The 144,179-nt window shown below is 39.5% G+C and overlaps 1 protein-coding gene across 1 annotated transcript; it reads left to right on the forward strand.

The window, feature by feature from the left end:
* The first annotated feature begins 46,679 nt into the window (after window positions 1-46,679).
* LOC111918683 (extensin-like) lies at window positions 46,680-47,045 on the forward strand. The gene has a single exon (XM_023914317.1). The coding sequence runs from the start codon at window positions 46,680-46,682 to the stop codon at window positions 47,043-47,045; it is 366 nt and encodes a 121-aa protein (XP_023770085.1).
* The last annotated feature ends 97,134 nt before the right edge of the window (window positions 47,046-144,179 follow it).

The following is a 144,179-nucleotide window of genomic DNA, read 5'->3' on the forward strand; positions in this document are numbered from 1 at the left end:
GCTCAAACGGCTGCGCACGGATATTGGAGTGATAGTTGTTGTTGTAATAAAACTCGGCATGACGAAGGCATGAATCCTAACTCCCACTGAAATCTATAACATAAGCTCTCAACATATCCTCAAGTTTTTGAATGGTCCTCTCACTCTGGCTATCATTTTATGGATGATAAGCAGTGCAAAAATACAAACAAGTACCTAGCTCCTCGTGGAACTTCTGCCAAAAACAAGATGTGAATCGAACATCTCGATCAAATACAGTAGAGACTGGAACATCATGATGGGTGAAGAACTCATGCACATAAACATCAGCCAATTTCACATCGAACAAGCTCTCCTGGATGGCTAAGAAGTAGGCACTCTTGATCAACCTATCCAATATCACCCAAATCGCCTCAGACACCTTAGCTAACCGAGGAAACTTGGAGATGAAATCCAAGGTGATCTGTTCCCATTTCCATATGGGAACTTCCAGAGACTGAAGGTTGCCATGCGACCTCTGGTGCTCGGCTTTGACCGTCCAACAGGTCAAACACCGCTTGACATACCAGGCTATCTCCATCTTCATGCACGACCACCACTAACTAAGTTGCAAGTCTCGATGCATCTTTGTAGTTCCCTGGTGTGTCAAAACTTTGGACTTGTGTGCCTCCTTTAGCACAGCCTGTCTGACCCTACCAAAATCTGGTACCTATACATGACCATACTGGGTCAATAATACATGGTAGTCAATAGAAAACTTGTCGATATCAGTTCTGAGTCACTCCTATCTCCAGTTTTCTTTCTTGACTCCTCAACCTGAGCCTCTCTAATCATACCGAAAAATAGCGAATCAATCGAAATCCTCATATAAAGGCACCCAATAGTAGAACTAGCTGTCTTGCTGTAACAACCCGAAATTCCATATCACTTCTTGTAACTCAAATTGTAATCCAATTCGAACAACCAAACGCCGTTTCCAAATCTGTTTCCGATTTCGCCGTTTAATTAAGTCATTAACTTGTATTGATCTAAAAAGACTTAATGGGTGTCTTAATGCCATTTGAAATCATTTTAACACCCCATAATAGTTATCGGATTAATACTAGAATCGACCATATCGGGTTAGGGTAATTTGGTCGGGTGCGACCAAAAGCCCCGCCTAACGCCGGTATCGGGTAGAATTCCGTCGTGTCCAATTCCCGAACACTATATAAATGATTCAAAGCTTCCATTTGAAGCTTTTGGCCATCTTTCCTTAATCACTCTCCAACCTCTCTCCTCATCCATAATCAAAGGTCCAAAAACAAAGATTTAAGGCTCCAAATCAAAGAGGTAACATCCCTAACTTGTTATCTAACCTCTTTAGCCTTCAAATTGATGTTTAAACAAGGATTTAGGACCTGGAACAAGTGTTTACGGCCAAGCCACATGCTTGGGCCGTAAACACCTAAAAATGGGGTTTTAGAGCCATTTAACCCTTCCAAATCATTATTGGGACTTAGATACGACCTTGAGACTTACAAATCGGGACTTGAAACACCTTAAACATGAATTTTGAGGGACAAAAGAGATTTTACGGCCAAGGCATGTGCTTGGGCCGTAAACTCCTCAAACTTGGGGAGTAAACACCTTTTAACATGTTAGAATGCCTTGAAACTCAACCAATAGCCTTGGAATAATTCATAGAACCATCTAAAATTAGTTTGGGGGCCTTAAACATAACAAAACACTAGAAGTGTGCCAAATGATGCCCTTAAAGCATCCCAAGGCTCGGTAGAATTACTAAAATCACATGTGATTGCTCTAAGTGCCTCAACTCAATTTCTTTTGACCATAGGAGAGTTTACGGCCGTATACTCCAAGTTTACAGCCGATAACTCCCTTTTAAATGGTATAAATTCATTTAAATCATTCCAAGACATTTTAGGAATTCATTCCAACAATCCCCAAGTCCAAACAAGTCATTAAATCCTCAAAATCACACCCACATGAGTTCACGGCCGTGAACTCATGTATGTGCGTGTTATATGGCCGTAAACTCCATAAAATGTTTACTCTTGGGGAGTAAACTCAAATCCCAAGTCCCTAGTACCATATCACGTCCGTAGATGTAACCCGGGTCACTCCAAACGCTCGTTTTGAGGTGTTTAACCTCGTTGGAGTGTAATGTTCCATATAATTAGTGATTGTAAATCTAATTGGATTGTAACAGCCCGGAATTCCAGGTATCGTTATATTTATGATTTTGGGTGTTTTAAGAGGGGACTCGGCGAGTTGGAGCTCAGACTCGCCGAGTAGGATCGCGGATCTGGTCGCGGGTTCGCGACTGGACTCGACGAGTCCGGATATGGACTCGGCGAGTCCGCGCTGTTTAGCGAAACCCTAACCGTCCAGGTTTGGGACATATATAAGGGGCCTTATGGCCGTCATTGTTCACCCTAGTCCTTTAAGAGAAACCCTAATTCGATTGTGAGCATCTGGAGCAAGGTAGAAGACCATTATTGATCTTGGAAGTGTTATTTTGCAAGGAGGAGGAGGCTTGGTTAAGGGAACAACAGGAGAAGCCATATTCTGAGGGTTGGGGACACAGAGCAACGTGATTCAGGTAATATTTTCGAGTTGTTCCCTTCTATGTTGATGTGTATATGGATTTAGGGTTTATTGAACCCTTTTGTGGCTAGATTGAGTGTTTCCTTAGTCCCCCAAGCGATTGGAACCCTATATTGGGACCCTTGGAAGTCCAGAATGTCCCATGCCTGAGCTTTTCGGGAATCAATGGAGGTTTTGGATTGGAATCCTTATGCTTTAGGTCAAAACGTAAATTATGAGTCATGGGGTGTATTATGAGCACCGAAATGAGGACTTTACGTGATGAACCAGTCTAGGAAGGCCAGACCTATGAATTGTCGGAGCAGATCTGACCTTAGAAAGCAGTTTGAGCGGTTGCATGGCATGGACTCGCCGAGTCCGATGAACAGACTCGGCGAGTAGCTTGAAGATTGCCTTAGAGTGGTCCTGTCCGGGTTATGGGTTGGATCGGTGAGTCAGGGCGAGTTGAGTTGGGGTGGCCCCGCGATTCTTTCAGGAGGAACTCGTCGAGTCAGGGGGGATACTCGACGTGTAGAAAGGGGATCTTAGAGAATTGGTGAGAACGTCTAGACTTGCCGAGTCGCCCTAGCACTCGCCGAGTCCGGTCAAAGTTGACCGTTGACCGTTGACCGTTGCCAAGATTGGACCTGTGTTGACTTCTTAGGGATAGTCAACATTAGAGATATAAAGTGTTAACTAGGGACGTATGATGTTATAGGAGGATTAGAGCTCGGAGAATCGGGCACGAGGGATTCCCAGGTTGTGAGATATCGAGACACGCGAGGTGAGTCTTCTCACTATACTTTACCTTGAGTAGGTAACCAGAGTTATATGATAGAGTATTTGTATGCTATGTATGTTATGTGTTGCACTGTATTATTCTATGTGATTTATGCTATGCTTGTTTATAGAGTTAGAACCTGAGGGTTCACAGAGTATGGGTGCATGGACCCATAGAGTTATAGCCTCGAGTGGCTAATATGTGTTATGCGGTATTTTGGGGAACTCACTAAGCTTTATGCTTACAGTGTTGGTGTTATTTGTTTCAGGTACTAGTGAGGATCGCGGGAAGGCGCCGGCCTGATCAGTGCACACACGCGGGATTTTTATATTATGTGATCTTGGGGTTTTTATATGTTATGAAATGAATTACAAACAATGATGTTTTTATGAATACTAAATGAATTTTGCCTTTATAAAATGCGAAAAATTGTTTTTAAATTCTTGGTGTTACAATTTGGTATCAGAGCCTTGGTTTGAGGGATTCGAGTACACCTTCGGGCGTATTTGAACTCAAACTGAGGATTTGAGAGGTAATTTTCAAAAGATTAAAGATTTTTGAAAAGACGCAGAGCAAGAGATGTGTGTACGATCAGCCCGCGCCCGAACGGTGATTTCCCAAAATACCCTTACATTATGCGATGTTAATATTGATATGATGTATCTGCATGCTAGAGTAGGCTAGGCATTGCTAGTAGAACTAGATTGGCCTGATTTGTGATGCCCTAGCCTTGGGAGAGGTGAGCTGCTATGAGATGCTTGAGAGTGAGTAGGTAGCAGCGAGGGACTTATGAGAGATCTATTAGAGAGTGGTTTACGCATGATAGAGTACTTGAGACCTGGAATCCGAATAGGAGGACTTGGAGTGCATTCTGGTGCGGTGCGGACAGTAGTATTGGGCCCGTACTACTGGAAGCACCGGAGCGGGGTGCAGCCCAAGTAAGAATCTTTGGAATGCCAAGAATCAAGGAGGAAAGAGTTGATGAGTGTGAGTGTGTTCGTGGGGATTCTAAATTTATTGTATGTCGTATTTCAGCGGTAGATCATGGTGAGGACACGTTTCACGTCCGACAGCAGTGGTACCAGTGAGGAGGATATCCGCCGGATCATCCAGGAGGAGGTAGCTGCGGCCATCAGGGCAGAGATTCCGGAGATGTTTGGGTCCATAAAGACCACACTGATTGAGACGTTCGACGAGCGTTATGCCGCTCTTACCAAGGCTACTGCTGATGCGGCTACCGCAGCGGTGACTGCTGCAAGGCCGCAGGGTGGGGATGCGTTACTATTCCGGGAATTCAGCAACACAAAACCACCAGAGTTCGATGGGACCCAGGATCCGGTGGCAGCGATGAGGTGGATATCTGATATTGAGGGGTGCTTCTTCACTTGCTCGTCTCCTGAGCATTTGAAGGTCCGATTCGCGCTGAACCAGCTTCGCTTGGGAGCGAAGGACTGGTGGAAGTTTGCAACGGCGCATTATACGCCTGCGGAGCTTTCTGCGGTGACCTGGGAGAGGTTCACCACCATGTTTTGAGATGAGTACGTTCCTCAGGTGGAGAGGGAGCGTTTAGCACAGGAGTTTCTGACCCTCAAGCAGGGTACTGAGTCTGTTACAACAATCACGAGGATGTTCCACGAGAGGGCGACGTTCTGCCCTGAGCACGTGCCCACTGAGCAGGCACATATGAGCCGCTACTTGAGCATCTTGAGGCGGGATATTCGGGAGTTCGCTGCGAACTCCTCGTACAGGACATTTGCCGAGCTTCAGGCAAATGCCCAGAAGAGGGAGATCGAACTTGAGACTCAGGCCAGGGAGGAGGTGGAGTCTCAGGGGAGGGATCGGCGACCGGCACAGTCGCAGCCGGCTGCCAAGCGGGCCAAGCCTGCTGATCCCAGACCAGGGAGCCAGAAGGGCCGCACTTGCGGAAAGTGCGGAAAGGGTCATGACGGAGTTTGCCGAGCGGGGTCTTGCTACAAATGTGGCAAGGAGGGGCACATGGCCAAGGACTGCCCCAAGGGATTTGCAGTGTGCTTTCACTGCAACCAGACTGGACACCAGAAGGCTGAGTGTCCGCAGCTGCGCGGAGCACCTCAGGGATCTGCTCCTGCCGCCGTCAGAGCTACAGAGAGTCGGCCTATGAAGACAGAGGCACCGAGAGCTCGAGGGAGAGCCTTCCAGCTGACTGCGGAGGAAGTCCACGCTGCGCCCGATGTGGTGGCTGGTACGTTTCCTTTCATGTATTTATATTGATGTTGAAATATTATGCTTATATTAGGTTATGCGTAGGTACCTTCCTTATGAATTCTGTGCCTGCTTTAGTGTTATTTGACTCGGGTGCGAGTCGGTCTTTTGTATCTCTGGCCTTTAGTCAGCATATCAGTGTTAGTCGTGAGGCATTGAGTCGGCCTGTGAGAGTTTCCATAGCTGATGATAGAGTGATTTGTGCCACGGGGGTTTTCCGAGGATGTGTGTTAGAGATTTTCGGGGTTGAGTTTCCGATTGTCCTGATTCCTATCGCGATGGGTGATGTCTGTGTCATTGTGGGCATGGACTGGTTGAGCCGATTCAGCGCAGTCATCGACTGCGAGCATCAGCTGGTGACTATACGAGACCCTAGTGGGGGAGTTCTTTTGGTGTACGACGAGGGTACGCGTTCGCGATCAGCCTTTTGTTCGGCCGCCAGAGCGAGGCAGTGTCTACAGCAGGGCTGTAAGGGTTTTGTGGCGTATGTGATGGATACGCGAGCGACTTCCGAGAGACCGAGTTCAGTTGAGGAGGTACCGGTGGTGCGTGAGTTTCCAGATGTCTTTCCCGAGGAGCTGCCGGGAGTACCTCCTATGAGGCAAGTGGAGTTTGGTATTGATTTGATTCCGGGAGCCGCGCCTATCGCTAAGGTGCCTTATCGTCTTGCACCTCCAGAGATGCAAGAGTTATCCTCGCAGCTTCAGGAGTTGCTGGGGAAGGGATTCATTCGGCCGAGCAGCTCGCCGTGGGGAGCACCTATTCTGTTCATCAAGAAGAAAGATGGTTCACACCGGATGTGCATTGATTACCGGGAGTTGAACAAGTTGACGGTCAAGAACCGTTACCCATTACCGAGGATCGACGATTTATTTGATCAGTTGCAGGGAGCATCTTGGTTTTCCAAGATCGACTTGAGGTCGGGATATCATCAAGTGAAAGTGCGGGATGAGGACGTACAGAAGACAGCATTCAGGACGCGATATGGGCATTATGCGTTTGTGGTGATGCCCTTTGGGCTCACCAACGCCCCGGCTGTATTCATGGATCTCATGAACAGGGTATGTAGGCCGATGTTGGATTGGTCAGTGATTGTATTTATCGATGATATTTTGGTGTATTCGAGATCTAGAGAGCAGCATGAGGAACATTTGAGGGAGGTCCTTGGGGTTTTGAGATCGGAGAAGCTTTATGCAAAGTTCTCCAAGTGTGACTTCTAGTTGCGGGAGGTCCAATTCCTAGGACATGTTGTTAATCAGGAAGGGATATTGGTCGATCCGACCAAGGTTGAGGCGGTGATGAGTTGGGAGGTGCCGAAGTCACCCTCTGAGATCAGGAGTTTCCTTGGATTGGCAGGGTATTATCGGAGATTTATTAAGGACTTCTCCAGAATTGCAGTGCCACTCACTAGATTGACCCGAAAGGGGGTTGAATTCTCATGGGGACCCGAGCAGCATACCTCTTTTGAGACACTTCGCCAGAGATTGTGCGAAGCCCCGGTGTTAGCTCTCCCGGAAGGGATGGAGGATTTTGTAGTTTATTGTGATGCATCTATTTCGGGGTTGGGTGCAGTTCTGATGCAAAGAGGGCATGTAATAGCATATACATCGAGGCAGCTGAAGCCTCACGAGACGAGATATCCCACGCATGATCTAGAGCTGGGGGCGGTAGTGTTCGCCCTCAAGATTTGGCGTCATTACTTGTATGGGGTTCGTTGCACGATATACACGGACCATAAGAGTTTGAAGTACTTGATGGACCAACCCAACCTAAACATGCGTCAGAGGAGATAGTTGGATGTGGTCAAGGATTATGATTGTGAGATCCTGTACCACCCGGGCAAAGCTAATGTGGTAGCAGATGCGTTGAGCCGTAAGGGGGAGAGCACTCCACTACGAAATGTATGTTTGAGGTTGACCGTGATAGCTCCAGTACTGGATGCCATTCGTGGGGAACAGTCTGAGGCTATGCAAACGGAGATGCAGAAGAGGGAACGGGTCGTTGGTTTGGTTTCAGAGTTCGTTACTGATGTTTGAGGGTTGATGACCTTTCAGGGTCGGATTTGGGTACCGTTTGTGGGCGGTACGCGTACTACTTTGATGGAGGAGGCACATCGATCGAAATTCTCGATCCATCCCGGGGCTACAAAGATGTATTTGGATTTGAGGAGAGAATATTGGTGGCCCTGCATGAAGAGGGACGTCGCGTGGTTTGTCGAGAGGTGCTTGACCTGCCGTAAGGTTAAGGCCGAGCACCAGAGACCACATGGCAAGTTGCAGCCATTGGAGGTTCCCGAGTGGAAGTGGGAACAGATCACTATCGATTTCATCACCAAATTGCCGAGGACTGCCAGAGGAGTTGATGCAATTTGGGTGATTGTAGACAGATTGACGAAGAGCGCTCACATCCTTGCCATTAGTGAGAGTTCTTCAGCAGAGAAATTGGCGGAGGTGTATGTGAGAGAAGTAGTATCTCGGCATGGGGTGCCGATCTCGATTGTTTCAGATCGTGATGTGCATTTCACATCTAGGTTCTGGAAGAAATTTCATGAGGAGTTGGGTACTAGATTGCATGTTAGTACCGCATATCATCCCCAGACATACGGTCAAAGTGAGCGGACGATTCAGACGCTCGAGGACATGCTTCGGGCGTGTGTGTTGGATTTTGGGGGTAGCTGGGATGCGTATTTGCCCTTGGCGGAGTTTTCCTACAACAACAGCCATCATTCGAGCATCGGTATGCCGCCCTTTAAGCTGTTGTATGGTAGGAGGTGTCGGACCCCCATTTGTTGGGGAGAGGTGGGACAGAGAGTGATGGGCAGTACAAAGATCGTGCTGCAGACGACAGAGCAGATTCAGCAGGTTAGACAGAGGTTATTGACCGCCCAGAGCCGATAGAAAAGTTATGCAGACAGACGCCGGTCCGAGCTTGAGTTTCAGGTCGGCGACTTCGTACTCCTGAAGGTCTCTCCTTGGAAAGGAGTGATTCACTTTAGGAAGAGGGGCAAGTTGGGGCCCCGATATATTGGGCCTTTTCGTGTGATTGCGAGGGTAGGCCGGGTGGCCTACCGTTTGGAGTTGCCAACGGAATTGAGACAGATCCATGACACTTTTCATGTGTCGCAATTGAGAAAGTGTATAGCCGATGAGTCGGCAGTGGTTCCATTAGAGGACATTCAGGTGGATGCGAGCCTGAATTATGCCGAGAGACCAGTGGCCATCAGAGATCGGAAGATCAAGGTTCTGAGGAATAAGGAGATACCTCTGGTGTTAGTTCAGTGGCAGCACCGGAAGGGATCGGAAATGACCTAGGAGCCGGAGCGTGAGATGCGGGAGCAGCATCCGGAGCTATTTTCGGAGTGAGACTTCGAGGGCGAAGTCTAGTCCTAGTGGGGGAGAGTTGTAACAGCCCGGAATTCCAGGTATCGTTATATTTATGATTTTGGGTGTTTTAAGAGGGGACTCGGCGAGTTGGAGCTCAGACTCGCCGAGTAGGATCGCGGATCTGGTCACGGGTTCGCGACTGGACTCGACGAGTCCGGATATGGACTCGGCGAGTCCGCGCTGTTTAGCGAAACCCTAACCGTCCAGGTTTGGGACATATATAAGGGGCCTTATGGCTGTCATTGTTCACCCTAGTCCTTTGAGAGAAACCCTTATTCGATTGTGAGCATCTGGAGCAAGGTAGAAGACCATTATTGATCTTGGAAGTGTTATTTTGCAAGGAGGAGGCTTGGTTAAGGGAACAACAAGAGAAGCCATATTCTGAGGGTTGGGGAAACAGAGCAAAGTGATTCAGGTAATATTTTCGAGTTGTTCCCTTCTATGTTGATGTGTATATGGATTTAGGGTTTATTGAACCCTTTTGTGGCTAGATTGAGTGTTTCCTTAGTCCCCCAAGCGATTGGAACCCTATATTGGGACCCTTGGAAGTCCAGAATGTCCCATGCCTGAGCATTTCGGGAATCAATGGAGGTTTTGGATTGGAATCCTTATGCCTTAGGTCAAAACGTAAATTATGAGTCATGGGGTGTATTATGAGCACCGAAATGAGGACTTTACGTGATGAACCAGTCTAGGAAGGCCAGACCTATGAATTGTCGGAGTAGATCTGACCTTAGAAAGCAGTTTGAGCGGTTGCATGGCATGGACTCGCCGAGTCCGATGAACAGACTCGGCGAGTAGCTTGAAGATTGCCTTAGAGTGGTCCTGTCCGGGTTATGGGTTAGATCGGTGAGTCAGGGCGAGTTGAGTCGGGGTGGCCCCGCGATTCTTTCAGGAGGAACTCGTCGAGTCAGGGGGGATACCCGACGTGTAGAAAGGGGATCTTAGAGAATTGGTGAGAACGTCTAGACTCGCCGAGTCGCCCTAGCACTCGCCGAGTCCGGTCAAAGTTGACCGTTGACCGTTGACCGTTGATCGTTGCCAAGATTGGACCTGTGTTGACTTCTTAGGGATAGTCAACATTAGAGATATAAAGTGTTAACTAGGGACATATGATGTTATAGGAGGATTAGAGCTCGGAGAATCGGGCACGAGGGATTCCCAGGTTGTGAGATATCGAGACACGCGAGGTGAGTCTTCTCACTATACTTTACCTTGAGTAGGTAACCAGAGTTATATGATAGAGTATTTGTATGCTATGTATGTTATGTGTTGCACTGCATTCTTCTATGTGATTTATGATATGCTTGTTTACAGAGTTAGAACCTGAGGGTTCACAGAGTATGGGTGCACGGACCCACAGAGTTATAGCCTCGAGTGGCTAATATGTGTTATGCGGTATTTTGGGGAACTCACTAAGCTTTATGCTTACAGTGTTGGTGTTATTTGTTTTAGGTACTAGTGAGGATCGCGGGAAGGCGCCGGCCTGATCAGTGCTCACACGCGGGATTTTTATATTATGTGATCTTGGGGTTTTTATATGTTATGAAATGAATTACAAACAATGATGTTTTTATGAATACTAAATGAATTTTGCCTTTATAAAATGCGAAAAATTGTTTTTAAATTCTTGGTGTTACATGGATATATATGGACATTATTACATTTTACATAAGGACATCGCGAGTAATCAAGACCCGAACCAACGTCTAGTGTCCGAAACTATTGCATTCCCGAGTCTGGTGAGTTCATACCCCTACCCTTTTTCATTGTTTTTCACAGTTTTCAGGGGGGGGGGGGACACAAGCAAAATACATGGGTTTCTTGTACTCAAAAACTTGTTTTTGTGTGTGTGTTTCACATTTCGTATGCTTTTAACACTGATATACACAACTGATAACCGTATGAACATGCAGATCACGTAGCATATTATTTGTGAAATGGGTTTTATAAACTGTTATGTTTTATATATTTCACAAATGGTTTTCCACATTTTATTAGTTAAAAGCATGACATTAGAACATTTGAATATATAAATTGTACACTGTTAGTCCTCGGTAACACTCCACAGGGATACGCGAGGGGAGGATTATCATATTATTACTAGTAAATTTGTTATTCCTATATGATTGGAGACACGTCCTCGGTGAACACTCCACAGAGATACGCGAGTGGAGGACTACACCCATAACCATAATCTCTGGGATTTAGAGAGCGTGACTTGAGTGTATAGATCTATACGGGGCTGACTACCCCACACCTGGCTGCTAGCTACAGCCGAACCGAAATGGTTCAAGGGTGACGAAAGTCATAAGGATGTGGACTACTTATTGCCACAGGTTTAGTCTATCGTATGGTTATGGAACTCGCAATTAGGATAATAGAGATTTGCTTATATTAATAATGAACAACTTTATACACTTCACAAGATAACCAGGTTTCGGAATACATCTTTCACATTGATAACCAACAATTCAGGAAAGTATGGGACTTTCCTGGGGAAACATTGAACATAACCACGTTAACAGGAATACATCTTTTACGTCTTTTACATACGGTAACCAACAATTCAGGAGAGTATGGGACTTTCCTGGGGAAACATTTACATAACTAGAAAAGTGTAACAAACTGGATAACCTTACATCTTTTACAATTGGTAATATACAATCAGGAAAGTATGGGACTTTCCTGGAAATCCATCGGTACATAACCAGAACAGTATAACAAAATAGATAACCTAAATGTACATTTTCACAAGGGTAAACGTTTTTTCAGTGTACAACTTTACTTTACATAATGTGAAACAATAACTAACATTTTTAAGAAAATGTGGGATTTTTCTTGGCGTGTGTTACATTTTTAGAAACAGAAAGGAAACATGAACATTTCATAAACGAAAACCGCTTATGAACTCACCAACATTATGCTGATTTTCAAACCATTTGTGTTCTCAGGTCATTGATAGAACAGGTACCCGAAGATCCACTTGATCCAGGATGGAGTGCGTACAAGACCCGTTCGTTTTTTCTATGTTTATACTATGTATCACAACTGTATAATTATATCTTTTGAAACAAATGTAAAATTTTTCTACATGTAATGTAATGGTTGTTCTACTTTACTTACTATGTGCATTGGATTTGATACTTAACGTGGAGTCAACCCCAGAAATGTTTCCGCCTTCGGTTTTCGGAGTGTGACAGATTGGTATCAAAGCCCTTGTTTATAGTGAATAAAGTATACCAAACCTTACATGGTATAAAACTATAAACACTAAAGGGCTTAAGTGCTCTGAAATAAAAGTATCTTCAAACTATAAGTATTTTCAAAAAGTATATAAGTATACCGAGCCGTCGAGATCCGTAACTACAAGTAGAACAAAACATAAGTAAATGGCTGTTGTGTACTGCGGTTAAACCTGGGCAGTTATGTAGTCGTGTCTAGGATCAATATAGTCTGTCCAACTACATTCATTCAAGACACGGCCAACATGTGCTTGGGAGTGACTGTGGTATGCGGCATGCCTAAAACTTACCCTAATACCACAAACATCGTGCCAGTGTAGTAACGATTCATGAAATACTATGGGAGTATTTCTCGAGCCAATTCTTTGTAGAAATCCTTGTTCACGTATAGATCCATGATCAATCCATTAGCGATCGTTTACCTGCTTTGATAACTCTTTCCTGCTTTATCGCTTATTTGGAATAAATATCTGTCATATCTCTCGATCCAATTTAGAGGACTTATCATCCTCTCTTTCTTGATCTTATTAGATGAAGATGCCTCCCAGAAAGAGACCCAGCTCAAACACCAACAACCCTCCGCCACCACCTCCTCCTGAAATTGATCCCGTGTTATTCCAAACAGTTGTTACCGCCGCGGTGGCAGCTACCATGTCCCAATTGAACACCGATGGTTCCGGTGGTTCGGGAGGTGGTACTCAAGATCAAGAAAGCAATCAGGGACACCGAAATGAGGGTTCCTATAAGGATTTCATGAATGCAAAACCAACATCTTTCGATGGCACAGGAGGTGTCATGTCATTATCCCGATGGTTCGAGAAAATCGAATCCATTTTCGAAATCTGTGCCTGTGCTGAGTCCGATAAGGTCAAGTTCGCAGCTTGTACCTTCCTCGATGAAGCCTTGACTTGGTGGAATGGCCGAGTCAAATCCTTGACCCTACCCGTAGCCAATGCCATGGGCTGGGACGCCATGAATGAACTCCTCCTTGCCGAATACTGTCCCCATGGTGAAATGCAGAAGCTAGAGCACGAGCTCTGGAACCTGAAGATGAAAGGTTCCGACATTGCTACATACACTTCCCGATTCGATGATCTTGCCCTTCTCTGTCCTGGTCTGGTCACTCCTGAAAACAAAAAGATCGAGAGGTTTATTTGGGGGTTAACCAATCCAACAAAGGGTCATGTCTTAGCTGCTCGCCCAGATACATATGATAGTGCTAAGGCTTTAGCCCAAGCTATAATTGACCACAGTAATGATGTTGAGGAAACCACTATCGCTCCTGAATCGACTAAAAGCAGTGGTGAGAAGAGAAAGTTCTGGAAGAAGAAGAAGGGCCAATCTTCCCAAGGATCCTCCAAAAGACAGCAAACGGTAGCAGTCCATGCTGCTACTACCCCCGTTGCTGCTGCCTCTGTTGTGGGATCCATAGCTCCAACTCCTATCAGCCGGTATGCTGGTAATCTCCCTCTCTGTGACAAGTGCAAGTATCACCACAACCCCGGCCCAGTCGGCCAATAAATCTTCGGGAGCAGGCATTGGTCAAGCCTGCTACAATTGTGGTGAGGTCGGGCACTTTAAAAGAAACTGCCCTAAGAAGTCTATAGCTGACAACACCGGAAGGGTCCTCGCCATGGGACGGGAGGAAGCGGTCGCCGATCCCACTGTTGTCTCGGGTACGTTCCTTCTCGACAACTCATATGCTAATATTCTTTTCGATTCGGGTGCTGAGAGGAGCTTTATTAGTCATGCATTCAAACATAACCTAAAACATAATTCCCAACCTTTAACCGAAACGTTTACCGTCGAGATGGCGAACGGTGAGAAAGAAAACGCGAGTGAAGTGTTCGTAGGTTGTACCCTTACCCTAAACGACCATTCATTTCCTATCGATCTCATGCCAGTATCCATAAAGAGCTTTGATGTCATCATTGGCATGGATTGGTTGAGTCCCAATGATGCGGATATTATTTGTTTCGAAAAAGCCATCCGTCTCAACCTTCCTTCGGGCCAAACTCTAGTAATTTATGGCGATAAACTCAGTTCCAACCTTCGTATCATTTCCTGCATCAAAGCTCAAAAGCTCTTGCGAAACGAGTGCATTGCATTCTTGGCCCATGTAATCAACGAGAAGCAGGAAGTTAAAGACCTCGCGAGCATCCCCAAACTCTGTAACTTTCCTGATTTGTTTCCCGAAGAGCTTCCAGGAATTCCTCCTGAGCGTCAGGTCGAGTTCCGTATTGACCTAATTCCTGGAGCTACTCCCATAGCGAAGTCTCCGTATCACTTAGCTCCGGCAGAAATGCAGGAGTTATCCAGTCAACTCAATGAGTTGCTCAGTAAAGGATTCATTAGACCGAGTTCCTCACCCTGGGGAGCTCCGGTACTGTTTGTCAAGAAGAAAGATGGATCCTTTCGAATGTGTATCAATTATCGTGAGCTGAACAAGTTGACCGTCAAAAACCGATATCCTCTTCCGCGAAAAGATGACCTCATCAATCAACTCCAGGGAGCCAGTTACTTCTCCAAGATAGACCTTCGATCAGGGTGCCATCAGCTACGAGTTCATGAGAGTGATGTTTCCAAAACAGCTTTCAGGACTCGGTATGGACACTACGAGTTCGTAGTGATGCCCTTTCGTCTAACCAACGCACCGGCGGTGTTCATGGACCTGATGAACCGGGTGTGTCGTCCTTATCTGGACAAGTTTGTCATTGTGTTCATTGATGACATAATCGTCTATTCCCGAAACGAAGAAGACCACAAACAACACTTGAGGCTAGTGTTGGAAACCCTCCGATCCGAGAAGTTGTACGCGGAATTTTCCAAATGCGAGTTCTGGATTCGGAAGGTAACTTTCCTCGGTCATGTAGTAAGCGAGGAGGGTATTCATGTCGATCCTTCCAAGATAAAGGCGATAGAGAATTGGTCAGCACCGAAGACACCCACAGAAATCCGGCAATTATTGGGTCTCGCTGGCTATTATCGGAGATTCTTCCAGAACTTTTCCAGAATCGCCAAATTCTTAACCACTCTAACACTGTAACAATGGAAAATTTAAAACAAAATTTTCATTTCTTAAAATATATTTCCATCAAATAAGTCATCAAGATCCAATGTATCATGTCATAATACAATCATATAAATCCCAAGATCATAAATCTTCCATCAGTGTGTATAGATCATGCCGGTGCCTTCCCACGGTCCTCGCTAGTACCTGAAACACATATCACAAAATCTGTCAGCATAAATGCTTAGTGAGTTCCCCAAAATACAACCTACGCACATACGCCTTTCCATGCCCTGACCTTCCGGTCCATGTGTCTCAGGGGACTTCCGTCCCGACAAGGTAAGCCTTCCAGTCCTACCCACGCCAACCTTACGGTCCACATTACAATGCCTTCCGGCCCATAACATATTCTCCTTCCGGCACATAACATAATGCCTTCCGGCCCATATCAAGCATATCATACACGGCACATATAACAATTAACTTATCACATATAACATATATATCTCATATCATATCCGACCTTCCGGTCACACAGTCAACCCTTCCGGGTATCGTATAGTGAGAAGACTCACCTCGAGTATCTTGATAACTCGCGAATCCTGGAAATCACTCATGCTCGATCCTCCGATCTATAATCCTCCTATAACATCATATGTCTCCGATTAACACTTTTACCACTAAGGTTGACTACCCCTACAAGTCAACACTTGGTCAACTCTGGTCAATGGTCAACGGTCAACTTTGACCGGACTCGGCGAGTGCACTAGAGCGACTCGGCGAGCCTAAGCGTTTTCACCAACTCTCTAGGATTCCCTTTTTGACACGTCGAGTACTCCCTTGACTCGACGAGTTCCACCTGGTATGAATCGCGGGGCCACCCCGACTCAATTCGCCGAGTCTCAAGAACAACTCAGCGAGTTCCAGTTCGACTCAGACAACCTGGTAACCCTGTCTGACTCCCCCAGACTCACTGAGTCAACCTATAAGTCGGCAGGACCACTCACTGAGTGGTTAATGACAATCTTCATGCTACTCGCCGAGTCTGTTCTTCAGACTCGGCGAGTCCATGCCATGCGTCAACTCAAACTTGCTTCTGAGGTCAGATCCGCTCCAACAATTCATAGATCTGGCCCTCCTAAGCTTATTCATCACGTAAAGTTCATGACTTGGTGCTCATAACACACCCCATGACTGATAAATGGTGTTTTGACCTGAAGCATAAAGACCCCAATCCAAAACCCCCATGGATTTATAAAAAGTTGGGACAAAGGGACACTCTGGACCTCCAAGGGTTCAGATCCAGAACCTAACTCACTTAAGGGACCAAGGAAGTACTAGATCTAGCCACAAAAAGGCTCAATAAGCCATAAATCAATATAAACATCAACATAACAGAGAATAGCTCGAAGGTAGTACCTCAAATGTGATGTTCTGGACCTCAAATCTTCAGAAAGTGGCTCCTCTTGATTCCCCTTAGCTATTGCTCCCTTTCCCTTGCAATGTAACACCTCCAAGGTCAATAATGGCTCCTTGCTTTGCTCCAAACGTTCACTCTCGTTAGGGTTTCACTCAGGGGTCTGGTGAGCACAAATGACGGCCTTAAGGCCCTTTAAATAGGTCCCAAACCCGAGAAATTAGGGTTTCATTAAACAGCACGAACTCGCCGAGTCCATACCCTGGACTCGCCGAGTCCAGGCGCGAACCCGCGTCCAGAACCGCGATCCTACTCGGCGAGTCTGAGCTCCAACTCGCCGAGTCCCCTCACAAAACACCAAAAACATAAGCATAAAAGATACCTGGAAATCTGGGCTGTTACAACTCGCCGAGTCCCCCACTAGAACTAGACTTCGTCCTCGAAGTCTCGCTCTGAAAATAGCTCCGAATGCTGCTCACGCATCTCACGCTCCGGCTCGCAAGTCATCTCTGATCCCTTCCGGTGTTGCCACTGAACCAACACCAGGGGTACCTCCTTGTTCCTCAGAACCTTGATTTTCCGATCTCTGATGGCCACTGGTCTCTCGACATAATTCAGGCTCGCATCCACCTGAATATCCTCTAATGGAACCACTGCCGACTCATCGGCTAAACACTTCCTCAGCTGCGACACAAGAAAAGTGTCGTGAATCTGCTCCAACTCTGCTGGCAAATCCAAAGGATAGGCTACCCAGCCTAACCTCGCGATCACACGGAATGGACCAATATACCGGGGCCCCAACTTGCCCCTCTTCCTGTATCGAATCACTCCTTTCCAAGGAGAGACCTTCAGGAGAACAAAGTCGCCGACCTGAAACTCAAGCTCGGACCGGCGTCTGTCTGCATAACTCTTCTGTCGGCTCTGAGCGGTCAACAACCTTTGTCTAACCTGCTGAATCTGCTCTGCCGTCTGAAGCACGATCTCTGTACTGCCCATCACTCTCTGCCCAACCTCTCCCCAACAAATGGGGGTCCGACATCTCCTCCCATACAACAGCTCAAAGGGTGGCATACCAATGCTCGAATGATGGCTGTTGTTGTAGGAAAACTCTGCCAAGGGTAAATATGCATCCCACCTACCCCCGAAATCCAGCACATATGCTCGAAGCATGTCCTCAAGCGTCTGAATCGTCCGCTCACTCTGACCGTCTGTCTGGGGATTATATGTGGTACTAAAATGCAGTCTAGTAGCCAAATCCTCATGAAATTTCTTCCAGAATCGGGAAGTGAAATGCACATCATGGTCTGAAACAATCGAGATCGGCACCCCATGCCGAGATACCACTTCCCTCACATACACCTCCGCCAATTTCTCTGCTGAAGAACTCTCACTGATGGCAAGGAAGTGAGCGCTCTTCGTCAACCTGTCCACAATCACCCAAATTGCATCAACTCCTCTGGCAGTCCTTGGCAATTTGGTGATGAAATCCATGGTGATCTGTTCCCACTTCCACTCGGGAACTTCCAATGGCTGCAACTTGCCATGCAGCCTCTGGTGCTCGGCCTTAACCCTACGGCAGGTCAAGCACCTCTCAACAAACCACGTGACGTCCCTCTTCATACAGGGCCACCAATACTCCTTTCTCAAATCCAAATACATCTTAGTGGCCCCCGGATGGATCGAAAATTTTGACCGATGAGCCAGTTCCATCAAAGTGGTACGTGTTCCTCCCACAAACGGCACCCAAATACGCCCCTGAAATGTCATAAGCCCTTGACCATCCGTAACGAATCCTGATACCAAACCAACAACCCGTTCCCTCTTCTGCCTCTTAGGTTGCATAGCCTCGGCCTGTGCCCCACGAATGGCATCTAAAATCGGGGTCATCACCGTCAACCTCATATAAATATCTCGGATCGGGGTGCTTTCCACCCTACGGCTCAACGCGTCAGCTACCACATTAGCCTTACCCGGGTGGTAAAGGATCTCACAATCGTAATCCTTCACCACATCCAACCATCTCCTCTGTCGCATATTCAGGTTTGGCTGATCCATCAAGTACTTCAGACTCTTGTGGTCCGTGTAGATGGTACACAGAACCCCATAAAGATAATGCCGCCAGATCTTGAGGGCAAACACCATAGCCCCCAATTCCAGGTCGTGGGTGGGATATCTCGACTCATGAGGCTTCAACTGCCTCGAAGCATACGCTATCACATGCCCCCTCTGCATAAGCACCGCCCCTAAACCCAATATAGAGGCATCACAGTACACCACAAAATCCTCCATCCCTTCCGGGAGCGCAAGCACCGGAGCCTCGCACAATTTCTGACGAAGGGTCTCGAATGAGGACTGCTGCTCCGGTCCCCACGAATATGCAACACCCTTCCGGGTCATCCTAGTAATTGGCATGGCGATCTTGGAGAAATCCTTGATAAACCTGCGATAATATCCATCCAAACCCAGATAGCTCCTGATCTCGGTGGGCGATCTCAGCACTTCCCATCTCATCACCGCCTCTATCTTGGCCGGATCGACCAAAATCCCTTTCTGGTTAACGAGGTGCCCTAGGAACTGGACCTCTCATAACCAGAAATCACACTTGGAGAATTTGGCATACAGCCTCTCCGATCTCAGAACTCCAAGAATCTCCCACAAATGTTCCTTGTGCTGCTCCCTAGACCTCGAATATACCAGAATATCATCAATGAATACGATCACCGACCGATCCAACATCAGCCTGCACACCCTGTTCATGAGATTCATGAACGCAGCTGGGGCATTGGTGAGCCCAAAAGGCATCACCACAAACTCATAATGTCCATAACGAGTTTTGAAAGCAGTCTTCTGAATATCTTCATCCCGAACCCTCATCTGATGATAACCCGACCTCAAGTCTATCTTGGAGAACCAAGATGCCCCCTGCAACTGATCGAACAGATCGTCGATCCTAGGTAACGGATACCGGTTCTTAACCGTAAACTTGTTCAACAACCGGTAATCGATACACATCCGGTGTGAACCATCCTTTTTCTTGACAAACAAAATCGGCGCTCCCCAAGGTGAGTTACTCGGTCGGATAAACCCCTTCCCCAACAACTCTTGAAGCTGTGAGGATAACTCCTGCATTTCCGGTGGAGCGAGACGATAAGGCGCCTTGGCGATGGGCGCCGCTCCCGGAACTAAATGGATACGGAACTCCACTTGCCTTTCCGGAGGCACACCTGGTAACTCTTCGGGGAACACATCCGAAAACTCGCATACAACAGGAACGTCATCAACCGAATTGGGCCTCCCCGCGGCCACTCGAGTATCCGTCACGTAGGCTATGAATCCTTTGCAGCCCTGGCAGCCGAACAAAATGCCGACCCACACCGGGTCCTCTCGCCATGCACCGTAAGCACTCCCCCACTAGGGTCTCGAATCGTCACCCGCTGTCCCTTGCAGTCAATAACTGCCCCAAACTTACTCAACCAGTCCATGCCCATGATAACGCAGACATCCCCCATCGCTATAGGAACCAAGTCTATAGGGAATTTAACACCGAAAATCTCGAGCACACATCCTCGAATCACGTATGCGGCATATATCACTTTCTCATCAGCTGTGGAAACCCTCAAAGGTCGACTTATCACTTCCCGATCAATACCGAGGTGCTGACTAAAAGCCAAAGATACGAAAGACCGACTCGCACCCGAGTCAAATAATACTAAAGCAGGTACAGAATTCACAAGAAAAGTACCTACGCATAGCATGACATAAGCACAACATCTCATAAAAGAATAATAAATACATGAAAGAATACATACCAGCCACAACATCAGGCGCCGCGCGGACCTCCTCCGCAGTCAACTGGAAAGCTCTCCCGCGAGCCCTCGGGGCCTCGACCTTCACTGGTCGAGTCTCAGCAGCCCTAGCAGCAGGTGCAGATCCCTGGAGATGCTGAGGGCACTCAGCCTTCCGATGGCCGGTCTGGATGCAATGAAAGCAAACCATAAACCCCTTGGGGCAATCCGTAGCAATGTGCCCCTCCTTGCCACACTTGTAGCAAGTACCTGATCGACATATCCCCTCGTGTCCCTTGCCGCACTTTCCGCAACTACGACCCTTCTGACCTCCCGTCCTCGAATCGGCGGACTTAGTCCGCTTGGCTGCCGGCTGAGACTGAGCCGGCCGCCGATCCACCCGTTGAGACTCGGCCTCCTCCCTGGCCTGGGTCTCCAACTCGATCTCGCGCTTCCTGGCATTCGCCTAAAGCTCAGTAAAAGTCTGATATATCGAGTTCGATACGAACTCCCGAATATCCCTCCTCAACACACCCAAATACCAGCTCATCCGAGCCTGCTCCGTGGACACCTGCTCGGGGCAAAACATCGCCCTCTCATGAAACTTCCGGGTGATCACCATGACATAATCATTACCCTGCTTGAGGGTCAAGAACTCCTGAACCAACCGTTCCCTCTCCACCGGGGGAACGTACTCGTCTCTAAACATAGTGGTAAACCTCTCCCATGTCATAGCTGAAACCTCTGCCAGAGTGAAGTTCGCCGTCACGAACATCCACCAATCCTTTGCTCCTAGGCGGAGCTGGTTCAAGGCGAACCGTACCCTCAGATGCTCCGGACATGAACAAGTGTAGAAGCATCCCTCGATATCAGCAATCCATCTCATCGCAGCGATCGGATCCTGCGTCCCGTCAAACTCTGGTGGCTTTGTGTTGCTAAACTCCCGAAATAGCAACGAGTCACCTCCCTGTGGTCTGGCAGCGGCCACAACTGCGGTAGCTGCAGCGGCTGCAGCCTCAGTCAACGCGGCGTACCGCTCATCAAATGTCTCCATCAGAGTGGTCTTAATAGACCCAAACATCTCCGGAATCTCAGCCCGGATCGCTGCAGCCACCTCCTCATGAATCATCTGACGAATCTCCTCGTCACTCACACTGCTCGTACTAGGTCTGTGGCGTGGTCCAACCATGATGCCTTTGAAATACAACATAGAAATATCAGAGACTCTATCGAGCATAATCGCACTCGATAACTCAACCCTACTCAGTCTCCGATACCCAGGGATTCTTACTTGGGTTGCCCACTGACCCGGTGTCTTCGGTAGTACGGGCCCAATACTACCGACTTCACCGCATCAGCATTCACCCCAAGTCCTCCTCCCCAAACCCCGGATCATGAGTACTCTATTCTTGCCATGCACTAGCTACCCGCTCGCTCTTGAAGCATCTCATAGTAACAGATTTCCCTAGACTAAGGCATCACAAATCAGGCCACTCTAGTCCTAATATGAATACCTAGTCTTCTAGCATGCATATCATATCATATTTCATAACACATATTGTAAGGGTATTTTGGGGATCTTTACCGTTCGGGCGCTGGCTGATCGTACACACTGCTTCATCCTTGTTTACCACAAAATCCTTTATAAAAATTTTATGCTTTTGTTTTTTTTAAGATTCCTCAAATCCTCGGTTTGAGTTCAGTTACGCCCGAAGGTGTACCCGAATCCCTCAAACCTAGCCTCTGATACCAACTTGTAAAAACGGAAAATTTAAAACAAAATTTTCATTTCTAAAAATATATTTCCATCAAATAAGTCATCAAGATCCAATGTGTCATGTCATAATACAATCATATAAATCCCAAGATCATAAATCTTCCATCAATGTGTACAGATCACGCCGGCGCCTTCCCACGGTCCTCGCTAGTACCTGAAACACATATCACAAAATCTGTAAGCATAAATGCCTAGTGAGTTCCCCAAAATACAACCTACGCACATACGCCTTTCTAGGCCCTGACCTTCCGGTCCATGTGTCTCAGGGGACTTCCATCCCGACTAGGTAAACCTTCCGGTCCTACCCACGCCAACCTTACGGTCCACATTACAACGCCTTCCGGCCCATAACATATTCGCCTTCCGACCCATAACATAATGCCTTCCGGCCAATATCAAGCATATCATACATGGCACATATAACAATTAACTTATCACACATAACACATATATCTCATATCATATCCGACCTTCCGGTCACATAGTCAACCCTTCCTGGTATAGTATAGTGAGAAGACTCACCTCGAGTATCTCGATAACTCGCAAATCCTGGAAATCACTCGTGCTCGATCTTCCGAGCTATAATCCTCCTATAACATCATATGTCTCCGATTAACACTTTTACCACTAAGGTTGACTACCCCTACAAGTCAACACTTGGTCAACTCTGGTCAATGGTCAACGGTCAACTTTGACCGGACTCGGCGAGTGCACTAGAGCGACTCAGCGAGTCTAAGCGTTTTCACCAACTCTCTAGGATTCCCTTTTTGACACGTCGAGTACTCCCTTGACTCGACGAGTTCCACCTGGTATGAATCGCGGGGCCACCCCGACTCAATTCGCCGAGTCTCAAGAACAACTCGGCGAGTTCTAGTTCGACTCAGACCACCTGGTAACCCTCTCTGACTCCCCCAGACTCACTGAGTCAACCCATAACTCGGCAGGACCACTCACTGAGTGGTTAATGACAATCTTCATGCTACTCGTCGAGTCTGTTCTTCAGACTCGGCGAGTCCATGTCATGCATCAACTCAAACTTGCTTCTGAGGTCAGATCCGCTCCAACAATTCATAGATCTAGCCCTCCTAAGCTTATTCATCACGTAAAGTTCATTACTTGGTGCTCATAACACACCCCATTACTCATAAATGGTGTTTTGACCTTAAGCATAAAGACCGCAATCCAAAACCCCCATGGATTTATAAAAAGATGGGACAAAGGGACACTCTGGACCTCCAAGGGTTCAGATCCAGAATCTAACTCACTTAAGGGACCAAGGAAGTACTAGATCTAGCCACAAAAGGGCTCAATAAGCTATAAATCAATATAAACATCAACATAACAGAGAATAGCTCGAAGGTAGTACCTCAAATGTGATGTTCTGGACCTCAAATCTTCAGAAAGTGGCTCCTCTTGATTCCCCTTAGCTATTGCTCCCTTTCCCTTGCAATGTAACACCTCCAAGGTCAATAATGGCTCCTTGCTTTGCTCCAAATGCTCACTCTCACTAGGGTTTCACTCAGGGGTATGGTGATCACAAATGACGGCCTTAAGGCCCTTTAAATAGGTCCCAAACCCGAGAAATTAGGGTTTCATTAAACAACGCGGACTCGCCGATTCCATACCCTGGACTCGCCGAGTCCAGGCGCGAAACCGCGTCCAGAACCGCGATCCTACTCGGCGAGTCTGAGCTCCAACTCGCCAGGTCCCCTCACAAAACACCAAAAACATAAGCATAAAAGATACCTGGAAATCCGGACTGTTACAAACACAGAAAGGTGTACCCTTTTGTTGGAGTGATAAGCAAGAAACCGCATTCCAGACGCTGAAGAAAGCCTTGTGTAGCGCGCCTGTTCTGTCCCTACCCGAAGGGACAGACGACTTCGTTGTCTACTGCGATGCGTCTACTCAAGGCTTAGGTTGTGTCCTTATGCAAAGAGGAAAGGTGATTGCTTATGCCTCTAGACAGCTGAAAGCACACGAGGTCAACTATACCACACACGACTTGGAGCTAGGAGTCGTAGTCTTTGCGTTGAAGATTTGGAGACATTACCTCTACGGAACCAAGTGCACAATCTTCACCGATCACAAGAGCCTGCAACACATCTTTGACCAGAAAGACTTGAACATGAGACAACGGCGATGGGTAGAACTACTCTGTGATTATGAGTGTGAAATCCGTTACCATCCCGGCAAGGCCAATGTGGTAGCAGATGCCCTTAGCCGAAAGGAGAATGCAAGCCACAAAGTGAAGAACCAGACGATGACCATTCATTCCAACCTACCTATGCAAATCCGAGAAGCCCAATTAGAAGCCCTCAAACCCGAGAACATGTCAACCGAAGCCTTGAGAGGAATGGAAAAGAAACTTGAGATCAGAGGTGACGAAGTCTATTGTTTCATGGATCGGATCTGGATTCGCAAGTTCGGAGGATTCAGAGAGATAGTTATGGAGGAAGCGCATAGAACCAGATACTCTGTTCACCTGGGCTCTGACAAGATGTATTTAGCTCTCAAGAAACAATATTGGTGGCCAAACATGAAGGCTGAGATAGCCACATTTGTGGGCAAGTGTCTGACTGGCGCCAAGGTCAAAGTTGAGCACCAGAAACCCTCGGGTCTGCTCCAGCAGCCCGACATACCCGAATGGAAATGGGAGATGATTACCATGGATTTCGTCACCAAACTACCCAAGTCGTCGAGTGGGTATGATACCATTTGGGTAATTGTCGATCGTTTGACAAAGTCCGCTCACTTCGTTCCGATCAAAGAATCATTCAGGATGGAAAGACTCGCATGGAATTACATCCAAGAGATAGTCCGACTGCACGGTGTACCTGTGTCCATTATTTCTGATCGAGATAGCAGGTTTACCTCCCGATTTTGGCAGTCTCTCCAGAAAGATCTTGGAACCAAACTAGACATGAGCACGGCATATCATCCTCATACGGATGGACAAAGTGAGAGAACAATCCAAACCCTAGAGGACATGTTTAGGGAATGTGTTATTGACTTTGGAAAGTCGTGGGACACACATCTACCTTTGATCGAATTCTCGTACAACAACAGTTACCACACCAGCATTAGGGCTGCCCCGTTTGAAGCCCAATACGGTCGCAAGTGCAGATCCCCTCTGTGCTGGGCCGAGGTGAGGGATACACAGTTAGCCAAGAGTCAAGTCCCGGACAGTGCTCTCACTGGTCCTGAAATCATCCGTGAAACCACCGAGAAGATCATCCAAATCCGAGAACGACTGAAAGTTTCACGTGATCGCCAGAAGAGTTACGATGATAACCGTAGGAAGCCACTGGAATTCCAGGTTGGAGACCATGTCCTGTTGAAAGTCTCGCCCTGGAAAGGCACTGTACGCTTTGGTAAGCATGGGAAACTTAATCCGAGGTACATTGGACCTTTCGAGATCCTCTCCAGGGTCGGTCCGGTAGCCTATAAGCTTCGTTTACCTCACGAGCATAGTAACATCCACCCCGTCTTCCATGTTTCAAATCTCAAGAAGTGCCTATCCGATGAAATCCTAGTGATTCCTTTAGACGAGATCGAGATCGATGAAAACCTCAACTTCGTGGAGGAACCGATCGAAATCATGGATCGAGAAGTCAAACGTACGAAACAAAGTCGCATCCCATTAGTGAAGGTTCGCTGGAATGCCAAGCGGGGACCGGAGTTCACTTGGGAGCGGGAAGACTCGATGAAACAGAAGTATCCGCAACTCTTTCCAGATCCATGATTTGTATTTTATCTTGTATCTTGTCTTGAATTTTGGGATGAAATTCCCTCTAACGGGGGGATAATGTAACAACCCGAAATTCCATATCACTTCTTGTAACTCAAATTGTAATCCAATTCGAACAACCAAACGCCGTTTCCAAATCTGTTTCCGATTTCGCCGTTTAATTAAGTCATTAAATTGTATTGATCTAAAAAGACTTAATGGGTGTCTTAATGCCATTTGAAATCATTCTAACACCCCATAATAGTTATCGGATTAATACTAGAATCGACCATATCGGGTTATGGAAATTTAGTCGGGTGCGACCAAAAGCCCCGCCTAACGCCGGTATCGGGTAGAATTCCGTCATGTCCAATTCCCGAACACTATATAAATGATTCAAAGCTTCCATTTGAAGCTTTTGGCCATCTTTCCTTAATCACTCTCCAACCTCTCTCCTCATCCATAATCAAAGGTCCAAAAACAAAGATTTAGGGCTCCAAATCAAAGAGGTAACATCCCTAACTTCTTATCTAACCTCTTTAGCCTTCAAATTGATGTTTAAACAAGCATTTAGGACCTAGAACAAGTGTTTACGGCCAAGGCACATGCTTGGGCCATAAACACCTAAAAATGGGGTTTTAGAGCCATTTAACCCTTCCAAATCATTGTTGGGACTTAGATACGACCTTGAGACTTACAAATCGGGACTTGAAACACCTTAAACATGAATTTTGAGCGACAAAAGAGAGTTTACAGCCAAAGCATGTGCTTGGGCCGTAAACTCCTCAAACTTGGGCAGTAAACACCTTTTAACATGTTAGAATGCCTTGAAACTCAACCAATAGCCTTGGAATAAATCATAGAACCATCTAAAATTAGTTTGGGGGCCTTAAACATAACAACACACTAAATTTAGGAGTTTACGGCCATAGCACATACTCTTAGGCTGTAAACTCATAGAAGTGTGCCAAATGATGCCCTTAAAGCATCCCAAGGTTCGGAAGAATTACTAGAATCACATGTGATTGCTCTAAGTGCCTCAAATCAATTTCTCCTGACCACAGGAGAGTTTACGGCCGTAAACTCCAAGTTTACAACCGTGAACTCCCTTTTAAATAGTATAAATTCATTTAAATCATTCCAAGACATTTTAGTAATTCATTCCAACAATCCCCAAGTCCAAACAAGTCATTAAATCCTCAAAATCACACCCACATGAGTTCACGGCCGTGAACTCATGTATGTGTGTGTTATATGGCCGTAAACTCCATAAAATGTTTACTCTTGGGGAGTAAAATCAAATCCCAAGTCCCTAGTACCATATCACGTCCGTAGATGTCACTCGGGTCACTCCAAACGCTCGTTTTGAGGTGTTTAACCTCGTTGGAGTGTAACGTTGCATATAATTAGTGATTGAAAATCTAATTGGATATATATGGACATTATTACATTTTACATAGGGACATCGCGAGTAATAAAGCCCCGAACCAACGTCTAGTGTCCGAAACTGTCACATTCCTGAGTCTGGTGAGTTCATACCCCTACCCTTTTTCATTGTTTTTCACTGTTTTCAGGGGGAACACAAGCAAAGTACAAGGGTTTCTTGTACTCAAAAACTAGTTTTTGTGTGTGTGTTTCACATTTCATATGCTTTTAACACTGATATACACAACTGAGAACCGTATGAACATGCAGATCACGTAGCATATTATTTGTGAAATGGGTTTTATAAACTGTTATGTTTTATATATTTCACAAATGGTTTTCCACATTTTATCAGTTAAAAGCATGACATTAGAACATTTGAATATATAAATTGTACACTGTTAGTCCTCGGTAACACTCCACAGGGATACGCGAGTGGAGGATTATCATATTATTACTAGTAAATTTGTTATTCCTGTATGATTAGAGACACGTCCTCGGCGAACACTCCACAGAGATACGCGAGTAGAGGAATACACCCATAACCAGAATCTCTGGGATTTAGAGAGCGTGACTTGAGTGTATAGATCTATACGGGGCTGACTACCCCACACCTGGCTGCTAGCTACAGCCGAACCGAAATGGTTCAAGGGTGACGAAAGTCATAAGGATGTGGACTACTTATTGCCACAGGTTTAGTCTATCGTATAGTTATGGAACTCGCAATTAGGATAACAGAGATTTGCTTATAGTAATAATGAACAACTTTATACACTTCACAAGATAACCAGGTTTCAGAATACATCTTTCACATTGATAACCAACAATTCAGGAAAGTATGGGACTTTCCTGGGGAAACATTGAACATAACCACGTTAACATGAATACATCTTTTACATCTTTTACATACGGTAACCAACAATTCAGGAGAGTATGGGACTTTCCTGGGGAAACATTTACATAACTAGAAAAGTGTAACAAACTGGATAACCTTACATCTTTTACAATTGGTAATATACAATCAGGAAAGTATGGGACTTTCCTGGAAATCCATCGGTACATAACCAGAACAGTATAACAAAATAGATAACCTAAATGTACATTTTCACAAGGGTAAACGTTTTTTCAGTGTACAACTTTACTTTACATAATGTGAAACATTAACTAACATTTTTAAGAAAATGTGGGATTTTTCTTGGCGTGTGTTACATTTTCAGAAACGGAAAGGAAACATGAACATTTCATAAACAAAAACCGCTTATGGACTCACCAGCGTTATGCTGATTTTCAAACCGCTTGTGTTCTCAGGTCATTGATAGAACAAGTACCCGAAGATCCACTTGATCCAGGATGGAGTGCGTACAAGACCCGTTCGTTTTGTCTATGTTTATACTATGTATCACAACTGTATAACTATGTATCACAACTGTAAAATTTTTCTACATGTAATGTAATGGTTGTTCTACTTTACTTACTATGTGCATTGGATTTGTTACTTAACGTGGAGTCAACCCAGGAAATGTTTCCGCCTTCGGTTTTCGGGGTGTGACCGTTTGGTATCAAAGCCCTTGTTTATAGTGAATAAAGTATACCAAACCTTACATGGTATAAAACTATAAACACTAAAGGGCCTAAGTGCTCTGAAATAAAAGTATCTTCAAACTATTAGTATTTTCAAAAAGTATATAAGTATACCGAGCCGTCGAGATCTGTAACTACAAGTAGAACAAAACATAAGTAAATGGCTGTTGTGTACTGTGGTTAAACCTGGGCAGTTATGTAGTCGTGTCTAGGATCAATATAGCCTGGCCAAACATATTCATTCAAGACACGGCCAACATGTGCTTGGGAGTGACTGTGGTATGCGGCATGCCTAAAACTTACCCTAATACCACAAACATCGTGCCAGTGTAGTAACGATTCATGAAATACTATGGGAGTATTTCTCGAGCCAATTCTTTGTAGAAATCCTCGTTCACGTATACATCCATGATCAATCCATTAGCGATATTTTACCTACTTTGATAACTCTTTCCTGCTTTATCGCTTATTTGGAATAAATATCTGTCATATCTCTCGATCCAATTTAGAGGACTTATCATCCTCTCTTTCTTGATCTTATTAGATCAAGATGCCTCCCAGAAAGAGACCCAGCTCAAACACCAACAACCCTCCGCCACCACCTCCTCCTGAAATTGATCCCGTGTTATTCCAAATAACTGTTACCGCCGCGGTGGCAGCTGCCATGTCCCAATTGAACACCGGTGGTTCCGGTGGTTCGGGAGGTGGTACTCAAGATCAAGAAAGCAATCAGGGACACCGAAATGAGGGTTCCTATAAGGATTTCATGAATGCAAAACCAACATCTTTCGATGGCACAGGAGGTGTCATGTCATTATCCCGATGGTTCGAGAAAATCGAATCCATCTTCGAAATCTGTGCCTGTGCTGAGTCCGATAAGGTCAAGTTCACAGCTTGTACCTTCCTCGATGAAGCCTTGACTTGGTGGAATGGCCGAGTCAAATCCTTGACCTACCCGTAGCCAATGCCATGGGCTAGGACGCCATGAAAGAACTCCTCCTTGCCAAATACTGTCCCCATGGTGAAATGCAGAAGCTAGAGCACGAGCTCTGGAACCTGAAGATGAAAGGTTCCGACATTACTGCATACACTTCCCGATTCGATGATCTTGCCCTTCTCTGTCCTGGTCTGGTTACATCCCTAACTTGTTATCTATCCTCTTTAGCCTTCAAATTGATGTTTAAACAAGCATTTAGGACCTGGAACAAGTGTTTATGGCCAATGCACATGCATGGGCCATAAACACCTAAAAATGGGGTTTTAGAGCCATTTAACCCTTCCAAATCATTGTTGGGACTTAGATATGACCTTGAGACTTACAAATCGGGACTTGAAACACCTTAAACATGAATTTTGAGCGACAAAAGAGATTTTACGGCCAAGGCATGTGCTTGGGCCAATAACTCCTCAAACTTGGGGAGTAAACACCTTTTAACATGTTAGAATGCCTTGAAACTCAACCAATAGCCTTGGAATAAATCATAGAAACATCTAAAATTAGTTTGGGGGCCTTATACATAACAACACACTACATTTAGGAGTTTATGACCATAGCACATACTCTTAGGCCGTAAACTCATAGAAGTGTGCCAAATGATGCCCTTAAAGCATCCCAAGGCTCGGAAGAATTACTAGAGTCCCATGTGATTGCTCTAAGTGCCTCAAATCAATTTCTCTTGACCATAGGAGAGTTTACGGCCGTAAACTCCAAGTTTACAACCGTGAACTCCCTTTTAAATGGTATAAATTCATTTAAATCATTCCAAGACATTTTAGTAATTCATTCCAACAATCCCCAAGTCCACACAAGTCATTAAATCCTCAAAATCACACCCACATGAGTTCACGGCCGTGAACTCATGTATGTGTGTGTTATATGGCCGTAAACTCCATAAAATGTTTACTCTTGGGGAGCAAACTCAAATCCCAAGTCCCTAGTACCATATCACGTCCGTAGATGTCACCCGGGTCACTCCAAACGCTCGTTTTGAGGTGTTTAACCTCGTTGGAGTGTAATGTTCCATATAATTAGTGATTGTAAATCTAATTGGATATATATGGACATTATTACATTTTACATAGGGACATCGCGAGTAATCAAGCCCCGAACCAACGTCTAGTGTCCGAAACTGTCGCATTCCCGATTCTAGTGAGTTCATACCCCTACCCTTTTTCATTGTTTTTCACTATTTTCAGGGGGGAACACAAGCAAAGTACAAGGGTTTCTTGTACTCAAAAACTTGTTTTTGTGTGTGTATTTCACATTTCATATGCTTTTAGCACTGATATACACAACTGATAACCGTATGAACATGCAGATCACGTAGCATATTATTTGTGAAATGGGTTTTATAAACTGTTATGTTTTATATATTTCACAAATGGTTTTCCACATTTTATCAGTTAAAAGCATGACATTAGAACATTTGAATATATAAATTGTACACTGTTAGTCCTCGGTAACACTCCACAGGGATACGCGAGTGGAGGATTATCATATTATTACTAGTAAATTTGTTATTCCTGTATGATTAGAGACACATCCTCCGCGAACACTCCACAGAGATACGCGAGTGAAGGACTACACCCATAACCAGAATCTCTGGGATTTAGAGAGCGTGACTTGAGTGTATAGATCTATACGGGGCTAACTACCCCACACCTGGCTGCTAGCTACAACTGAACCGAAATGGTTCAAGGGTGACGAAAGTCATAAGGATGTGGACTACTTATTGCCACAGGTTTAGTCTATCGTATGGTTATGGAACTCGCAATTAGGATAACAGAGATTTGCTTATAGTAATAATGAGCAACTTTATACACTTCACAAGATAACCAGGTTTCGGAATACATCTTTCACATTGATAACCAACAATTCAGGAAAGTATGGGACTTAACTGGGGAAACATTGAACATAATCACATTAACAGGAATACATCTTTTACATACGGTAACCAACAATTCAGGAAAGTATGGGACTTTCCTGGGGAAACATTTACATAACTAGAAAAGTGTAACAAACTGGATAACCTTACATCTTTTACAATTGGTAATATACAATCAGGAAAGTATGGGACTTTCCTGGAAATCCATCGGTACATAACCAAAACAGTATAACAAAACAGATAACGTAAATGTACATTTTCACAAGGATAAACGTGTTTTCAGTGTACAACTTTACTTTACATAATGTGAAACAATAACTAACATTTTTAAGAAAATGTGGGATTTTTCTTGGCGTGTGTTACATTTTCAGAAACAGAAAGGAAACATGAACATTTCATAAACAAAAGCCGCTTATGAACTCACCAGCGTTATGCTGATTTTCAAACCGCTTGTGTTCTCAGGTCATTGATAGAACAGGTACCCGAAGATCCACTTGATCCAGGATGGAGTGCGTACAAGACCCGTTCGTTTTGTCTATGTTTATACTATGTGTCACAACTTTATAACTATATCTTTTGAAACAAATGTAAAATTTTTCTATATGTAATCTAATGGTTGTTCTACTTTACTTACTATCTGCATTGGATTTGATACTTAACGTGGAGTCAACCCCGGAAATGTTTCCGCCTTCGGTTTTCGGGGTGTGACACTTACAGCTTAAAGCATCAACGACCGCATTTGCTTTCCCCGTGTGGTACAAAATCTCGTAGTCACAATCCTTAACCATGTCAAGCCATCCACGGTGCCTCATGTTCAGATTCAACTGATGTATGAGATATCTCAAACTCTTATGATCTATGTAGATGGTACACCGAGCCACATACAAATAATACCGCCAAATATTAGGGGCAAACACCACTACTTCCAACTCCAAATCGTGAGTCGGATAATGAACCTCATGCAACTTCAGTTGTCGAGAAGCATAAGCACTAACCTTCCCTCACTGTATAAGAACTGCCCCCCAGTCCGACGATGGATTCATTACAAAATACTATGAAATCCCAAACAACCTCAAGGAGGGTCAACATCAGGGCCTCACATAACTTCCTCCTCGAAGTCTTAAATGCAATATGCTACTTAGGCACCCAGTGAAAATCCTTACCTTTCCTCATCAGACGAGTGAGAGGTAAGGCAATATTGTTGAACTCCTGAATAAATCTCCGATAATACCCTGCTAATCCCAAGAAACTCCTGATCTCGGAGGGAGACTACGGAACCTATAACTGCATCACGACCTCAATCTTGGCTGGATCAACAAGAATCCCATTCTAGTTAGCGAGGTGCCCTATGAACTAGACCACTCGTAACCAAAACTCACACTTCAAGAACATGGCATAAAGTCGTACCCGCCTTAGTACTCCCAGAAGATCTTGAAGGTTCTCCTTATGTTGCTCTCGGGTCTTGGAATACACCAATATATCATCAATAAAACAACGACTGTTCGATCGAGTATTGAACTATACAACGAATTCATCAAATCCATGAATGTTGTCGGCGCGTTGGTGAGCCCAAACGGCATCACCACAAACTCGTAATGACTATAACGAGTCCGGAACATGGTCTTCTCCATGTCCTATTCTCTAACCCTCATTTGATGATACCCCAACCCCAAATCGATCTTGGAGAACTAGGATGCACCCTGTAACTAATTGAAGAGGTCATCAATCTGTGGAAGTGGGTAACGGTTCTTCACCGCCAAATTGTTCAACCCCTGGTAATCAATGCACATCTGGTATGAACCATCCTTCTTCTTGACAAACAAAATCGATGCTCCCCATGGCGAACTGATTGGATTAATGAACTGCGTGCCCAACAGATCCTAAAGCTGAGAGGACAATTCTTGCATATCAGTTGCTACCAATCGGTACAACGCTTTAGCAATTGGGCCGCTCCTAAAATCAAGTCGATCCTAAACTCAACCTGTCTCTCAGGAGGCACACCGAGTAGCTCCTCTAGAAGACATCAACAAAATCTCTAACAACAGGTACATCCGAAACCAAAAAGTTTTTCCCAACCCAGGTGTCAACCACATACACAAGTTAATTCATGCACCCATGTTGTACATACTGCCAAGCTCTAGCAGCAGAACAAAACGCTGATCCAGTCCTAGTACCCTCTCCAAAAATAATCAGATCTACTCCACTTGGGGTTCGAACTATAACCCATTGACCCTCGCATTCAATCATAAACCCAAACCTGCTTAACCAAGCCATCCCTACTATCACACATACACCCCCGTAATGGGAATAGGAATTAAATCAATCAGATAAGGCATCCCAAATATCTCCAAGATACAACCCTGATAAACACTCGATGCAGAAACCCCGTGTTCATTGGCAATAAAAACCTACAACGTACACTCTAACTCTCCAAGAGTCATATCAAAACTCCTACTGAAGGAATGAGATATAAAGGACCGAATCGTACCGAACTTAAAAAGTACAAGAGAAGGAAAGGAGTTCACTATGAAGGTACCTAACATAATCATAAACATAAGCATACCATCAAAATAACTGATAGAATAATAAATCGAAACATACCAATAACAACGTCCGACGTTCCTCTGCAGTGAGCTAGAAAGAACGAACTCAATCCCTCAGGGGATCTGCCCTACCCTGGCTTCTATCTGTAATCCTAAGGGTAGCAGTACCTTACACATGCACAGGTCTGGCGGCAAGTATTGGACACTAGGCCTTTACATGTCCCACCAACTCGCAATGATAGAAAATCCTACTGCTCAGCGGAGGAGCTTGCTAACGACAGTACCTCGAAAAGTGTCCCTCGCTGCCATAATTGTGGTATACAGAAGAAGAAGACCGACAGACACCATCATGAATCTTACCATACTTCACACAATTATGACCATTCTAACCTCCAGATCTCGAATCAGCAAGTTTGAACTGCTTCGCTGCCGGCTGTGACTGAACGGAAGCCTGCCTTAACTCCCTCGTCTGAATCTCTATCTCAATCTCCTGCCTCCTCGTGGCATCCTGAAGCTCAGCGAGGGAACCATAACATTGTGTGGACACAAACTGCTAAATATCCATCTTAAGCATGCTTAAGTACCAGGTCAATTGAGCCTACTCCGAAGCAGCAAACTCAAGGCAGAAAAGAGCCCTTTTAGTAAACATCTTGGTGATCTCTATCACAGTCTCAATACTTTACCTCAAATCCAAATACTCCTGGGCAAACCTCTCCCTCTCCTCCAAAGGGATCTATATCATACAAAACATCTTTGAGAACTGCTCCAAAGTAACATTCAGCAATCTCCACCAATCCTTCGCCCCCAACTTGAGAAGGTTTAAGGTGCACTTGACCTTAAGGTCAGCATGGAAAGAACATGTGAAGAAATAACCTTACACATCAGATATCCACCTCATCACTATAATTGGACCCGTGAACCCATCAAACTCTAAGGGCTTTGTATTCTCGAAGTCCCTGTATTGGAAAGCTCTCTCCCTTCATACCCCCACAACGGCAATAGTTGCGGTAGCTATAGCAACAGCAGCCTCAGTAAGAGAAGCATAACAATTATCAAAGATCTCAATCATGGCGTTCTTATCAACTCAAACAACTCCAGAATCGATCCTCGGATAGCAGTGGCAATACCAACGACAATTATCTCTTGAATTTGATCATCGGTCCGACTTGGCCTTTCCTGGGCACTCACTCCAGATCAAGAACCTGTTTCCCTCATGAATACTATACTGAAAATAAACCAAAATATATTATAAATTCTGCAATTCATAACATCACAACTATCCCAGATTGACGAAGCCCTCGGGTTTGTGACTTCCTTGTGACGCGTACGGGTCCTATGCTTCTAATAGTATGGGCCTATACTACCTTCCACACCTACCAATATTTGTCTCATATGATCATCACAAACTACCCAAACAATTATAAAAACTAGAATATACATACATCATATCCTCACCCTTCGAGAGTTACTAATCATTCCTCATCCATGAAACTACCATAAACCCTGCATCCACTCGTGTATGCTAATCATACATAATGCTGGATCATATAGACAGTCAGATACTTGATTCTACCCTAAGCCCAACACCAAACAAGGAACATGAAGTAAGGCTAAACCAAACCTTCTCAGGCGATAAAGTCTTTGTTATGTACAACTATGATGTACAAGCTAAGATACCATCAAAGTAAGGATAAACCAAAACATACCATCGAAGGATGTGTACGATCATGCCTTCGCCTTGCCACAGTCATCTGAAGTACCTAAAACAATAAACTAAAATTGTAAGCCAAAGCTTAGTGATTTCCCCCAAAGTATCAGGTAGCACAATCATATAGATATACATAATGCTTGTTGGGCCCACAAACTTAAGTTTGGCTTACCCTGGCCCACAATCTCCCAATTAGATTGCCCTGCATATAGCATACTAGGTCCACAACCTCTCGATTAGATTACCCAAGCCCACAACCTACCGGTTGGATTACCCTGGCCCATAACCACCCGGTTGGATTACCCTGGGTTTGTTTGATGATCGCACAAAGCAGTACAGTCTTAACCCAACCATACTATGTTGACATATAACATATAACATATATTCAACAAACAGACAATAGTATAGCAAGTCAGCAGACTCCCAGGCAGATCTATAGATCACCACTGCATAACAACATCCTATATATCAGGAATCGGTTCTAAAAGATCAATACAACATAGCAACATCCTCCAAATCAGGATACATAACTCAGTGGGCCTGAATTAGCGCCTTCGACCCACAAGTATACTGAGGAAAACTCACCTCTCAATTTGAAAAATATATCTGATAGGATGCAGCTCCGAATAACATCTCAATTGGTCGCTTATTCATCAAGAAATGACCAGTCTCAAATACCACTGAAAATACCCAAAATACTCTTAGGTCAAATGATGTGTGTGGAATGTACTACTTGTAATCCTAATAACTTAGACACAAAAACAGACACACGAAATGCAATGTATCTATCGATTAGCAGCTTAATTCAGGTAAGTAGGGTATCGAACACAGGGAACGGTAAACAATTAAGATTATTACTACTATTATCTAAATAAAACAAGTAAAAAGAAGAGTTTTTCTCTAGTTTTACAAGACTAGAAACTTAAGCAACCACATAAACTCTCTAACAAAGGACAATTAACAACTAAGTAGAAACAAAATACAACTAGATTCAATAATGGAGGAGATTCTGTTCAGGTTTCAATCATTTATTCCTATGGTTGATTTTATGGCAAGTGCAATGGATTAATTGGCTTTGGCTACCGATTATTGTGATTATGTTGGGGCTTATTATGTTGCGTCTTAGGGCTTTTTGTATATATCCAGATTGGGTCTGTCCATTCGTGATTATCTAGTAGGGTTAGACTATATATATGCATACATGTATGCATTATTGTCAGACGTCCTTTTAATTACGCTTGAGTTTTGTAACCCTAAAACACCTTTACAGTCGAAGTTCTTAATCGAGCTCTTCTGAGGTGTTAAAGCATTAATCATTCAATGTATTCAAGCAATATTAATGTTTACTTTTACATACTTATTTGTTTGCATGCTTAGAATCAATCGATCCTGATAGAACTACGTTATAACAATTGGTATTAGAGCAGGAGACTGTGTGATCAATACACATTCCTTATGTATTCAGAATTTATTAGGGTTTCCGCTTTTATCGTATAAATAACAAGTCATCTTCTTTGTTTCGATGACGCCTTTGTTTTAGATAAAACCCTAATCTCAAGTTTACAGTTTTGATTCTAAAAGCTCACTATGTATCACGAAGATTCGCAAACAAATCCCATCAACATCTCAAACAGCATTGGATCTACAACCAGGATACCTATTCTCTACACTCAAGACTATAAAGTATGGGCACATCACTTCGAACACTATGTGGTTGGATCTGAAGAAAACGGCTATCTCATCTGGGACACTATCACACTTGGACCGTTTATTCATTCAGGAACAAACACAACCGTCAAGAAGAAAAAATAATATAACAAGTTGGTTGCTGATGAATAGAAGATGCCACGAGATGAAAAAGTCAAGCTGCTGTGTAACGTGAAGGCCATGAGAATGATAAGATTCTCTTTGCAATCTGACACTTTTCGATTGGTCGGTTCATGCATGACAACTAAAGAAATCTGGGATAGGTTGAAGGAGCTTTATTCGACTGATGAAGATCTAGAACACTCCATTCAAACCTTGTTGCTGTCAGAATTTGGAGTTATCGAACAGAAACCTGAAGAGAAGCTAATACAGACCTTTGATCAGTTCAATCACCGATTAAGTAAGATGATAAAGCATGGAATAGAGAGGAAGTTGATTGTGCAGAAAGTAGCGTTCATGAACAGACTCAGACCTGAATGGATGGTTGTGGTCTCTACTGTAAAAGCGCATGAACAATTTAAGTCTTACTCGCTAGCGAAACTGGTAGGAGTACTTAAGTCCCATGAAAGTGTCGTAACCAAAGAAGCAAAAGTGGTTTCTGGTGTAGGATCGTTGGCTCTTGTCTCAAAAGCAAAAGATATTGCAGAAGAAGAAGAAGAGTCGGATTTGTCTGAGTGTGACCTTACAAGTGAGGAGTATGCTATGATGGTCACCAATCCAAAGAAGTTTGCAAGAAGAAAATTTCTACTCAACAAGAACCGAAACTGGCGGGGAAGTTACAGCTCTGAAAGGCTGAAGGATGAAGCGAACATCTCCTCTCAAAAGGATGAAGACAAGAGGGAGAGCAAACTTGCAGGAGACTCTGGATACGACTGCAATTACTGTCATGGCAAGAACCACTTTGCCAAGGATTGCATGCTGAAAAAAATGGCTGAGAAAAGAGATGGTGAAGATGATGAGGCGTACTAGATGCGTAAGCTGGAAGAAATCAAGAACAAGAAGACAACTAACGGTGCAAAAAGGTACTATGAATGCTTTCATTGTGCAGGAAGATGCTGATGAAGATGAGTTCGGTGGCGTGGAAGTTTGGTCAACCGAATCTGAAGATGAAGAGGTGAGAAAGCCCTCTCATGGAAAGGCTTATGTAGCAAAGGAAGGAGGATCAGCTGGGAAGTGCTTAATGGTGACAGCTGGATCATCAACCGAAAGCGCAGATGAGGAACCGAACCTGACTGAAAACAAATGTTTTGCAGTAAAGCCAGTTAGTGAGTAGATCAACGAATGTGATCGTTTGATCAAAAAGGTACAATCCATCCTTGAATCACTTAAAGTTCCATTAACCAATTATGAAGAAGAATTAAATGAATTAAAATTGAAATTCACTAACTTAAGTGGTAGTCTCATGCAAACTCGCTTAGCGAATTCTAACCTAACTGACCAACTTAGCAAGGTGTCTTCAAAGAGTGAGGAGAAAAGGATGTGGATTGAGCTGAAGGAGGCGGAGTTAATTAGAGCTAGGGATCAAAGTTTTTATTTGCAAAAAGACAATTCAAAGTTTTTAAAACAGAGAAATGTTTTTTGTTTAATTGCTAAGCGTTTATATACTAATATAGCTCAATTGCATTTAAGTTGTGAGATAGGAAAGAAAATTCATAAGATGATTTTGCCATTCCTTGAATTAAGAAAATTCATAGCAGAACTAAGAGTCTTGGTGGAAAAAGACAATGTAGAAGGGTGCAAAGATTTCTTCTGGTCTGCTCCTATTAATAATGCAGACGAAACTATAGGCTTATCTGAGCAGACTTCTTGGAGAGTTAAAGGAAGATACGTAGCTGAACCAATAAACAAACCCTCAAGTTTTGACAAACCAAGCACAAGTGGAACCAAAGAAATCCGTGTGGAACCAAAAGAAGAACCGAAAGTTCGAGTCAAAACAACAGAAACTCCAAGAGAGAAATCAAAGTCCAGTTTCAATATCCACAAATTGCAGGAGGACCTAGCTGAACAGAAATGCTTAAGAAATCAAAGATATGCAAAGAATCTAAATAAGCGAAAGAGTTAATGACATTCCCAAAATCCCAACTATGTTCCTCCTAAGAAGATCTCAACGGACAAGGGAAAGGAAAAGGTAAAGGAAAATTTCAGCCCAAGTTCGTATTATTCAAAGTCTAAGAACCGAAAGTCATGTTTCGGACCGAACGTCACTCAAAACCGAAAGTCCACTTTTGGTCCACAGACCAGTTTCGGTCCTAAGTCCACTTTCGGTCCCCCAACAACTTCAAAACCCATTTTCAGTCTTCAGTCAAGTTTTGGTTACACCAAGTCCCAAGGCAAAGCATATTCTAGGGAACACATCAAAGGAAAAGGAAAGCTAATGTCTTATTCTAAGATCAATAATAAGAAGTCATCAGTTGATCCTAGGTGTCAAATGCCATCAAACAAACCAACCAACGAATTCAAATTTAAACATGATAAAGCCAAAATCAAAGTTTATACTATTAAAAAAAAGATCAAACCACCTTAGTAAAAAGAACATACTTGGTTGATATTTCTACTGCAATTCCTTTTTCTGTGAAAAACTCACAAGGACCCAAGCGACTTTGGGTTCCTAAATCTTCTTGAATTTGCAGGTAATCAGTGATGTTTGACGAAGAATAGTATATAGACAGTGGTTGCTAGCGTCAGATGACAGGTAGGAAGGAAGAGATGAGGGAGTTTCGATCTCTGAAAGATGGTGGCTGTGTGAAATATGGAAATAACTCATATGGCACAATCAAGGGATATGGCATGATAACAAATGGTGACGTCACGATTCGGAAAGTGTCTTATCTAGAAGATTTGTAGCACAACCTCATTAGTGTGTCACAATTCGTTTTAGGCACAGGTCTAAAAGTATCATTTGATGATGAGGGCTCTGAGATAATTGCGAAACAATCCAAGAAGGTTTTGTTCAAATCTGAACGTAAAGGAGAGATGTATCCTTTAAATCTCAATCCCATACGAGGAAAACCAGCAATATGTTCGCTGACAAAGGCAAATACAGATGATAGTTGGTTGTGGCATAGACGACTATCGCACATGAACGTTAAAGACATTAATAAGTTGGTGCTTGGTGATCATGTTCGTGGACTTCCTCTTCTCAAGTTCGACAAGGCCATTTGTGGGCAATATGTGAAATGGGAAAACAAAGCAGAAAGAGCCACCCAACTCGAATCAACATGAAGATAATTGAAGCTCTTGAACTCTTGCACATCGACTTATGTGGACCTTCGGCTATTGAAAGCTTTGGTGGATGTAAGTATATTCTTGTAATTGTAGATGACTTTTCACGCTTCACCTGGGTTTTCCTTCTTAAACAGAAATCATATGCAACTCCTAAGCTGAAAACATTCATCAAGCAAGTGGAAGTACAGCTGAGGAAAACGGTGCGGAATATCAGAAGTGACAATGGTCTGGAATTCAAGAATAATGATTTTGAGAGCTTTCTGGCTGACAAGGGAATAACTCATAATTTTTCGGCCCCTTATACACCACAATAGAATGGGATTGTTGAAATAAGAAATCGGTCTTTGTGTGAAGCAACCAGAACCATGCTCAGTTTTGCTTCACTTCCATTATACTTCTGGGCTGATGCTGTTGCAACTGCATGCTATACTCAAAATCGGTCCTTGCTAAACAAGAGATTCTCAATTACTCCATATGAGATCTTGAACAACCGAAAGCCAAATTTAAAGTTTTTCCACATATTTGGTTCAAGGTGTTTTATCTTCAATTCCAAAGAGAAGCGAAATAAGTTCGACGTCAAAGCCGATGAAGGAATTTTTCTAGGTTACTCACTAACGTCGAAGACATATAGAGTGTTGAATAAACGCTCAAAACGAATTGAAGAAACCTATTATGTCACCTTCAACGATAGTTATATGAAGAGAGTTCAAAGAAGTGAAAGTGACCTGGGAGACATTTTTCCAGAATCAGGACAAGTGTCGGTTCCAATAGCCAACCTGTTTGAAGAATACTTGCACCTGTTTGATGAACTAGAGAAAGCAGCAACCTCAGAAGCGAAAGCCACAGATAACAAAATTGAAAGTCTCAAGAAAATTGTCGATGAAGCTGCTAAAGAGATGGAAAATGAACCTTCAACTGCTAAGAGCAATCCACCATTTCAAGGGGAAATTTCAACAACATCAGCAACAAACAAAGCATCTTTCGAGGGGGAGGATCCAATTTCGACTCCATCTCATAAAGTCTCAGAAAAAGAGGATGGTTTTGCTCAAAATCCACCTATTGGTAGTACAACCGAGGGGGAGAATTCCACTCCCACCCAAAATGTAACCATTAGTGAAGACACAGATTATACTTCGCCAGTCGAGGTGGAGAAAGAGACCGAAAGTACAGTTGACGAAGGCGAGGGTGATCTATTTGAAGGCGAAGTCAAAGTGAATGCTGAATTGGATCCAGCATATGACCCAAATTATCCTCCATTAGTGAAATGGACCAAACACCATCCCAAAGCACAAATTACTGGTGACACTTCAGAAAAAGTCCTTACTCGTTCTCAATTAAAAGCGAAACAAACTACATTGTTCTCTAAAGTTGAATTTTGTATGTTTAATTCGTTTGTTTCCAAGATTGAACCAAAAACTATAAATGTTGCACTTGATCATTCAGAGTGGGTCCAAGCAATGCAAGACGAGCACCATGAGTTTGAACGGAATCGAGTTTGGAGGTTGATACCTACACCAAAGGATACGTCTGTGGTTGGCTTGAAGTGGGTCTTCAGAAATAAGTTAGATAAAGAAGGGAATGTCATTCGCAACAAGGATCGATTAGTGGTGAAAGGATATTGTCAAGAAAAAGGGATATATTATGAGGAAACCTTCGCTCCAGTAGCTAGGTTGGAATCAGTAAGGATCTTCTTGGCATATGCTGCTCATAAAAACTCTGAAGTTTTCCAAATGGATGTCAAATGTGCCTTCTTGAATAGAGAATTAGAAGAAACAGTTTATGTTGAGCAACCGCCTGGGTTTGTGAACAAGAAATTCCCTAATCATTGCAATGTGCTGGATAAAGCAGTCTATGGATTAAAGCAAGCACCGAGAGCCTGGTATGAAACCTTAACTCGTTTTCTAAAAATGTCAAAATTTAAGCAAGGTTCGGTTGACCCGACCTTCTTCCGAAAGAAAGAAGGCGAAAATCTAATGATTGTTCAAATTTATGTTGATGATATCGTCTTCGTCTCTATGAATCCTAGCTTAACAGCTGAATTCAGAAAGTTGATGGAGACTAAATTTGAAATGAGCGCAATGGGTCCAATTAACTTTTTTCTTGGTTTAAACATTAGACAGGGAGCAGAAGGTATATTCATTAACCAGGAGGCTTATACAAAGACCCTACTGACGAAATTCGGTATGACGGGTGACTCAAAAGTGAAGGTTCCAATGGCATTTGGAACTAAATTAACACCATCTCTAGAAAAACCTGTTGTTGACATAACATAATATCGTCAAATTATAGGGTCACTTATGTATTTAACAGCTAGTAGACCGGACATTATGTTTTCTGTATGTTATTGTGCTAGGTTTCAATATAATCCAAGAGAACCTCACATGGTTGCTGTGAACAACACATTCCGTTACCTAAAGCGAACCTCATCTCTCGGTCTCTGGTATCCTGCAAGAACTGTATTCTTCATTCAATCTTATTCTGATGCTGATCTAGGAGGATGTGGACTGGACAGAAAGAGCACTATAGGTGGATGCCAATTTCTTGATGGAAAACTTGTTAGCTGGCAGTCCAAGAAGCAAACATGCGTGTCATTGTCTACAGCCGAAGCAGAGTATATTGATGCAGCCTCTTGCACTTCTCAAGTAATCTGGATTCAAAGTCAACTTAGAGATTATGGGCTAAGCATGAAGAAGATACCTCTCTATTGTGACTCAGAAAGTGCAATAAGGATTTGTCACAATCCGATACAACACTCAAAGACTAAGCACATTGCACTTAGATATCACTTCATTAAGGATCATGTAGAAGATGGGAACGTAGAAGTACATTTTGTTCGATCTAGTGATCAATTGGCCGACATATTCACTAAGGCATTACCTGAAGCACTATTTAACAGAATCTTACAAGGCTTGGGTATGATGGAAGTAGAGTCGGTACCGAATCCTCAATCCTCTCACTATAAATTAGACAAGTGAAATGGAGCGAACGCTCGGTCTATTTCGGCTCCTTAGTTTTTGGGAACCGAAATGAACCAACCGCTCGGTCTATTTGGCTTCACTCAACTGAGATAAGGTTTCAGTTGTAAATTGTTTATGTTTCTTTTCTCATCTTTAATTTGCTTTATGCTTATTCAAATATTTTTTTTTCTGTTTTTATTGTTTTTCAGAAAATTCAAAAATCCAAAAATATTTTCTTTTTCTATTTTTATTCTTTTTCAGAAAATTTCAAAAATCTAAAGATATTTTCTTTTTCTGTTTTTATTATTTTTTTTCAGAATATTCAATCACTCGAAAATATTTTTCGTTTTGTTTGTGTAGTATATTTGTTTGTTCTTGCCTCTATTTAGTAACAAAGGTACAAGTATCACAGAATTTGGAGTCGGGACAGGTATGATGCTTATTTAATGAACTAGTTAAGGGTCCGTAGAAGCATGCTGCTGCATGTTGACCCAAGCCTCTACGCCCTAGAGCAAGGCCTTAATGATTCGATCAATACCTATCGTTTCTTCCTAATCAAGCTATTCTTATTTACTCGGTCTAGAGCTACCTTACTCTTCTCACATGAGTTAAGAGTTTCTCTACTTTGTCCTGTTTTGTAGCAGAAGGTACTTTCGTTTCTTTCACCATCCTTAAACCATACTCCATCTAATCTCGGTTAATAATTATAACCCTTGAGACTCTCGGTTCTTACCACTGAGGTTTATGGTTGCACAAAATCTGTGTTTATGATCGTAGATATGTATACCACGTGCTGAGTGAAGGCCAAAATTCAACACCCATAATGAATTAACGGTGAATTTCTATATTCAAGATCTTACTTGTTACCTAATGAAATCTCTTTTCTTTGCGAGGTCTTTTATGAATTTTTCTAAAACCAAGACTATTTTTCCCATAAAGATCAAATTTAATTTTTTTTGAGATTTCTATACACTCTTTTGTCATCAGAAAATATAACCTGCCTACTTGTTCAACAGACCACATCGGTCTCACAAGTACTTCTTCCAACACTCGGTCTTATTTTAAGAATCAATGTTCGGTTGAAGGTAAGCCACCTTGAGCCTATGTCATGAAAAGAAGCCTTTCAATGTTTATTTACAAACACTTGATCGTATTCTTGGAAATCCACACAAGCACTTCAAGTCATTCTTGACTTCGAAAAAAGCAATTCTTGCTCGGAATCCCCTGTTTTTTGTCTGATAATCAGACATCACTCACATCCCATACACATTTGATTTATTACTTTATCTTTTGTCACTCTAATGCACGAAATTTTTTAATTTTCTCACATTTTGTTGATGATATGTTTGATTATATTTGTCCTCTAGTGCATCAAGGGAAATTCAGGTTCCGATGTCGTGTTCTATTTCAAATGCAGATTGTTGAAATCATTTTGGGCGGGTGAATTTGAACGGTAACTATACACACGTGCTGCCGCATACCTAGGAACACCCAACCAGTCAAATCCCACTTTTCCAGGCTATAGTTTAGTGATAACGTCGCAATCGTCATGATTTTCTCTCTCCTAGCAACGGTATATAAAGGGTTTGCACGATTCCTTGTCTTCTACCAGTATCAAGATTTCTAAACTGTAACGGCAATTTCAACTGTTCATATTCTTCTCTTGTTCAACAATGGCGACCTCTTCTTCTGCACAAGATCAAATTACTTCATCATCCTTTCTAACCATCAAGCCCAATCAGAATATGATTATAGAACTCAATTTGTTTCTATATGATTCTTACATGTTACAAGTTGTTGAATGCTTGAAGTACTCTCCTTTGGTCATCGCCCTAACCCAATTCGAGGCTGTTCCGATGTCTTTATTGTCTCAAGTTTATTCTTCTGCATCATATGACAAGAACAAGGAACGAATATATTTTCAAATCCACTCCAAGAAGGCCTCTATTTCCAAAGGGAGGTTTTGTTCCCTACTTCATCTCGCAGTGGATTCTTCTGTGATTTCTCCTGACTTTATCACGACGGCACAAATCTTCTCAATGATGTATGAAATGGGCTATACAGATGTGCTGATAACCATTGCCAAAGTCAAGAAGTCGTGGCTGCCATCTTAGTGGAATGGTCTTCTCACTCTACTTATCAAAGGCTTGGCGGAGAGAAGTGGTGGATCAGATATCACTAGTAAAGGCTTCCTGACCATTCTTTATGGTTTGTATACTGGTATAAGCCTAGACTATGGGTCTATTATATCGTCTCAGGTTGTGCAGAGCCTAAATACTTCCACTCGTCAGTCCAAAATTTCATGTGGAAGGTTTTGGACTCTCATTACCAGACGGGCAATTGACACTCTGGAAGTTCCAGTGATGAAGGATGCTCTCATCGCTTCCATTGCAACTTTTCATATCAAGAAGATCATCATCTCGGACCCAACAAAGTTCCTTCATTATAGTTCCATTCCGGAGACCATGTACAGGGGTGTTACAGCTGAGAGTAAGGTGATGGCCGATTATCGACAACTTCCACCCAAGGAGCCAAGAGTTCTTACTCCTAAATAGCAGGCTGCCTTAAAAGCTATTAACAAGCCCAGCAACAGAGGAAAACGGTTGACAACAAAGAAGGAAACAACGGAGGAGGAACAACCTAAGCCCTCCAAATCGGCAAAGCGAAAGTCAGAATCAGAGTCCTCCTCAAAGCCAAAGAAAATTAAGAAAATGGCGAAGATATCAAAACAGCAGATTCCTCCAAGTCCAGATCATCCTGAAAATGATGAAGAAGATGATGTCCCTCTGGAATCTCCACGAGGTAATACCCCTCCTAGATCACCTCCACAAATCGAATCTCTACCTCATAAAATTCCAACCCCACCTCCATCACCGAAACCGACACCACCAAAACCGACACCGAAAGTCCCAGTTTCGGTTGTTCCCACTTCCACAACCAAAACCTCTCTACCACCACCACCAATTTCTTTTGTTTCCATTCCTCCAACAACCTTATCAACTCCAATCATTACCCAAACCACCACCACTACACTTCCTGATATATCCGCCGGGTTCATCAATACAACATTCCTTTAGTTTTATGGTATTAAATATTCAAGTAGATTAGAATATCAATACCGATTTACATTATAATATAAGAAACTGACTCAGTTTTTATATTATAAAAAAATCCCAAAGCATAGTAAGACTAAGCAAGAGAATTATGTTTCTAGGACTGTTTTCTCAATTCCGTTCCATTTGCATCTCTTAAAAATGACAATTTAAATGAAATTGAAATTAAGTATAAATTTGAATTCCACCTATCTCATAGATTCCAGTCAAAGATTCATGGAATCGAAATTCCATCATTGCTATAGGATTTGATGGATAATGAGCCAGCCAAAATGGTATTTTTTTTTTCTGGAGAATTCGAGATGGATGAATATAAATAACTGACAATTTCAAAATAATCCGGGATAGACGCAATGTCCACACCCAACAATTTATTGGGTACTGTACGAAGTATTTGAAATACGGGAAAGAAATACCATTCGGGTAATATTTCCAAAGGAGTTGCAAATGGATCTACCAGTTCACCAATCATTGATGGTTCTAGAACTGCTAACCCTACGTTACATGCAATAGTACCTAGAATTACTACCTGAAAAATATATAAAAGATCATTGGGCCATGCAGGCTCCCCGTAATAATTATGAACCATACCTTTAGCCAATTTCGTTCTTAATACAGGATCATTCAAGTCAGGTTTTTTTGTTATTGGGATAGGCGAATTCTTATAGATCCATCCCCCGGAGGAACCGGACATGATAATTTTTCATCATCCGGCAAACAGCAAGGGTCAACGTATCTGATACGGGGGCTCTTACTGAAACCGAACCCCCAGTCACCTCTAAACCTATCTCTCCAACTTACTCAATAGAGTCAGGTGCTACTCTAGGAGGCAACAATGATGAGTATGACTCTACATACTTTAGTCCCTATCGGCTTCAGTCTGATGAAGATACTGATGCTCCTGTCAATCGCCAACATTTACAGAGCATTCATGAAAAGTTAGATAAGCTGCTTACAGATAATAAAGCTTATGGAGGGGTTGTTCTCAAAGATTTTGTGGAGACTGCTATCGAGCAATCTACACAGGCTATGGATAAATCCACTGAAGCCATTAAGGAATCCACCTCTACTTGCAAGAAAGCATCTGCTGATCTTGCTGAAGTTATTCGCACCATGCAGATATTTTTAGATTCTTTAAAAGGGCATGTTGATACGAATGCTGCCAAAATTAGTGAATCAATTGAATCTCTCTCACATTCTCTGAAGGAAGAACAATAGAAGTTTGATGATGTTCGTTCCTACATCAAAGCTGACAACGCTTCTCTGATAGGTTCAGTATCTTCTCGACTGGACTCACTGCATGCCGACATTGCCAAAGAGAGTGCTTTAAAAAAAGAGATAGCCCGTCAAGCCTCTACAATTGCAGTTCAACAAGTCCAACTTGCTCAAGCAGAAAAGGAAATTTCCTTTTTAAAACCAAAGAGAGCTGTCTTCCGCAGCTGTTCAAACGATGTCAAGGACATGTTGACCAATCTCCTTGGTGCTCATGATCTGATTCTCACTCTCACCATTCGTAATCATCTAACTAGCAAATTTATCCCTGCTCTTGCCATGCTTCATGAAATGAAAGGTGTTTTGGAGCCTTTTGTTACTCCAAAACAAGGGGGAGAGGGACTGCAAAAAGTGATTGTAACAAAAGAACTGAAGGTTAATGTAGCTTCAGGTTCTGGTCCAACTAAAAAGATGAAACAGATTGTCAATGATAGTGATAGTGATGTTGAAGAAACTATTGTTGATGCCCTTAAAAGAAAGAAGAGAGATAAAGAAGTAGATGAAAATCTAAAAATCACAAAGGAGGCTGAGGAGATAGAGAGGCGCAATAAAGAAGAAGAAGATATCTTGCATTGTAAGAAGGCTCTGTTTCCTGAATGGACGAGAGATGTGTTGATCAGTCAAGCAATTGAATCACCGAGTGTCTATTGGTTGGAACCGATTGCCTCTTTTGACTGCGATAATTCGAAGGACTCATAGTTTGATATGCCAATTACAAGGAAGGCATTTACGTTTCATTGTTTTGACTCAACTGTTGAGCTTCCTTTTCCAAATCCAAAGGTTGACCGAGAGCTCATCGACTTTTACTTAAAGTATGGCCAACCTCAATACCTGACATGGAGTGCGCAGAAAATTACAACTGTCAAGGTATTGAAACCGACTCCCACTGGTAAATTTGTGAACGTACATTTCATAATCACATGAGGGTCTGCAAACTCTGTTTCGATGATATCTTTAGCAGATCTTCCCAATCTTAATCCACATGATTGGATATTGTTATACAACATTCTGCTCACTAATTCAAAGGAGTATGAGCTGATTTTGGAGCACTTAGAGAGATTGTTGGCCTCCTACATCTATGAAGTTGCAACAATGTATGAGGAAATAGCAAAAGTAATGAATAAGAAGCCGACCATCAAGACTACTCAAAAGCCAGGGGATGTGAACAAGATGAAGATAGGGCAAATTGATTCAGCACATCTGACTGTGATGTTTACGAAAGCTGAAGCTCATAGGTTCTTGTTTGCTTTGGTAGATAAAAATCTTTTTCTACTGACTTCTTGGAGCACATTATCAACCTGATACATCGGTGCAAGCAGAACTCGGATGCTGATAAGAAAAATTTTACTAATATGCTTTGGTGGTACATTAGCTTTCAGTACCATATGTTAGCTATCATTCCGAGAGTGTTCAAGACGGTAAAGAAGCCCTTGGTTGCTAAACAGAGTTCAAGTCTCGGTCCCAAACACGCAAAGGGGAGATTGTTGGGGCTTATTGTGTTGGGTCTTAGGGCTTTTTATATATATCCGGATTGGGCTTGTCCATCCGTTATTATCTAGTAGGGTTAGACTATATATATGCATGCATGCATGCATTATTGTCAGACGTCTTTTTAATTACGCTTAAGTTTTGGAACCCTAAAACACCTCTACAGTCGAAGTTCTTAATCGATCTCTTATGAGGTGTTGAAGCATTAATCCTTCAACATATTCAAGCCATATTCATGTTTACTTTTACGTACTTATTTGTTTGCATGCTTAGAATCAATCGATCCTGATAGAACTACGTTCTAACAGATTAGATTCACATTCGCTATTACTAATCCTTAGAAAACAAATTAATTTAAGCAGTTATCAATGATTAAAGTAATAGATTTCCTAGTTTATTGATACGGGTTAAGTAAGACTTGTAATCAGCTAATCAAATATGCTAATTCAATTAACTCCTTGTTGACGGTTCATCATACAAGCTCACATATTAACGTACCTATTTTCTTGTTAACCCTAGTTTCACGTTCGTTATTCCTAGGCATATAACAATGTTTTCACGTAAATCATATGAGATTAGCAACTAAGAGATGTTCATGCAACTTAATTACTGGTTAATTAACAGAAAATAGTTGTAATTAAGACATAAGGTTCTTTAACAAGCTTAACAAAACAAAATAACCAAATTAAATTAATCCAATAATAAAATCAAACCATACTCATAAAATCATTTCTCCTAAACAGAAGTTATGAGTTTTTAGCTCATATCTACAACGAATAACAAACTAAAAGCATGATTTAATGATTGAAACATGGTTCACACAAAAGATTAAGATAAAATAAATGTGTTATGGCCTTTGATCTTCTTCCAAATTGATTTCTAAGTTGAAATCTCAAAAGCCACAGCTTCTAAGAACCCTTCGTGCCTCCAAAAATCGTCCTAAACTTCCCCCATTCGTTAGGGTTTGAATGAGAAGCGTTTCTATATACAAATTCTAAAAACAGGGGTGACTCAGCGAGTCCAGTGACCGACTCGGCGAGTCCGTCACTTAAAATCCCGTGTACGTCAAGTCAGCATCGACAATCGCAAACTTTCTAATCAACTCGTCGATTTGAGGCCAAACATTTTGATTCCATTTAGAATCAACATTTTCTCCAGACATGAAATTCGTGCGAAATTGTATCTAGATTTCAGAACATTTTAAATCTCGTCAATCGGAGTTACGGTTCATGAGATATGGCCAAAACACGGTTGAGGGGTCAAGCTGTCCAACAACATCCTCCTTTCTTCAAAATCCAAGATCCAAGCTTCTAATCGCCAATTTCGCTTCTTTTTCCTTCCGAGAATGTCATTATTGCTGAAACTGAAATATTTAAGCTAATTAAGCACCTTTGGTTCATTATTTGAGATAAAATTAATATAAAGTATTAAGATCATGCATAATTTTTATGACTAAATAAGCCCATATAAAAAAACCCCACACTTCACTTTTGCTTGCCCCAAGAAAACTGAATTTTAACATACTAATACCACATAAGACAATCCCAATCGAACCCAACCATTATGCAAACACCGCAACGCATGTATTTGTGTCTAAATTTTTTCCTTAGGACCCCCTCAATCCTAAATACTTACAATCTTCGTAAACACTCGCAAACTTCTTTTGAACAACGCTCATTTTATGCATTCCTCCGAATCCATCCCCAAAAAACTTTCTTAACCTCATGCTACTTTTGGTCAAGCAACCCAAGCATATATAATCTAGAAAATAACAACTTTTCGATACCACTATGGAGCTATTGGAATTCTTCACTTCTTTGATAATTTGATTATGATTTCTATGAATTCGCCACCTTTTTTAAAATTCTTACAACATTTCTTGTAATTCTCTCTTTTTTTCACATGTAACTCACTTTTTTTCACTCAAAACCTACATGCTTAAGCAATGGCACTTGGCTTTAACCTTTATTGGATAAAGTATTAGTCTTCATGGAGACATTTCAAGTACACGATGCTAAACATATTGCATCCCTCAAACTAAGCAATTTTGTGTTTTTGTCGCACGAGTTCACTAGAACAAACGGGGCCACAAATGCATTATAACGTGGAGAGGCTCAACTAAACATTTGGGTCTTCATAGAATCATCAAACACAATACTAGCATGATTTCCTAATTGCTTTTACCAAAACTTCTAAATTAGCCCTAGCAATTTTAATGCAATTTTTTTTAAAATTTAACTAAAATTTCAACTAATGTAACCAACCCCCTACCCCACAATTAATTTATGCAATGTCCCCATTGCATGTTATGCATCATAAAGAACATAAAAGTAAAGAGAAAATTGGAACAAACTCCCCTGGGATAGTAGTGACGAGGGTGATCTTCTTCAATTTAGCTCCATCTTCAGCTGACTTTAGGCATTGGAACAACTCATCCACGCCTTGGGTGTCAAATGTCTCTTGTGGTACAGCTCCTAATGTTGTGGAAAAAGCTTCTTGGAATCACCTAGCATTGTATTGACAATGACCGCCTCGGATGGAATCAAATTGAAGACTCAAAAATCAAATAACTGAGCAACACGGTGAGTTGATAGTGGAGAACTCGTGGTGTTGGATCATAAATTGGGCAGAAATCGCGTTTTTCCTCTAGAACCCGTCCATTTGTATGTATGCACTCGACGAGTTTTCGGATTTGATCGTGCAAATTCTTCTTTCTGCTTCATTTCTGATTTGTTGTTCAAGGAGGGTATTAGTGTAATACAGCTCCTTATAATCTTCAGTGACGAGACTCCATTTAGCAAATATAAACATCAGACTAGACATATCACTCAAAGTCTTATAATCTTCTCGTAAACGACACGACCCCTCACTTTATTTCCGTCACGCTTTACGAAATTGCTCTAATCTCACCCTAACTTCTGTAAATATCAAAGACAAAAAACTACATAATAACAGGAAAAAAAACATCAAATTAGCATTCCTACATTACCCTAATAAACTAGAAGTTCAGAAACAAACCAATCTACACACTCAAAATAAAAAGAAAAAGAAAAAGAAAACCAAACTCTAATGACAGGTTGCTCCCGCAAGCACTTCTTTTTGTGCGAGCCTAGAGCTGGACTCCTAACTTGATCAACTTCCAATAAACTCAATGCCAATCCATCCATTCCATTAAATATTTTATTTGGACCAATTTGTAAAATTTTGATCTTTTCTTCTAAAATTGGGCAAACAAGCTTGAATACATAAAACCCAAGAATTCTGACAAGGGTTGGGACCGGTTGGGTACTAATCAGAAACGAATCGTGATTCAAAACTTTCTTCAAAGTTGTAAACGTCACCCCATGCATCGAAACACTAATCGGAAATACAGGGGTCCATGTCGTGGTAATGGTCAAACCACATGTTGGTTCCTACAATTCAGCTTGTTCTTGTTCATCGTCTGACCCCTCTACCGGCAACCTTTCCAGCTCCTCTAGGCCTCTATCTGGATTAAATTCTTCATCTTGTAACTTTAGCTCTTGTAACTCAGATGTACCTTGTGTTTTGCTCTAGATGTTATCTAACCATCTTCCAAATTTCTTTAAATCTTCACCTGAGTCACACTCCTCATCTTCTTGCTCAATTTCATGTAGTACTTCCTCAAGAAAAGCATCGAAAGCATCGAGATTTGAAAAATACATAATAAATAAAAATTAAAATTAAAATTAAACTATATGAAAAATTAATCAATAAAATAAAAACGATAACAATTAGCAAATAAAATTAACTATTTGAACCGTTCCCCAACAACGACGCCAAAAACTTGATGTGTGTGAAATATACTAGTGTTAATCCTACTAACCTAGACACAAAAACAAACACACGAAAGGCAGTGTACCTATCGATTAGCAGCATAAATCAGGTAAGTAGGGTATCGAACAATGAGGAACGGTAAACAATTAAGATTATTACTAATACTATCTAAATAAAACAAGTAAAAATAAGGGTTTTTCTCCAACTTTACAAGAATAGAAACTTAAGAAACTACTTAAAGTCTCTAACAAAGGACAATTAAAAACTAACGAGAAACAAAATACAACTAGATTCAATAATGGAGGAGACTTTGTTTAGGTTTGAATCACTTATTCCTATGGTTGATTTTATGGCAAGTGCAATGGATTAATTGGCTTTGGCTACCGATTAGTGTGATTAGGTTCACGTTCACTATTACTAATTCTTAGAAAACAAATTAATTCAAGTAGTTATCAAGTGATTAAACTAATAGATTTCCTAGTTTATTGATACGAGTTAAGTAGGACTTATAATAAGTTAATCAAATATCCTAATTCAATTAACTCCTTGTTGATGGTTCGTCACACAAACTCACATACTAACGTACCTATTTTCTAGTTAACCCTAGTTTCACATTCGCTATTCCTAGGCATATAACAATAATTTCATGAAAATCATATGAGATTAGCAACTAAGATATGTTCATGCAACTTAATTACTAGTTAATTAACAGAAAATAGTTGTAATTAAGTCTTAAGGTTCTTTAACAAGCTTAACAAAAGAAAATCACCAAATTAAATTAATCCAATCATAAAATCAAACCATATTAATAAAATAATTTATCCTAAACAGAAGTTATGAGTATTTAGCTCATATCTACAGCGAATAACAAACTAAAAGCATAATCAAATGATTGAAACATGGTTCATGCAAAAGATTAAGATAAAAGTATTGTGTTATTGCCTTTGATCTTCTTCCAAATTGACATCTAAGTTGAAATCTCAAAATCCACTGCTTCTGAGAACCCTTCTGGCCTCCAAAAATCGTCCAAAACTTCACCGATTTGTTAGGGTTTGAATGAGAAGCTTTTCTAGATATAAATTCTGAAAACAGGGAGACTCGGCGAGTCTAGTGACCGACTCAGCGAGTCCATCACTTAAAATCCCATGTACGACAAGTCAACATTGAGAATCGCAAACTTTCTGATCAACTCGTCGAGTTGAGGCCCAACCTATTTATTAAGTTTGGAATCAACATTCTCTCCAGACATGAAAGTAATGTGAAAATTTTTCTAGATTTCAGAACATTTTGAATCTCGTCGATCAGAGTTACAGTTTATGAGATATGATCAAAACGTGGTCGAGGGGTCAAGCTGTCCAACAACATCCTCCTTTCTTCAAAATCCAAGATCCAAGCTTCTAATCGCCAATTTAGCTTCTTTTTCCTTCCGAGAATGTCATTATTGCTGAAAATGAAATATTTAAGCTAATTAAGCACCTTTGGTTCATTATTTGAGATAAAATTAATATAAAGTATTAAGATCATGCATGATTTTTATGACTAAATAAGCCCATATCAAAAAATCCCACACTTGACTTTTGCTTGCTAATACCACATAAGACAATCCCAATCAAACCCAACCATTATGCCAAGACTGCAACGCATGTATTTGTGTCTAAATTTTTTCCTTTGGACCCCCTCAATCTTAAATACTTACAATCTTCGTAAACGCTCGCCCACTTCTTTTAAACAACGCTCATTTTATGCATTCCTCCGAATCCATCCCCAAAAAACTTTTTTAACCTCATGGTACTTTTGGTCAAGCAACCCAAGCATATATAATCTAGAAAATTACAACTTTTCGATACAACTATGGAGCTATTGGAATTCTTCACTTCTTTGATAATTTGATTATGATTTCTATGAATTCGCCACCTTTTTTAATTTTTAGTATCTTCAACTTTCTTAATCTTCAAAATTTTCATATTTTGATCTTCACTCTGATTGCTCTGAAATTCTTACAACATTTCTTGTAATTCTCTCTTTTTATCACATGTAACTCACCTTTTTCACTCAAAACCTACATGCTTAAGCAATGGCACTTGACTTCAACCTTTATTGGTTAAAGTATTAGTCTTCATGGAGACATTTCAAGTACACGATGCTAAACATATTGTATCCCTCAAACTAAGCGATTTTGTGTTTTTGTCCCACGAGTTCAATAGAATAAACAGGGCCACAAATGCATTATAACGTGTATAGGCTCAACTAAACATTTGGGTCTTCATAGAATCATCAAACACAATACTAGCATGATTTCCTAATTGCTTTTACCAAAATTTCTAAATTAGCCCTAGCAATTTTAATGCAAATTTTTTTCAAAATTTAACTAAAATTTCAACTAATATACAAACCCCCTACCGCACACTTAATGTTGGGTTTTGAGCATTCTAACACTCCTAAGTGTACATGCAACCCTAAATACCTTGGATCTATGTTTTCTCTATTATACATGCAAATAAGAACTTCCAAGGTATTATCCTAATCTAGCATACAAAACAATGACTATAGAAAGATAGAATACATACCTCTTTGGAGAAGAAAGTCTTCATGAAGCTAGAGTGCCTAGTGCCCCAAGTGTGACACCTCAAATGGAATCACAATCATCAAAACACTTGGAATGACTTGAGAGAAAAACCCACACTTCATGAAATCGGCTAGCCCTTCTAGTACACCCACTAGTGCCGATTTTGTCAAGAATAATATCTTTATATAGTGTTACAATTAGGGCAAACCCTAATTGTCATGACTTTCCATTTCCTTGGATCCATGGGTTCAAATACACCATGGAGCATCCATGAACCATCCTATGGGTTTTAGCCCAACTTGATTATCCATGGAGCATTAGCCCACTATACAAGTATGGATGATTTACATAATCAACCCATATATTTAATTAGTCTTCTTTTGATCACTTAATTAATCCTAGATTAATTCTTGATCAATACTAATTAAATAATCTTATTATTCTTATTATTAATATACTAGAACTTATAATATATTAATAACCATAAGTGTCTTATTTCTCTCATCCAAGTGCATGATGGTATGCAACCCAAATGGACCATGCCGGGTCGGGTCAAGTCTTACCAAATATAGTTATGGACTTAGACATTAATCCAACAGTCTCCCACTTGGATAAGTCTAAAACTATTATTGCGTATGACTTCAGGAACCAACTGGCAATCGTAGCTCTCAAAAGCTTCTGTCGAACTCTGACCTTGTCGATGAACTCTGACCTTTGTCAATGACTTGTCCATTAGATAAGGGATCATATATTCCTCCATTCTAGATATCATATGGACTGAGACATGGATTATAATCATTCTCTCTGTCCATTTGTTGTTTCCCGATTTCCGATTTATGACGACTGACTAATTGAACAAATCAAATCAGTCCTGGCCCGGCCGAGCACTTCCATTTGTCATCATCAAATCATCGAGGGGCCCACAGATATCGCTTTTATCCCGAAGGTAAAAGGAATGGATAAACTTCGACTCATATGGCTTGTTCTACTACTTGTTGAATCATACACAAAGGCACGTTTTATAGCACAGAGTTACCAAATGCGGTTTCGTGCAATCAATGTACTATCAACTCATAGTAACAACTCATATCTCTAGGTTTGAAGAATATAAGATATTATCATCTCATGATCACTCGTGATAAAATCCATGAAGTGATTCCAATGAGCGCGGGTTGAATCCAATACTCAGAACTTATGAGCACTCATGAGTGTTGTAGCCTTGTCCAACACCTTAGACCTCTACAAGCCAACCCATGACAGTCTTAATTCATATCTACTTCCAACATATGACCGACTGTGGATGGTTTGAATAACTTAGTCATTCCGGAAGAATAACCCAGTTTATTCGGGAAGTCAAAACATGCAAAGTGAAACACAATAATAATTGAATCCAATATGGTCTCAGAACTTATGAATATAAATAAAACACCTTTTATTTATCACCATATGATTACACATTATCCATTGTATACTGTTTCAGCTATCAACTTTATTCTTGAATTTAAAACAATAGTTGTCCCATGCTCCAAGCATGTACACTATGTTTTCTAAACACTAGTCATGCCACACACCAAGTATGCATACTATGTTTGTCTATGATCTTTACTTTGTGAACTAGATCAATTGAACATAACTTCAATGATTCTCTTTTCACACTCCCAAATCCTTACTGCAAATGCGAGAATTCCAAATTCATGCCATTTACTGGAATCTGTCAGATTCTAAACTTATATGCATTGATCCTCTTGTAATGATTATGCACAAAGTCATAAAGACTTGACAACAAACATTACAGATCATTCCAAAGGAGATCAACTCCTTGGAACCATCCTTCTTGCATTAAGTTCCCTTAATCTTACACAGACTGAAAATTCTAACTTTGAAACATTTCCAGATTCCATTTTGACTATCACTTCTGAACAAGAGTTGCCTCCTTACAGATTATGTCAATATGGTCCTTCCACAATTATCACCATACTTCCAATTGTCCTTGAGCAACCAATCTTTGGTAAACCTTAGATTGTCCTCGACAATTGTTTAATCCTTTTAGTCATATCCAGTTCTAAACCTTTTCCCTTCTTAATGCCCCAGGCATTTGGAAAATTTTAGAACGGATGATAATAGCACATGTAATCGATCCTATATCCGAAGCATATGGGACACGATTCATGATGTCTCACATAAAGACTAAACCAGTCTTTTGCTATAACATTTCCATTTCAATTTGCCAAGTTCTCATAATTCAGATTATGAAAAGGGATGCCGTAATCATAATCGAATTTTAGAACGCAAATACTGGAACCATATACAGAATTTCCTTATGTTGAGCCATTCCAACATGAAATTCATATATATATCCTTGACTAAATGATTAAAACCTCACGATCTAAGCTTATAGATTTGAGATGAAGCATAATTTCCTCTCCCTTAATTATAGCAAAACAACTCTTTCCCAATTGAAACTTTTGTTTTCTATAATTAACATTGCTAACTTGCAATACTTATCATAATTATCATGCTCCCACTAACATGATGGTTATTAGCATATCACTTATGCTCCCACTAGCTTTGACATGTACCCAGAAATCAGCTGGACTTCTAGAAATCAATACTTTATTGACTTTCTTACCAAAGTTCAGATTTCTGATACTAGATTGTTTTGATAAGACTTTATCAAAATCATACACCTTCCCTTAGATAGCACACTTGTGTATCTAAACAATTATGAAGAGGGATGCCGTAATCATAATGTTTAGACCTTTTTGCCACTTCTCACAAGTCCATATTAGTGTGCCGGTTAACCACACGCGCTCCACTAACGACTTTGAGAATGCAAACATCACAATTGCTATCTAGCTAAAATCTACTTAGTGAAAGTGTTTCCTCACCATCATTTTCATGAATCGGAGAGAAACCTTATGACACTTAGATTTATATGGTGTATGAGTTCCTACCCATATGAATTTGTCAAACCATAATCACAAGACAAAGATAATGACAAATCCAAAACCATATGGACTGAACTCAATCTTAACTTCTTGCCACCTGGCAGCTCAAGGGCCTGCCATTGCTTCCAAGTTGTTATGCAACAAACTGAGAACTCTAAGAACTCATATGCAAAGCCAACTTTAATTGGAATGGGCACAGATATGTCAACACGATAGGTTATAAACCTCAAGTCGTGTGCTAGTGAAGAACTTCAGGTTTTATTCTTGATTATTTCTTGAGACTTTCAAGATCTTTAAGACTCCCACTGTCCTCTTGACATATAAGACTCCCTTGTCAAACATCCAAGAGATAGTGCGGATTCTAATCAAGAAAAACACTTTACCCAATTGGCCTAAGTTGGTCTTTGTTTTATCCAAAACATCACAACTTACCAATTTCAAATGTACAAGAGTAGAAAACTTTTACTCTTACATTTGACAAGTGTTTTAAACCTTCTTTAAGACATGTCACTCAAATGAAAATCTTGGAGTATGACTCTAAGACTTGTATTGGAACGAAGTATGACTCATCTTCTTGATTTAACCATTTCAACAATTCAAGTTCCTCTTCTTAGTCATAAGAATGCACTAAGATTTCCTTAGAGAACTAATTGTGATATGGTTTCTTAATCATTAAGATGATCACAAAACTGATACTAAAGTACTCTCCCATCTTTTCAGATTTGAGAAACTTTTATCCTTCTGCCTAATTTGATTCTTCTTATTCGCTCTGCCATACATTGAAACCTTTTCCAATGTCTCAGAGTTACACTTAAGCTTGTAAGTATAATCATATTTACTGAACTTAAGTAAATCATGACGAATAATCTTATCAAACTTTTGTGGTGGACTAAATCAGTGCACAAGAATGTGTACTCGATCCCTTAGTCCATTACTTGACTCACACATCCATGTGAACGAGTAATTAGTCTTAATTTTTCCAATACTTGAAAGTTCTCATTCATCATGCTATACAACTTGCATGATTCCAAGTTCCGGTCCAATTGAAACTTGGGTGATGAGAATCTTTCCTTATTTGGTAAATCTAGACATTACCACAAATGAAAGAATCAATTTCATATTTCCACTCTTGCTCTTAACGGAATTATATAAGCAACAATTTTTCCTCAAATGCCATTGTAAGGATATTTTAAAATAAATAAAATCAAAAATTTCCTTTTATTTTAAAACTTTGCGGAAAAACTTATCCTTACAATCCATATGAAAACTTGTTGTTATCTATTCCTTAAGCAATATCTCATAACTCCTAAGAAGTAGCTCAAGAATCTGTCAAACTACGCGATAGAAATCCATCTATGCGATCAGATTCAGCATATTCTTTCTTTAAGTTTCTTCACTTTTTTTTCTTTGATTCTTAAAACATCACCATGTGACCCAGTCACATCATGTATCAAGAATCTCAGAATAGAAACTTAACAGAGTTAGATAGTGGACTTTACCTGAAGTAGAGTCAAACTTATTGACTTTAACATCCTTAGGTAAATTTGGCAGCTTCGCAACCAATGCCCCTTTCTTTGGCAATACAAACATATGGGCCCTTTGATAATGGTACACAGGACTATCACAGACTTAGCTTTTCTCTTTACCATTTGGTCAACCGAGTTGACTATGGCCGATCCCTTTCCATCGGGAAGAGAATGCTTTACTAGATATCCAATGTCATCATTGTCAATGTCGATAAGGTTTTAGGAAGTTGATCTTAGCAAAGATCATTAAGGGTCTTGTCATAGTCTGTTTCATAGGTGTTTCAAAAGAACTCACTATGTGACTTAGAAAGTAGTTGAACCACCAACTTTCTCAAGACTTTGACACCCAACTCTCCCGGCTTGTCAATATGTGACTACATCTCCAAGATGTGACCACACCTAGACCTTGCCTTGCCAATAGGGCCTGAGTGACCTTAAACTTTTCAAGAACTTGTGGGTTGGGGAGAATAATTGGAGGAGGAGAAAGAAGTATGATATCCATGGGACATCATCTTCATTTAGGAAAGCTTGTTTCAAGAGATTTGGGAAGACCATAGGTGTCTATTACAGACATCTTTTGGGAGATATTCAAGATAGTTGATCTTAAGTCCTTAATATGACACCCAATATGAAATATTAAGGCTAGGACCCAACAAACTATTTTATAACTTAGAAGAGGTATGCCGTAATCCAAGCGATAAAATATTTGAAGGTAGGTGAATGACGATTCACCAATTTCCACCAAGATAAACGAAATGTATTATTAGGTTTTAATTGGTTTTGAAACTCCTAGATCTTTGAGATTCATTGAACTGTTCAATGGCATGTTTCAATCTCGAGTGTGCCCTTCAGGTTTTGTGACTGGGATGCCGAGGATCACAAAACAAGGTGTGAAGTAACCATGCAAATCACTTGGTACCCTTAATAAATTACCCCTCAATCGATGTGCCGGTTAACCACACACGCTCCATCGATACTATGATAAATATTAAGTCACCCTTTACCTACCTTGTTAAGTCCAAGTTAGTGTGCCGGTTAACCACACACGCTCCACTAACGACTTAGACAAAGTGTAAAGTGTAATTTCATGGATTAGCACCTTATTCACATTTTTTCCTAAGTAACTAAGATTGGGTATTATTAAAAGTTTAGTTACTTAGTATTTTCATTAATACTTTTAATGAAGGGAGAATTATAGTCCTGTCAAACCCGTTCGGCTAACGACCCTCCACCGGTCAAGCAAGCGGTGGGTGAGAGTGGACACCCATTAAGTTGCCATTTTATAGGCAACAACCTTATACCCACCTTATAGACCGGCTTCGTGAATGAGGCGTACTAGCGGTAAGACTGACTTTACTCTTATACATATATATATTATTAACTTATAATATTATAAAGTATAAGGGTTGAATTTTAACTTTTAAAATTCTAAGGGCTAACTTGGAATTAAAGTATTCATACTTGAAAACTTTTCAAATTCCAAAACTTGAGGGCAAGTTTTGAAACTATTCAAAACTAATTAATTCCATAACTTATGTGTTTAAAGTAGTTTTAATCCAAAAACTCTTCAAGTTCCATAACTTGAGGACAAGTTATGGAAGACTTTAAACTAATAAAAGAACTAACTTTTTCTTTATTTTATAACTTATGGATTTAATTATGGTTACATATTTTTCTTTAATGAAGTGACTCTTGAACTTCCATAACTTGAGGACAAGTTATGGAGTCATAAAAAAAACATTCAATGACACAAGACTCTTCATTTTGTAACCATTGCCAACTATTATGAGTTTTATGAGTCTTTAATGTGACTCTTCATGTAACTTGAGGACAAGTTACACAAACACATTTTATACTCAACTCTTAGATTAAAATGGATTGAAAACAACTATTTCACTCAACATTTCTATTAATCTAAGCAACTCATAAGAACAAGATAATTCAAATCAAACTTTTTCATGTAATTAGTCTAAACCTTAAACTAATACAAAACATGAATCTATTGACAATTATCTTTGAAAATGGATTAGCATGAACATTACCACATCAAGAACAAATTTATAAGTTCAAAAACAACTTAGGGTAATGTTCCTAGTCCATTTCTAGCCAAAAAACTCGAAAATATGCTGTCTGGGGGTCCAACTCGTCGAGTGCATGAACAAACTCGGCGAGTTGGATCGAATTCATCATTTTTAAGGCATGGACTCGTCGAGTCTCCTGATGGACTCGCCGAGTCTGATGGCCAGACAGCACCAGATTCGTTTTTTCAGCTTCTATTGCAGGTATAACAAGAAAACAAGCCTAGGCTCTGATACCACTGTTGGGTTTTGAGCATTCTAACACTCCTAAGTGTACATGCAACCCTAAATACCTTGGATCTATGTTTTCTCTATTATACATGCAAATAAGAACTTCCAAGGTATTATCCTAATCTAGCATACAAAACAATGACTATAGAAAGATAGAATACATACCTCTTTGGAGAAGAAAGTCTTCATGAAGCTAGAGTGCCTAGTGCCCCAAGTGTGACACCTCAAATGGAATCACAATCATCAAAACACTTGGAATGACTTGAGAGAAAAACCCACACTTCATGAAATCGGCTAGCCCTTCTAGTACACCCACTAGTGCCGATTTTGTCAAGAATAATATCTTTATATAGTGTTACAATTAGGGCAAACCCTAATTGTCATGACTTTCCATTTCCTTGGATCCATGGGTTCAAATACACCATGGAGCATCCATGAACCATCCTATGGGTTTTAGCCCAACTTGATTATCCATGGAGCATTAGCCCACTATACAAGTATGGATGATTTACATAATCAACCCATATATTTAATTAGTCTTCTTTTGATCACTTAATTAATCCTAGATTAATTCTTGATCAATACTAATTAAATAATCTTATTATTCTTATTATTAATATACTAGAACTTATAATATATTAATAACCATAAGTGTCTTATTTCTCTCATCCAAGTGCATGATGGTATGCAACCCAAATGGACCATGCCGGGTCGGGTCAAGTCTTACCAAATATAGTTATGGACTTAGACATTAATCCAACACTTAATTCATGCAATGTCCCCATTGCATGTTATGCATCATAAAGAACATAAAAGTAAAGAGAAAATTGGAACAAACTCCCCTGGGATAGTAGTGACGCGGGTGATCTTCTTCAATTTAGCTCCTTCTTTAGCTGAATTTAGGCATTGGAACAGCTCATCCACTCCTTGGGTGTCAAATGTCTCTTGTGGTACAGCTCCTAATGTTGTGGAAAAAGCTTCTTGGAATCGCCTAACATTGGATTGACAATGACCGCCTCGGATGGATTCGAATCAAAGACTCAAAAATCAAATACCTGAGCAACACGCCAATTTGATAGTGGAGAACTCGTCGTGTTGGATCATAAATTGGGTTGAAATCGCGTTTTTCCTCTGGGACCCATCTAGTTGTATGTATGCACTCGACGAGTTTTCGGATATGATCGTGCAAATTCTTCTTTCTGCTACAGTTCTGATTTGGTGTTCAAGGAGGTTATTAGTGTAATACAGCTCCTTATAATCTTCAGTGACTAGACTCCATTTAGCAAATATAAATATCAGACTGGACATATTACTCAAAGTCTTATAATCTTCTCGTAAACGACTCGACCCCTCACTTTATTTCCGTCACGCTTTAAGAAATTGCTCTAATCTCACCCTAACTTCTGTAATACCAAAGACAAAAAACTACATAATAACAGGAAAAAAAACATCAAATTAGCATTCCTACATTACCCTAATAAAATAGAAGTTCAAAAACAAACTAATCTACACACACAAAATAAAAAGAAAAAGAAAAAGAAAACCAAACTCTAATGACAGGTTGCCTCCCGCAAGCGCTTCTTTTTGTGCGAGTCTAGAGCTGGACTCCCAACTTGATAAACTTCCAATAAACTCAATGCCAATCCATCCATTCCGTTAAATATTTTATTTGGACCAATTTGTAAAATTTTGCTCTTTTCTTCTAAAATTGGCCAAACAAGCTTGAATACATAAAACCCAAGAATTTTAACAAGGATTGGGACCGGTTGGGTACTAATCAGAAACGAATCATGCTTCAAAACTTTCTTCAAAGTTGTAAACGTCACCCCATGCATCGAAACACTAATCGGAAATGCAGGGGCCCATGTCGTGGTAATGGTCAAACCACAGGTTGGTTCCTGCAATTCAGCTTGTTCTTGTTCATCGTCTGACCCCTCTGCCAGCAACCTTTCCAGCTCCTGCAGGCCTCTATCTGGATTAAATTCTTCATCTTGTAACTTTAGCTCTTGTAACTCAGATGTACCTTGTGTTTTGATCTAGATGTTATCTAACCATCTTCCAAATTTCTTTAAATCTTCATCTGAGTCACACTCCTCATCTTCTTGCTCAATTTCATGTAGTACTTCCTCAAGAAAAGCATCAAAAGCATCGAGATTTGAAAAATACATAATAAATAAAAATTAAAATTAAAATTAAACTATATGAAAAATTAATCAATAAAATAAAAACGATAACAATTAGCAAATAAAATTAACTATTTGAACCGTTCCCCAGCAACGGTGCCAAAAACTTGATGTGTGTGAAATATACTAGTGTTAATCCTACTAACCTAGACACAGAAACAAACACACGAAAGGCGGTGTACCTGTCGATTAGCAACATAAATCAGGTAAGTAGGGTATTGAACACAAGGAACGGTAAACAATTAAGATTATTACTAATATTATCCAAATAAACCAAGTAAAAAGAAGGGTTTTTCTCCAGTTTTACAAGAATAGAAACTTAAGCAACTTCTTAAAGTCTCTAACAAAGGACAATTAAAAACTATGGAGAAACAAAATACAACTAGATTCAATAATGGAGGAGATTTTGTTTAGGTTTGAATCACTTATTCCTATGGTTGATTTTATGGCAAGTGCGATGGATTAATTGGCTTTGGCTACCGATTAGTGTGATTAGGTTCACGTTCGCTATTACTAATCCTTAAAAAACAAATTAATTCAAGCAGTTATCAAGTGATTAAACTAATAGATTTCCTAGTTTATTGATACGGGTTAAGTAGAACTTGTAATGAGCTAATCAAATATGCTAATTCAATTAACTCCTTGTTGATGGTTCGTCACACAAACTCACATATTAACGTACCTATTTTCTAGTTAACCCTAGTTTCACGTTCGCTATTCCTAGGCATATAACAATGTTTTCACGTAAATCGTATGAGATTAGCAACTAAGATATGTTCGTGCAACTTAATTACTAGTTAATTAACAGAAAATAGTTGTAATTAAGACTTAAGGTTCTTTAACAACCTTAACAAACCAAAATCACCAAATTAAATTAATCCAATCATAAAATCAAACCATATTAATAAAATCATTTATCCTAAACAGAAGTTATGAGTTTTTAGCTAATATCTACAGCGAATAACAAACTAAAAGCATAATCAATTGACTGAAACATGGTTCATGCAAAATATTAAGATATAAGTATTGTGTTATTGCCTTTGATCTTCTTCCAAATTGATATCTAAATTGAAATCTCAAAATCCACCGCTTCTAAGAACCCTTCTGGCCTCCAAAAATCGTCCTAAACTTCCCCCATTTTTTAGGGTTTGAATGAGAAGCTTTTCTATATATAAATTCTGAAAACATGGGAGACTCGGTGAGTCCAGTGACCGACTCGGAGAGTCCATCACTTAAGATCCCATGTACGGCAAGTCAGCATTGAGAATCGCAAACTTTCTGATCAACTCGTCGAGTTGAGGCCCAACTTGTTGATTCTGTTTAGAATCAACATTTTCTCCAAACATGAAAGTCGTCCGAAATTGTATCTAGATTTCAGAACATTTTGAATCTCGTCAATGAGAGTTACAGTTTATGAGATATGGTCAAAACACGGTCGAGGGGTCAAGCTGTCCAACAACATCCTCCTTTCTTCAAAATCCAAGATCCAAGCTTCTAATCGCCAATTTCGCTTCTTTTTCCTTCCGAGCATGTCATTATTGCTGAAAATGAAATATTAAAGCTCATTAAGAACCTTTGGTTCATTATTTGAGATAAAATTAATATAAAGTATTAAGATCATGCATGATTTTTATGACTAAATAAGCCCATATCAAAAAACCCCACACTTGACTTTTGCTTGCCCCCAAGAAAACTGAATTTTAACATACTAATATCACATAATACAATCCCAATCAAACCCAACCATTATGCAAAGACCGCAACGCATGTATTTGTGTCTAAATTTTTTCCTGGGGACCCCCTCAATCCAAAATACTTACAATCTTCGTAAACACTCGCCCACTTCTTTTGAAAAACGTTCATTTTATGCATTCCTCCGAATCCATCCCCAAAAAACTTTCTTAACCTCATGCTACTTTTGGTCAAGCAACCCAAGCATATATAATCTAGAAATTTACAACTTTTCGATACCACAATGGAGCTATTGGAATTCTTCACTTCTTTGATAATTTGATTATGATTTCTATGAATTCTCCACCTTTTTTAATTTTTAGTATCCTCAAGTTTTTTAATCTTCAGCATTTTCATCTTTTGATCTCCACTCTGATTGCTCTAAAATTCTTACAACATTTCTTGTAATTCTCTCTTTTTTTCACATGTAACTCACCTTTTTCACTCAAAACCTACATGCTTAAGCAATGGCACTTGACTTCAACCTTTCTTGGTTAAAGTATTAGTCTTCATGGAGACATTTCAAGTACACGATGCTAAACATATTGCATCCCTCAAACTAAGCGATTTTGTGTTTTTGTCCCACGAGTTCACAAGAATAAACGGGGCCACAAATGCATTATAACGTGTGTAGGCTTAACTAAACATTTGGGTCTTCATAGAATCATCAAACACAATACTACCATGATTTCCTAATTGCTTTTACCAAAATTTCTAAATTAGCCCTAGCAATTTTAATGCAAATTGTTTTCAAAATTTAACTAAACTTTCAACTAATGTAACCAACCCCCTACCCCACACTTAATTCATGCAATGTCCCCATTGCATGTTATGCATCATAAAGAACATAAAAGTAAAGAGAAAATTGGAACAAACTCCCCTGGGATAGTAGTGACAGGGGTGATCTTCTTCAATTTAGCTCCATCTTCAGCTGAATTTAGGCATTGGAACAGCTCATCCACGCCCTGGGTGTCAAATGTCTCCTGTGGTACAGCTCCTAATGTTGTGGAAAAAGCTTCTTGGAATCGCCTAGCATTGGATTGACAATGACCGCCTCGGATGGAATCGAATAGACGAATCAAAAATCAAATAACTGAGCAACACGCCGAGTTGATAGTGGAGAACTCGTCGTGTTGGATCATAAATTGGGCAGAAATCGCGTTTTTCCTCTGGAACCCGTCCAGTTGTATGTATGCACTCGACGAGTTTTCAGATCTGATCGTGCAAATTCTTCTTTCTGCTTCAATTCTGATTTGGTGTTCACGGAGGGTATTAGTGTAATACAGCTCCTTATAACCTTCAGTGACGAGACTCCATTTAGTAAATATAAACATCAGACTAGATTTATCACTCAAAGTCTTATAATCTTCTCGTAAACGACTCAACCCTCACTTTATTTCCATCACGCTTTAAGAAATTGCGCTAATCTCACCCTAACTTCTGCAAATATCAAAGACAAAAAACTACATAATAACAGGAAAAAAACATCAAATTAGCATTCCTACATTACCCTAATAAACTTGAAGTTCAGAAACAAACCAAACTACACACACAAAATAAAAAGAAAAAGAAAAAGAAAACCAAACTCTAATGACAGGTTGCCTCCCGCAAGCGCTTCTTTTTGTGCGAGTCTAGAGCTGGACTCCCAACTTGATAAACTTCCAATAAACTTAATGCCAATCCATCCATTCCGTTAAATATTTTATTTGGACCAATTTGTAAAATTTTGCTCTTTTCTTCTAAAATTGGCCAAACAAGCTTGAATACATAAAACCCAAGAATTTTGACAAGGGTTGGGACCGGTTGGGTACTAATCAGAAACGATTCGTGCTTCAACACTTTCTTCAAATTTGTAAACGTCACCCCATGCATCGAAACACTAACCGGAAATACAGGGGTCCATGTCGTGGTAATGGTCAAACCACAGGTTGGTTCCTGCAATTCAGCTTGTTCTTGTTCATCGTCTGACCCTCTGCCAGTAACCTTTCCAGCTCCTCCAGGCCTCTATCTGGATTAAATTCTTCATCTTGTAACTTTAGCTCTTGTAACTCATATGTACCTTGTCTTTTGCTTTAGATGTTATCTAACCATCTTCCAAATTTCTTTAAATCTTCATCTGAGTCACACTCCTCATCTTCTTGCTCAATTTCATGTAGTACTTCCTCAAGAAAAGCATCAAAAGCATCGAGATTTGAAAAATACAAAATAAATAAAAATTAAAATTAAAATTAAACTATATGAAAAATTAATCAATAAAATAAAAACGATAACAATTAGCAAATAAAATTAACTATTTGAACCGTTCCCCAGCAACGGCGCCAAAAAACTTGATGTGTGTGAAATATACTAGTGTTAATCCTACTAACCTAGACACAGAAACAAACACACGAAAGGCGGTGTACCTATCGATTAGCAACATAAATCAGGTAAGTAGGGTGTCGAACACAAGGAACGGTAAACAATTAAGATTATTACTAATATTATCTAAATAAACAAGTAAAAAGAAGGGTTTTTCTCCAGTTCTACAAGAATAGAAACTTAAGCAACTTCTTAAAGTCTCTAACAAAGGACAATTAAAAACTATGGAGAAACAAAATACAACTAGATTCAATAATGGAGGAGATTTTGTTTAGGTTTGAATCACTTATTCCTATGGTTGATTTTATGGCAAGTGCGATGGATTAATTGGCTTTGGCTACCGATTAGTGTGATTAGGTTCACGTTCGCTATTACTAATCCTTAGAAAACAAATTAATTCAAGCAGTTATCAAGTGATTAAACTAATAGATTTCCTAGTTTATTGATACGGGTTAAGTAGAACTTGTAATGAGCTAATCAAATATGCTAATTCAATTAACTCCTTGTTGATGGTTCGTCACACAAACTCACATATTAACGTACCTATTTTCTAGTTAACCCTAGTTTCACGTTCGCTATTCCTAGGCATATAACAATGTTTTCACGTAAATCGTATGAGATTAGCAACTAAGATATGTTCGTGCAACTTAATTACTAGTTAATTAACAGAAAATAGTTGTAATTAAGACTTAAGGTTCTTTAACAACCTTAACAAACCAAAATCACCAAATTAAATTAATCCAATCATAAAATCAAACCATATTAATAAAATCATTTATCCTAAACAGAAGTTATGAGTTTTTAGCTAATATCTACAGCGAATAACAAACTAAAAGCATAATCAATTGACTGAAACATGGTTCATGCAAAATATTAAGATATAAGTATTGTGTTATTGCCTTTGATCTTCTTCCAAATTGATATCTAAATTGAAATCTCAAAATCCACCGCTTCTAAGAACCCTTCTGGCCTCCAAAAATCGTCCTAAACTTCCCCCATTTTTTAGGGTTTGAATGAGAAGCTTTTCTATATATAAATTCTGAAAACATGGGAGACTCGGTGAGTCCAGTGACCGACTCGGAGAGTCCATCACTTAAGATCCCATGTACGGCAAGTCAGCATTGAGAATCGCAAACTTTCTGATCAACTCGTCGAGTTGAGGCCCAACTTGTTGATTCTGTTTAGAATCAACATTTTCTCCAAACATGAAAGTCGTCCGAAATTGTATCTAGATTTCAGAACATTTTGAATCTCGTCAATGAGAGTTACAGTTTATGAGATATGGTCAAAACACGGTCGAGGGGTCAAGCTGTCCAACAACATCCTCCTTTCTTCAAAATCCAAGATCCAAGCTTCTAATCGCCAATTTCGCTTCTTTTTCCTTCCGAGCATGTCATTATTGCTGAAAATGAAATATTAAAGCTCATTAAGAACCTTTGGTTCATTATTTGAGATAAAATTAATATAAAGTATTAAGATCATGCATGATTTTTATGACTAAATAAGCCCATATCAAAAAACCCCACACTTGACTTTTGCTTGCCCCCAAGAAAACTGAATTTTAACATACTAATATCACATAATACAATCCCAATCAAACCCAACCATTATGCAAAGACCGCAACGCATGTATTTGTGTCTAAATTTTTTCCTGGGGACCCCCTCAATCCAAAATACTTACAATCTTCGTTAACACTCGCCCACTTCTTTTGAAAAACGTTCATTTTATGCATTCCTCCGAATCCATCCCCAAAAAACTTTCTTAACCTCATGCTACTTTTGGTCAAGCAACCCAAGCATATATAATCTAGAAATTTACAACTTTTCGATACCACTATGGAGCTATTGGAATTCTTCACTTCTTTGATAATTTGATTATGATTTCTATGAATTCTCCACCTTTTTTAATTTTTAGTATCCTCAAGTTTTTTAATCTTCAGCATTTTCATCTTTTGATCTCCACTCTGATTGCTCTAAAATTCTTACAACATTTCTTGTAATTCTCTCTTTTTTTCACATGTAACTCACCTTTTTCACTCAAAACCTACATGCTTAAGCAATGGCACTTGACTTCAACCTTTCTTGGTTAAAGTATTAGTCTTCATGGAGACATTTCAAGTACACGATGCTAAACATATTGCATCCCTCAAACTAAGCGATTTTGTGTTTTTGTCCCACGAGTTCACAAGAATAAACGGGGCCACAAATGCATTATAACGTGTGTAGGCTTAACTAAACATTTGGGTCTTCATAGAATCATCAAACACAATACTACCATGATTTCCTAATTGCTTTTACCAAAATTTCTAAATTAGCCCTAGCAATTTTAATGCAAATTGTTTTCAAAATTTAACTAAACTTTCAACTAATGTAACCAACCCCCTACCCCACACTTAATTCATGCAATGTCCCCATTGCATGTTATGCATCATAAAGAACATAAAAGTAAAGAGAAAATTGGAACAAACTCCCCTGGGATAGTAGTGACAGGGGTGATCTTCTTCAATTTAGCTCCATCTTCAGCTGAATTTAGGCATTGGAACAGCTCATCCACGCCCTGGGTGTCAAATGTCTCTTGTGGTACAGCTCCTAATGTTGTGGAAAAAGCTTCTTGGAATCGCCTAGCATTGGATTGACAATGACCGCCTCGGATGGAATCGAATAGACGAATCAAAAATCAAATAACTGAGCAACACGCCGAGTTGATAGTGGAGAACTCGTCGTGTTGGATCATAAATTGGGCAGAAATCGCGTTTTTCCTCTGGAACCCGTCCAGTTGTATGTATGCACTCGACGAGTTTTCAGATCTGATCGTGCAAATTCTTCTTTCTGCTTCAATTCTGATTTGGTGTTCACGGAGGGTATTAGTGTAATACAGCTCCTTATAACCTTCAGTGACGAGACTCCATTTAGTAAATATAAACATCAGACTAGATTTATCACTCAAAGTCTTATAATCTTCTCGTAAACGACTCAACCCTCACTTTATTTCCATCACGCTTTAAGAAATTGCGCTAATCTCACCCTAACTTCTGCAAATATCAAAGACAAAAAACTACATAATAACAGGAAAAAAACATCAAATTAGCATTCCTACATTACCCTAATAAACTTGAAGTTCAGAAACAAACCAAACTACACACACAAAATAAAAAGAAAAAGAAAAAGAAAACCAAACTCTAATGACAGGTTGCCTCCCGCAAGCGCTTCTTTTTGTGCGAGTCTAGAGCTGGACTCCCAACTTGATAAACTTCCAATAAACTTAATGCCAATCCATCCATTCCGTTAAATATTTTATTTGGACCAATTTGTAAAATTTTGCTCTTTTCTTCTAAAATTGGCCAAACAAGCTTGAATACATAAAACCCAAGAATTTTGACAAGGGTTGGGACCGGTTGGGTACTAATCAGAAACGATTCGTGCTTCAACACTTTCTTCAAATTTGTAAACGTCACCCCATGCATCGAAACACTAACCGGAAATACAGGGGTCCATGTCGTGGTAATGGTCAAACCACAGGTTGGTTCCTGCAATTCAGCTTGTTCTTGTTCATCGTCTGACCCTCTGCCAGTAACCTTTCCAGCTCCTCCAGGCCTCTATCTGGATTAAATTCTTCATCTTGTAACTTTAGCTCTTGTAACTCATATGTACCTTGTCTTTTGCTTTAGATGTTATCTAACCATCTTCCAAATTTCTTTAAATCTTCATCTGAGTCACACTCCTCATCTTCTTGCTCAATTTCATGTAGTACTTCCTCAAGAAAAGCATCAAAAGCATCGAGATTTGAAAAATACAAAATAAATAAAAATTAAAATTAAAATTAAACTATATGAAAAATTAATCAATAAAATAAAAACGATAACAATTAGCAAATAAAATTAACTATTTGAACCGTTCCCCAGCAACGGCGCCAAAAAACTTGATGTGTGTGAAATATACTAGTGTTAATCCTACTAACCTAGACACAGAAACAAACACACGAAAGGCGGTGTACCTATCGATTAGCAACATAAATCAGGTAAGTAGGGTGTCGAACACAAGGAACGGTAAACAATTAAGATTATTACTAATATTATCTAAATAAACAAGTAAAAAGAAGGGTTTTTCTCCAGTTCTACAAGAATAGAAACTTAAGCAACTTCTTAAAGTCTCTAACAAAGGACAATTAAAAACTATGGAGAAACAAAATACAACTAGATTCAATAATGGAGGAGATTTTGTTTAGGTTTGAATCACTTATTCCTATGGTTGATTTTATGGCAAGTGCGATGGATTAATTGGCTTTGGCTACCGATTAGTGTGATTAGGTTCACGTTCGCTATTACTAATCCTTAGAAAACAAATTAATTCAAGCAGTTATCAAGTGATTAAACTAATAGATTTCCTAGTTTATTGATACGGGTTAAGTAGAACTTGTAATGAGCTAATCAAATATGCTAATTCAATTAACTCCTTGTTGATGGTTCGTCACACAAACTCACATATTAACGTACCTATTTTCTAGTTAACCCTAGTTTCACGTTCGCTATTCCTAGGCATATAACAATGTTTTCACGTAAATCGTATGAGATTAGCAACTAAGATATGTTCGTGCAACTTAATTACTAGTTAATTAACAGAAAATAGTTGTAATTAAGACTTAAGGTTCTTTAACAACCTTAACAAACCAAAATCACCAAATTAAATTAATCCAATCATAAAATCAAACCATATTAATAAAATCATTTATCCTAAACAGAAGTTATGAGTTTTTAGCTAATATCTACAGCGAATAACAAACTAAAAGCATAATCAATTGACTGAAACATGGTTCATGCAAAATATTAAGATATAAGTATTGTGTTATTGCCTTTGATCCTCTTCCAAATTGATATCTAAATTGAAATCTCAAAATCCACCGCTTCTAAGAACCCTTCTGGCCTCCAAAAATCGTCCTAAACTTCCCCCATTTTTTAGGGTTTGAATGAGAAGCTTTTCTATATATAAATTCTGAAAACATGGGAGACTCGGTGAGTCCAGTGACCGACTCGGCGAGTCCATCACTTAAGATCCCATGTACGGCAAGTCAGCATTGAGAATCGCAAACTTTCTGATCAACTCGTCGAGTTGAGGCCCAACTTGTTGATTCTGTTTAGAATCAACATTTTCTCCAAACATGAAAGTCGTCCGAAATTGTATCTAGATTTCAGAACATTTTGAATCTCGTCAATGAGAGTTACAGTTTATGAGATATGGTCAAAACACGGTCGAGGGGTCAAGCTGTCCAACAACATCCTCCTTTCTTCAAAATCCAAGATCCAAGCTTCTAATCGCCAATTTCGCTTCTTTTTCCTTCCGAGCATGTCATTATTGCTGAAAATGAAATATTAAAGCTCATTAAGAACCTTTGGTTCATTATTTGAGATAAAATTAATATAAAGTATTAAGATCATGCATGATTTTTATGACTAAATAAGCCCATATCAAAAAACCCCACACTTGACTTTTGCTTGCACCCAAGAAAACTGAATTTTAACATACTAATATCACATAATACAATCCCAATCAAACCCAACCATTATGCAAAGACCGCAACGCATGTATTTGTGTCTAAATTTTTTCCTGGGGACCCCCTCAATCCAAAATACTTACAATCTTCGTAAACACTCGCCCACTTCTTTTGAAAAACGTTCATTTTATGCATTCCTCCGAATCCATCCCCAAAAAACTTTCTTAACCTCATGCTACTTTTGGTCAAGCAACCCAAGCATATATAATCTAGAAATTTACAACTTTTTGATACCACTATGGAGCTATTGGAATTCTTCACTTCTTTGATAATTTGATTATGATTTCTATGAATTCTCCACCTTTTTTAATTTTTAGTATCCTCAAGTTTTTTAATCTTCAGCATTTTCATCTTTTGATCTCCACTCTGATTGCTCTAAAATTCTTACAACATTTCTTGTAATTCTCTCTTTTTTTCACATGTAACTCACTTTTTTCACTCAAAACCTACATGCTTAAGCAATGGCACTTGACTTCAACCTTTCTTGGTTAAAGTATTAGTCTTCATGGAGACATTTCAAGTACACGATGCTAAACATATTGTATCCCTCAAACTAAGCGATTTTGTGTTTTTGTCCCACGAGTTCAATAGAATAAACAGGGCCACAAATGCATTATAACGTGTATAGGCTCAACTAAACATTTGGGTCTTCATAGAATCATCAAACACAATACTAGCATGATTTCCTAATTGCTTTTACCAAAATTTCTAAATTAGCCCTAGCAATTTTAATGCAAATTGTTTTCAAAATTTATCTAAATTTTCAACTAATGTAACCAACCCCCTACCCCACACTTAATTAATGCAATGTCCCCATTGCAGGTTATGCATCATAAAGAACATAAAAGTACAGAGAAATTGGAACAAACTCCCCTGGGATAGTAGTGACGGGGGTGATCTTCTTCAATTTAGCACCATCTTCAGCTGACTTTAGGCATTGGAACAGCTCATCCACGCCTTGGGTGTCAAATGTGTCTTGTGGTACAGCTCCTAATGTTGTGGAAAAAGCTTCTTGGAATCGCCTAGCATTGGATTGACAATGACCGCCTCGGATGGAATCGAATCGACGACTCAAAAATCAAATAACTGAGCAACATGCCGAGTTGATAGCGGAGAACTCGTCGTGTTCGATCATAAATTGGGTAGAAATCGCGTTTTTCCTCTGGAACCCGTCCTGTTGTGTGTATGCACTCGACGAGTTTTCAGATCTGATCGTGCAAATTCTTCTTTCTGCTTCATTTCTGATTTGGTGTTCAAGGAGTGTATTAGTGTAATACAACTCCTTATAATCTTCAGTGACAAGACTCCATTTAGCAAATATAAACATCAGACTAAACATATCACTCAAAGTCTTACAATCTTCTCGTAAACGACTCGACCCCTCACTTTATTTCTGTCACGCTTTAAGAAATTGCTCTAATCTCACCCTAACTTCTGCAAATATCAAAGACAAAAAACTACACAATAACAGGAAAAAAAATTGGTATTCCTACATTACCCTAATAAACTAGAAGTTTAGAAACAAACCAAACTACACACACAAAATAAGAAGAAAAAGAACAAGAAAAGCAAACTCAAATGACAGGTTGCCTCCCGCAAACGCTTCTTTTTGTGCGACTCTTAAGCTGGACTCCCAACTTAATAAACTTCCAATAAACTCAATGTCAATCCATTCATTCCGCTAAATATTTTATTTGGACCAATTTGTAGAATTTGGCTCTTTTCTTCTAAAATTGGCCAAACAAGCTTGAATACATAAAACCCAAGAATTCTGACAAGGGTTGCGACCGGTTGGGTACTAATCAGAAACGGACCATGCTTCAAAACTTTCTTCAAAGTTGTAAACGTCACCCCATGCATCAAAACACTAATCGGAAATACAGGGGCCATGTCGTGGTAATGGTCATACCACAGGTTGGTTCCTGCAATTCAGCTTGTTCTTGTTCTTCGTCTTACCCCTCTGCAAGCAACCTTTCCATCTCGTCCAGGCCTCTATCTGGATTAAATTCTTTATCTTGTAACTTTAGCTCTAATAATTTAGATGTACCTTGTGTTTTGCTAAAGATGTTATCTAACCATCTTCCAAATTTCTTCAAATCTTCATATGAGTCACACTCCTCATCTTTTTCCTCAATTTCATGTACTACCTCCTCAAGAAAAGCGTCAAAAGCATCAAGATTTGGAAAATACATAATAGATAAAAATTAAAATTAAAATTAAACTATATGAAAATTTAATCAGTAAAATAAAAACGATAACAATTAGTAAATAAAATTAACTATTTGAACGGTACCCCAGCAACGGCGCCAAAAACTTGATGTGTGTGGAATATACTAGTGTTAATCCTACTAACTTAGACACATAAACAAACACACGAAAGGCAGTGTACCTATCGATTAGCAGCATAAATCAGGTAAGTAGGGTATCGAACACAAGGAACGGTAAACAATTAAGATTATTACTAATATTATCTAAATAAAACAAGTAAAAAGAAGGGTTTTTCTCTAGTTTTACTAAACTAGAAACTTATGCAAGTACTTAAACTCTCTAACAAAGGACAATTAACAGCTAAGCAGAAACAAAATACAACTAGATTCAATAATGGAGGAGATTCTGTTTAGGTTTCAATCATTTATTCCTATGGTTGACTTTTTGACAAGTGCAATGGATTAATTGGCTTTGGCTACCGATTAGTGTGATTAGGTTCACGTTCACTATTACTAATCCTTAGAAAACCAATTAATTCAAGGAGTTATCAAGTGATTAAACTAATAGATTTCCTAGTTTATTGATACAGGTTAAGTAGGACTTGTAATGAGGTAATCAAATATGCTAATTTAATTAACTCCTTGTTGATGGTTCGTCACACAAACTCACATATTAACGTACCTATTTTCTATTTAACCCTAGTTTCACGTTCGCTATTCCTAGGAATATAACAATGTTTTCACGTAAATCGTATGAGATTAGCAAATAAGATATGTTCGTGCAACTTAATTACTAGTTAATTAACAGAAAATAGTTGTAATTAAGACTTAAGGTTCTTTAACTAGCTTAACAAACCAAAATCACCAAATTTAATTAATCCAATCATAAAATCAAACCATATTAAAAAAATCATTTATCCTAAACAGAAGTTTTGAGTTTTTAGCTAATATCTACAGCGAATAACAAACTAAAAGCATAATCAATTGATTGAAACATGGTTCATGCAAAAGATTAAAACATAAGTATTGTGTTATTGCCTTTGATCTTCTTAGAAATATATATCTAAGTTGAAATCTCAAAAACCACAGCTTCTGAGAACCCTTCTGGCCCACAAAAATCGTCCTAAACCTCCCCCATTCGTTAGGGTTTGAATGAGAACCATTTCTATATATAAATTTTGAAAACAGGGGCGACTCGGCGACTCCAGTGACCGACTCGGCGAGTCCGTCATTTAAAATCACGTGAACGGCAAGTCAGCTTCGAGAATCGCAAACTTTTTGATCAACTCGTCGAGTTGAGGCCCAACCTGTTGATTCCATTTGGAATCAACATTTCCTCCAGACATGAAAGTCGTGCGAAATTGTATCTATATTTCACAACATTTTGAATCTCGTCAATCGGAGTTACGGTTCATGAGATATGGCCAAAACACGGTCAAGGGGTCAAGCTGTCCAACAACATCCTCCTTTCTTCAAAATCCAAGATCCAAGCTTCTAATCGCCAATTTCGCTTCTTTTTCCTTCCGAGCATGTCATTATTGCTGAAACAGAAATATTTAAGCTAATTAAGCACCTTTGGTTCATTATTTGCGATAAAATTAATATAAAGTATTAAGATCATGCATAATTTTTATAACTAAATAAGCCCATATCAAAAAACCCGACACTTGACTTTTGCTTGCCCCAAGAAAACTGAATTTTAACATACTAATACCACATAAGACAATCCCAATCGAACCTAACCATTATGCCAAGACCACAACGCATGTATTTGTGTCTAAATTTTTTTCCTTAGGACCCCCTTAACCCTAAATACTTACAATCTTCGTAAACACCCACCCACTTCTTTTGAACAACGTTCATTTTATGCATTCCTCCGAATCCATCCCCAAAAAACTTCCTTAACCTCATAGTACTTTTGGTCAAGCAACCCAAGCATATATAATCTAGAAAATTACAACTGTTCGATACCACTATGGAGCTATTGTAATTCTTCACTTCTTTGATAATTTGATTATGATTTCTAAGAATTCGCCACCTTTTTTAATTTTTAGTATTTTCAACTTTTTTAATCTTCAGGATTTTCATCTTTTGATCTTCACTCTGATTGCTCTAAAATTCTTACAACATTTCTTGTAATTCTCTCCTTTTTTCACATGTAACTCACTTTTTTTCACTTAAAACCTACGTGCTTAAGCAATGGCACCTAACTTCAACCTTTATTGGTTAAAGTATTAGTCTTCCTAGAGACATTTCAAGTACACGATGCTAAACATATTGCATCCCTCAAACTAAAAGAGTTTGTGTTTTTGTACCATGAGATCACTAGAATAAACAGGGCCACAAAGGCATTATAACGTGTATAGGCTCAACTAAATATTTAGGTCTTCACAGAATTATCAAACACAATACTAGCATGATTTCCTAATTGCTTTTACCAAAATTTTCTAAATTAGCCCTAGAAATTTAATGCAATTTTTTTTCAAAATTTAACTAAAATTTCAACTAATGTAACCAAACCCCTACCCCACACTTAATTCATGAAATGTCCCCATTGCATGTTATGCATCATAAATAACATAAAAGTAAAGAGAAAATTGGAACAAACTCCCTTGGGATAGTAGTGACGAGGGTGATCTTCTTCAATTTAGCTCCATCTTCAGCTGACTTTAGGCGTTGGAAAAGCTCATCCACGCCTTGGGTGTCAAATGTATCATGAGGTACAACTCTTAATGTAGTGGAAAGAGCTTCTTCGAATCGCTTAGAATTGGATTTACAATGACTGTCTCGGATGGAATCGAATCGAAGACTCAAAAATCAAATGACTGAGCAACACGCCGAGTTGATAGTGGAGAAATCGTCGTGTTGGATCATAAATTGGGCAGAAATCGCGTTTTTCACTGGAACCCATCGATTTATATGTATTCACTCGACGAGCTTTCGGCTCTGATCCTGCAAATTCTTCTTTCTGCTTCAGTTCTGATTTGGTGTTCAAGGAGGGTATTAGTGTAATATAGCTCCTTATAATCTTCAGTGACGACACTCCATTTAGCAAATATAAACATCAGACTAAACATATCACTCAAAGTCTTATAATCTTCTCGTAAACGACTCGACCCCTCACTTTATTTCTGTCACGCTTTAAGAAATTGCTCTAATCTCACCCTAACTTCTGCAAATATCAAAGACAAAAAACTACATAATAACAGGAAAAAAATTGGCATTCCTACATTACCCTAATAAACTAGAAGGTTAGAAACAAACCAAACTACACACAGAAAATAAGAAGAAAAAGAACAAGAAAAGCAAACTCTAATGACGGGTTGCCTCCCGCAAAAGCTTCTTTTTGTGCGACTCATAAGCTGAACTGCCAATTTAATAAACTTCCAATAAAATCAATGCCAATCCATCCATTCCGCTGAATACTTTATTTGGACCAATTTGTAGAATTTGGCTCTTTTCTTCTAAAATTGGCCAAACAAGCTTGAATACATAAAACCCAAGAATTATGACAAGGGTTGCGACCGATTAGGTACTAATCAGAAACGGACCGTGCTTCAAAACTTTCTTCAAAGTTGTAAACGTCACCCCATGCATCAAAACACAAATCGGAAATACAGGGGGCCATGTCATGGTAATGGTCAAACCACAAGTTGGTTCCTGCAATTCAGCTTGTTCTTGTTCTTCGTCTTACCCATTTGCCAGCAACCTTTCCAGCTCCTCCAGGCCTCTATCTAGATTAAATTCTTCATCTTGTAACTTTAGCTCTTATAACTCAGATGTACCTTGTGTTTTGCTCAAGATGTTATCTAACCATCTTCCAAATTTTTTCAAATCTTCATCTGAGTCACACTCCTCATATTTTTGCTCCATTTCATGTACTACATCCTCAAGAAAAGCGTCAAAAGCATCGAGATTTGGAAAATACATAATAAACAAAAATTAAAATTAAAATTAAACTATATGAAAATTTAATCAATAAAATAAAAACGATAACAATTTGAAAATAAAATTAACTATTTGAGCTGTTCCCCAGCAACGTCGCCAAAAACTTGATGTGTGTGAAATATACTAGTGTTAATCCTACTAACTTAGACACAGAAAAATACACACGAAAGGCAGTGTACCTATCGATTAGCAGCATAAATCAGGTAAGTAGGGTATCGAACACAAAGAACGGTAAACAATTAAGATTATTACTAATATTATCTGAATAAAACAATTAAAAAGAAGAGTTTTTCTCTAGTTTTACTAAACTAGAAACTTATGCAAGTACTTAAACTCTCTAACAAAGGACAATTAACAGCTAAGCAGAAACAAAATACAACTAGATTCAATAATGGAGGAGATTCTGTTTAGGTTTGAATCATTTATTCCTATGGTTGACTTTTTGGCAAGTGCAATGGATTAATTGGCTTTAGCTACCGATTAGTGTGATTTGGTTCATGTTCGCTATTACTAATCCTTAGAAAACAAATTAATTCAAGCAGTTATCAAGAGATTAAACTAATAGATTTCCTAGTTTATTGATACGGGTTAAGTAGGACTTGTAATGAGCTAATCAAATATGCTAATTCAATTAACTCCTTGTTGATGGTTCATTATACAAGCACACATATTAACGTACCTATTTTCTATTTAACCCTAGTTTCACGTTCGCTATTCCTAGGCATATAACAATGTTTTCACGTAAATCATATGAGATTAGCAACTAAGAGATGTTCATGCAACTTAATTACTGGTTAATTAATAGAAAATAGTTGTAATTAAGGCATAAGGTTCTTTAATAAGCTTAACAAAACAAAATAACCAAATTAAATTAATCCAATCATAAAATCAAATCATATTCATAAAATCATTTATCTTAAACAGAAGTTATGAGTTTTTAGCTAATATCTACAGCGAATAACAAAATAAAAGCATAATCTAATGATTGAAACATGGTTCATGCAAAAGATTACGTTAAAAATAATGTGTTATTGCCTTTGAACTTCTTCGAAATATATATCTAAGTTGAAATCTCAAAAACCACAGCTTCTGAGAACCCTTCTGGCCTCCAAAAATCATCCTAAACTTCCCCCATTTATTATGGTTTGAATGAGAAGCGTTTCTATATATAAATTCTGAAAACAGGGGCGACTCGGCGAGTCCAGTGACCGACTCGGCGAGTCCGTCATTTAAAATCCCTTGTACGGCAAGTCAGCATCGAGAATCGCAAACTTTTTGATCAACTCGTCGAGTTGAGGCCCAACCTATTGATTCCATTTGGAATCAACATTTTCTCCAGACATGAAATTCGTTTGAAATTGTATCTAGATTTCACAACATTTTGAATCTCGTCAATCGGAGTTACGGTTCATGATATATGGCCAAAACACGGTCGAGGTGTCAAGCTGTCCAACAACATCCTCCTTTCTTCAAAATCCAAGATCCAAGCTTCTAATCTCCAATTCTGCTTCTTTTTCCTTCCAAGCATGTCATTATTGCTGAAAATGAAATATTTAAGCTAATTAAGCACCTTAGGTTCATTATTTGAGATAAATTAATATAAAGTATTAAGATCATGCATGATTTTTATGACTAAATAAGCCCATATCAAAAAACCCCTCACTTGACTTTTTCTTGCCCCCAAGAAAACTGAATTTTAACATACTAATACCACATAAGACAATCCCAATCGAATCCAACCATTATGCCAAGACCGCAACGCATGTATTTGTGTCTAAAAGTTTTCCTTAGGACCCCTTAATCCTAAATACTTACAATCTTCGTCAACACTCGCCTACTTCTTTTGAACAACGCTTATTTTATGCATTCCTCCTAATCCATCCCTAAAAAACTTTCTTAAACTCATGCTACTATTGGTCAAGCAACCCAATCATATATAATCTAGAAAATTACAACCTTTCGATACCACTATGGAGCTATTGGAATTCTTCACTTCTTTGATAATTGGATTATGTTTCTTTGAATTCACCACCTTTTTTAATTTTTGGTATCTTCAACTTTTTTACTCTTCAGAATTTTGATCTTTTGATCTTCACTTTGATTGCTCCAAAATTCTTACAACATTTCTTGTAATTCTCTCTTTTTTTCACATGTAACTAACTTTTTTTCACTCAAAACCTACATGCTTAAGCAATGGCACTTGTGTTGGACTGAAGTTTTATTTTGAAGTTGCGTCTTTTGGGCTCGTTAGTTTAGCCTTGTATTCTCCGGTATGGGCCTGTCCAACCGAGAGCCTTTTATGTATTGTATATAAGTTAAATGCTTGCATGCATATTAGGTTAAGGTTAAGATTGCTGAGATTATCGATATAGCGATTGATTCAGAGTATAACATTTTTTATCGTTCTTGTAATCTTCTAATCCTCTACAGTTGATGTTCTTAATCGAGCTCTTTTGAGGATTTTATTTAATCATTCGACACGTTTGATTTAAGCTGTATTGTTCTTATTATTGCGTTCCTGTTGTTTTACATTCATATACTTGTTCAAGATCTAATCGATCTTCATAGATTAAAAGTTGTTTTAATCCTTTCAATTGGTATCAGAGCAGGAGGCTGTGTAATCGATACACATCTTTTCTGTGAAAAAGATTTCCATTAGGGTATTCCGCAATCATTGATATTTATTGAGCCGTCATCTTAATTGACGTATCTTAATATTTATTGTTTTGCCCTAATCTGCTTTAATTACAAGTCTGATCTTTGAACAGGTTTTTACAATCATAATGGACGCATCGCAATCAGACCCTATTAGTATTTCTAACAGCATCGGTTCGACGACAAAGATTCCAATCTTGTACACCCATGATTACGAAGTATGGGCGCATCATTTTGAAGATTACGTGATTGGATCGGAGGACAATGGTTATCTCATCTGGGAAGCCATCATCAATGGACTGTTTTCTCATTCTGCTACATCCAGAATCATTAAGACGCAAAAAGAGTACAACGATCTGCTTAAGGACGTAAAGGATATTGCACAAGATGAAAAAGACAAATTCCAGTGTAATATTAAAGCTCTAAGATTGATCAGATTCGCCCTTCAGTCCGACACATTCAGACTGGTCAGCTCATGTACTACGGCAAAAGAAGTATGGGATAGACTTCGCGAACTGTATTCCACAGACGAAGATCTTGAACATTCTATCCAAACCTTGCTTCTATCTGAGTTTGGAGAATTCAGGCAAGGGGCCGAAGAAACGGTGACATAGACGTTTGATCGCTTCAATCATCTTCTCAGCAAGATGATCAAACACGACATTGAAAGGAAGCTCATCGAACAGAAGGTTACTTTCTTGAACGGACTGAGATCTGAATGGAGAGCAGTAGTTTCCACAGTCAAAGCCCATGAGCAGTTCAAATCATACTCTTTGGCAAAACTGGTGGGTATTCTAAAGTCCCAAGAGAAGATTGTGGTTCAAGAAAAGAACGTTGTTTCTAGTCTTGGTTCGTTGGCCCTCCTATCTAAAAGTAAAGCTGTGAAGGAGGATGAAGAGCTCAACTTGGAGGAATATGACCTCACGACTGAGGATTGTGCCATGATGGTATCCAATCCTAAAAGGTTCATAAAGAAGAGATTCCCCAGCAACAAAAACCGAAACTGGTAGGGGAGTTACAGCTCTGAAAAAGTAAACAATGAACTGAAGGCTGAGGAGCCCAAGAAGGAACCGAAGGCAGATGGCGATTCCGGAGTAAGCTGTTTCTACTGTGGTGGCAAGAACCACTATGCAAAGGACTGTGTTCTTAAGAAGATGGCTGAAAAGGACGATCGAAATGATGAGGAAGCAGTGCTGCAAAAGAGATTGGATGAGTTGATAAAGAAGAAGTCTACCGCTAACCCTTCTATTAATGCTCTTATTGTGCAGGGTTCGGTCAATGACGATGAGTTCGGTAGCACAGAAGTTTGGTCTACTGACTCAGAAGACGAAGAAGTGAGGAAGCCTACTCATGGAAAGGCTTATGTGGCTAAGGAGGAAAGCAGTGGTGGAAAATGCTTCGTGGTGACTGACGTATCTCAAATGAGGGGATACAATACAGATGGAGGAAGCGATGGACCGAAGGTACAGGAGGATATGTGCTTTGCGGCCAAACCACTCAGCCAGCAGTTCAATGAGCTCGATGAACTGATAAAGAAGGTACAATCTGTTTTTATTTCATCTAACGTACCACCATCCTCATATGAGAAAGAACTAAAAAACGTTAATACAAGAATTTCTCATTTAGATAGTAGCTTAACTCAGACTCGTGTCACCAATTCTAACCTGACTGATCAATTAAGCAGGGTGGCATCGAAGAGTGAGGAGCGGCGAATGTGGATTGAGTTAAAAGAGTCAGAATTAGTTAAAGTTAAAGACGAAAACATTTATTTACAGAGAGACAATTTGAAATTGTTAAAACAACGGAATGTTTTTTGTTTAATAGCTAAACGTCTATATTCCAATATTACTCAACTTCACTTGGATTGTGAGATAGGCCAAAAGATCCATCGCATGATTTTGCCCTTCCTAGAATTTAAGGAGGATGAAATCGATGCCGAAGCCTACAATTGTAAGAGTGTGATATCGTCTGATGATGTCAATCCGACCTACATGTATGGAGTGGACAAAATTGAGTCCTTCATTAAATCCAAAGACCACAAGGACATGCTCAAAAATCTTTTGGACGAAAATGACCGACTTAAACTGAGAACCGAAACCATGCAAAAATTTGACTCTCTAAACGCCAATGTAAGCTCAGAAAACAAAATCGATGTTGAAAATGCATCTGAGCTTAACGAGGACGAAAACATGAGTGAAATTTCTGTAGAGGATACGGTTGACTGCTCAGAATTTGTTAAAAGCGAAACTAAAAACCACAAAAATCTAATTTCTGAAAATTCTGTGGAGTTCGCTAGATTGTCCAAACAAAAGTCCCCTAAATTGTTAGAAAAAGCTGTTGTGTATCAAAAGGTCAGGACCATTCCGAATCAAGTATACAAAGTGACTGGAGTAACTGAACATCAAACAGCTGAGCTCACATATATTGTTAACGAAGACAATGTTGATGGCTGTGATGAGTACTTCTGGGAAGCTCCAATAGATAATGGAAAAGAAACCATTGGGCTGTCTGAAAGAACCTCCTGGATGAGAAAAGGGAGATACATACCTGAACCATTGAATAAGCCCGATAATTTCAGTGAGCCAAGCACCAGTGGTACGAAAGATATTCCTCAGGAGGATGGGAGATCAGCAAAAGAAGACATTCCTTCCATTCCCTCAGCTCAAAGTGAAACCTCTTCAGACATTCCTTCTAAATCTTCTTCGGATACTTTCTCTGCTCCAAGTAAAACTCCTAAAGTTCAAAAGGAACCAGCCAAGGAGACAACAAAAATGAAAGCGAACGTTCATCATCAACCTAAGCAGATGAGAGATAAGAAGATAGAAAGGAACCACAGATACAGGAAAAACCTTTCTGAAAGGAAACAATTTTGGCACTCCCAGAATGCATACTACTCACACCAAGACAAGAATCTGAAGTATGAAAACAATCCTGTAAGAAAGCCTGAAAGTTCCAACAACCGAAAGCCAAGGTTCGGTTCACAAGAAGATACCAACCGAAGGCAAAGGTTCGGTTCTGAAAAGGATTCCAACCGAAAGCCAAGGTTCGGTTCACAAGAAGATACCAACCGAAGGAAAAGGTTCGGTTCTGAAAAGGATTTCAACCGAAACCAAAGGTTCGGTTCCAAGAACAACTCCAACCGAACACAGAGGTTCGGCTCTGAAGTCAAGAGAGAACAAGATTCAAAGGTCAGTCCCTCCAATAATCAAAAGCAAAAGGGTCACCTAGAGTCATCAGCCAGGAAGTCCTCCCCATCCAAATCCTCTCTTTCTAATTCTTCTCGTTCTTCTACTTCCATCCATTCATCTCCATCTTGCTCTAAAGCCAATCCCGCTTGTTCTCAAAAACCTCATTCATCAGCTAAACAGAAGGGAAAACAGAAGGTCGATGAATCCAAACCAGAGTCCAAAACGAACACACCTAATGCCAACAAAATAAAAGTCTTTACCATTAAAAAGAAAGATGAAACAACTCTAATAAAACGAACATATCTAGTTGACATCTCTCTTACTATTCCCGTTCCCATGAAAAGCTCACATGGACCCAAGAAACTTTGGGTTCCTAAATCTGCTTAATTTTTGCAGGTTATAAGTGACGAGCAGTTTGACGAAGAATGGTACATCGACAGTGGCTGCTCGCGTCACATGACAGGGAGGAAAGAGGAGCTCAGGGAATACAGATCTCTTGCAAATGGTGGCAACGTTAAGTTTGGAAATAACTCTTTCGGCACCATAAAAGGATACGGGATCATAACGAATGGTGACTTTACAATAAGGAAGGTGGCTTATGTGGAAGGACTCCAACACAACCTCATCAGTGTATCTCAGCTTGTTGGAGGTACAGGTCTCAAAGTCTCATTCGATGATGAAGGTTCTGAAATCATAGAGAAAAAGACAAAGAAAGTAATTCTGAAGTCAGAACGAAAGGGTGAAATGTTTCCTCTAAACATGAAACCCATCAAAGGAAACCCAGCCATTTGCCTGCTATCAAAAGCTCAATCTGACGAAAGCTGGTTGTGGCACCGAAGACTCTCTCATCTCAATTTCAAAGATATCAACCGACTTGTCATTGGAGGTCATGTTAGAGGTCTTCCATTGCTCAAGTTCGACAGAGAGCATTTGTGTGCCGCATGCGAAATGGGAAAGCAGAGTCGTAAAAGTCACCAATCTATAATCAACACAAAAGTTGTTGAACCACTCGAATTGCTTCATATCGATTTGTGTGGTCCTTCATCTATCGAAAGCATCGGTGGTAGCAAGTACATTCTTGTTATCATTGATGATTTTTCACGATTTACATGGGTGTTCTTGTTGGATAAGGTGTCTAAGTCCATAACTTATTTGGTATATACTTGACCCGACCGGCATGGTCCATTTGGGTTGCATCTCATCCAAACTATTATGGATAATTTTATGAGAGTTATACACATATGTTTATTAATATATTATGAGTTATAATATATTAATATGAAGTTACGTTATTTAATTAGTTTTAGTCTTAAATTAATCATGAATTAATTTAGAGATTAAAAGGAATACTAATTAAATTATGGGCTATTTGTTTTATATAGTGTGGGCTAATACTCATTTGTTAATGGGCTAGGCTTATGTGGAAGTCCATGGATGATCCATGAAGCTTTTAACCCATGGATCCTTGGAAAAGGAAAAGACATGGGTTATTAGGGTTTCACCCTAACCATGCATACTATATAAGCATGCTTATGGAGCATGAAATGAAGCCTAAGATACACTAAGAGAAAGCTAGTGATCTAGTGTGTGTGTGTGCATGTGTGTGGCCGATTTATACAAGGTGTATATACTCTCTCAAAGTTTTCCAAGAGTTTGTGGTGTTTGTGATTCCATTTGAGGCATTCACACTATTGGTGCTTGGCCCTCAAACTCCTAAGAACCCAACACACCAAAAGGTATGTAATCTCTTCTAACTCTTTTATGTTGAAATGTTCCCCATGCCATGTTAGATAGGTTATAAACCTTGGAAAATTATTATTTTGCATGTATTTAGACAAACATAGATCCAAGGTTTATTAGGGTTGCATGCACACTTAGGAAGTGTTAGATTGCTCAAAACCCAACAGTGGTATCAGAGCCTAGGCTTGCTTGTTTGATACTTGATGCAAAATAGTGATAAAAGTCGAAATCGTTGCTGTCTGCATGCTAGACTCGCCGAGTCCATTGGGGGGACTCGCCGAGTCCAAGGCAAACTTCAACCTACTCTACGAGTCCGTTCGTGCACTCGGCGAGTAGGATCGAAAGAATGCAGAATCTCGACTTTTGCTGCTGGAAATGGACTAGAAACATTACCCTAAATTGTTTTGGTGTTGTAAAACTTATTTAGTTGCTGTAATGGTTGTTCTAATCCATTTACAATAGCATATATCAAAATTCCATGATTTTATGTGTTCATATATTTCTTGAATTTTGATGATCATGTTCATGTTCTTATGAATTTAGAAAATGATAGGAATTATTTGCTGAATTGTTTAGAATTAATTCTTTATCATTTATGTGTTTTAATGGAGTCCATAATTTGTCCTCAAGTTATGGATTACCAAAGGTCACCTTCATTTAACACACACTTAAAACACATAAGTTACATGAAAATGAAGAGTCTTCATTTTTATGAACCTTTAATTCATAAGTTATGAAATGAAGAGTTTTGCAAGGTTACAAAATGAAGAGTCTTGTGTCATTGAATTTTTTTTTTATGACTCCATAACTTGTCCTCAAGTTATGGAAATTCAAGAGTCACTTCATTAATAAATAAATAAATAAATAAAGTGTAACCTTAATTAATTCCATAAGTTATAAAAATAAAGAAAAGATTAATTCTTTTATTGGTTTAAAGTCTTCCATAAGTTATGGAACTTGAAGAGTTTTTTGGATTAAAACTACTTTAAACACATAAGTTATGGAATTAATTAGTTTTGAATAGTTTCAAAACTTGCCCTCAAGTTTTGGAATTTGTAAAGTTTCACACACTTTAATAAACTTTAATTCCAAACCTTAGAGTTTTAATAGTTAAAATTCAACCCTTATACTATTTATAACATTAATGGTTAATTATTATATATATGTATAAGAATAAGTCGTTTTACCGTTAGTAGGCCTCATTCACGAAGCCGGTCTATAAGGTGGGTATAAGGTTGTTGCCTATAAAATGGCGACTTAATGGGTGTATACTCTCACCCACCGCTTGCTTGATCGGTGGAGGGTCGTTAGCCGAACGGGTAGGACAATGACTTTAAATTCTCCCTTCATTAAAAGTATTAATGATAAATACTAAAGTAACTAAAATCTTAATAATTCCCAATCTTAGTTACTTTAGGAAAAATGTGAATTTGGTGCTAACCCATGGAATTCACACTTTGTACCTTACCAAGTCGTTGGTGGAGCGTGTGTGGTTAACCGGCACACTAACTTGGACTAGTAAGGACCACGAAGGGTGACTTAATGTTTTTCATAGATCAATGGAGCGTGTGTGGTTAACCGGCACATTGATTAGGTGATAATATTAAGGGTACCAAGTGAATTGGTATGGTTATTCACACCTTGTTTTGTGATCCTCGGCATCCCAGTCACAAAATTTGAGAGGGCACACTCGAGATTGAAACATGCCATTGAAAAGTTCAATGAATCTCAAAAGATCTAGGAATTTCAAATCCAATTAAAACCTAATAAATTATTTCGTTTTTCATGGTGGAAATTGGTGAATCGTCATTCGCCTACCTTCAAATATTTTATAGCTTGGATTACGGCATCCCTCTTCTAAGTTATAAAATAGTTTGTTGGGTCCTAGCCTTAATATTTCATATTGGGTGTCATATTAAGGACTTTAAATCAACTATCTTGAATATCTCCCAAAACATGTCTGGTTTAGACATTTATGATCTTCCCAAATCTCTTGAAGATGATGTTCCTCAACATCATGCTTCACTTCCTTTATCTCCTCCAATTATTCTCCCTCACCCACAAGTTCTTGAAAAGTTTAAAGTCACTCAAGCCCTATTGGCAAGTTAAGGTCTTGGTGTGGTCACATCTTGGAGATGTAGTCACATATTGACAAGACGGGAGAGTTGGGTGTCAAAGTCTCGTGAAAGTTGGATGTTCAATCACTTTCTTAGTAACATAGCGGGTCACTTTGGGACTACTATGAGACAGACTATGACACGAGCCTTAATGATCTTATCTATTTGCTTTGTGCTGTAGAATCAGCAATGATTTGGAACACTAGTAAAGCAAATTTTGTTAGAAGATCAACTTCCCAAACCTTAAATGGACATTGGCAATGGTAGCATTGGATATCTAGAAAAACATTTCTCTTCCCAATGGAAAGGGATCGGCCATAGTCAACTCGGTTGACCAAATGGTAAAGAGAAAGGCTAAGTCTGAAATAGTCTCATGTGCCATTATCAAAGGGTCTCCATATGTTTATATTGCCAAAGAAAGGGGCATTGGTTGCGAAGCTGCCCTATTTACCTGAAAGGTCATAAGGTTGATCAAGTCAAGAGGTTTGACTCTACTTCGGGTAAAATACACTGTATAACTCTGTTAAGTTCCTATTTGGAGATTCTTATTACATAATGTGAATGGGTCACATGCTGATGTCTTTTAAGAATCAAAGAAAAGATAGGAAGCTTAAAGTAAGTATATGCTGATTCTGATTGCGAAGATGGGTTTCGATCGCATGGTTCGGTAATCAGAATTTTGAGCTGTTGCTTAAGAGTTATAATATATTGCTTGTGAATAGATAACAACAAGGTTTTCATGTGGATTGTAAGGATAAGTTTTTCCGCAAAGTTTTAAAATAAAAGAAAAAAAGGTTTTAATTTTATTTATTTTAAAAATATCCTTACAATGGCATCGGTGGAAAATTGTTGCTTATATGTTTCCAGTAATAGCAATATTGGAAAGTGGATTTGATTTTTTCATTTGTGGTAGTGTCTGAATTTACCAAATGAAGAAAGTTTTTCATCACCCAAGTTTCAATTGGACAGAAACTTGGAATCATACAAGTTGTATTGTATGATGAATGAGAATTTTCATCTTTGAAAAATTAAGACTAATTCTTTGATCACATGTATATGTGAGTCAATTGAAGGACTAAGGAATTAGGTACACTGGGTGTGCGCTGGTCAAGGTCCATCACAAAGATTGATTTGTCATGATTTACTAAAGATTAGTAAATATGATTATACTTATAAGGTTAAGTATAATTTTGTAACATTGGAAAACGAATAAGAAGAATCAAATTAGGCGGAAAGATAAAAGTTTCTCAAATCTGAAAGGACGGGAGAGTACTTTAGTATCAGCTTTGTGATCATCTTAATGATTAAGAAACCATATCAAAATTTGTTCTCTAAGAAAGTCTTAGTGCATTCTTATGACTAAGAAGAAGGAATCTTGAAATTGTTGAAATGGTTAAATCAAGAAGATGAATCATACTTCGTTCCAATACAAGTCTTGGAGTCATACTCCAAGATTGTAATTTGAGTGACATGTCTTAAAGAAGGTTTAAAACACTTATCAAATGTAAGAGTAAAATGTTTTCTACTCTTGTACATTTGAGATTGGTAAGTTGTGATGTCTTGGATGAGACAAAGACCAACTAAGACCAATTGTGTGAAGTGTTAGTCTTGATAAGAATCCGCACTATCCCTTGAATATTTGTTTTATCAAGGAATGGTTCTTGACTAGGAAAACTTATATGTCAAGGGGACAGTGGGAGCCTTAAAGATCCTGAAAGAGTTTCAAGATTTAATCAAGAGTGAAACCTGTAATTTATCACTAGCACACGACTTAAGGTTTTCAACCTATCGTGTTGACATAATTCTTATTTCTGTACCTACTTCAAATAAGTTGAATTTACATGTGAGTTATCAGAGTTCAACTTGGAAGCATTGGTGGGCCTTGTGTTACCAAGGTGACAAGAAACTAAGATTGAATAAGTTTAATCCATGTAGGGCTGAATTTGTCACTAACCTTATCTTGTGATTATGGTTTTGACAAATTCGCATGGATAGGAACTCATACACTATTAAATCTAAGAGTCATAAGGTTTCTCTCCGATTCATGAAAATGATGGTGAGGAAATGCTTTCACTAAATAGATTTTAAGTAGATATCAATTGTGTCATTTGCATTTTCAAAAGTCATTAGTGGAGCGCGTGTGGTTAACCGGCACACTAACATGGACTTGTGAGAAATGGCAAATGCCTAAGCAATTGAGACTATGATTACGGCATCCCTTTTCATAGTTCTGAAAATTGTTTAGACACACATGTGATCTATCTAAGAAAGGGTGTATGAATCTAAATTTCAGAAGTCCAACAGATTTCTGGAAATGTGTCAGAGCTAGTGGGAGCATAAGTGTTATGCTGATAATCATCATGTTAGTGGGAGCATGACTATTATGATTAGTATTGCAAGCTAGCAATGTTAATTATAGAAAACAAAGTTTCAATCCGTGAAGTTGCAGGGGTTGAAAAGTTGTTTTGCTATAATTAAGGGAGAGGAAATTATACTTCATGTCAATTCTAAAGCTTAGATTGAGATTTTAATCATCTTTAGTCAAGAATATATGTGAATTTTGTGTTGGAATGGTTCAACTTGAAGAAATTCTATATATATTGCATTTTCAAAATTCGATTATGATTACGGCATCCCTCTTCATAGTTAAATTTTGAAAACATGGCAAATAAAAAATATTGTAGCAAAAGACTGGTCTAGTGTCATGTCTTTATGTCAAACATCATGAATAGTATCCCATATGCTTCGGATATAGGATCGATTTCATGTGCTATAATATTCATCCTTTCTAAATTTTCCAAATGCTTAAGGCATTTAGAAGGGAAAAGTCTAGAACTGGATATGACTAAAGTGATTAAGCAATTGTCGAGGACAATCTGAGGTTCGCCAAAGATTGGTTGCTCAGGGACATTTGGAAGTCTAGTGTTAATTTTGGTAGGACCATATCGACATTTTCTGAAAAGAGGTAACTCTTGTTCGGAAGTGATAGTCAAATAGGACTATGGAAATGTCTCCATAGGTGGAAGTGATTCAATCTATGTAAGATTAGGAAACTTAATGCAAAAAGGATGTTCCCAAGGAGCTGATCTCCTTTGGAATGCTCTGTAATGGTTGTTGTCAAGTCTTTCTGACTTTGTGCATAATCATTACAAGAGGATCAATGCATATAAGTTTAGAATCTAACAGATTTCAGTAAATGACATAAATTTGGAATTCTTGCATTTACAATAAGGATTTGGGATTGTGAAATGAGTATCATTGGAATCATGTTCAATTGATCTACATCACAATGTAAGGATCATAGACAAACATAGTGTGCATACTTGGGGTATGGCATAACTATTGTTTAGAAAAACAAAGTGTACATGCTAGGAGCATGGGACGACTGTTGTTTTTTATTCAAGTCTTAAGTTGATATTTGAAACATTGAATAATGTGTAATCAATATGGTGATAAATAAAAGGTGTTTTTATTTATATTCAAAAGGGTTCTGAGACCATATTAGATTCGATTATTATTGTGTTTCACTTTGCATGTTTTGACTTCCAAAATAGCTAGGTTATTCTTTTCGAATGACTAAGTTATTTAAACACTCCACAGTCGTTCATATGTTGGAAGTAGGTATGAATCAAGACTGTCATGAATCGGGTTTGTAGATGGCTAAATGAGTTTAGACATGGCAATGGTTGCTGCAACATTCATGAGTACTCATAAGTTATGAGTATTGGTATAAACCCACGCTCACTTGTATCACTTCATGGAATTTATCTCGAGTGATCGTGAGACGATAACATCATATAAATCTTTAAACCTAGAGATATGAGTTGTTACCTATGAGTTGGTTGTGCATTGATTGCACGTAAACGCATCAGTAACTTGATGTTATAAAACGTGCCTTTGTGTACAATTCAATAAGTAGTAGAACAAGCATATCAGTCGAAGTTTATCTGTTCCTTCTAGAAATAGAAGCGATATCCGGGCCCCTCGAAGATTTTGTTGTGACCCATGTACCGGCCGGTCAGAACTGAATTGATGTGTTCGATTAAGTTCTTTGTCAAACAAATCGAAAATCGGGAAACAAACTGTTGGACAATAAGTACGACGTTGTTCCATGTATTTGTCCGGCTGATATCATGAGAACAGAGGATTATGTGATCACTTATCTAAAATGGCGCTTCATAGTTCGACAGAGTCTTCACTGTTCGAGGGAGTTTTCGAGAGCTACGATTGTTGGTTGGTTCCTGAAGTTATAGGCAAATATAGTTATTAGACTTATCCAAGTGGGAGTCTGTTGGATAAGGTGTCTAAGTCCATAACTTATTTGGTATATACTTGACCCGACCGGCATGGTCCATTTGGGTTGCATCTCATCCAAACTATTATGGATAATTTTATGAGAGTTATACACATATGTTTATTAATATATTATGAGTTATAATATATTAATATGAAGTTACGTTATTTAATTAGTTTTAGTCTTAAATTAATCATGAATTAATTTAGAGATTAAAAGGAATACTAATTAAATTATGGGCTATTTGTTTTATATAGTGTGGGCTAATACTCATTTGTTAATGGGCTAGGCTTATGTGGAAGTCCATGGATGATCCATGAAGCTTTTAACCCATGGATCCTTGGAAAAGGAAAAGACATGGGTTATTAGGGTTTCACCCTAACCATGCATACTATATAAGCATGCTTATGGAGCATGAAATGAAGCCTAAGATACACTAAGAGAAAGCTAGTGATCTAGTGTGTGTGTGCATGTGTGTGGCCGATTTATACAAGGTGTATATACTCTCTCAAAGTTTTCCAAGAGTTTGTGGTGTTTGTGATTCCATTTGAGGCATTCACACTATTGGTGCTTGGCCCTCGAACTCCTAAGAACCCAACACACCAAAAGGTATGTAATCTCTTCTAACTCTTTTATGTTGAAATGTTCCCCATGCCATGTTAGATAGGTTATAAACCTTGGAAAATTATTATTTTGCATGTATTTAGACAAACATAGATCCAAGGTTTATTAGGGTTGCATGCACACTTAGGAAGTGTTAGATTGCTCAAAACCCAACAGTTCTTTCTAAAGCTCAAATCTGAAGCGACTCAAAAGCTGAAAGTGTTTATCAAGCAAATTGAAGTCCAACTCAAGAAGGTCGTTTGCAACATCAGGAGCGACAATGGTCTCAAATTCAAGAACAGGGAGTTTGAAGAGTTTCTTGCAGAAAAGGGAATTAGTCACAATTTCTCAGCTCCCTACACACCACAACAGAACGACATAGTCGAAAGACGAAACCGATCCTTGTGTGAAGCTGCCCGAACTATGCTAAGTTTCGCTTCCTTACCTCATTATTTTTGGGCTGATGCTATTTCTGCTGCTTGTTATACACAGAACAGGTCCTATCTCAACAAGCGATTCACGCTCACACCATATGAGATTATAAACAGCAGAAAGCCCAATGTGAAATTTTTCCATGTGTTTGGCTCAAGGTGTTTCATCTTTAACTCTAAAGAACACCGCAACAAGTTTGATGTCAAAGCCGACGAGGGAATCTTTCTGGGTTATTCACTCACATCCAAGGCGTACAGGGTCCTAAACAAATGTTCAAGAAGGATTGAAGAGACATACTATGTGACCTTTGACGATAGCTATGTCAAGAAGCTACAAGCCATAGAAGACACTGCCGGGGAACTCTTTCCTCAAACTGGACAAGTCACAGTCTCGATCGCCAATTTATACGAGAAATTTCTGGAACTCTTTGACGAACCGGAAAAAGCTTCTCTCTCAGAAGCGGGTGCAGCTGACAACAAAGTTGATCATATGAAGCAAATTGTCGAAGATGCTGCAAGAAGAATGCATGAAGGAGAATCGCCCACTGATGAATCTCCATCCAACAATGCTTCAGTCGAGGGGGAGCCAATCTTACAAGTCCAAGGGGATCCAAGCTCTACAACTTCAACCGAAAGTCCTTCACCAACCGAAGATGCCCCTCCAAACGAAGGTGCTTCAACGCCTGAAAGACCAGCACCACAAGAAACCCCTGAACCTCATGTTTCTCAAGACTCATCAATTGAGGGGGAGCATGATGATATGAAACTTGATTACGATAGCCAATCTGAGCCAGAAGAAATGATCAATGCTGAATTAGACCCAACCTTTGATCCAAATTACCCTCCTCTTACCAAATGGACCAGAGATCATCCTATCTCTCAAGTAGTTGGAGATGTATCTGAAAAGGTTCTGACCCGATCTCAACTGAAGGCAAAACAGACATCCTTATTTTCAAAGGTTGAGTTTTGTATGTTTAACTCATTCGTATCAAAAGTTGAACCGAAGACAATGAACACTGCCCTCGATCACTCTGATTGGGTTCACGCAATGCAAGACGAACTGAACGAGTTTGAAAGGAATAAAGTCTGGCGCCTCATTCCAACTCCTCCAGATGCTTCGGTTGTTGGTCTCAAATGGGTTTTTAGGAACAAAATGGACAAGGAAGGTAATGTTATTAGGAACAAGGCTCGTCTGGTGGTCAAGGGATACTGTCAAGAGGAAGGCATAGATTACAAAGAGACGTTCGCTCCAGTAGCTAGGCTAGAATCTGTTAGAATATTTTTGGCCTATGCTGCTCACAAAAACTTTGAGGTTTTCCAAATGGATGTCAAGTGTGCATTTCTCAATGGAGAACTCGAAGAAACTGTGTATATGGAGCAACCTCCTGGGTTCGTGAACGAAAAGTATCCAAATCATTGCTACATTCTGGATAAAGCTGTGTACGGCCTCAAACAAGCTCCGAGAGCCTGGTATGAAACGCTTACAAAATTTTTAAAGACGTCTAAATTTAAACAAGGTTCGGTTGACCCAACGTTCTTTCGCAAAAAGGAAGGTAACCACCTTATGATAGTTCAAATTTATGTCGATGACATCATCTTTGGCTCCACGAATCCCAGCTTAACAGCTGAATTCAGAAAGTTGATGGAGACTAAGTTTGAAATGAGCTCAATGGGTCCTATTAATTTTTTCCTTGGTTTAAATTTAAGACAGGGACCCGAAGGCATCTTTATCAATCAGGAAGCTTACACGAAGACTCTCCTAGCAAAGTTTGGCATGATGGGAGACTCAAAAGTCAAAGTCCCAATGGCATTCGGCACCAAGCTTACCCCATCTCTAGACAAACCGGCTGTCGATATCACGCTCTATCGTCAAATGATCGGCTCACTGATGTATTTAACTGCTAGCAGGCCTGATATCATGTTTTCTGTATGTTATTGTGCTCGATTTCAGGCTAACCCACGCGAACCTCACATGCTGGCAGTAAAGAACATCCTACGCTATCTCAAGCGAACCACCTCCTTAGGTCTTTGGTATCCATCCAACTCAGGCTTCTTCGTTCAAGCCTATTCTGATGCTGACCTTGGAGGATGTGGACTCGACAGAAAAAGCACAACTGGTGGCTGTCAATTCCTTGATGGGAAATTGGTCAGCTGGCAATCCAAGAAACAAACATGTGTGTCGCTGTCTACTGCCGAAGCGGAATACATTGCCGCTGCTTCCTGCACATCCCAAGTAATTTGGATCCAGAGTCAACTTCGAGACTATGGACTCAATATGAAGAAGATCCTACTATATTGTGACTCTGAAAGTGCAATTAGCATCTGTCATAACCCAGTGCAACATTCTAAAACCAAACACATAGCACTGAGGTATCACTTCATCAAAGATCATGTGGAAGATGGAAATGTCGAAGTTCACTTTGTAAGAACCACTGATCAACTGGCTGACGTCTTTACCAAAGCTCTTCCTGAAGCATCATTCAATAAAATATTGCAAGGGCTAGGTATGATGGAATCAGAGTCAGTACCTCACACTACCTCTCAAACTCCAACGTAAGAAGCGAAATCAACCGAACGTTCGGGTTCGGTTCAACCATCTGACTCGCTCATTACTTCGAAGGTAGTTTTTCAGAGTTATATATTTTCTTTGTACAAAATGTGTTTTTCTTTGTGTAAAAAGTTTTTCCAAATTGCACATCCAAACTCTTCAGTTCTCCTAAATTTTCCTGAACCGAAACCAACCGAAGGTTCGGGTTCGGTTTTTCAAAATTTAGTGGAACCGAAACCAACCGAAGGTTCGGGTTCGGTTTTTCAAAATTTAGTGGAACCGAAACCAACCGAAGGTTCGGGTTCGGTTTTTCAAAATTCTCTAGAACCACAACCAACCGAACGTTCGGGTTCGGTTTTTCATTTTTTTCTTCCAAAATTTTTTTTTAGTTTTACTTTTATTTTAAGTCTTATTTTTTTTATTTTTTTTTTATTTTTCTTATAAATTTCAAAAACTCCAAAAATATATTTTACTTAATTTTTCTTGTGTGCTCATTCGTTTATGGGGATATATTTGTTGACTTCTTACGTGTCCCTAGAAGCATGCTGCTGTATGTGTCCCAAGCCTCATAAGATTTTAAATAATAGCCTTCATGACCTGGTATACACAAACCTTGTCTTCCCAATAAGGCTAACTCATTTATTATAATCGTGAGCTACCTCACTCTTTTCTCACATGAGTTAAGACTCCCCTGCTTGGTCCTTATTTTCGCAGCAGAGGTACTATGTTTTCTTACACCATCCCCATTACCCTTCTCCATTACATACGTTTCATCAACGTAACCCTTGAGACTCTCAGAAACTACCTCTGAGGTTTATGGTTACACAACATCTGTGTTTATGATCTTAGTTTTGTGCCACTACGAGCTGAGTGAAACCCAAAATTCAACACCAATGAATTGACGGTGACCAATTAATTTGTTCAAGTTTTCACCAATGAATTGACGAAAGTACCTTCAAGGAATCTCAATTTTTCTTTTGCGTGATTCCAATGAAATTGTTACTCACCATAACCTTTCTTCCGAAGGGATCCAGTTTTAAATTTTTTTTGAGATTTCACATTATTCCCATCAATTGACCCACTGCAAAATCAACTCCTACCTACTTGTTCAACAGACTACACCGGTCTCACAAGTACTTTGTTCACTCTCGTTCTTATATCAAGAATTGTATTGATGAATCAAAGCGAACCCACCCTTCATAAGCCTAATTAAAAGAAGCCTTTCAACATTTATTAATAAATGTTTGATCGTAATTCAACGGGATTCCACACTAACACTTTGAGGTCTCTCTTGACCTTGAAGGAAGAGATTCGTGCCCGGGATCATCAGTTTCATGTCATTCTTGACATCACAGATAATCCTAAAAGAGTCGCTTTACTTCTTTTTCTTTTACACTCTTTGCACGAAAATCCTAGATTTTCAAAAATTCTGTTACTAATTATTTTATAGGCTGGATTCTACTTTCGTGGTTAATTATGGAGTTGTGGTCAAAAACAATCCACGTGGCAATTCAATTCTAAATGGCGTTTAAAAAGGGATAAGACGAAAGGTTGCTGACGCGGCGGGAGTTTAAAAGGATTGAATTCAAACGACAGTAAAAAGTGGGCGCGTGTGAATGTGAAACGGCCGCGCTTTTACTGACACTTATGGACGCGTGTGCGATTACCAAGGGTCATCACTCTGGCATTAAAGGCGCGTGTGGAAATGGAAACGGTTTCTCTCTCTGAAACGGCGCTTGTTGGGTAGCGTGATCCTAGGAATCTGACACTCTCTCTCCTACGTGATCATCGCATAAAAGATATGAAACGATTTTTCTCTCTCCAATTCCTCACTATAAAAGGCAGTCTACAACACCATTTACCTTTTTACTGCCTCCGGATTTTCTAAAGAGCGAAAACCTACAAAGCGCTTCACTGTTCTTCTTCTTCTCCAACCTGCAACAATGGCTGAATCTTCTTCCGTCCATGCTACCTCTCAGATTCTTCCCATTCGACCCCAACAATGCCTGGTCATTGATCTGAACCCACTGGCGTATGATTCCTATATGCCGCCGGTCATTGAATGCCTCAAATACTCCCAGCTTGCTCCTGCATTGTCAAGAATTGAAACGGTGCCGATGGTGGCCTTATCACAGGTCTATGCGACGGCTTACTACGACAAGGCTGTCGACCGGATATTTTTCGAGCTTGCAGAACACAAGACCTCCGTTTCACGACAAAGGTTCTGCACTATGCTAGGGTTTGCCGTTGACCCTTCACGAGTTCACCCGGAGACTATTCCGGTTGGGATGCTGTTTAGCATGTTTTACAACATGGGATATACAGAAGTTCTCTCCTCCGTCCCCAAGTTCAAAAAGTCTTGCCTGCCGCCACAGTGGAATGGCTTATTTACAGTCCTTTTTAAGGGTCTGTCAGAGAGGAGCTCAGGATCTGACGGTGCAAGTCGTCTTTTCCTTTCGATAATGTATGGGGTGTATAACGGGATAAACCTGGACTATGGGTTTGTCCTATGGCAACAGCTGATTCAGAGCCTCTCTTCTTCTTCCCGACACTCTGAGGTGTCGTTGGCCCGGTTCTGGATCATGATCACAAGATGGGCCATGGACAAGTTCAATGTTCCAACAGCCGACGGTGCATCGATGTCTTCTATTGGTACGTTTCATACCAAGAAGATCATCGTTTCCGATGCATCAAAATTCTCATTCATTGGCTCTATCCCGGAGTCGATGTATGCCGATGTGCCCGCCGATAGTAGACTGATCAGGACGATCAAGGAGTTTAGGCCAGCTGGTCCGAGGGAATTGACACCGGACATGCTGCGATTGATTCATGACGCCGATAAACCGGTGGCCAGGGGGAAAAAGGCAGAGAAGGGGAAGCAAGTGTCCAAAGCTCCAAAGGGACCCTCTCCCAAGAAACGAAAACAACCGAAGGCCGCTTCATCACCACAGCCGAAACGGAGGAAGACCCAACCGAAGCGAAAGCTCCTTATTCCCTCCTCTTCAAGCGAATCCGAAGATGGGAGTTCAGACTCTGAAGGATCACAAGGAGACAAATCTCCTCAACGAGGCAACACACCACCTCGGTCCCCAACCCCAGAGATGGAACTTCATCAATCTCCTATTCCTTCACCTCCACCCACAATTCCTATTTCCATTCCCACCATAAACCCCACTATTCCCCCAACCTCTTTCCCTATACCACCACCCATTTTCACCACATCAACCGAAACACCACCAGTTACCGAAACCCCTCCTGTAACCGAACCACCACAAACCGAAACCCATACACAACCACCACCCGAAACTCAACCCCCACCCACTCAACCTGAACCAACAAAACCATTAACACCCCCAGCATCACCACCACCTCAATCTCCAGAACACGCCTCCGATGGCGGTGATCCATACCTTGGTGGTGATCACATGAACTTCGATTCGGTCTACTATAGTCCGTTTCAACTTCAAAGTGACGAGAAGGATGATGCTCCAGTGACAAAGAAGCATCTTCGTGAGCTTAACGAGAAGGTTGATCAACTTCTCGCCTCCTCTTCCAACCAGCAGTCATCTTTGTCTGAAGCTGCCCTTCAGAAGACCGTTGACGCCTTCTCCAGGGCTCAACATGATTCTGTGGCCTCAACAACTGCTGCTATTGATGCCTCCACCCGAGCCTGTGAGGCTGCGACCGAAAAAGTCGATAAACTATTCACCGACGCTTCTGTCCTGCTGAAGTCCTTGCAGGAGAGCGCCGAAGCCACTAAGACAACTCTGGAACCAGTTGTTCAACAATTGGCCAAGTTTGTCTCGACGGAGCTGTCTTCGTTCGCTACCCTCAGACAACATATCAGCACCGACAACTCGGCACTTCGTGCCTCCATCGATGCCCGCCTGGCAAAGCTACAAGAGGATCTTGCAGCTGAAAATTCTCTGATGGACGTCTTGGTGAGCAAGACTACTGCCCTAAAGGTCAAGAGCGCGCAGCTTTCCAACTCCGAACAACAATTGGAAGCTCTTCGATCCGAAAGGGAGGTAATAAAGACGTGTGTTTCGGATGTCCACGCAGCATTATCAAACATCCTGGAAGCACACGACCCCATCCTAAACTACTCAGTGAGGCGCACCCTCGCTGAAAAATTCTCTCCGGCCATGGACCTTTTAAGCAAGATTGAAGGCCTACCGAGTTTCGTGTCCATTCCGAAACAAGGGGGAGATGAGAAGATAGGATCGAAACCACCTCCTTCCTCCAAAGCTACTCACACAACCGAACCAACCCCAACTGGTCATGCCTCGGGTTCGGGTGTGAAGAACAAGGGCAAAAACATAGCTGAGGGAGGAGATGAAGAAGAAGATGAAGACAGGGAGACCATTGTGGACATGTTAAAAAGAAAGAATAGTCGCAATGCTGATAACAATGCCAGTCGTGTGGCGCGTGAGGCTGAAGAAGCCGAACGAAAGCAAAAAGAAGCCCACGATCTCCTTGAAAGCCGAAAGCTGCTCTTCCCTGCCTGGACCAGGGATCGTTTGATAAAAGAGGCCATAGAGACTCCAAGCATACTATGGCTCGAGCCGGTTATATCATTCGACTGCAACAACTCTATCGATTCGCAGTTTGATATGCCGCTGACTCGAAAGGCGTTCATCTTCCACGTCTTCTCTAACATTTTTGAAGTCCCACATCTGAATGATGAGCTTGACAGGGAGCTCATTGACTTCTATCTGGAGGCCGCTCGCCCACAATACCTCACCTGGAGCGCCCAGAAGATTGTTAATGTTCGGGTACCAAAGCCTTATGCCGTGGGGAGATTCACAAACGTTAAGTTCAAGCTCATCCGAGGATCTGCAAGAACTGCCCACATCATCTCCCTGGCGGATCTGCCGAATCTGAATCCTCATGACTGGATTGTCTTGTACAATATCCTGCTGACAGATGAAACCGAATATGGTCCCATCATAGACCATGTCAAAAGGATGTTGGCCTGCTACATCATGGATGTTGCCCTAATGGATCAGGAGGTCGCCACAGTTTTTAAGAAGAAACCGAAAGTAGCTCCTGTGGGATCGGCCAGTGATCTCAACCAGATGCAGATGGGCAGGATTGATCCGAGGCGTAACTCAGTCATGTTCACTAGAGCCGAAGGACAGAAATGTCTCTTCACTTTAGCTGACAAGCACCTTTACACCACAACTTGCTTGGAGCACATCTTATCAATTATCAAGCGGTGTAAGGAGAATTCGGCTGATGACATCAAGTACTTCAATGATATGATCAATTGGTACATCCGGTTTAGACAGACCATTCTCTCCATAACCAAGTGTCTGTTTAGTACCGTGAAAAAGAAGGTACCAGCTTCAGCTGCCGGCCCAAGTAAGAAGTGAAAGTCTCGCTCCAAATTGACGCAAAGGGGGAGATTGTTGGACTGAAGTTTTATTTTGAAGTTGCGTCTTTTGGGCTCGTTAGTTTAGCCTTGTATTCTCCGGTATGGGCCTGTCCAACCGAGAGCCTTTTATGTATTGTATATAAGTTAAATGCTTGCATGCATATTAGGTTAAGGTTAAGATTGCTGAGATTATCGATATAGCGATTGATTCAGAGTATAACATTTTTTATCGTTCTTGTAATCTTCTAATCCTCTACAGTTGATGTTCTTAATCGAGCTCTTCTGAGGATTTTATTTAATCATTCGACACGTTTGATTTAAGCTGTATTGTTCTTATTATTGCGTTCCTGTTGTTTTACATTCATATACTTGTTCAAGATCTAATCGATCTTCATAGATTAAAAGTTGTTTTAATCCTTTCAACTTGACTTCAACCTTTATTGGTTAATGTATTAGTCTTCCTAGAGACATTTCAAGTACACGATGCTAAACATATTGCATCCCTTAGACTAAAAGAGTTTGTGTTTTTGTCCCATGAGATCACTAGAATAAACGGGGCCACAAATGCATTATAACGTGTATAGGCTCAACTAAACATTTAGGTCTTCATAGAATCATCAAGCACAATACTAGAATGATTTCCTAATCGCTTTTACCAAAATTTTCTAAATAAGCCCTAGAAATTTTAATGCAAATTTTTTTCAAAATTTAACTAAAATTTCAACTAATGTTACCAACCCCTACCCCACACTTAATTCATGCAATGTCCCCATTGCATGTTATGCATCATAAAGAACATAAAAGTAAAGAGAAAATTGGAACAAACTCCCCTAGGATAGTAGTGACAAGGGTGATCTTCTTCAATTTAGCTCCATCTTTAGCTGACTTTAGCCATTGGAACAGCTCATCCACACCTTGGGTGTCAAATGTCTCATGTGGTACAACTCCTACTGTAGTGGAAAAAAACTTCTTGGAATCGCCTAGAATTGGATTGACAATGACCGCCTCGGATGGAATCAAATTGAAGACTCAAAACCAAATGACTGAGAAACACGTCGAGTTGATAGTGGAGAACTCGTCGTGTTGGATCGTAACTTGGGCATAAATCGCGTTTTTCCTCTGGAACTCATCGAGTTGTATGTATGCACTCGATGAGTTTTCATCTCCGATCGTGCAAATTCTTTTTCTTCTTCAGTTCTGATTTGGTGTTCAAGGAGGGTATTAGTGTAATACATCTCCTTATAATATTTAGTGACGAGACTATTTAGCAAACATAAACATCAGACTCAACAGATCACTCAAAGTCTTATAATCTCCTCGTAAATGACTCGGCCCCTCACTTTATTTGCCTCACGCTTTAAGAAATTACTCTAATCTCACCCTAACTCCTTCAAAGATCAAAGACAAAAAAACTACATAATAACAGGAAAAAAAACATCAAATTAGCATTCCTACATTACCTTAATAAACTAGAAGTTTAGAAACAAACCAAACTAAACACACAAAATAAAAAGAAAAAGGAAAAGGAAAGCAAACTCTAATGACGGGCATCCTCCCGCAAGCGCTTCTTTTTTTGCGGGTCTTGAGTTGGACTCCCAACTTAATAAACTTCCAATAAAGTCAATGCCAATCCACCCATTGCATGAAATGTTTTCTTTGGACCAATAAATTTGGCTCTTTTCTTCTAAAATTGGCCAAACAAACTTGAATACATTAAACCCAAGAATTCTGACAAGGGTTGGGACCGGTTGGGTACTAATCAGAAACAGATCGCGCTTCATAACTTTCTTCAAAGTTGGAATCGTCACCCTATGCACCGACACACAAACCAGAAATCCAGGGGGGGCATGTTGTGGTAATGGTCAAACCACAGGTTGGTTCCTACAATTCAGCTTGTTCTTGTTCTTCGTCTGACCCCTCTGCCAACAATCTTTCCAGCTCCTCCAGGTCTCTTTCTAGATTAAATTCTTCATCTTGTAAATTTAGCTCTTGTAACTCAGGTGTACCTTGTGTGTTTGGCAAGATGTTATCTAACCATCTTCCAAATTTCTTCAAATCTTCATTTGAGTCATACTCCTCATCTTCTTGCTCAATTTCATGTACTACTTCCTCATGAAAAGCATCAAAAGCATCGAGATTTGGAAAATAGATAATAAATAAAAATTAGAATTAAAATTAAACTATATAAAAAATTAATCAATAAAATAAAAACGATAACTATTAGCAAATAAAATTAAATATTTGAACCGTTCCCCAGCAACGCCAAAAACTTGATGTATGTGGAATGTACTAGTTTTAATCCTACTAACTTAGAAACAAAACAAACACACGAAAGGTAGTGTACCTATCGATTAGCAGCTTAATTAAGGTAAGTATGGTATCGAACACTGGGAACGGTAAACAATTAAGATTGTTACTAATATTATCTAAATAAAACAAGTAAAAAGAAGGATTTTTCTCCAGTTTTACAAGAATAGAAACTTAAGCAACTTCTTAAAGTCTCTAACAAAGGACAATTAAAAACTAAGGAGAAACAAAATACAACTAGATTCAATAATGGAGGAGATTTTGTTTAGGTTTGAATCATTTATTCCTATGGTTGATTTTATGGAAAGTGCAATGGATTAATTGGATTTGGCTACCGATTAGTGTGATTAGGTTCACGTTCGCTATTACTAATCCTTAGAAAACTAGCTAATTCCAGCAGTGATCAAGTGATTAAACTAATAGATTTCCTAGTTTGATGATACGGGTTAAGTACGACTTGTAATGAGCTAATCAAATATGCTAATTCAGTTAATTCATTGTTGATGGTTCGTCACACAAGCTCACAAATTAATGTACCTATTTTCTAGTTAACCCTAGTTTCACTTTCGCTATTCCTAGGCATATAACAATGTTTTCACGTAAATCATATGTGATTAGAAACTAAGAGATGTTCATGCAACTTAATTACTAGTTACTTAACATAATATAGTTGTAATTAACACATAAGGTTCTTTAACAAGCTTACCAAAACAAAATCACCAAATTAAATTAATCCAATCATAAAATCAAACCACATTCATAAAATCATTTATCCTAAACAGAAGTTATGAGTTTTTAGCTCATATCTATAGCGAATAACAAATTAAAAGCATAATCTAATGATTGAAACATGGTTCATGCAAAGGATTAAGATAAAAGTAATGTGTTATTCCCTTTGATCTTCGTCCAAATTGATATCTAAGTTGAAATCTCGAAAACCACAGCTTCTAAGAACCCTTCTAGCCTCCAAAAATCAACCTAAACTTCCCCCATTCGTTCGGGTTCGAATGAGGAGCGTTTCTATATATACATTCTTAAAATGGGGGAGACTCGGCGAGTCCAGTGACTGACTCGACGATTCCATCACTTAAAATCTCGTGTACGACAATTCAGCGTCGAGAATCGCGAACTTTTGGATCAACTCGTCGAGTTGAGGCCCAACCCATCGATTAAGTTTTGAATCAACATTCTCTCCAAACACGAAAGTTGTGCGAAATTGTGTCTAGTGTTCAGAACATTTCGAATCTCATCAATCGGGCTTACGGTTCATGAGATACGGCCAAAACACTGCCGAGGGGTGAAGCTATCCATCAATATCTTCCTTTCTTCAAAATCCAAGATCCAAGCTTCTAATCGCCAATTCCGCTTCCTTTTCCTTCCGAGCATGTCATTATAGCTGAAAATGAAATATTTAAGCTAATTAAGCACCTTTGGTTCATTATTTGAGATAAAATTAAAATAAAGTATGAAGATCATGCATGATTTTTATGATTAAATAAGCCCATATCATCAAACTTAGTCAAACTCTAGTCAAAGTTCAAAGTCAACAAGTCTCATCATCCAGTCGCCATGTTTTGGTTAGCTCTAGCCACGCCGTGCTGACTAGAGGACAAAACAGTCGTGTGTTAACTATCCACCACGTGGTGGTGACCATTTTCGTCGGGTATCTTTCAACCTTAACATACAACCTTATCATACAATATTTGGCCCACCCTAGGACCTCGTCCTACGGTATATTTCAACCATATCATACAATAGTGGGCCCCACCCTGTGGTCTATTTCAATCTGAACATACAAAAGTGGGCCCTTCCCTAGGGTCTATTTCAACAAAACATAAAATCATATACAAACCACATAGCAACTATCATCCTAAATAGTACAAGAATGGGTCGTAATTGGTGCCATCAACCCATGGATACAATGAGAATACTCACCTCAATTAAAATATCCCTAATAAATAATTTAATATAATTTCCCAAAATCCAAGGTCCCCAACCATATTCTATACTTCCAATGGGTAAAATATCATTTTATCCTTCTCATATCTGATCCAATAACCCATGACTCAAACTCCAAAAGTCCTAAGACCCAAAAACCCTAATAGAAGACCTCGCGAGTAAGCCCTGTGTACTCAACTCTTATGCTCAGTGTACGGCTCATTGAAGCACAAGGCACAACATGTTAAAGCTTAAGGACGGGGACTTCATGCATTATGTTGAGCGTATGCATACATAAACCCAACGTACTCATCAAATGGACAAAACTTCATATTAAGCACTTAATGGTTAAGGCCAAAACATCTAAACTTAGATCTAACTTCTAAATAAGGTCTTAATCCATAAAGTTGCTAACTTGACACCTTTGCATGTCTTAATGGGACCCAAAACCCGTTTTATCCATCTAAACCCATAATATCACTACTAGAAAACAACCCTTTAATGACGCGCAAACAGTGACACTCGCCGATAGAGGGCGCGCATTCGTGGGTGCCCTGAAAAATGGTGTCAATTTTGCAAAATTTGAAGGATAGAAGACACACATTTGTGCGTGCCCTAAAATTGGTGTTAGAATAGAAAAAAAAAAAAAAAAGGAAATGCGGAGGGCGCCTTTTATAAGATGTGTGTCATGTAAGTATGTTGCTTTATAAATTTTTAATGAAACACGACTTTTAGGCGGGAAATGATCGATCGACAAAAATCCCCAAAATATTATAGGACCCCCTCATTCATTCCTCTCCACTTATTGATGACCTTCATTTTCTCCCCTCCTTCTCTCTGTAAAACCTAGCAACCGCCACCACCAGAAACATGGTTTTATGTTGGCTTCGTTTTGTGTTGTAAGAACGCGAGTCTGATCCTTCATTAATAGCTAAAGGGGGAAAATCCCCCAAAATTTTGAAGTACCCCGCTCACTCCTCTTCACCTATACCCTACTCCATCTACAACGACTCCCCACGTTTACAAACCCTATAATTCCAAACGATTTTCCATTCGTCACGAATGCTTTCCAGTCAACGACCTGATCAGCCTCATCGGCAACCTCGGTCTCACCTCACCTCGTCAGTGAGCTAAGGCTCACCTCTACACACATGCGACTACAACTCTTCAAATCACCCTAATCCCTACCCTTTCTCTCTATTCAGGAGCCAGTAATGGCAGCAAAGAAGATCAACGATGAAGACCAACTGGTTCTATTTCCCCCTAAAAATGGTGCTTCTCCTAAATCCGATTTTACTCTTCACTCTCTGAGTTTGTTTTCTCCCTAATTGATGCATCCACCTTCTCATCTCGTTCCCTCTACCAAGTTTTCTCTCATCTCTCTCCTCTATAGATGAAGTTTGTCGGAGACGTAAAAGGAGTAACCGAAGGAAACCCTAAAACTGGTACAAATCCAACTTCACTCTTCACTCTCTGATTTTTTTTCATTCCATTACCTTTATGAGACTATCTTTCATTTCATTTCAATCTGTTTTTTCCTTCTTTAGAATCTGTGATTATTCTTTGTTTGAAGATACCTTCCTTTTTCTTAACTCTTTTGATTTGATTGTTTGCAATTTCAGTCAATTGTTTCAATCTCTAAATGCTAACTTTCTAAAAAATATATTTTCTTGAAGTAATGATGTAGAAGCTAAGCGGAACTTTGATTATATAAGAAATAGTATCTTTATTGGAGTTAATCGCAAGTGGGTCTGGGGGGCAAACAAAAGGTCCCATACTGGCTCTGATGAAGAGGAGGGAACCCGAGACCCAAATGTTGCTCCCAGTGATTTTACTAGTCGGGAAGCTAAGGTCTGGGAGGCAAAATCTAAAGCTACTGACCACTTTTAATGTTGTTGCACAAAATTATAGGAATTCCCTCCTGAATTAAAATGGACATGGCCATGACCAAGAACATTGTGTAGAGTGAGTGTCTTAAGGTAAAATTCACTATGGTGATGATTTTTTACCCGAAATGCCCCTAGACATGGTCAAGCTTTCCTTTCAACCTTCTTTCTATATATCCAGAAAAAAAAATCATTTAACATGTTGAATACTGTAGAGCTTGTGAAATATAAGTTATTAATTAATCATGACTCACTGCTAACACCAACTTTAATATCAGTTTCAATTCCTATGATTAAAATGAGATACATTTTATTTATACTTTAGTTTCTCATGATTAACATTCACTTGCATTTGATCACAGATATTCTTTTAAGATTCAAGGATAGTAATGCTGGCTTCATGTACTCTGCCGGTGTTGACAGAATCAACAGGTGAAGGTACATTTAGTGTGATATAAGTCTTTTTTTAATTTCTTTTATTCATGTTTGAAACTTAGAAGCAATTTGGTTTAAGTATTCATGTTAGCTTTTACAAATATGTTGATGAGGGAAGTTTTATTTTTTAAACCCCTATATTTACCATCACAATAATTGTTGTAATATGCTTATCATGTGTTTTGGATTTTGGATTATCTTATAGGCAGCATATGAGCGTATAAAGGCTAGTGTGGAGCCAAATCTTAAACAATATAAACTAATGGTGTTGTCTTATTAGCTTCTTATCCGTTTCTCTGTTTTTTTAAATTTAATTTAACATTTTAATTTTAGGATGTGAAGGTGGCAGATTTTGGGGTTGCCCGGTTTCTGAGTCAAGGGGGAGTTATGACAACAAAGACTGGAACATACAATATTTGAAGATATTTCCTTTTTCACTAATAAACCCTAACTAATTTGTGAATCATCCTCTAAACTCTAAATTTACCATGATGAATGGAGCTACTTATGTATTGTCGTGGTTTGCAGGTTATAAATCATCAACAATATGATGAAAAGGCGGATGTTTTCAATTGTGCGATTGTTTTATGGGAGCTTGTGACAGCCAAGGTAATAATTAAATACACAATTTTACTTATTATCATACATATATAGTTAAGAATGATCTGAATATGTGGTTGTAGGTTCCTTATGAGAAGATGACACCATTGTAAGCAGCCTTGGGAGTAAGACAGGTTAGCATTTCCATTTGATTAGCATTTGGATTTGGATATATCATATATGAGAGAGAATGCATAAAATGAGAATGTGCTTGAATATAAATATTGCAGGGCTCCATTAGAAGAGGATGCTGAGACGCTCTTCTCACCATCGTTCATCTCCAAAAGATGGGGTTAGGAGTGATAGAGACAAACAAAGGGGTACCCGTGAAACAAGAGACAGAGATACGGATAAAGATAGGAGCAGGGAGGACAGAAATGGAAAGGGTAGAGATAAAGATAGAGAAAGAAAAAGATAAAGAGAATAACAAAGAGACAGAGGTGGTGACGGGGATAGGGAGAGGGACAGAGTGAGGGTAAAAAGGGAACATGGACGTAAACCTGAGAAAGAAAGGGAATATAGAGATCACGAGAAAGAGAAAGAACATGAAAGACCACATCGAAGTGAAAGCAAGATTAGAAAGACATGGGAGTGTAAGGGACAGGGAAAAGAGCCATGATAGAGAGGTTAAAGATAAAGAAAGAAAAAGAAAAAGAAAAAGAAAAAGAAAAAGAAAGGGAAATTAGAGAACCTGATCATGATCGTGAAAGCATGTATTTTTTATGTTCTTGTTGTCTCTTTACTTTCTGCTTGTATTGATAGTATGTGCTTTATTCTTTGTGGCAAGTATCTCTCTCTACTTTGACTTGAATAATTATTAATACACCAATAACTTGTTTAAACAAACAGAAGAGTGTATGACAATAGAGGCAATGTGAAACGTTCAGATACCAGTAATGGCCCACCATATTCTGGGTAACAGTTGTTTTCCCTAGGCCAATAGAGACATCAAATGCACCTGCTACAAGCACAACATCCAAGGAGGTTAGTTTCATATCATGTTCCATCACCTGCTGCTAAAATAATGCCTGATATTTGTTATAAAGGGAAAAACTCCAACAAACTATGCCCATTGTTTCATATTAGGTCCTTATGGGTTGGTAATAGCAGGTTTACCGGTTAAGTCAACTTTAAAATGTTGACTCTTCTATAGCCACAAAAATACTTGTTCAAGGACCTAATGTGGACAAAAAAAAGTTCCTGACTAATCTGGGACAATAGGTACAGTTTGTTGGAGTTTTTCCGACTTTACCCCTATTATAAATTCAATGGCATGTTGATTATTTTGTATCATAGATAAATAAAATCTGATGAATACTAGGATATTTGTGTCTAGGATTGAACTGCACATGCACTCTTCTGGTAGAATTTACTAGAATTATATGTACAATATATGACTGTCTCCCATTTGGTAATGATTTGTTGCTTCCAAAACAAAAAAAAACTATCATAACATGTCAAAATCAATTGCTAAAGCAACCATGTCTAAGTTTTACTTGCAAACATAGTTTATTAGACCACAAGAGTAAGCTTCAAATTGATCATAAAGCTGAGTAATATATAGCAGTCTCCCATTTGACTTTTTTTAGATTCTTTATGATTTTTATTTAGTTTAATCTTCTATCCAAACCAAATTATCCTTGAAAGGAGTTATTAATGATCATCATTTTTGGCGCATCTTGTGAAATTGTTCATAGATGGGCTGTTAATGTTCCTGTTTGTTTTCATTTATGCAGGTAACAATCTTGTTGAAAGGACTTATGAATCAGATGTTAATGGTAACAAGTTTAACACTCGAGTCCATACGATTAGATGTTAATGGTAACAAGTTTAACACATGTGTCTTTGTTATACATACAAATTAAATGCAATGGATTGTATTTTTTGTATATGGTATTTTATTTTATATTATGCAATGGATTGTATTTTTTGTATATGGTATTTTATTTCTATTATGAGAGATTAAATGCAAATTTAATTTATAAACTAATAAATACATAAATATATATTTTTCTTAAAAAAATTAAAATTACGATACACAAAAATGTGTGTCGTCTTCTTTTATGATATGGCCTTTCTTGACTGGGGCTTCCTTGATACGTATCGCGTGTCATAAACATGCGCGTCTTAAGGTTACGACACACAAACGCATGTCGTCTTTCTTTATGACAGGGCCTTCCTTGATACGCATTGTGTGTCATAATTGCGCGTCGTAAATGCGTGTCATAAATGCGCGTCCTAAATGTGGGTCGTCTCTCTTTATGACAGTGCCTTCCTTGACGCGCATTTGCGCGTCGTCTGAGCGTTTTACGACGTGCAATGAGCGTCGTAAAAGGCCTTTTTCTAGTAGTGTATGAACATCAACTTAAGCTTGCTTCATAAAAACCCATCAAGATGATATTTTTATGGTTCCTAATAATTCCATAATGGATAAAGTTTCCAACTTTATCTATTAGAATGGACCAACCAACCAGGATCTAGTCTTTAAGACTCAAAAGGACCAAAAGTGCATATTTTCCAACTTAATCCATTAAGTTCGAGTCTCAAGCTTTTAGTTTTGAATCAATATGATGTTTAGATGGATAAACTTTATCCATAAAAAGGTCACAAACTTTCAGGATCTAAACTTTATGCACTAAAGTGACCAAAATCTCATAACACCCAAGACTTGCTAGATCTATCAAATGGGTCATCAAGATTCAAACTTTATAGCTCTAAAAGGAAAATCAATGTGAACAAAGTTTGGATCTACAAGCACCAATGCAACAAACACTACTCCAATGAGCTCCTTCCTCTCCAAGATGCACCAATAACAGTCCAAAGCACTTAAAACACGTTATTTTTCTCACAAGGCTCAAACTAGGGTTATGGTTTCAATGGAGGGTGTTGGAGAGGTGGAGGATAAGAATGGAATGGGTTTGTAGAAGTTAAGGAGCTTAAATATGGCTCAAACCATGAAAAAAGTGTGTAGGCACTGATCGCGTATGCCCAACGTACTCCTGGTACACCCATCGTAGTCAGGCATACCCTAGTACACCCAACAAATGCGGCTTAACCCAAACCACCCTAACTTCAACGTTCATAACTTCTTGTTTCAAATTCGATTTCGATGATCCTTATATCCACGAAAAGGTAATGAGAATCTATACAACCCTACCAACTCTTATTTTCCTTAAAACTTTCTAAACTTAAATCCAAAATTCATAAAAGGCCTCAACTATCACTTTACGGTTATACCCTTGGTATCTAAAGCACCAACCGAACTCTCGGATCATCTAAAATACATTACCCACATCCAAAGAGGTCTAAATCTCTCTTTCCCCCAAGGCCCAAAACCTTCTGATAACTAATCTTCGGGTCACGAACCCAAATTATGAAATGATTCTAAATTGGGTGTTACAACTCTCATCCACTTAAATTAGATTTTGTCTCAAAATCACTCCTTACCACCTACCTGACAGCCAAAAAACCTGACCAATTCCTCACAAACCCTACTTCATCGAAGAGGCTAACTCATACTCACAGCAACGTTCCAATGCTACCTACGAAGCCTAACTTTAATAGAACTCAAACACCCTAATGGAGAACGAATTATTGATCTGCTAACTTATTCAATATGGAAAAACCAGCACATCATTACTATAAGTTCGAATCCCCAAAAACTTTACCTAACCTCGTCACAGGAAGAACCATTCTGAAACACAATCAATAGATCATCTCTCTGCAATCTGAACTGAAAGACATCCTTCTGATCCAAAATTGTCCAACCGATACCTTTAGTAAGTAGAATCTTTGACCATACCTTACTATTGAAAAGATATTTCATAAAAGAAAAGGCTATTTCCAATGCGATTCCCATCCCTTTGTGCCAACCCAGAGCATGACTCACATTCCAAAATTCAAATAATCGCACTTGCATCTATCTGAAATATTCTGATTCCATGATGACCTTCCACTAAACCTAGATATAAAATGCCTAATCGACTGCGAAGACTAATAGTGTTGCACCTGTTCCCGACACTAGGGTTCGAATAAGAGTCTAACTAATAAGGGCTACCCTTGGTGTAGTTTCTAGAATATCTTATCATATATGGATAATCAAAGGAGGTGGATAATTACCATATTTGAGATTAGGTTTATCCGTAGCATCCTTGGTGCAATATAAATAGAGTCCTTAAGCCTTGGATTTCTGGCCACTCTTTGGAAGAAGCAAGAACCAAAATTCTTATCACCTCCTCCTCTCTCATATCATTCTCTTGCATTGTGTGTTTGTGAGACATTAGAGGTGTTACACTTGTGACACTTAATTCTCAAGCTCCAATATCTACAAGGAAATCATTTTTATTACAATATAACAATCAAGGTATCTAACCTAACCCTAGTTTTATATAGATTTAGAAAATTGTATACACTTCCTAGGGTTTATCCTTTTGTGTTCAATTTTGCATGTTCAATTAGAGAAAATCTAGATCCAAAGCATTAGGATTGCATGCACACATAGGAATTGTTGTTATGCTCATAACCCATCATGCTCTCCATCTACCATACCAATCCACAATCAAACATAGGTCAAACCACATTGACTGCATCCTAATCAAGTATTTGGGTCATGCTTCGAATGCTAAAGCCTTCATCAGACAATAACAGGAAAAGTGGCTCTAACACAACCCTTAACCTAGATCTAATCACATGTATTCCATGCATTACTACAAATGTGCCAACCTATTGTTGAAATTTTTTATCCTCAACCATGTGCAACCTCTGTCCAAACAGCTACTTAAATTGGCTTCCTTCTCAAATGGGATGTAGAACTCTACTTAGTTCCACACCTAATTTTATTCCTAAAAATACAAATGGTTCTCCCCCACTTGGATATAGTACACCTTTCCAACCTTACTAAAAACAATAAATAATTAATTCCCTTGTCTGAACTGACTGATCACCAAGTCGACCTCCAACTTATCAAAGGGTCTATATAATCCAAACTGTGACAACCCGAAATTTATTCTGATATTTTAACCCGCCTCCATTAATAAAATTTAATTTTTATTAATTTTTTCGTCAACTTCTCGGGTCTGATTAAATATTCTAAACTCAGAACAATCGAAGTTTGGGTCCAAAAACGAGTTTTTCCAAGTCAAGCATAACATATGGGCCAAACACCCCTTCGAGAGGAGTGTACGGACGTAAACTCGAGTTTACGGCCGTAGACCCCCCACCCCACCCTGTGGTCGTAAACTCACCCCTATATAATGGATGAGTGGCCTTCATTCCACCCTTTTGACACACTAAGGACTTTCTCTCTACCCTCTCTTTACAATTTTCAAAATTGCTCAAGAAATCCTCAAAGATGTAAGTAATTCTTCACTTTGATTGTGTTTCTACTTCATTAATGGTGCTAAATCCATGTTTCATCCCATCTAATTTCATCTTTTTCTATATTTTCTCTCTCACCAAGAACACCAAGAACACATACTAGTGTTAGGTGGCTAAAAACCTCATTTCAAGCCTCTTACAGTAAGTAACTACCATCTATGCTTGATATCTACTAGAAAACATTGGTTTTTCACCTAGAAATCCACCCAAATCATGAACACAAAATGGGTTTACAGCCGTAAACCCATGTGTACAGCCGTACACACTTCAATGGCCATAAGCTCCATTTTTGGTCGATTATTAACCTTTAAACCCTATTTTGAGCTATGCACAAGGATTAGAAGAATTCCAAGGGGCTAGAAAGGATCTTGAAACATCAAAAATCACACCTCTCACCAAGTGTTTACGGACGTAAACCCATGGTCCGTAAACTCGTGGACCGCAAACACTTGGGCCGTAAACATATGGGTCGTAAACCCAGTTGGGCCGCAAACCCTTGACCATACACCTGATTAAGACTGCAAACTCCCCATCTTCAATCCCTTGTGATTCTAACACTTAGTTTCAAGTGTTTCCTAGTCCCTAAGGTAGTTTCCTTCTATAACAAATAGTGTTATGTGCTCATCAAATGAATATGTGTGCTTTTATATGCTAAATAGGATCCGTCTGTGTCCGAGGCATTGTCTGACACCCAACAACTCCTATTGATTAACACTCGAATCCTACGTTAAACAGTGAGCTCATACCCCTACACTTTTACAGATTTCTAAAACGTTTTCAGGGGGAATACAAGTCAAACATAACGGCTTTCACAAGTTAAAAACTGATGCAATCACAACAGTATTATGTCATACATTTAGATACCTCATTCCCTTTATGTAATATGCAGAGCATAAGGGACGTTTTCTAAACATAATTGCATAAGTTTTTAGAACAGTATACGAACACAACTTACTAGTCAAGCTATAATAGGTATAGTTTGGGAAGTTCATTACCAGTTTCACAGATTCAACTTCGTACAAAGTCAAACACATAAAATATGACAAATTTAGTTTATCCATTACTACATACAGAAAACTAGAGTATCTTTCCAAATGATTACTTTGCATATAATTATTTATACTCTACACCGTTACAAATGATTTCGAACTCGAGAACAAACAAACCATACGTAAACTAGTTAATACAGGATTATGAGACCTATCTTCGTTATGCCCTTTGGGGTACCAGTAAATCCTCACCTTTAGTGTAACCAGAGTCTCCTAGAGGGAGAGCGTGAAATGTGTGAATAGATCTATTCGGGACCGACAACCCTACACCTGAACTATTAGCTACAGTTAGCCGGGCACGCCTGGGGTGACAAATTTTGTATCCGTACAACGCCTGAAAAAACGTCAAGGAGGTCATTAGTCATGTTATACGAACTCATAATAGTATCAACTAACCTTTGTTTACGGGATTTCTTCTTCAACAGTTTTATTTGAATTAATAAAACTACCTATCTACTTACTGGACGGTATTCCAGGGACACAACTTTGGTTTTATTTTAAGTAAGAAAACTACTATACATACTGGTGGAAGCGAGGGTTTTCAAACAGATCATACACTACATACTGGTGGTAGCCAGGGTTTTCGAACAGAACGTACACTACATACTTGTGGTGGCCATGGTTTTCAAATGGAACATACTTTTCTTACAGGAACCAACAAACGTGTTAGAAAATATTGGATTTTCTTGGAAAGCATGTATACATATCTCAGAATTTGATAACAATGGTTTTCAATACAAATGACATTTTACTTATAATGAAAATAAACCATTTGTACAAATTCAGTGACTAGTTTTCAATAGAAAAACATGCATATGAACTTAGCAGCTTTATGCTGATATGTTTTCAAAACCACTTATGTTCTCAGGGAAACGATAGACATGTACCTTCACCAACTTTTGGAGAAGACGGAGCATTTTGGAGTCTCGGCTTTATCTTTTTCTAATTTTGATGTATACGAACTATTCTTTCAAATAGATGTAAATATTCTTATTGTAATGTAATGGTTGTGTTTACTTTGATTGCTATGATACGATTGTTATGATACTACGCATGACGTCACTAGCCCCTGGACGTTTCCGCCGTTATTTCTGACGGTTCAGGGGTGTGACAGATTGGTATCAGAGCTATTGTTTATAGTGAACTAAGTATGCCGAACCTTACAGGGTATACAACTATAAACACTAAGGGGCTAAAATGCTCTGAAACTAAAAGTATACTTTTAAAACATAAGGATTTTATCAAAAATATACAAGTATACCTACATACCAAAAACAATATCATTGGTAGAACAATACAAAAGTATGTGGATGTTGGACACTGCGGTTACACCTGGGCAGTTATATAATCATGTCTCGAGTCAATATAGCCTGATCAACTATATTCAGCAATCCTAAAACTTACCAAGTATTCCTACCACAAGATATCTATAGAATAAAGCATTCAATATAAAATACTATAGGACTATTTTAGTCATAGTCGAATACATTGTAGAGATTCATTCCAATTGTTGCTACCCATACTTTCTTTGCGATAGTTTACTTGCTTTAGTAACTCCTTTACTGTATATCACTCAGTAGAACACTTTATCTATCACATAGAGATATACCTTGTTTCATATCTCTTAACTCGAAAGTCCAAGAGACTTACCATCGTCTTCTTCCTGATATAGAACAAGATGCATCCAAAGAAAATAACCAACAAAAAGAACAACAACTCCTCGACGGATCCAACGCCACCAGCACCTCCTCAGTTCGATCCCGCTATGTTTCAGGCAGCTGTTACTACCGCTGTGACTGCTGCTTTGTCACAAATAAATCCTGGTGGTTCTGGTGGTTCCAGGAGTGGTAATCATTCCCAAAATCATGAAGGAAGTCAAGGGCATCAGAAGGAGTGCTCCTACAAGGACTTCATGAATACAAAACCCACATCTTTTAACGGCAATGGAGGTGTTATTATCCTGACTCGATGGTTCGAGAAGATCGAGTCTATCTTCAAAATTTGCTCTTGTTCTGAAGCCATAAAGGTGAAGTTTGCTGCTTGCACTTTCACCAATAGAGTCTTGACCTGGTGGAATAGTCGGGTCAAATCCCTAACCCTACCAGTAGAAAATGCTATGGGTTGGGAGAGCTTGAAGGAGCTCATGCTTGTTGAGTACTGCCCACGGGGCGAGATGCTGAAACTGGAACATGAACTCTGGAACCTAAAGATGAAGGGTTCTGACATTTCTGCCTACACATCTCGGTTTAAGGACTTAGCAATTCTTTGCCTGGGAATGGTCACCCCGGAAAGCAAGAAGATAGAGCGATACATTTGGGGATTGACGCCCACAACTCAAGGGAATATCTTGGCTGCCAGGCCAATCACTTTTGACAAAGCCAAGTGCATGGCGCAGACTCTCATAAATCACGGGGTTGATTTGGATAAAGTGACAGCCGCTCCTGAACAAGCGAAAGGGAGTGGGGAGAAGAGAAAGTTTTGGAACCAGCGAAAGGGCCAGTCTTCGCATGTGCCCTCCAAGAAAAAAATACGGTGGAGGTTCACTCTGCTACTACTCCTGTCGCTACTCTTGTAACTCAATCACTTACAAATAGATATACTGGTACCCACCCTTGGTACAGCAAGTGCAGTTATCATCACCGCATCCCCGGCCCATGTCGCGAGATGCTTTGCAGCAACTGTGGCAAGAAGGGTCACATGGCTAGATGTTGTAGAATACTAGTCCAACGAACCAATCAGGCATCTGGAGCAGGTGTCGGTCAAGCCTGTTATGGTTATGGGTAGGTCGGGCATTATAAAAGAAACTGTTCCAGGGCAACAACAACTGGGAACATCGGGAGAGTTCTAGCGATGGGGCAAGAGGAGGCAGTTGCTGACCCTACCGTTGTTGCAGGTACGTTCCTCCTTGAAAACTCTTATGCATGCATTCTTTTCAATTCTGGTGCGGAGAGAAGTTTTATTAGCCATGCTCAAACATCACCTCAAATGTAAACCCCAACCTCTAACTGAAACGTTTACTGTTGAGATCACTAACGGTGAGAAAGAGAGCACTAACAACATATTCATCGGTTGTACCCTCACCCTAAACAATCATTCCTTTCCCATCGACCTTATGCCAGTTTCCATAAAGAGCTTCGATGTTAGCATTGTCATGGATTGGTTGAGCCCCAATCGTGTTGATATCCTTAGTTCTGAAAAATCTATTCATCTCAATCTTCCTTCTGGAGAAACCTTTATGATATATGGTGATAAACTCAGCTCAAACCTTCGCATCATTTCGTGCATCAAAGCTCAAAAACTTCTGCGAAAGGAGTGTCATGCATTCCTAGCCCATGTTGTTAATGAGAAACAGGAAGTTAAGGACCTCGAGAGCATCCCCGAAGTCTGCAACTTTCTTAATGTCTTTCGTAAAGAGCTTCCAGGAATCCCTCCCAAGCACCAAGTCGAGTTTCACATCGACTTAATCCCCAGAGCTACCCCCATAGCTAAATCCCCATACCACTTAGCACCAACAGAAATGCAAGAGTTATCCAGTCAGCTCAATGAGCTTCTCAGCAAAGGATTCATCAGACGAAGTTCCTCTCCCTAGGGAGACCTGATTTTATTTGTGAAAAAGAAGGGTTGATCTTTTCGGATGTGCATTGACTACCGCGAATTGAACAAACTCACTATAAAAAACCGTTACCCTCTTCCTCAAATCGATGATCTCTTCAATTAACTTCAAGGAGCCAGCTATTTCTCCAAAATAGACCTCAGATCAGGGTACCACCAGCTACGAGTCCACGAGAGTGATGCTACTAAAATAGCATTTTGCACTCGATATGGTCGCTACGAATTCGTAGTAATGCCCTTTGGTCTAACTAACGCGCCGACAATATTCATGGACTTGATGAATCAGGTGTGCCGTCCTTTCCAGGACAAGTTTGCTATAGTATTCATCGACGATATACTTGTTTAATCTAGAAATGAGGAAGATCACAAACAACACTTGAGATTAGTGCTGGAAACTCTAAGAGCAGAGAAGCTATACGCGAAATTTTCCAAGTGCAAATTATGGATTCAAAAACTAACTTTCATAGGTCACGTGGTAAGCAAGGAAGGCATACATGTGGACCCCTCCAAAATCAAAGCGATAGAGAACTGGTCAGCACCGAAGACGCCCACAGAAATCCGTCAATTCTTAGGCCTCGCTGGCTATTATTACGGGTTTATCTAGAATTTCTCCAAAATTGCGAAACCCCTAACCACTCTGACCCAGAAAGGTGTACCCTTTTGTTGGAGTGAAAAACAAGACACTGCGCTCCAAACATTGAAGCATGCCCTATGCAGCGCACCTATCCTGTCTTTGCCCTAAGGGACGGAGGACTTCGTTGTCTACTGTGATGCATCCAATCAGGGTCTAGGATGCGTGATCATGTAGAGAGGAAAGGATATTTCTTATGCCTCAAGGCAGTTGAAGGCACACGAAGTAAATTATACAACTCACAACCTGGAGTTGGGAGCAGTGGTCTTCGTATTGAAAATATGGAGACATTAACTCTACGGAACCAAGTACACAATTTTCACTGACCATAAAAGCCTGCAGCACATTTTCAACCAGAAGGAGTTGAACAGCAGACAATGGCAATGGGTAGAGCTACTCGGCGATTATGAGTGTGAAACACACTGCCATCCCGACAATGCCAATGTGGTGGCAGATTCCCTTAGGCAAAAAGAATGTTCAGAACGTAGAGTGAAGGCACTGACAATGACCATCCATTCTCACTTATCCTCACAAATTAGAGAGGCTCAGTTGGAAGCCTTAAAACCAGAGTGCATGTCGGGTGAAGCTTTGAAATGAATGGAGAAAAACTTAGAGGTCGAGGGAGACGGAGTCTACTATTTCATGAATAGTAGATACTCCCCAAAGTTCGGTGCTTTCAGGGAGGTTTTTATGAACGAAGCCCACTAAAGTAGATACTCCGTTCATCCAGGTTCGGACAAGATGTACCTTGATCTCCAGAAACTATATTGCTGGCCAAACATGAAAGCGGAGATCACTACCTTCGTGGGCAAGTGTCTGACTTGCGCCAAGGTGAAGGTCAAATATCAGAAGCCCTCAGGTTTTGTTCAGCAGCCAAAGATACCTGAGTGGAAGTGGGAGAGGATTACCATGGATTTTATCACCAAATTACCCAAATCTCCGAGTGGGTACGACTTCATCTGGGTAATAGTCGATCGATTGACTAAATTCGCCCACTTCTTTCCAATCAAAGGACCTTTCAAAATGGAGAGGCTTACGCGAATCTACATACAGGAAATAGTTCGACTGCACGGGGTACATGTGTCCATTATCTCCGATCGAGATAGCAGGTTCACCTCGAGATTTTGGTAGTCCCTACAGAAAGCTCTTGGAACTAAGCTAGATATGAGTATAGCTTACCATCCTCAGACATATGGGCAGAGTGAGAGAACCATCCAGACCTTGGAAGACATCTTGCGAGCATGTTTCATCGACTTCGGTAAGTCGTCGGACACCCATTTTCCTTTGATCGAATTTTCCTACAACAACAGTTATCATAAAAGCATCAAGGCTACGCCGTTTAAAGCCCTCTATGGCCGTAAGTGCAGATCCCCTCTATGTTGGGCTGAGGTAGGTGACACGCATCTAGCCAACGGACAAGTCCCCAACAACACTCTCACTGGTCCAGAAATCATTCGTGAAACCACTGAAAAGATCATACAAATCCAAGAGTGACTGAAAGCTTCGAGAGATCGACAAAAGAGCTACGCCGATAAACGATGAAAACCCTAGGAGTTCCAGGTCGGAGACTGTGTTTTGCTGAAAGTCTCTCCCTGGAAAGGCATGATATGCTTTGGAAAGCGTGGAAAGCTAAATCTGTGGTACACAGGACCATTTGAAATCCTTGCTAGGATCGCTCCCGTAGCTTACAAACTTCGTTTACCCCAAGAACTTAGCAACATTCACCCTGTCTTCCACGTCTCGAATCTCAAGAAATGCTTATCCGGCGAAACCCTTGTAATCCCTCTCGATGATACTGAAATCAACGAGAACCTCAACTTCTTGGAAGAACCAGTCGAAATCATGGAAAGAGAAATCAAACGAACGAAACAAAGTCGCATCCTGATAGTAAAAGTTCACTAGAATGCCAAGCGAGGACCTGAATTCACTTGGGAGCGCGAAGATCGGATGAAACAGAAGTATCTGCATATCTTTCCAAATCCATGATTTGTATTCTATGTTTCAATTTCGGGACGAAATTCCCTCTAACGGGGGGATGATGTGACAACCCGAAATTTATGATGTTATATGAACCCGCCTCCGTTAGTAAAATTTAATTTTTATTAAATTTTCCGTCAACTTCTTGGGTCTAATTAAATATTCAAAACTCAGAACAATCAAAGTTTGGGTCCAAGAATGAGTTTTTCCAAGTCAAAGCATAACATTCAAGCCAAACACCCCTTCGAGAGGAATGTACGGCCGCAAACTCGATTTTACGGTCGTACACTCCCAGCCGACCCCTTGTCCATAAACTCACCCCTATATAATGGATGAGTGGCCTTCATTCCACCCTTTTTCAGAATCTAAGGACCTTCTCTCTACCCTCTCTCTACAATTTTCGAAATTGCTCAAGAAATACTCAAAGATGTAAGTAATTCTTCACTTTGATTGTGTTTCAACTAGAAATCATTGGTTTTTCACCTAGAAATCGACCCAAATCATGAACACAAAATGAGTTTATGGCCGTAAATCCATGTGTATGTCCGTACACCCGTCAATGGCCGTAAACTCCATTTTTGGTCGATTATTGACCTTTAAACCCTACTTTAAGTTATGCACAAGGCTTAGAACAATTCCAAGGGGCTAGAAAGGACCTTGAAACATCTAAAATCACACCTCTCAGCAAGTGTTTACGGCCATAAACCCATGGACCGCAAACACTTGGGCCGTAAACCTATGGGTCGTAAACCCAGTCGGGCCGCAAACCCTTGACCATACACTCCTGATTATGGCTGCAAACTCCCCATCTTCAATCCGTTGTGATTCTAACACATAGTTTCAAGTGTTTCCTAGTCCCTAAGGTGGTTTCCTTCTATAACAAATAATGTTATGTGATCATCTAATGCTTACATGTGCTTTTATATGCTAAATAGTATCTGTTTGTGTTTGAGGCAATGTCTGAAACCCAACAACTCCTATTGATTAACACTCGAATCCTATGTTAACAGTGAGTTCATACCCTTATGCTTTTACAAATTTTTAAAACGTTTTCAGGGGGAATACAAGTCAAACATAACGGTTTTCACAAGTTAAAAACTGTTGCAATTACAACGGTTTTATGTCATACATTTAGATACCTTATTCCCTTTATGTAATATGCAGAGCATAAGGGGCGTTTTCTAAACATAATTGCATAAGTTTTCAGAACAGTATACGAACACAACTTACCAGTCAAGCTATAATAGGTATAGTTTGGGAAATTCTTAACCAGTTTTACAGATTCAACTTCGTACAAAGTCAAACACATAAACTATGACAGATTTAGTGTATCCATTACTACATATAGAAAATTAGAGTATCTTGCCAAATGATTACTTTGCATATAATTATTTATACTCTACACCATTACAAACTATTTCGAACTCGAGAGCAACCGAACCATAGGTAAAGTAGTTAATAAAAGATTGTGAGACCTATCTTCGTTATGCCCTTTTGGTTACCAGTAAATCCTCACCTTTAGTGTAACCAGACTCTCCTGGAGGGAGAGCGTGAAATTTGTGAATAGATCTATTCAGGAACGACAATCTCACACATGAACGGTTAGCTCTAGTTAGGCGGGCACACCTGGGGTGACAAATTTTGTATTCGTACGACACCTAAAGAAATGTCAAGGAGGTCATCAGTCATATTAGTATGGTTATACGAACTCACAATAGTATCAACTAACCTTTGTTTACTGGATTTCTTTTTCAATAGTTGTATTTGAATTAATAAGACTACATATCTACTTACTGGAAGGTATTCCAGGGACACAACCTTTGGTTTTATTTTATGTAATAAAACTACTATACATAATGGTGGTAGCCAGGGTTTTCAAACAAATCATACACTACATACTGGTGGTAGCCATGGTTTTCGAACAGAACATACACTACATACTGGTGGTAGCTAGGGTTTTCAAACGGAACATACTTTTCTTACAGTAACCATTAAAGATGTTTGAAAATATTGGATTTTCTTGGAAAGCATGCATACATATCTTAGAACTTGATACCAATGGTTTTTGACACAAACAACATTTTACTTATAATGAAAAGAAACCATTTGTACAAATTCAGTGACTAGTTTTCAATACAAAAACATGCTTACGAACTCTCTAGCTTTATGTTGATATATTTTCAAAACCGCTTGTGTTCTCAGGGCAACGATAGACAGGTACCTTCGCCAACTTTTGGACAAGATGGACCATTTTGGAGTCTCGTGTTTATCTTTTGCTACTTTTGATGTATACAAACTATGCTTTCAAACAGATGTAAATATTCTTATTGTAATGTAATGGTTGTGTTTACTTTGATTGCTATGATATGATTATTCTGATACTACGCATGACGTCGCCAGTCCCCGGATGTTTCCGCCGTTATTTCTAACGGTTCAGGGGTGTGACACAAACCATCTTCAACAGATGTTATTTCAAAATTTTCTAACACTTCCTATGTCTAGACAAGCTCACACGACCAAAATCATCATCATCTTGCTACTGTTCCTTCCCTAGCAACGGTAAAGAGCAAATCCAAAAGTCCTTCCATAAATGATCGCCATCCTTGTTAAGGGATGTAACACTTCCAAACTCTGACTTAGTTGTTGAACTAATCATGCTAATCCGTCCACTGATCTTCTAATCGATACCCTAAAATATTTCCACAAATGGCCCACAAAAACTACCTGATCATCTAAATCTAGCTCAACAAGAGGTATCCCATTCATAACTCTCGACATGCAAAAATGGCATATATCAGTCCTTGATAAAATCAACCAGACATTAACAAAGAACTAAACCAAAGATAACGCTATACACACATAAGCGCATGATTCCAAAGCATATATATATATATATATATATATATATATATATATATATATATATATATATATATATATATATATATATGGTTAACAAGGCACGAAGAAAGAAAAGGGTGACATACCTACCATAGCATATGCTGGAACACTGGCCTCACTCGATTAAAGCTGCAATGTCTGACTCCTTGCTGTTGGGGCATCCTCTCTGCCCTCATGACTTTCAGTGATCCTCAAAGTTACTGGAGTAGGTGCACTCACTGCTCCATCCATCACCCTCGAAAAATCAACCTTCTAGTGGCCGACCTTGTGGCAGTGAAAACACATCGGAAACGATCCATGGGGGCAATCCCTACTAAAACGACCCATCAGAACACAACCGAAACATCATCTTCCTGTCTCTTGACAATCTTCATTATGAGTCCTCCCACACTTGGCATAATGGTTTCAACCCTTATGGCTTCCCAAACGCAAATCTTGAGTCTTGGGCCTCTTCACCTGGCCCAATTCGATATGAATTTGCTCTGACTTCCTCTTCTCAAGGTGCTACAAGTCAATCTCCCACTTTAGGGTTCTAGCTATCATGTCATTTAGGGTCTTGCACCTTAACAAGCTTATAAAATCGTTGATGTCATCCATCAAAATATCATGATACCTCACATTCTTCATCTCCTCGTCCATCACATACTGTGGAACTAAAAAACCCTCTCTCGAAATGAGGGAGTCTATGCCCCCAACTGTCCAACCGTAATCTCGACCTGAAACGCCTCGAGATACTCATCCAGCAACTCCATAATCTCAGCGCAGTGCATATCCTGGCGCTCTTACTTAATATCCATGATCCCCTCCTTGATTTTACCAAAGATCATAGGAGTTTGCTCTAAAATACCACAAATGATCACCGATGAGATGACCCCCCCCCCCCCTCCACACCCACTCATTCATTGGCTCAACACCAGCACCTAAGCTTGAACTAAAATCTGAACCTCCACCATGAGTTCTCATCACCATTATCAAAAGCAACCAAACAATAATAAAAACATACCCAAAAATCAACAGCCTTCTTAGATTCTCTGTGACTCCCCTCGATTCGAGTATGGATCTTGTGCTTTCAGTAGTATGAGTCTAATACTACCTTCCACGCTTATCCACACTTTTCTCAAGAGTTATCCTAGATCCTCTAAGTCACCCTCTCAAATCGATACTCCAAGTACTTGCTAAACAGTGCAACCAAACCCACTATAGCACTTCCAAGGCTCTCCTGGGTTCCGACCTCACCCTACCATCAGCTGCTGAAGAACTCCCACTAATGTTAGCTAACTACTTAATCAATATAATCACATGCCATAAAGATTAGATATTCCTTTGAGTAATAGAATCAACCCTATAATGGTTAGAATCAAACGAGAGTTGCACAATAGAGTACAAACCATCGCTCTAAGATTATTAAGCCATTGCAGCATGTGATTTGACATATTCACTTAATAGTTAAATAACTTCATTAAGAGTTCCACAAAGCACAAAGCAAGCAACATTCATGCAGTAACACTTCAAGCCACATAACAAAAAAAGGACATCCTAATCTCACTTACTACTATCTATGCTAGGAAACTCCACTCTCAGTGTCGGTTGCCTTATGCATGCAAATTATACACAATACAGAATGAAATAGACTGTCGGATTAAAGATTCTAACCTAGGACCACAACCAGACAAGGAACATGAAATAAGGCCAAATCAATCATTCTAGGGCTATATGATCGTAACTGTATATAATTTTGAAAGCATACACTTAGTAATTAGTAATAACAATACATATTCCCAATCTAGCATAACATTGAATGCTTCTTAGGCTACAAGGCATAACATATCAGGAAATCTATCATGCAATTCCTGAAAGTCTCCATAGCCTTATCCAAGCATGCAAACATTCATATCATATAACATATCAACACCTATGGGTATTCTGGAAATCACTTACTTTAGCTCGGCAGATTGCACACATCACACCCTTTTTTCCATATGAAAATCTTTTCAAAAACGTAATTTCTATAGAAAAATCTTTTTAGAAACTTATTTTCATTCAAAAGAGTACCAATTCCTTAGTTTGAGTTCAGACATACCCGAGAGTGTGCCCAAATCCCTCAAACGAAGGCTCTGATACCAACTTGTAACATCCCAAAAATTATAAGGTAAGAATTTCATTTTTAATTCAACCTAAAACACCAATTATCTTCTTTCCAATCATTGAAAAGTATTTCAGAACAAAAAAAGTTATCAGACTGCAACACCAAAATCATATAGTTTCGGAAACATGGGTGGATGCGCTGCAATCAAGTTCGACCCTTCCTTTTGAACTGGAAGTACCTGAAACCATTACCATAAAACTGTAAGCACAAAGCTTAGTGAGTTCCTGAAAGTACCACGTATCAGTCATATAATTGGGCTTAACCCTAAGGTATAATCCAACCTAATATACACATATAGGCCCCGCCCTAGGGTGTATTTCAACCCGATCTACAAATATAGGCCCCATCCTGGGGCCTCGCACTCGGGTATCTTTCAAACCAATCATACAATATCGGGCCCCACCCTAAGGTCTATTTCAACCTGAACATAAAATAGTGCCCCCCACCCCCCGCTCTGGGGTCTATTTCAACCCTGCATACAATCATATATAAGCCACATAGCATATATCATCCTAAATAATACAATAATGGGTCGACATTGGTTCCTTCGGCCCATGGATACAGTAAAAAGACTCATCTCAATCCGAGATAACCGAAATATATGCATTGCTGCTACCGAAATCCTCACACTAAACACAACTAAAATATCCCTAATCGATAACCTATTACAATTTCCCAAAATCCAAGGTCCCAAACCAAATTCTATACTTCTAATGGGTAAAAGACCATTTTACCTTTCTCATATCTGATCCAATAACCCATGGTCCAAACTCCAAAATACCTAAGGCCCAAAAGAAGACCTCACGAGTACACCCATCGTAGCCAACTCATACACCCCGCGTACAGCCCACTAAAGCACAACGTATAACTCGCTAAAGCTCAAGAACAAGGACTTCATACATTACTCTGAGCATCCACATACTTAAGCACCAACGTACTCATCAGATGGACAAAACTTCATGTTAAGCACCCAATGCTTAAGGCCAAAACGTCCAGAATTAATTCTAACTTCTTAATAAGGTCTTAATCCGTAAAGTTTCCAACTTTACTCCTTTTCATGTCTTAATGGGACCTAAAACCCATTTTTATCCATCTAAACCAATAATACAAACATCAACTTCAGCATGATTCATCAAAACCCTTCAAGATGATATTTTTATTGTTCCTAATAACTCCATAAGGGATAAAGTTTCCAACTTTATCCATTAGAATGGTCCAACCAACCTAGATCTAGTCCTTAAGACTCAAAGGGACCAAAAGTGCGTCTTTTCCAATTTAATCCATTATGTTCAAGTCTCAAGCTTTTAGATCTAAATCAATATTATGTTTAGAAGGATAAAGTTTCCAACTTTATCCATAACAAGGTCTCAAACTTTCAAGATCTAGAAGTTATGAACTAAAGTGACCAAAATCTTATAACACTAAAGACTAGCTAGATCTATCAAATACACCATCAAGATTTAAACTTTATACCTCTAGAAGGAAGATAAAGGTGAACAAAGTCTGGATCTACAAGCTCCAATGCAACCAACACCTCTCCAATGAGCTCCTTCTTCTCCAAGATGCACAAAGAACACCCCAAAGCACTTTTAGCACCTTCTTTTTGCTCATAAGGTTCAAACTAGGGTTAGGGTTTTCAAGGAGGGTATTGGAGAGGTAGAGGTTAAGATTGGAATGTGTTTGGGGAAGTTAAGGAGCTTAAATATGGATCAAACCATGAAAATAGGGTTTTAGGCACTGATCACGTACGCCCAACATACTCCTGGTATGCTCATTGTACTCAGGGATACCCTAGTACACCCATCATACTTCCCTGTATGCCCAACGTACGCGGTCTCACATGAATCCAAGCACAAATGTCACCTACTTCTTCTAATACCAAAAAATCAACACAAAGGATCAAAAGGCAAGTTGGATGTTAGGGTTTTCTTGGTGGTTGAGAGAGTGTGATGGAGGTTGAGGGTGAGCAACCATAGCCATCATATTCCCTTAAATAGGGGCACAAACCTCGGAGATTAGGGTTTTTCATTTAATCACCACCACGCCATGGTTATAGGCTGCCACACCGTAGTGTTCATTAAAAACCCACGACACAAAATGCTCTAACACATCCCGGTGATGCTCCACCACACCATGGCCATCCAAATAAATATTTATACATAAATTTTGATTTATGCATGGACCATATGTCACACCAACCCATTCTTGCCCTACTTTCTTCTTAAAAGTTTTATGATTCAATGTATGATACCAACCACTTATGAGAACTTGAAAAACCTGTGTCGATGGGTATATCATGTACTGTGATGTATTACACGCACCTATCCTCTCTTGCACTAAAATTATTCTATCAAAGAAATTAATGATTCACTATAATAACCATACACTGATAAAACTTTGAATCTCTATGCCGATAGGTACATTTAAACACTAAATTGTATTATACACATCATTCCCCTTTTTTCCCTGTTCTTATATCAAAAGAAGTTCATGATTCAACGTAACAAACCATAAGTTGATGAGACTTCACAGCATATAGTAAAATCACATGCGATTAGGAGACACCACAATCTCCTGATACGTTAATAGTTTCTGCTGCTACTATTTTTTACTAAAATCTATGATACGTTGATGTTAACATTAACTTCTTAACAGTTACTTTCAGAAGAGGACAAAATTTTCAACCGTAATTGTGATATTCGAGATTTTTATGGCACTCTTTCTACTGATAATGATTACGTGAAAGAATGGGGGTAGTTTTCAATAAAGAACTTATATCTTCGAGATTATTTTTCCTCCAATAAATCATCACAAGAATCCTCATGACCATCTTCTTCATTTCTCCAATTGCTGCAAACTTGTTACAAATTTTTTCAGAAATCAACATGACATGAGTTCTATTCGCATTCACTACAACTACAATTTTCGTCAAAGCAGCCAACACTCGTGAGACTCCCATTGTCATTCAAGCAAACAATGTTGTATTCCCCTACATTATTCCTCCACAACATCAGGATTTGGGCATTGAAGACTTCGTCAACTTCTTTAAGAGTTGTCCCTTGTGTTATGCACTCAGTGATGTTCCTGGTCCTTTCTTCCCAAAACAAGTGTGTGAGTTCTACTATTCTTGCACCATTGATGCAAATGCCCAAATTATCTTTGGAACTGTTGGAGAAGGTCTAGGGTTCTTATCTTTATTATCACAATTCAACAAGCTATATATCCATCTTCCATTCATGATGGACTACGAAAGAAATCATTTTTATAGTCGTGTGTCAATCAATTCCACCTCAACTTAATTATGATTTTTCTTACCAGGATAGTAAACATGATCCTGCTAAGTTCATTTTTTGTCAAAGTTTTCCTAAAGGCTGGAAGTATGTGACAGGGGTAATTCGAATATGTACTCGGCATAAAAACCTATAGTCTAGACCAATTGAATCTTTTTGAACTTTACATTTTCTATGCTTTGGCTTGAAATTAGAAACTATATTGTTATCAACTTTTCTTTGATCAACTAGTTGAGTGTATCAGCGGCAAAAAGAGGCCAACTTACGTGCCATATCCTCGCTGACTTGCTATATTTTTGGCTCACGTTGGTATGGGATAGAATGTTAATCAAGGAGAATCCATACCTTTCCTTGTCCTCTCCTCTAAAATCATCAATGTTGATCCCATTGATGGAGATGCTCAACAGGGAGTCGACTTGTCAGATACTAAAGATGCAGTTTATGTAAATGAAGAGGATGATGATCAAAGGGAAGAAGATGAAGATTTAGACAGTGAATAGGAATCTAGGTCTTCATCTGAGAATAACATTGATACTATCATGTTTGAGGCTTGAACTCAAGTTGTTGAGACACAAGTAAACACTAAAACTTCTGCCATTTAGTTTGATTTTGAAGAAGCCGAGCCTGAGTTTGATCCTCTATCATCAAATTCTCCAATCATTACTAGTTATCCTCCTATAAGATTGAACAATCATATTCACTTTCCTTCCGCTTCTCCATCATCATTTCCTCCTCCCAAGGTTTCAAAGCATGAAAAAAATTCTACCAAAAGTTGACACTGCATTTCTGTAGTCATCTCCAATTCAAACTATTGTTGAAGTTCCTCTTTCTCCACCATGAAAAGTTGCTTCTCCTATTCCTTATATCTCCACTCCACAAACTATTGCTTTGTTTCAGGGGTAGTCAAGTTCTTCCAACTTCCAAGAAAAAATGCTTTCTCAACTTACACTATTAATAAACTTCACATAATCGTTAAGGAAACATCTTATCAAGGATGAAGCTGATGTAGCTAATATTAAATGTATCCTTGCCATTGTAGATGCCCTTGAAAAGGTTAGTGATCCTCCTCACTAGTTGCTAATGCCAAAAAAAGGGAGAAATGTTTGGTTCGGATACACTGTCCTTTAATTCTAAGGGGAGATTCCCCATCTCAGCGAGAACTGAAGCTAGAAGAAAGTTTTTCTGACCTAATTTTTGACACCATCGGATACGGGAGATTGTAAGTTCAATCCTTATGATCTGATGACTCGAGAACTAATGCACGCTAACCATCAGCACTAGCACCAGCGACAACATCAATGCAAAACTTCAAGTACCAAATGTTTAATGTTTTTAACAGTTATATTTCTATTGTATTTAATTATAATATTCTATTGTATTTTAGATAACTAATCTGATATCTTGGTGATAAGGATTGATTTATATATTTAGATAAGACTAGAACTAATCCCCAATTTAAAGGGATTCTCTAAAATAGATTAGTATATAATCATGTGTTAGGGTAAAACCCTAACATGTCTTGGTGATCGTCTTTGTGTCTTGCTTTGTGCACCTGCTCTCTTGGTGATAACTTTTTTTAGTGAAAAACCATCTTTGTGATAATCCTTTGTTCTTCATTATAACTTGTTTGTATCCAAACAACAAACCTTCATACACCACTAGTTGCTTGCTAATTTGAAGACCTATAACATAACAAAGAAATTAGCTAACTAATTAAATATCCATTCATCTAAACTTGTGATTAAATACTAATAAACATAAAAATATGGTTAACTAGAAAATACTTCCATAAATTCAATCACAATTTCATAACAATCTTCAAAATAACTAGTTATCCATTGGTTAAACCAACAGCAACCAACGATAAACTTAGCCTAACATGGCTAAGATTAGGGAAAAGTAAAATAGTTTAGAAATACCCAACGCAATCCAAGCAAAACAACGCGAAAATCCTAATCTTCAAGTGTTCTTCAAGCTTCAAGAGAGATCTAAAAACTCCATGGAATAGTCTCCAAAATAAGATCCACAAGTGTTGAAAAGTGTTCACCAAAGTCAGAAATTCCTCTGTACGAGTCACACGACCTCGTGAGGCATGCTGATCGAGAAATGTGTAGCATGTCTCCCTTTCCTCTTTGGTATTCTTTTTTCATCTAGATTTTACTTTATTGATTGATCCTAAAATCTATTTTGCCACATCACATAGCCCATAATAAATAATAATAAGTCTAAAGACTCCAAGGCCCAAATATCGTCTAAGGATCCGTCAATTTCTTATCCCATTTAACTTCGTATTGTAATCAACCAAATCCATAGTTTCTTCCATAGAATCTTCGTAGTAAGCTCCAATGACATTAGTCTTTAGTCCAACTCAATTAGATAGGCCCTAACAATCCCGATCATCCGCTCGCGCTTAGTTTTTCTTCCGAAGACCCCCTCCCCCCCCCCACTTTGCTCTAGCTTTCTAAATATTTGCAATCAAGAACAAATACTAAAAAGTACCCGAAATAGATATAAAATAACAAAACAGAAAATATGCATGAAGATTAACTACAAATAAAACAAAATATGCAAAAATAAACTATAAAAGAATTAAATAAAATGCACATATCATGACCCGTCTTGGAACAATTAACCATCTTATGTTTGACAAAGACACATGTGCTATAGAAGTCAACTATCACATTCTTTAAATCTGGAATCTTTTCTAGTGAAGCTAACATATTCATTCTTTTTCCCACTCATATGTCCAAGTTGTTGGTGTCATAGAGTGAATGCCCCACTTCTACTATGTTTGCTTTATCTTCAGAAACTTCCACCATGTAAGGTGTATCCCGTTTATATCTCTTAGAAACCATCATATTCCCATTTCTCACATTCCATTGAGGATTACCAAATATGACATGATAACCCTCATCATCAAGCTTCCCTACGAATATCAACATTTTCTTGAGATCTAGAATATACTTGATGTTATTCAAATTCCAATTCATAACCAAATTCGTCTTGAGGACAACATATCTAATAGTTGTTGATGAGTTGAAAATTCTAATGATCGATTAGATTCAAAAAGTAAAAGCAATTAAAAATTGAATATGAATCAAGAATGTGTCAAATGATTATAAATCACAGCCTCAGAAGAGCTCGATAAATAACTGCTAATGTAGAGGTGTGTAGGGTTTAAAATGACACGATTAACCAGTACGCGATGCATGCATGCATCTTAAATACTAAAACCAAAATCATTAATAATGGGTGGACAGGCCTAACATGGATACACGAAACACTAAACAAAAGGCCCAAAAGACGCAACACTAAAATACTCATCAATCTTCCCCTTTGCATCGATTAAGGCGAGAGTCCTTCACTGTTGAGTTCTCTTCTACACTTCAAACACTTTCGGAATTACGACCAGCAGAATCTTGTGAACTTGGATGTACCATTGAATCATATCTGAAAAGCACTTCTTATTGAGGCACGAAGTGGAGAATAAATGTTTGTCGTCGAGAAAGAAAAAAAACTTTGTGAAAGTCGGCATCAGTTCACTCCTTCAAATGAAAAGCTTCACACCATCCATCCTTTTGTATTTTCCCAAGTTTCGTTTTGTCGAAACCATCAGGGTTATCTTGGGGAGTACACTTAGCTTCCTTCGCAGCACTACGAAAATCTCAACATTCATTTGGCCAACCTCATGAATGTATGAAATTATAATTTTCTTAAGGTGAGCAACAAAGGGCTCATATTTATGTCCATCCATCAGCAATAAGTTGTACAACATGATCCAATCATATGGATTCAAGCATGGAAGATCGAAAAGAGTAAACTCCTGCATCTGACTTGTAGAAAGTCTAGCAATCTTGAATTTCAAATTTGGGAAGCTATCGGTTTCATGTGGACCAATGACCTTCACAAACGTAATTTTTCTTGGACTCCAAGTCTCATACTGCGGCTTCATATGCTTCAAGTAGAACAAAAAAAGTAAGTGGTATGCACTACTTTCTGTTGTTGGGACATTCACAACTTTTATAAATCTATGAAACATGAAGGCTTTCAGAATGATCGGAAGGTCCAACTGTGAATCTTGTGTATTCTAAAGATTGAATGACACAACTGGTTCCAACTGATACTAGCTTGGCATATCAACAGCTTCACTCAAATTTGCTTTAGGGTCTATACTGGAAATAAGTGCTTTCGGCTTTCCAACGTGGCATGAGCTTCACGTTCGGCTTTACCTTTTTCTTCAACCTCATGAATGATTCTTTGATGCTCAACCATCTGAGCCTCACGATCCTTTCTTCTTTTTAGCTCGTGTTTGTTAGGCTCTTCAATTTCATTTTTATCAACTATTGGTTCTTCACTAAACAACTTAGCTTTACCTTTTGGTTTAGCTTCGCTTTTTGGCTTGACTAAAGGTTTGGGGTTTTCCTTCTTGGATTGTTTCACTTCTTCTCCCCCTTGTTTCGAAATTGAGCTTGCTTCTGGAACACCTTCCAATCGATTGAGCATTGCGAACACTGGCATGAGTTTTTTGAAGATATGCTTCTTGACTGTTATCGTGATCAGCGAGTTGCGAGTCTCAATGATGACTGAAAGCAGTGCATTCACATCGGCTACACAACTTTTCATAACGGCCCTTTCGGACAGAAGATCAATGATTTGTTTCTCTTCCTGCTCTAGATTTATTGATAAGACTTTCACCTTTTCTGTCTTTACAACAAGGGCATCCATTATCTTGCTCTCAGTTGCCAAGTCATCTTGAAGCAGCGTGATCTTTGATGAAATTGAGGAGTTGAGCACAACTTTATCTTTTTGAATACCAGTGTGAACCTCTTCGAGTTTCTCTTTCTCCATTTTAAGGGTGGATCCAAGGCCAGAAATAACTTCATTGGCCTTCGTCGTGTTAGACTCGAAGGAGGTTTTAAATTTCTCCATGAACAGACGAGCATCAGAAATTAGTTTATCGAAGTTTTCGGTAATGTTGTTGCAAACTAAGGTAGAATTATCTACTGCTTTATTCGTCTTTTCAAGGTTAGCGGAGTGTTCTTTTGTAAGAGTCTCAAGTAGGGACTTCATCGTTGCTTGTGAATAATTGTCACTGGATGATGCTTTATAAGCTTGGAGCAACGAGTCCATTTTCTCATTAATCTCCTTGAGTTTCCCTCTTGTGATGGGGGCTTCGTCATCACTTTCAGTCCGAATGTGAAATGGACTGTAGGTGAATCATGTGAAGTCGTCACCATCATCACCATAGATCGTATTTGGATCATCCAGGCAGAAAAGAGATAGGTGGAGTTATATGACCAACTTTGAATCCTGAAGCACTTGGCCCCGCATCAGATGCGTTGACAATTACCGGAGGATCAACAGTGGAGGTAGTAGTAGTGGTGATGTAATAAGAGAAGAATGGGGTTTGGACTTGCGAAACTCCCAATGAAACCGGTGGGCAAATGACTATTGTAATGGGAGTGGAAATAGTGGCACTTGGATAAGGGACAGAAAAATCTTGGAAAAAATCTTCATTATTAGGAACAGAAGTTGGGATTGTAGTTGATACCTCGGGATTCGTAGTTGCCGGCTCTGAAACCTTCTGTTGAGAGGAAACATCTTCTTCTTTGCGAACTGTGACAACCCAAAAATTCTATTATGTACAAACAATATCAACTCAATAGAAGTTAGAACAGTTGCAGTAATTTTTCAGACTTTTGGTATAAGTTTGAGTATTTCAGGATGTACACTTAAAGAGATATCAGGAGAGAGGATGCACTAGGGTATTGTGCAACTTTGTTATTCCAAAACTAGTTGATATTAGAGTTCAAAGCCCGAATAAAATATTTTCTGCCAAAAACCCCAGGGGTATATATATGGTTCTTAGCCATATTTATTCATTTGTTACATTTCCAACTAGAGAAAAGCCAAATTCTCTCTCACGAATCTTCGGCCTTTCGTCCCAAATCGTGAGTACTTCTATCTAAGTGTATTATAGGGATTGATATGTGTCTAGTAACCAAGAAATCATAAGAAACCCACAAGATCAAAGAGTTTACGGCCCAATAACTTCTTGGACCGTAAACCCTTCTTTAATGGGAAAAGAGTGCCCTAGTCCCTTCCTCATGCAATGAAACTAGCCTAGACTTGTATCCTAATGTATGTAGGACTAGAAAACACCCCAAGAACACCAATAGTAAGGTATTCATGGCCCAAGATGTTCTTGGACCGTGAACACCAAACAAAAGGGCCAAAGTGTGCTTTAAACTCTCCATAAGCCTTGGACACTACCCTAGATTCATTCCTAGTTAAATTAGGGACTTGATGTGACAACCCGAAATTTCCATTTTGTACGAACATTATCAAAGTCAATAGAAGTTAGATCAGTGCAGTGAATTTCATACTTTTCCGAATAAGTTTGAGTATTTCAGGGTTTACCTTTAAGGAAATATCAGTAGAGTGGATGCACATGGGTTTGTGCAACTCGGGTATTTCAAAACCTTATGATATTAGAGTTCATTTCTTGAATAATAATATTTTTTTCCAAAAATCCCAGGACTATATGTATGATTCTTAACCAAATTATTTCATTAGTTACATTTCCAACTAGAGAAAAGCCATTTTCTTTCTCACGGATCTTCGGGTTTTCATCCCAAATCGTGAGTACACTTCTCTAGTTGTCTTATAATGCTTATTATATGCTTAATAACATAGATTACATAGCAAAACAACTAGATTTAGGAGTTTACTCCCCAAGGTGTTCTTGGGCGGTAAACTCCCAAAATGATGCCTAGCCTTTTCCATGTGTTATGCAACTACCTTAGGCTTGTATATAGGTGTATTTAAGACTAGAATTCATCAAAGAACACCAAGATTTAGGTGTTCACGGCCCAAGAAGCTCTTGGACCGTGAACTCCAAAAATAAAGCCCAAAGAGTGCCTAGTTCACTCCTAAAGCCTGGGACATTAGCCCCTATTTAATCCTAGTTAATTTGAGGACCTTAGAACATCAAAAACCCATCCCCATGAGAGATTACAACCGTAAAAGTATACTTTTAAAACATAAGGATTTTATCAAAAATATACAAGTATACCTACATACCAAAAACAAAATCATTGGTAGAACAAAACAAAAGTATGTGGACGTTGGACACTGCGGTTACACCTGGGCAGTTATATAATCATGTCTAGAGTCAATATAGCCTGATCAACTATATTCAGCAATCCTAAAACTTACCAAGCATTCCTACCACAAGATATCTATAGAATAAAGCATTCGATATAAAATACTATAGGATTATTTTAGTCATAGCCGAATACATTGTAGATAATAATTCCAGGTGTTGCTACCCATACTTTCTTAGCGATAGTTTACTTGCTTTAGTAACCCCTTTACTGTATATCACTCAGTAGGACACTTTATCTATCACATAGAGATATACCTTGTTTCATATCTCTTAACTCGAAAGTCCAAGAGACTTACCATCTTCTTCTTCCTGATATAGAACAAGATGCCTCCAAAGAAAATACCCAACAAAAAGAACAACAACTCCTTGACGGATCCAACGCCACCAGCACCTCCTCAGTTCGATGCCCCTATGTTTCAGGCAGATGTTACTGCCGCTGTGACTACTGCTTTGTCACAAATAAATCCTGGTGGTTCTGGTGGTTCTGGGAGTGCTAATCATTCCCAAAATCATGAAGGAAGTCAAGGGCATCAAAAGGAGTGCTCCTACAAGGACTTCATGAATACAAAACCCACATCTTTCAATGGCAACGGTGGTGTTATTACCCTGACTCGATGGTTCAAGAAGATCGAGTATATCTTCAAAATTTTCTCTTGTTCTGAAGCCATAAAGGTGAAGTTTGCTGCTTGCACTTTCACCAATAGACTGTTGACCTGGTGGAATAGTCGGGTCAAATCCCTAACCCTGCCAGTAGCAAATGCTATGGGTTGGGAGAGCTTGAAGGAGCTCATGCTTGTTGAATACTGCCCATGGGGCGAGATGTTGAAACTGGAACATGAACTCTGGAACCTAAAGATGAACGGTTCTGACATTGCTACCTACACATCTAGGTTTAAAGACTTAGCAATTCTTTGCCCGGGAATGGTCACCCCGGAAAGCAAGAAGATAGAGCAATACATTTGGGGATTGACGCCCACAACTCAAGGGAATGTCTTGGCTGCCAGGCCAATCACTTTTGACAGAGCCAAGTGCCTGGCGCAGACTCTCATAGATCACGGGGTTGATTTGGATAAAGTGACAGCCGCTCCTGAACAAGCGAAATGGAGTGGTGAGAAGAGAAAGTTTTGGAAGCAGTGAAAGGGCCAGTCTTCGCAGGTGCCCTCCAAGAAAAAAAATACGGTGTCGGTTCACTCTGCTACTACTCCTGTCGCTACTCTTGTAACTCAATCACTTACAAACAGATATACTGGTACCCTCCCTTGGTGCAGCAAGTGCAGTTATCATCACCGCATCCCCAGCCCATGTCGCGAGATGCTCTGCAACAACTGTGGCAAGAAGGGTCACATGGCTAGATGTTGCAGAATACTAGTCCAACCAACCAATCAGGCATCTGGAGCAGGTGTCGGTCAAGCCTATTATGGTTATTGGTAGGTCGGGCATTATAAAAGAAACTGTCCCAGGGCAACAACAACTGGGAACACCAGGGGAGTTCTAGCGATGGGGCAAGAGGAGGCAGTTGTTGAACCTACCGTTGTTGCAGGTATGTTCCTCCACGAACACTCTTATGCATGCATTCTTTTCAATTCTGGTGCGGAGAGAAGTTTTATTAGCCATGCTCAAACATCTCCTCAAATGTAAACCCCAACCGCTAACCGAAACATTTACCGTTGAGATCGCTAACGGTGAGAAAGAGAGCACTAACAACATATTCATCGATTATACCCTCACCCTAAATGATCATTCCTTTCCCATCGACCTTATGCCAGTTTCCAGAAAGAGCTTCGATGTTAGCATTGTCATGGATTGGATGAGCCCCAATCATTTTGATATCCTTAGTTACGAAAAATCTATTCGTCTCAATCTTCCTTCTGGAGAAACCTTTATGATATATGGTGATAAACTCAACTTAAACCTTCGCATCATTTCATGCATCAAAGCTCTAAAACTTCTGCGAAAGGAGTGTCATGCATTCCTAGCCCATGTTGTTAATGAGAAACAGGAAGTTAAGGACCTCGAGAGCATCCCCGAAGTCTGCAACTTTCTTAATGTCTTTCCTAAAGAGCTTCTAGGAATCCCTCCCAAGCACCAAGTCGAGTTTCGCATCAACTTAATCCCCAGAGCTACCCCCATAGCTAAATCCCCATACCACTTAGCACCAGCAGAAATGCAAGAGTTATCCAGTCAGCTCAATGAGCTTCTCAGCAAAGGATTCATCAGACCAAGTTCCTCGCCCTAGGGAGACCCGATTTTATTTGTGAAAAAGAAGGGTTGATCTTTTCGGATGTGCATTAACTATTGCGAATTGAACAAACTCACTATAAAAAACCGTTACCCTCTTCCTCAAATCGATGACCTCTTCAATTAACTTCAAGGAGCCAGCTATTTCTCCAAAAGAGACCTCAGATCAGGGTACCACCAGCTACGAGTCCACGAGAGTGATGCTCCTAAAAAAGCATTTCGGACTCGATATGGTCGCTACGAGTTCGTAGTAACACCCTTTGGTCTAACTAACGCGCCGACAATATTCATGGACTTGATGAATCAGGTGTGCCGTCCTTTCCAGGACAAGTTTGTTATAGTCTTCATCGACGATAGACTTGTTTAATCTAGAAATGAGGAAGATCACAAACAGCACTTGAGATTAGTGCTGGAAACTCTAAGAGCAGAGAAGCTATATGCGAAATTTTCCAAGTGCAAATTATGGATTCAAAAACTAACTTTCATAGGTCACGTGGTAAGCAAGGAAGGCATACATGTGGACCCCTCCAAAATCAAAGCGATAGAGAACTGGTCAACACCGAAGACGCCCATAGAAATCCATCAATTCTTAGGCCTCGCTGGCTATTATCACGGGTTTATCCAGAATTTCTCCAAAATTTCCAAACCCCTAACCACTCTGACCCAGAAAGGTGCACCCTTTTGTTGGAGTGAAAAACAAGACACTGCGCTCCAAACATTGAAGCCGGCCCTATGCAGCGCACCTATCCTGTCTTTGCCTGAAGGGACGGAGGACTTCATTGTCTACTGTGATGCATCCAATCAGGGTCTAGGATGTGTGCTCATGTAGAGAGGAAAGGATATTTCTTATGCCTCAAGGCAGTTGAAGGCACACTAAGTAAATTATACAACTCACAACCTGGAGTTGGGAGCAATGGTCTTCGTATTGAAAATATGGAGACATTACCTCTACGGAACCAAGTGCACAATTTTCACTGACCATAAAAGCCTGCAGCACATTTTCGACCAGAAGGAGTTGAACAGGAGACAATGGCAATGGGTAGAGCTACTCGGCAATTATGAGTGTGAAACACACTACCATCCCGACAATCCCTGGAAAGGCATGCTATGCTTTGGAAAGCATGGAAAGCTAAATCTGTGGTACACAGGACCATTTGAAATCCTTGCTAGGATCGCTCCCGTAGCTTACAAACTTCGTTTACCCCAAGAACTTAGCAACATTCACCCTGTCTTCCACGTCTCGAATCTCAAGAAATGCTTATCCGACGAAACCCTTGTAATCCCTCTCGATGATACTAAAATCAACGAGAACCTCAACGTCTTGGAAGAACCAGTCGAAATCATGGAAAGAGAAATCAAACGAACGAAACAAAGTCGCATCCTGATAGTAAAAGTTCACTACAATGCCAAGCGAGGACCTGAATTCACTTGGGAGCGCGAAGATCAGATGAAACAGAAGTATCTGCATATCTTTCCAAATCCATGATTTGTATTCTATGTTTCAATTTCGGGACGAAATTCCCTCTAACGGGGGGATGATGTGACAACCTGAAATTTATGATGTTATTTGAACCCGCCTCCGTTAGTAAAATTTAATTTTTATTAAATTTTCCGTCAACTTCTTGGGTCTAATTAAATATTCAAAACTCAGAACAATCAAAGTTTGGGTCCAAGAATGAGTTTTTCCAAGTCAAAGCATAACATTCAAGCCAAACACCCCTTCGAGAGGAATGTACGGCCGCAAACTCGATTTTACGGTCATACACTCCCAGCCGACCCCTTGTCCATAAACTCACCCCTATATAATGGATGAGTGGCCTTCATTCCACCCTTTTTCAGAATCTAAGGACCTTCTCTCTACCCTCTCTCTACAATTTTCGAAATTGCTCAAGAAATACTCAAAGATGTAAGTAATTCTTCACTTTGATTGTGTTTCTACTAGAAATCATTGGTTTTTCACCTAGAAATCGACCCAAATCATGAACACAAAATGAGTTTATGGCCGTAAACCCATGTATATGTCCGTACACCCGTCAATGGCCGTAAACTCCATTTTTGGTCGATTATTGACCTTTAAACCCTACTTTAAGTTATGCACAAGGCTTAGAACAATTCCAAGGGGCTAGAAAGGACCTTGAAACATCTAAAATCACACCTCTCATCAAGTGTTTACGGCCGTAAACCCATGGACCGCAAACACTTGGGCCGTAAACCTATGGGTCGTAAACCCAGTTGGGCCGCAAACCCTTGACCATACACTCCTGATTATGGTCGCAAACTCCCCATCTTCAATCCGTTGTGATTCTAACACTTAGTTTCAAGTGTTTCCTAGTCCCTAAGGTGGTTTCCTTCTATAACAAATAATGTTATGTGATCATCTAATGCTTATATGTGCTTTTATATGCTAAATAGTATCTGTTTGTGTTTGAGGCATTGTCTGAAACCCAACAACTCCTATTGATTAACACTCTAATCCTATGTTAAACAGTGAGTGCATACCCTTACGCTTTTACAAATTTTTAAAACGTTTTCAGGGGGAATACAAGTCAAACAAAACGATTTTCACTAGTTAAAAACTGTTGCAATTACAATGGTTTTCTGTCATACATTTAGATACCTTATTCCCTTTATGTAATATGCAAAGCATAAGGGACATTTTCTAAACATAATCGCATAAGTTTTCAGAACAGTATACGAACACAACTTACCAGT

This window comes from Lactuca sativa, chromosome 8 (genome assembly GCF_002870075.4).
Source record: "Lactuca sativa cultivar Salinas chromosome 8, Lsat_Salinas_v11, whole genome shotgun sequence".
NCBI lineage: Eukaryota > Viridiplantae > Streptophyta > Magnoliopsida > Asterales > Asteraceae > Lactuca > Lactuca sativa.

Excerpts from the sequence above, each read along its gene's own strand:
- LOC111918683 (XM_023914317.1), top strand. The coding sequence starts at position 46,680 with ATGGCGAAGATATCAAAACAGCAGATTCCTCCAAGTCCAGATCATCCT.